Consider the following 135,187-nt stretch of genomic DNA (forward strand, 5'->3'; position numbering starts at 1 on the left):
AGGTCTCTTTCTATAAGTCTATAATATATAACTAAACTATTGTTGTATGTAAAGTAAATAAGGTTTTTAAAGTGTTTAAGATGCTTCATTTAAAATTAAATTAAAATGCAGAGCCCCCCGGATTGGTGTCCAGGACCCGGGCAGGGTGAGTGCCACTGAAAATCAGCTCGCATGCCGCCTTCGGCACGCGTGCCATAGGTTGCCTACCCCTGATCTAGTACAACAAATTCCTATATCCACAGCAGCAAAGAGTCCTGTGGCACCTTATAGACTAACAGACGCTTTTGGAGCATGAGCTGTCGGGGGCGATTACCCACTTCGTCGGATGCATGACATGGTCTTCCCCCACGAAAGCTCATGCTCCAAAACGTCTGTTAGTCTATAAGGTGCCACAGGACTCTTTGCTGCTTTTACAGATCCAGACTAACACGGCTACCCCTCTGATACTATATCCATTAAAGTGACTAAGCTATGAAAGTAAGGGGCCAGTATCAAAAGTAAGTTCAGGTTATAAAAAGAGAGATTGGTTCTAGCCAGTGTTAGATTTTAATTTGTAAGAAAGGTATTTAAACAGTCACCAGTCCCCTCCACCTCAAATAGCAAGAAAACGCTCCACCGTTATTAGCTATTTATATCTACCTGTGCATCAATTACATATATCAGTGCCCCTGTGCCTCTGAAAATCATCTCATAATCAAATGTTGGGTCAAAAAAGTCCATTTGTCCAGGAAAGTCCCATATCTGGAAATTCACAAAGGAACTGTTGGATATGTCATCTTTGTAAATCTTGTTGGTACTCTCCAAAAACAGGGTCTCATTGGGAGACATTTTATGAAACACCACCTGTTAAAGGGAAAGTGAAGACTGATTGTCAAATCTTCAAAAGCCAAAAATCATCAAGTTAAGAATGCTACCTCTCTCTCTCTCTCTCTCTCTCTCAGAATGAACAGAAAAAGTAATAATGACCAGAGGATAAAGCCACACAGTCAGTATGCAACTTGCTAGTGACATACAAGTCTCAGAATGTAAGAAAAGCTTTAAAAACACATAGCAAACATTGTTTATTTTATCTGATGAAGGAAATTAACCTTAAGTTGCACTAACCAGTTTTTCAATTGTGGCTTTTACAAGTCTGAATTATCCCATCCCCCACTCTTTCCCCACTGTATTAGTGGAATACAGTGCCCCGAGGTCACCCGTGTACTGCCACTGTAAGTGTAACTGCGACGCTATAACCAGTCTTGTGGTTGTGGCCATGTAATATTACAAGTCTCTGGTTCCGGAAGTGTTCCCACTTTTCATTTCAGTGAGATAATTAAAACTTGGGCACCTTAACTAAGGTGTTACTTCCACTCCAGGATGAACTTTACAAAGTCAGAAACAACCTGTTCTAAAGCTGCGATAAAAGTTACAATTTTCTTAACAGATTTCCCAGTTTTAGAGACCCCCTCCCCAAAAAGAGAAATCACAAGAACTGTAGTTAGTCTAACTGAAATAAGGTTAGGACAATGAACACCACAACAAATCATTTGCCTTGCTTACTGACAGATTTGAGAACTGCTGGCCCCATTCCCATCAAGAATAAGTCTAGAACAAACATCGGAAAGAGAAGGGGGCAATTTTCAAGTTGCAGTTAGTGAACAACATAGTGGCAGCACTAGTAGTAATTATTTATACTATAGTAATCCCCAAAGACCCCCCAACTGGGATTGGAGCCCCAAATATGATTAGCGCTGTATGAATTGAAAAGAAACATTCCCTGCCCCAAGATAGCCTGCTGTTAAAGACAGCAGCTCTAGTAGCACAAATTATACAACACTACTGCATGTTCAACCCCACAAGTCATTTATAACCGAACAATTAAGTGGCTTAATAGTTAAGTATAGGAAAAAGAACATGATTTATATAGCACCTTTTACAAGAATCAAGATTTTTTGAACGAGCTTCACCCACCTCCAAAAATGAGTCATCTCTGAGGCAGAATACAGCAACCACTGTAACAGAACCAATACCACAACACAATAGCTTCAGGACAAGTTAAGAACAGCATGTTTAACTGCTACGCAGCAAAATATAGGTGGGTACAAGTAATTACTCAAGTTAAGATTTAAGATCATTAGGATTAAAGCCTGCTCTTTTAAAAACAGCCAAGACAGCCTTAAATACCAAGAGCAGACAGCGCCAAACTTCAACCTTGAAAGGTAGGCCTTTTATCAGCATGATGCCCCACGCAGTGCTGACCCAGAGACCTGGTCCTGGAATGGAGCAGACATCTAAGAAAAGCTGCTGCCACAGAAGTACCATCATATAATAGAACAGGGAACTTTCAGTCAGAAGACCTGAATTTTATTCCTACTAGTGACTTGACATGTGACACTAGACAAGCCACCTAAAATCCAGCTCATTTTACCCAATACTGGTAAAACAGTAGTATCCAAATATTCAAAGTGTGGCAAGAATTTTGAAAAAATTCACATCGTCACAAAGAGTGGAAAGTTACATAAATCTATCACAAGATCTCTCTCAAAACAGGTATTTTTGTGAGATTTCAGCTTGAGAGATTTTAAGACAGAATATGAAAACAGGCCCCTTTCAGTTTTAGATACAGTCCAGAACTAGAAAATTTAAAGTTACAATTCCAAGATAGGAACTCAGGGACGTGGAAAAATTTGCAGAAAGCAAGGCCTGGTCTACACTACAGAGTTATGTCAATGTAAGGCAGTTGACATCAACCTAAGTAACTTTACTCTACGCTACAACATTACTTCCGAGAGTACAAGTTGCCTATGACACCAACTTAATAATTCCATCTTCATGACAGGAGTAGTGCTTAGGCTGAGGTAGTTAAGGCAAATGAGTGTTTATGTAGACGCTGCATTACTTACATTGCCTGTTGGCTGTCAGCTCATGGCTGGAGGAGCCTCCCCACCCTGAGCTGTCAGTCCTCCACATTACCCCACTTAAATCAGTGCAAACAGTGTTTGTAAGGATGCACAACACTGGTAGAAGGAAGGTAGTATGGACATTGAAACTTTTTTTTTTTTTTTTTAAAGCAGGAGTAGCAGCTGCGTTAGTCTGTAACTGCAATAAGAACACGAGTACTTGTGGCACCTTAAAGACTAACAAATTTATTTGAGCATAAGCTTTCGTGGGCTACAGCCCACTTCATCGGATGCACAGAATGGAACACATAGTAAGGAGATTATATACACACACGAGAACATGAAAAGTGGGGATTGCCCTACCAACTCTAAGAGGATAATTAAGAGAAAAAACTTTTGTAGTGATAATCAAGATAGCCCATTTCGGACAGTTTGACAAGGTGTGAGGATACTTAACATGGGGAAATAGATTCAATGTGTGTAATGGCTCAGCCATTCCCAGTCTCTATTCAAGCCGAAATTAATAGTATCTAGTTTGCATATTAATTCAAGTTCAGTAGTTTCTCAGAGTCTGTTTTTGAAGCTTATCTGTTGCAAAATTGCCACCTTTAAGTTGGTTACTGAGTGACCAGAGAGGTTGAAGTGTTCTCCTACTGGTTTTTGAATGTTATAATGCCTGATGTCAGATGTGTGTCCATTTATTCTTTTGCATAGACTGTCCGGTTTGGCCCATGTACATGGCAAAGGGGCATTGCTGGCACATGATGGCATATATCACATTGGTAGATGTGCAGGTGAACAAGCTCCTGATGGCATGGCTGATGTGATTAGGTCCTATGATGTCACTTGAATAGATGTGTACATAGTTGGCATCAGGCTTTGCTGCAAGGATAGGTTCCTGGGTTAGTGTTTTTGTTCTGTGGTGTGTGGTTGCTGGTAAGTATTTGCTTCAGGTTGGGGGGCTGTCTGTACGCAACGACAGGTCTGTCTCCCAAGATTTGAGAGAGTGTGGAATCATCTTTCAGGATAGGTTGTAGATCTCTGATGATGCACTGGAGAGGTTTTAATTGGGGGATGAAGGTGACGGCTAGTGGTGTTCTATTATTTTCTTTGTTGGGCCTGTCCTATGACTTTTGGGTACTCTTCTGGCTCTGTCAATCTGCTTTTTCACTTCAGCAGGTGGGTATTGTAGTTTTAAGAATGCTTGATAGAGATCTTGTTAGGTGCTTGTCTCCGTCTGAGGGATTGGAGCAAATGCAGTTGTACCTTAGAGCTTGGCTGTAGACAATGGATCGTGTGGTGTGTCCTGGATGAATCTGGAGGCCAGTAGATAAGTAGAGCAGTCAGTAGGTTTCTGGTATAGGGTGGTATTTATGTGACCATTGCTTATTAGCACAGTGGTGTCCAGGACTGCTTGTGTGGAGTGGTCTAGGCTGAGGTTGATGTTGGGATGGAAATTGTTGAAGTCACAGTGGAATTCCTCAAGGGCTTCATCATCTGGACCCATGGAAAAGATGTCGTCATCAATGTAGCACAAGTAGAGTGGGGGCATTAGAACAACGCTTTCTTAGCTCTTGTCCCCTAAGTCAGTCATAAAAATGTTGGCATACTGTGGGGCCATGTGGATACCCATAGCAGTGCTGCTGACTTGAAGGTATACATTGTCCCCAAATGTGAAATAGTTGTGGGTGAGGACAAAGTCCAGCCACTGGGTTTGCAGGTGACATTATTGGGGATACTGTTCCTGATAGCTTGTAGTCCATCTATGTGTGGAATGTTGGTGTAGAGGGCTTCTACATCCATAGTGGCCAGGATAGTGTTTTCAGGAAGATCACTAATGGATTGTAGTTTCCTCAGGAAGTCAGTGGTGTCTCAAAGATAGCTGGGAGTGCTGGTAGCGTAGGGCCTGAGGAGAGAGTCCACATAGCCAGACAATCCTGCTGTTAGGGTGCCAATGCCTGACATGATGGGGAGTCCAGGATTTCCAGGTTTATGGATCTTGGGTAGCAAATAGAATACCCCTGGTTGGGGTTCTAGGCATGTGTCTGTACAGATCTGTTACTGTGCTTTTTCAGTGAGTTTCTTGAGCAGATGGTGTAGTTTCTTTTGGTACTCCTCAGTGGGATCAGAGGATCTGTAGAATGTGGTGTTAGAGAACTGCCTAGCAGCCTCTTGTTTATATTCCAACTTATTCATGACGACGACAGCACCTCTTGTGTCAGCCTTTTTTATTATGATGTCAGAGGTGTTCCTGAGACTGTTGATGGCATTGTACTCAGCACAGCTGAGGTTATGGGGCAAATGATATTGCTTTTGCTACTGAAATCGTGGAATCTATGTAGAAGTCCAGTCTGTTGTTTCGACTATCAGGAGAAGTCCACGCAGAATCCCTTTTTTTTTGTAATGCTGGTAGGGAGGATTCTGTGGGTTAGTATGTTGTTCAGAGGTGGGTTAGAAATATTCTTTGAGTCAGAGACGTCAAAAACAGGATTCTAGGTCACCGCAGAACTGTATCATGTTCGTGGGTCTGGAGGGACAAAAGGAGAGGCCCCGAGATAGCCTGGCAGAAGAGTCTGTCCTAAGAGTATGGCTGGAAAGATTAACAACACAGTGATTACTGCAGTGGCTATATATCAACCTAAAGTCGACTTAATTCTGTAGTCGAGACAAGCCCCAAGATTACTCAGGTTAATCAAGTCTGGAGAAAACTGACAAGGTTCAGAGGAACCTAGCAACAGGAAAGCAGTTTAAATTCATTGTTAACAAATGCAAAGCAATGGATATTGGAAGGAATAATTTGAATGATTTACACACCTTACTGAACTACAAGTTAACTCAGGAAAAAAAAAAAAGGAGAGACTTGGGTATCACTGTGGGCAGTTCAATGAAGATTTGATAGATATGCATCAGTCAAAATGCAGCAGATGGGCAACAAGAATGACAGACAACTAAAACTTAGGAAAACTTTCATAGGAAGAGATGGGGACTGTTTAGAATTGAGATGAATCAGAGGACACAACAATGGTAAACAATGTCAGAGAAAACAAGCTATCAGGCACTGCTGTTCAGTTTACATACAATAAGAAAAAGGGGGATAATTAAATTGATCTAAATAAATAAATAATTTCACACAGTTCACAATTTACCTACATCACTCACAACCACAAGTTACTAAAATAAAAATAAAATAAATAAATAGGAGATATACCAATCTCCTAGAACTGGAAGGGACCTTGAAAGGTCATTGAGTCCAGCCCCCTGCCTTCACTAGCAGGACCAAGGAAGGATCTGGGGCAAAAATCAGTAAGTGGCCCCCTCAAGGACTGAACTCACAACCTTGGGTTTAGCAGGCCAATGTTCAAACCACTGAGCTATCCCTCCCCCTGATAGGTCCAAGTACTTAGTAGGGTTCACAAACAGACTGAATGGTTATACAGATAAGAATATCCAGTTACAATAGCAAAAATTAAAGAGCTCATGAAAGAATATCTAAACCCTTCAGGACATCTAAGTATTGGAGGTTAGGACAAAGCTTTTCCTGTGGATAGATTATTCCATAACTGCCTACTGAAGGGTTTCTTGCATCTTCCCCAAAAGCATCACATATCAGCCACGGCTAGATACAGGGACTGGACTGTGCTGACAACACAGGTATGGCAACTCCTATCAAGAAGACTATCATTGGGCCACAGCCAACAGGAGGAGCAGCACTAGCTATGTATGAGGACGAGATATCCAATTAATCAGGGAATACCACGAGCTATAAGCAATGCTCCAAAGGATATGGCTCTCCACAATTTCATGGAGTCCAGAGCTGGCTTTTGTTTATTGATTCTTATTGTGCTTCTCAGCAGCCATCCACAACCTTTTCTTCTAGTTTCTTGGGCCCCCTTGTACCACACCACAGAGTCTGAAAAATCCACTTGCCCACATCAAGTAGGAATCTTTTCCAAGCAACAGTCATCAGCTTGTCTACAATTTGTGGAAGGCCCTGCTGGCAATGCTACCCCACACACGTGAGTCCCTGAATCCTACCCCAACACTCCATAAGGCGGTGGTTTTAAAAATTCTAGGGACCCAGCTGAAGGAAATTGTTGATGCTCGCACCCAGTGGAGCTGGGGTGAGGGGTTTTGGTGTCGGAGGGGGCTCTGGGCTAAGGTAAGGAGTTGGGGTGCAGGAAGGGGTCAGGGCTCTGGGGTGGGGGTGCAGGCTCTGGGGTGGGGCCAGGGCTGAGGGGCTTGGGGTGCAGGAAGGGGTTTCAGGTTTGGGGAGCTCAGGGCCGAGGCTGGGGATTGGGGCACAGACTTGCCTCCGGTGGCTCCTGGTCAGAGAAGCAGCCAGGGTGCAGAGGCAGGCTTCCCGCCTGTCCTGGCACTGCAGCCCATGCTGCACCCCGGAGGCGGCCAGCAGCAGGTCCAGTTCCTCGACAGAGGTGCGCAAGCTGCCCCGCACAGCTCTCGCCTACAGGCGTCCCTAGTCGGCGGTGCTGACAAGAGCGACCCAGTGCCTTACGTGCTGCAACCCAGTACTGGATCGCAACCCGAACTTTGAAAAACACCGCCAGAAGACTTATTAGATCCTTCCATATACAGCACTCAGCTGGATGGGATGGTACTGGGGGATTCCCAGTACAAGAGTCCTCTGCTAGGGTGGCAGGTAGAGACCTTCACTGGACTGCAAGCACTTCAGCTCCATGTTTCCTGTTTATTGAGCAGGCTAGGAGCCACAAGCGGAAGACTGTATGGGGGACAAATGACGACCTCCCACTCCAGCAGAAAGCAGCACTGTGTGAGGCCCAGCATGAATACTATTGCCAGACAAGCATTCAGAAGTCAGGAGTCAAGCCCCACCCCCCAAATCATGAGAATAGTTTAATCATGAGATTTAAAATAATACATTTGGAAGGTTTTTTTTAATCTGCCTTCTGGACTTCTTACCTTTAGGGTTCACTTTTTCCATTATTTCTCCACAACCACGAGCCAGAAACTTTTGTTAAAAACTCCAAATGACCTCCAAGTCCAGGGCTTTAAACCTTTACATATCTGGTGACGGCAGCATTATTTTGGAGCTCCAAGATGAGTCTGTGTCTGACTGAGGTTATCACCATCATCGGTGATCCCTCAATTCAGGGATGATTTGTACCAGATTTACATATGGGTCCTGAGATGACTCAAGAGTCCGATCCTGGAACCACAGATCCACCCACAGTAGGTACAGACATTTCCTGGTGGGTCAGCTGCCTGCTGGGACAAAGTTCTTTCTTCTTCCTTCCTGCTCTCCTTCAGCTCTGAGGGGACAGCACTTCTCCCCAAAGCAGGCCACTGCCTGATGGAGAATGTGGTGCCATTGAGATCAGGTGGTGGCTTGCTCTTCCCAGCTTCTGATGTCCATATCAGTTTTCTTGAGATGCATTGTCAGTGTGTCTTTGTAGCATTTCCTCTGACCACCATGGGATCTCGGACCATGGGCAAGCTGAAAGTACAGGACTTGTTTTGGGAAGTAAGGACCTGGCATCCGCACACAATGTCAAGCCTAGCAGAGTTGGTGCATGAGGTCATACGGTCACCCAAGCACTCAAGATGGAGGAGAAAGGGAATAAACCTAGGAGAGTAGGCAAAAAGAAGGGTGGCCCAGCAGACCATTGAATTTCATGCTGTTGGGAAGGCTTGTCCCTTTGGCTAACAGACACTGAAAACAGTTATCAAGGCTTGACCAGAAAAATCAGGTTATTGCTCAGATTGCTACTGCCATTGCAATGCTCTACATTACAATACTCTGACACCTCTTTACACAGGGGGTCACAGAAAAGGGCTTAGCAAGGAAAGCTATGTGTAGACTCTGAAGACCTGCAAGCAAGAATTGAGGATCACTGTAACACCACTGCATTTTTCTAAAATTAGATTTCTATTTTGAAGCTCATCACAATGACCTTGATGGGCAGAATGCCCTAGCAGCCCTATGAAGCCTAACAGCAAGTCTAACACATTGTTGTCATTTGTTGATGTATTCACCATCCAAAAGTGTCCATCTTTCTCTTTGCCTCAAAGAAGCAAATCATCCAGAAGATCTAATTATGCTTTTGCCCCATAGATAATGAAATCTGAGTAGCTCTCAAAAATGTTAAAAAGAACTAGAGGCTTGTCTGAACTGGCAATTTTAGTCACAACAATGCAGATTCATCACCCTGGTGTGGCTTACCCTATTTTCAAATCAACATGTAGAAAAAAATCTCAGAAACATCTGCCTGTTTCATTTCCTGAGACACACCTTGGTTTTGGGGAGAAGACACCGATGCATCAGGAATAAAAAAGGCTGTAGCTCAAACTCAAAGTGAAGCTTACATCTCTGCAGACAGAAAATGCATTTTTGGGAAATAAGAACCTTCTTGTTTAACTTCTCTATATGCTGCTCCTTGAAAAAGAAGAAGTTGCCTACTAACACGTGCAAAGCAGAGAGAGGAGTTCTCGTTAGAAACAAGCCACATAGAGGATTCAAGACAGTGCAGGTGGCACGTACCCCCAGCCAGAGAGACAAGCAACCAGCGCCACCCTCCCGCCCGCTGGGCTGCCGGGCTGCTAAACACTTAGTTAAAAGGGAACGGACCCCTGCGAAAATAGGGAAACCGGAGGACCAAGCAAGCTCAGGGCCCATTTCAACGCACCAGAGCAAGTGCCTATAGAACCCGTGTCAAGGCCTGAACTGCTGCTCAGAGAAGGGCTCTTCTCGAGATTCGGGGGCCTCATTTATGGTGCGGGAGATAAAGGGAGGAGGCGAGAATCGAAGTGAAGGTATAAATACAGCAGGGACATCTTAGCCCCCACACCGCCGGGCGCCCTCTACCCACGAAGAGCCCCTGTACGTTCCCCCCGGCCTCACCTTCTGGATAGACGATTTCCCGCTGCGCCGCAGTCCCATGAGGAGAATACGAGGCTTGGAATCCGCCCCGCCCGGGCCGCCCCCAGCCACACCCGGGACGCCGCTGCTTCCACCAGGGCCGGAGCCCGCCTCCAGTTCCGCCTCCTCCTCTTCTCCGTAGCCGAAGTCCTTGGGGAACGAATCCGACGCGCCAAAACTGCCCCCGATTAAAGCCGGCTCCTCCGTGCCTCCCGCCGGGCTCGGCCCCCCAAACTGCAGCGCCATCCCCACAGGCCGCCCGCTCCAGCGCTACCGACCCTCGGACTCACTCCGCCTATGGCGGGACGGCAGGAACCCCCGCGTCCTGCCGCGTTCATGCAACCTAACTTGCCTCCGCGCCGATTGGCCTAACCTCACAATCGTGCGTTTTGATTGGCTGGGGCCAGCAGGGTAGGCTGACTGGGGTCAGGTGATGAGTCACCTGATTATACCGCTTCACGTGACAGACGGAGGTCGGGAGGGGCCATGTAGCTGCGAGTCCGTCCCTCAGGGGGACACGCCCCACGGAGATGGACCGCTCCCTGCATGGGAGGAGGCGCTGCCTGGATCGGGGCCAGATGAGTGCACCAAAGCCCGGTGCCTGGTCGAGCGGACCCGTGGGAACCTCAGCGCGGAGACCGAGCCTCGCTTCCTGCTGCTAGGTACGGGTGGGAGGGTTGTGATCGCTGCCAATTTGGGGGCTAGGCTGGTACAAGGCACAACACTCCTCCCGCCAATCCAGTCTACGGCGACCTGCTACCCGAACACCGCTGCTCCCTCCACGACCTACCTTATGAACCGTGAACGAAATCACCCTCTGAATGTAGAAGTAGCTTAACTTTATGTCTGCGAGTTAGGGTTGCCAACCCTCTAAGATTGTCCTGGAGTCTCCATGATTTAAAGATTAATGTTTAATTAAAGATTGTCCCAGGAATTTATCAAAAGTTGGCAACCTTACAGTGAATACCAGCAACGTCTCAGCTATGATTTACCGAATGAACTCCCAACCTAAATCATTTGTCAGCCAGATAAAAGTGATAGCATGTGTGGTAAACAGATGACAATCCCAGCCTATAATATGGTGTAGCTAGCCCTGGAGACTGCCAGCATTTATCACCTTAACTTCATCCATTCCTCACATCTTGTCTCTTCACATATAGTTCATTAAACATGTATTTATAGATATTCATTAGTGGGTTTTTTGCTGTGCACTGTAATCAATTCTCACATTTGTAAATAGCAAGGAATAGAACTCATCTTTCAGCTAATATAAAAAGCAATATTTAATCTTACACAATTTAACTAATTTTTAATACTGCTACTGAAATATCCACTGTACTTCAGGCACTTTGTGCTAAATGAGGCCTAATGTTAGCCTGTTCTGAAAGGTGTAACATTCACATCACATGAGTTAACTCCTTCAAAAAGCTTATAAAAAGTTAGGTTTAGAACTCTACAGAAGAATGTTTGCAGATTACCTTAAGAATCATAAGGCCTGTTTTCATAGAATTGTAGAACTGGAAGGGACCTTGAGAAGTCATGGAGTCCAGTCCCCTGCACTCATGGCAAGACTAAATACTATCTAGACCAGTGGTCTTAGATCTCCCAGTCAATCGCTATCTCCAGGGGCTGACTGCCGACCCCTGCACACTGCTTCCACCTGCAAGCACCACCCCTGCAGCTCCCATCAGCCAGGAGAGCTACAAACAAAGTGCTTGCAGAGGGGCAGCACACAGAGCCACATTCCCCCATCCCCAGGGGCACGTTGGCTCCTTCTGAGAGCAGCGTGGACCCAAGGAGCCTACCTTAGCCTTGCTGTGCCCGCCCCCACTCAGAAACCACCGCAGGTAAGTGCTGCCCAGAGGAAGGCTGCACCTCAACCCCCAGCCCTGAGCCCTACTCCTGGAGCCAGCACCCCATGCCCCCTCCTGCACTACAGCCCTGACCCCCCCAGCACCCCATATCCCCCCTGCACCCCAGCCCTGACCCCCTCCCAGAGCCAGCACCATGCACCTCCTCTGGTATCCCAACACTCTGCCCCAGTCTGGAGCCCCCTCCTGCACCCAAACTCCCTCCCAGAGCCTGCACCCCAACACTCTGCCCCATGCTTAGCACAGAGCACCCTCCCCCACTGCAAACCCCTCAGCCCCAGCCCAGAGCCCATACCCCCTCCTGAACCTCTACCCCAGCCCGGTGAAAGTGAGTGAGAATGGGGATGGAATGAATGGGGCAAGGCTTTGGGGAAGGGGCAGGGCCTCAGGGAATGGGTGGGGTAGATCCTAGGTTGTCCTTAGACTCAAAAAGTGATCTTGGGCATAAAGTTGGAGACCACTGATCTAGGCCATCCTTGTCAGGTGTTTGTCTAACCTGCTCTTAAAAATCTCCAAGGATGGAGATTCCACAACTTCCCTAGGCAATTCATGTAGTTGTAAGATGATTACCAACATATTCCATGAAATATTTCAAGATATTTATATCCAAAAAAAGTCAAGACAGTAAACTTCTGATTAAGCCCTTTATTCAGTTAAGTAACCAAAAGGTGAAAGCATTCCTATTCACCACGCTTCTCTTCTGGAGGTGGTTCATACTGAGACAGCTGTAGAATTAAAAAAGGAGTGATTTTGTTAGCTATAGAATGTTAAAAAAAACCCTGAAGGCATATTTTACCCCAACAGGAGAGAGGAGTAATTGTTTTATAGCAACCTTTATTCTACAGATAGGTTCACTTATTTTCAAAGACTACAAACATACGCGGTAAACCTTTTTTTTGTGAGAGGGAAGAGAAAACACAATGTATTGTGCAAAAATACAGCTATGGGGGGGGGAGCTTTTAAAGGTGCAGGGCAGGATTTTCAAAAATTCTTAAGTGACTTATAAAGTCAGGAGATTTCAGCACACAAGATCCATTAAATGCTTGAGAGTTTTTCCCACTGACAAATATTTAATTTCTTACTTTAAAGAAGAGAGGGTTTTACATTGTGATTGCCCAATACTGGCTACTCATGAGTTAGTATTGGGAAGAATGAGTGTCCTACATTCTTGTATGCTGTACTGAAATATGCTGGAGTAAAATGGTCTGACTGCCACCACTAGAATGGGTATTAGCTATTCATGGGACTATTCCAAGGAGTAAAGTTTAAAACAGAGGACAAACCTACCATCAGAACCTTAAATCGACAATTCACACTGATTTAGTGATAATTTGGCCACTTAAAATACACCCTGAATTCTCCAATTATAGATACGTATGTATAAAAATTAAGTAGCTGAAGACCAAGTAGATTTCAGAGCCTTTGAAAAGAATCTCTGACATAGGGAAGGTTATGAAAGTAAATATTAGAATATCTAGAATCTGCCACTCAGTTTTAATTTTGCATTTAAAATGTTTCTCATTTATGGGTTAGAAATTCCTAGCCTGATCGAAATATTCATCTGGCATTTACAATAATGTTCGATTAAATTTATCGCAGTGTGCTGCCAGCAACAGCTGCTGAAAAGTGCTCCATGTCTTTTGCACACCAAACTAGCTACAAAATAAAACATCTGGACTGGATCTTAGTCAAGTTTTGCTTTTCAGTTAATTACATGTACTGTTCTTCTGCCCATAACAAGAGAATCATATTAGCAAGTTTTCCCCTGTGCAGAGAGGTCTTTACACAGGCACCTAGCTGAAAAGGGCAACTTGCTAGTTACTTAACCTTGCTACAGTACTTAATGGAAAGGGAAAATAAATGTTTCCTCTTTAATGCTCTGCATGTTAAAAGAGTAATGAAGGAAGTAGATTAGAACACAATTTTGCTCACAATCCTCTCATGTAAAAGTTGTTCTGCTGCCTTTCAGAAACCCAACAAAACTCAAAGACCCAGGGAAATGGGTGACTTCAGGACAAAAGAGACAGATGGAACAAAAGAGGTAAAGTGCAAAAACAGTAGATAGGAGGGGAGAAGAGAAAGTACTAATCAATAGGGAGAAACATTTCAGAGATACAGAGGGAGGATACAAGGAAATGAGAGCAGAAAAATTGGTGGTCCTAATGACACTGAATCATTCTTGATTTCCCCAACAAACTTGGTTACTGCCTGAGGGCAGACTTGCGCCTTTTCACAGAGTTGTGGCATATGACCCAAAACTGTAACTCTGGGCCACACACTAAGGTATAATTCAGCCCTCATTACTGAATGAGTTTATCAGCTCTCTTAGACCACTTTCATAGGGAAGTCTCCCTTCTTCTAAAGTCAGATTACTCTCATTTTAAGCCATCCATGACAAAAAAAATGCCTGCAAGATGCAATAACTGCATCCTTGCTCCCCACACAACCCATCTAATTTTTTCCCCTCAAGGAAGTATTCCCATTTTAACCCAAGCCAGGACCATTTAGATAAGCATGACAGCTTGACTCAGCAGAATGTTCAAGTCAAATACTTATAGCCTTTTTACTGTAAAACAAATGTGGACAGGAGTGATCAAGTGGATATAGTGTACCTGAACTTTCAGAAAGCCTCTGACCTGGTCCCTTACCAAAGGCTCTTAAGCAAACTAAGCAATCGTGGGATAAGAGGAAAGGTCCTCTCATGGATCAGCAACTGGTTAAAAGGCAGATAAAGGATAGGAATAAATGGCCAGTTTTCAGAATGGAGAGAGGTAAATAGTGGCATCCCCCTTCCACTCCCCCTCCTCCAGTGACATTACTGGGACCAGTGCTGTTCAACATATTCATCAGTGATTTGGGAAAACGAGTAAACAGTGAAGCAGCAACATTTGCATGATACAAAATTACTCACGATAGTTAAGTCCAAAGCCGACTGTGAAGAGTTACAAAGGCCTCTCACAAAACTGGGTGAGTGGGCAACAAAATGGCACATGACAATCAGAGCAGATAAATACAAAGTAATGCATATTGGAAAACAATCTCAACTATACATACAAAACCATGGGGTCCAAATTAGCTGCTGCCACTCAAGAAAGTCATTGTGGATAGGTCTCTGAAAATATCACTCAATGTGCAGCAGCAGCAGGGGGGAAAAAAAAAGCTAACAGAATACTAGGAACCATTAGGAAAGGGAAAAATAAGACAGAAAATGTAACACCACTATACAAATCCATGGTACACCCAGACCTTGAATACTGTTGCAGTTCTGGTTGCCCCATCTCAAAGATATAGAAGAAATAGAAAAAGCAACAAAAATGATTAAGGGTATGGGACAGCTTTCATATGAAGAGATATTAAGAAGACTGGGATTGTTCAGCTTGGAAAAGACAACTAAGGGGAGATATGATAGAGGTCTATAAAGTCATGAATGGTGTGTAGAAAGTGAATTGGGAAGTGTTATTTACCCCTTCACATAACACAAGAACCAGGGATCACCTGATGAAATTAATAAGCAGCAGGTTTAAAATACACCACAGATAGTACTACTTCATACAACACATAGTCAAGCTCTGGAACTTGTTGCCACGGGATGTTGTGAAGGCCAAAATATAACTAGGTTCAAAAAAGAATTCAATAAGAGGATGGAGAATAGGTCCATCAATGGCTATTAGCCAATGGTCAGGGATGCAACTCCATGCTTTGGATGTCCCTAAGCCCCTGACTGCCAGATGTTGGGACTGGACAACAGGGTATGGGTCATTTGATAATTGCTGTTCATTTCCTTTGAGGCATCTGGCACTGGCCACTGTCAGAAGACAAGATACTGGGCTAGATGGACCACTGGTCTGACCCAGTGTGGCCATTCTTATGCATATATGTCTTGACAGCAAATTTAATGGCGGGATCATTAATGTGACCAATGAGTTTATTGTTAAGTAGGTGTTTGTTTTCTGGACCAACTGGACAAATAGTGCCTTTGTTCTATTGTGGAACTACCACTGATAATATATGGTGTATACTAAGATAGCAGTTTGCAGGATTCAGGCCTCTTTGTAGGCAGTCCCATAATCCATGTAGAAAAGCTTGCATGATCAAAAGTTGTAGAAGGTAAAACATAGTATGTAGTAACTAGTCATTTGGTAAGTAAAGTTACTGTAGCAAACAGCATCACTGCATAGGAAAAAGTATGTCACACACTTTCAGAACCAGCACTGTTTCTACCCCTCGTTTATGTGGCTATTTGCATGTGCGGTTATGGATCAGTATAAATATGGTAACTGTACAATGAGTTATTTGAAAACCTGTCTCAAATATAATTTGGTTTAAGAACAGATGCCCTACTGAGATAGCTGAGAGGTGCAGGCAGTCTGTATACCCAAAACCATGACTCTGCCTTAGTTTACACTCAGGTTCCATTCGGAAGGTTTTCACAGTCAGAAAACTAGAGGTATTTTAAACGAGAGGTAAACATTGTATTTTGCATACACAAAAAGGCCTCCAGTGGGTCGGATCCTGTGAGGTGTAGAACCCATTAACCTAATAGGTCTCTTACACCTTGAATTTATATTCTATAAGAAGCCTTTGCAGTTAGCATCTTTAAAATGTTAAAGCAGCAAAGAGTCCTGTGGCACCTTAAAGACTAACAGGCGTATTGGAGCACGAGCTTTCGTGGGTGAATCCCCACGTCGTTGGATGCATTAAAATGTTGTAATCTGTTGGAGAATTATCATCTAGGTTGATTTTTACACCATTTTTTTAAGAAGTTAATTCTATCGTTTTCACTCAATTTTACTTAAGTTTGGTACTTGTACTGGTTTCCCATGGCTTTTAAAGAAAGTTAAGAAAAAGAAACTGAGTTGTTAGTCATTTTAGAACATGAAGTGTTCTTTTCAATTGAGTGACCCCTCACCAAGAGCCTATCAGGCTTCCCCTTGACCTGAAACTTGCACAAAGTGACACTGCATTATCACTGATGAATACTGACTATTGATACGGTAACTAATACCAGTGTATTTGTCTTTCATTTACATTTTAAGAATATACAGCAATGGAGACTCTTCAATATTTACCTTTGCTTTTAGTTTTTTGTTTTCTTCCAACACAGCTTCGTATTTTTCTTTCATCTCTGCCACTTCCAGGCGAAGGGCCTCTACTTCTGGATTTTCTGGAGCTGCGGCTCCTATATGATGCTTCAGAAAGCTAATAAAAGTTAAGTGTTTCCTCACTTAAAAATAATAGCCTGAATCTGAATAAATTACAGCACTGGTAGAGCAAGACATAATGGCAGACTGACAAGATACACCAGATGTCAGTTTAAAAAAAATTGTTTGGCTTTTTTCTTAAACAGAAAGTGGCAACATGGCTGTCTGCAGGCCCTTTAAAAACACAAGGAAGGAGAACAGCAAGGTTTACTTAGCTTGTAAAGAAGACTGAGAAGGGCACTGTTATAAAATAGTATAAAATAAAAGGTGAAAGATGCTCCTTTTACCCTCTCCCACAACATAACAAGAGAATACTAAACAGTAAGGCAGAACATTTTAGACAGTAAATACTTTTGTGTAGTAAGCCCTCATAATTCACTGAGGCAGGAGGTCAAAGAGGAAGCCTGGCAAGATTAAGAAGAACTAGAGAGTTGTCAGCACTAAACATTCTATTCTAGCAGTTATGCAAAATACACTGTTCCAAACTAAGCAATACACCTGCAAATAAAAAAAGAGAGGCATTCCTAGGCAAATAGCCTTATGGAAAACGTTTAATACTGAAAGGAAGGCAAAAGTCTATTAAACATAAGCCTCTGCACAAAACAAAAACAAAAAACAAAAATTGAACAACAAAAACAACCTGTTAGATAAGCCAAAAGCCTTAGGCTGTTGGTAGAAAGGACTTTATCATGCACTAGTTAAATTTCCAGTTCTCTATTGTACTTGGTTGACTAAGTGCCATTTCCCTAAAATTGCTGCTGTTATTATTTAATATGGAAATAAAATTTTGTTTACTCTATATAATATGGAGACAAACGAGTATCTGCCTTGGACTATGCTTCCATTTTTTGCCTCACACCTGTCTGAAATCAATCCACAGAAGGAAGAAAAAAAGGATACTCCAGTGCATTGTTTGGTTTTTCTGGCTCTTCATATAGGGCTACCAACACTGTAAATAAAAAGCATCCAACAGTTGAAAGCAGAAGACACCCCAAATTGTTCAATTTCTTAAATGTGTACCAGTAGTCAAAGGTAATACATATGAGACACACAAAAAAAAAAGATTACTTCCAGATTAGTATTATACAGGTGATGTTTCACTAATTTAAACATTCACACACAAAGATAATTTTGACTATAATAAAAACTAGGACAATGAACAGGTATTAGTGATTATAGAGTATTACTGAGAGACTCATGTACATCCAACATAAGCTTTGACAGTTATGTAGCTGGAATTATTTTGAATAAGCTTTTTTCCAACAATTCTTTAATCAACTGTAAAGCTAAATATTTGCACTAAATTCTGTATTTACATAAATACAAACATTGCAAGTGACTTTCAAGCAGTTATATTTTTCCATAAACTGATCAAATTAATAGCTATTTAATAATAGTTCCAGGATATATACATTCTCTACCAGTAAAGTGGTTGCCTACTATTGTATTTGTTACTTATCTGAAGTAATCTACACTACAGTTTACAATCAACATAAATTATGTTGCTCAGGGGAGTGAATTAGCCACCCCCCTGAGCAACATAATTTATGCCCAGTTCTGTCCACACCAGCGCTTAAATGTGTCAGCCGGAGAGCTTCTCTTACTGATATAGGTACCACCACTTGGCGAGGGATGGAGTAATTAAGCCAATGGGAGACCTCTCTCCCATCATCTTAGAGCAGCTACACTAGAGACCTTACAGTGGCGCAGCTGCACCACTGTAAGCTCTCTAGCTTAGCCAAAGACAGAATCTCCTTTACTAAGTTTGGAAAAGTCAATATTCTCCTCCATCACCAGGCCTCCTTTACTGGGGGGGCCAGGGGGAAACAAATCGCACCCACCTGCTGCTTTGCTTCTAGTGTGGAAGCAAGAATCCTAAATGATGTCTCAAGAATGCAGTTGCACTCTTACAGTCCCACCACTTGGCTCCTCCATCACCCATCTATATGTTGTGCTCATCTGCAGGGGAACTCAGTGTTACATTGAGTATGGTACTCAACTAATATTTTGAGTTAACGCAGATGTGCGCCAAAGACAACCACCTGGCACGAACTTCTGAAGTATTCATTGTTCAACACTTTGTTGACTGAATCCTCAGAAGAGCCTGAGCCACCAGTTCTCCTGTTTGATTAATACTTAGATTTCTGGACTTGGAATGAAGCCAAAAGAATACAATTTATCACTGTCAGCATGTCCGCAGTTGAGGATTTTTTGTTTTTAAACTGATCAGTGACTGGGAATAGAACACCATTGTTGTAGGTACCAAGTTAATGTATCGTCAACTTAGCCAACACATATTAACTTCCTAGCCTGGACATTCTCAACACTCGTTCATGTAATTTTGGACTCCAAAACTTCCCTTCCAGGACAAGCGTGTAAGCTACTAGAGTTCACTGTCAGTTAACGGAAGAGTAGCTATATCATCCTTTTAGACTAGTTAGTGAGCAACAACAGCTTTAGAGCCACCAAATGGAGCACACTGATATATCTGAAAGTGGCAAAAACACTAACTTCAGCTAAACTTACTCACATTAAAAAGACTGCATGTGGAGCGAAGTGTCCTCCACACTCTAAATATGTATTCACCATGGAGTGGTGAAAGTGAGTAATAGTAAGCTGATCTGCACTCACACCATGTTCCTTAAATGAAAGGACAGAATGTATGTGCAATTTAGCTCCATTCTAAAACATTCACTATCATCTGAAACTGTGTACAGTGGTAGAATATCCCTACCAACTGTGGGACAAACCGAAGTGTATTGAGTCTCCAGATGCTCCATTTTACGGAACAGTTTTGACCTAAATGCTATGGCAGCAGTTAATAAAGCAATTAAACAGAGATTACTTGCTTTCATTTTCATTCAAGGAGAAAATATAAGCTAACTAGAAACATATAAAACAAATGTTTAATATATTAGAAACAAAAAATAAAGAATGGAAAGCTATGAGAACACTTTCTATAATACCCTTTGAATTAGTGTATATATCCCATCCAAAAACGAACAAGAATGTTAAGATTGCACAGTTTAACTTGACTGTCTGCTTGTGAAAATGTATTATGACGCAGCCTTTAATTACATAAAAGGCTATTCCTGAAACTCAAGATACCATAGGTTTTCTACAAGCTTAAGTATGCACATGCAGGATTTTGTGATATGTTTTCATTAGCATAATCCCTATTTTCTCTCTGACAGACTTTTGTTATGCACCACTGTATTTGCATAGTCTTTTCACTAGGCACTTATGACAAAAATAAGAGGAGAGGGAAGAAGCATCAGGATTAATTTTGCCATTACAGACACACAAAAAAAAAACCCAACAAAAGAAAAACCATGCATGATTTATAGGCTAAGGAACAGCTGAGGAAGTGGATATTTATGCAATTACAAAACTAAAAAGTATATAAAAATATTTAATTCTCTCTCGAGTTATTTGTATATTGTTTGACTTTTAGATTGTGAGCTATACAGGTGATGAGGGCAGGATAAAAACCAACACAGAATTTCTACTGAAGTTGTCAGATTTTCTGTTTGTTCATTCAGTATTTAACCCAGAGGCACCCCAATCCAGATATGGTGATTTGGGTACTTCCACAACACAGATTATAGCCAGCACTGGTAATTAGTCATATTAAAATTTTCCATTGAGAGACTCTGGTCAAAAACTATTAAGTTAAAAGTAACTACATTTGGACATTTTATGAGTTGTACTTTTTATTAGTGTCATTTGTGGTTTATAGATCCAAAATCCTTCAGAGATTGTCATAAATCAGTGTAAAAACATTCTCAATTGTGGGGTGTGCGTTGGTTGACCCTGGGGCGGGGGGGAGCAGGAGGGGTGCAAGCTCTGGGAGGGCGTTTGGTGCAGGAGAGGGCTCAGGCAGGAGGTTGGGGTGCAGGAGGGGGTGCTTGGTGCAGGTTCTGGATGGGAAACACTTACCACAGGCAGCTCCCAGGCAGCAGCACAGCAGTGCTCAGGCAGGCTGCCTGCCTGCCATGGCCCATGCTGCTCCCAGAAGTGCCTGGCTGCTGGCACATCTGTACAGCCCCAGGCAGGGGGGGAAGAGAGGTGGCTCTGGGGGCAGGCATGGAGACATGCATCCCAGGGGCCGCAGAGACGTGCCAGCAGCCAGCCACTTCTGGGAGTGGCATGGAGCCATGGCAGGCAGGCAGCCTGCCTGAGTCCCACTGTGCCGGATCGAACTCGACTCCTCGACTGATTCGCCTGGAGCAGTGCTAAGGCAAGCTCGGAGGGACTTGAGGCCATTTGGTCAGGATCGGAGGCAACTTTTAGTGGCCAAGAGAACGCGATCGACTGGCAGAGGCTCCAAGATCGACTAGTTGATTGCGATCAAGGAGCTGGTGACCACTGATTTAGATAATGGCATAGAGAGTACACTTAGAAAGTCTGCAGACAATACCATGCTGGAGAGGTTTTAAGTGCTTTGGAGGATAGGATTAAAATTCAAAATGATCTGGACAAACTGCAGAAATGGTCTGAAGTAAATAGGATGAAATTCAATAAGGACAAATGCAAAGTACTCCACTTAGGAAGAAACATAATCAGTTGCACACATACAAAATGGGAAATGACTGCCTAGGAAGGAGTACTGCGGAAAAGGATCTCGGGGTCATAGTGGACCACAGGCTAAATATGAGTCAACAGTGTAACACTGCTGCATAAAAACCATACATCATTCTGGAATGTATTAGCAGGAGTGTTGTAAGCAAGACATGAGAAGTAATTCTTCCGCTCAACTCTGCACTGATTAGGCCTCAGCTGGAGTATTGTGTCCAGTTCTGGGCGCCACATTTCAGGAAGGATATGGACAAATTGGAAAGAATCCAGAGAAGAGTGACAAAAATGATTAAAGGTCTAGAAAACGTGACCTCTGAGGGAAGATTGAAAAAAAAAAATGGGTTTGTTTAGTCTGGAAAAAAGAAGACAGAGGGGATATGATATCAGTTTTCAAGTACATAAAAGGCTGTTACAAGGAGGAGAGAGAAAAATTGTTTTTCTTAATCTCTGAGGATAGGACAAGAAGCAATGGGCTTAAATTGCAGTAAGGATGGTTTAGGTTGGACATTAGGAAAACTTCCCAACTGTCACGGTGGTTAAGCACTGGAATAAATTGCCTAGGGAGGTTGTGGAATCTTCATCATTGTCTAACCTGCTCTTAAATATCTCCAAGCACCTCTCAGGGATTGTCTAAATAATACTTAGTCCTGCCACAAGTGCAGGGGACTGGACTAGATGACCTCTCAAGGTCCCTTCCAGTCCTATGATTCTATGAAGCAGATATGATTGAACTCTAAATAAGTCAGAGGGATAGACACCAGGGAGGGAGAGGAGTTGTTCTTGTGCCAATGGTGGCACAAGAACAAGTGGATATAAACTGGCCATTAACAAATTTAAACTTGAAATTAGATTAAGGTTTCTAACCAGAGGAATGAAGTTCTGGTACAGCCTTACAAGAGGAGTAGTAGTAGCAAAAAAAACCTTAACTTGTTTCAAGACTGAGCTTGATAAGTTTATTGAGGGGATAGTATGATGAGGTAACCTAAAATGGCACATGGCCCATCTGTCTCTGCTATTAACAAATATCTCCAACAGGCAGAGATGGGGTACTAAATGGGGAGAATTCTTTCCTAGTAGTCTGACTAGTGGGTCTTCCCCACATGCTCAGAGTCTAACTGACCACCTTATTTGGGGTCAGGAGGAATTTTCCCATATGAAACTGGCAGAGAGCCTGAGAGAGGAGAGGTTTCACCTTCCAATGGGGCATGGGGCACAGGTCACGAGTTTGAACTAGAGTAAATAGTGGCATCTGTAACTTTTTTTAAATCAAGATTTGAGGACTGCTGAAACTCAGACAGAGGTTATAGGCCTATTGCAGGAGTGAGTGGCTGAGGTTCTGTGGTCTGCGATGTGCAGGTTGTCATACTAGATTATCATGATTGTCGCCTTGAAAGCTATGCAAATGCTACCTGCCTTTAATGCACAGAGGCAAGGACAGAATAGCAATGGGATGGGTGGGGAGGCTTGATAGCAGCAGAGTGGAAGAGGGGCAGGAACCAGAGAGCACAAAGACAGGGTACAAGCAAAGGAGAAGTGTTTACAACTAGAAACATATTCCCCACCAAAACATAGAATTGAACCCAGAATTATCAAATAACTTCAGAAACACTAGCAATATGTGTCTCATCCCTCTTTAGTGGTTAGTCCACACAGATTGCTGCTGCTATCAGTTGCTCCATTAGCTTGGGAGAGGTTTCTGCAGTGGACCTAGAGCAGGGGCAGGCAAACTCTTTGGCCTGAGGGCCACATCGGGTTTCAGAAATTGTATGGAGGGCCGGTTAGGGGAAGCTGTGCCTCCCCATACAGGCAGGCATCACTTAGCCCCCGATCCGACCCCCCCCTTTGCTTCTTGCCCCGACAGCCCCCACCGGACTCCTGCCCCATCGAACCCCCCTGCTCCCTGTCCCCTAACCGCCCCCTGCCGCCCCATCCAACCCCCCTCTCCTTCCTGACTGCCCCACCCAGGACCTCTGCCCCATCCAACCACCCTATTCCCTGCCTTCTGACCACCCCAACCCCTATCCACACCCCCAGCTCCTGACCACCCCCCAAACTCCCCTTCCCTCTATCCAACCCGCCTCCCCCACTCCTTGCCCCCTTATGGCGCTGCCTGGAGCACCGGTGGTTGGCAGCACGGCTGCACCATGACAGAGAGCTGCACCGCACAGCACAGAGCACCAGGTCGGGTCAGGCCAAGCTCTGCAGCTGCGCTGCCCCAGGAGCTCGCCACCCAGAGTATTGTGCCAGTGGCGCAGTGAGCTGAGGCTGCAGGGGAGGGGCCAGGGGCCAGCCTCCCATGCCAGGAACTCAGGGGCCAACCTAGAGGTCACAAACCTGCCAACAATCCATATGAGGATCAATATGATTCCACAAGATGGAATTTGGTTAGTTTTTGTTTCTAAATGTGTAATTAAATAAAAAATATGTTAAAGGAATATTCTGATTGCAGAGAAGTGTCAGGATTAAGGCTGCTTGTGCCCCTTTTTTGCATACAGGAAGATCTGGATGACCTTGTAAACTGGAGTAATAGTAAGAAGTGCAGGGTCATGCATTTAGGGATTAACAACAAGAATTTTGGTTATAAATTGGGGACACACCAGTTGGAAGTAACAGGGGAGGAGAAAGATCTTGGAGTGTTGATTGTGAGCCACCAATGTGATATGGCCGTTAAAAAAGCTAATGCGGTTTTGGAATGCATCAAGCGAGGTATTTCCAGTAAAGATAAGGAGGTGTTAGTACAGTTATACAAGGCACTGGTGAGACCTCATCTGGAATACTGTGTGCAGTTCAGGTCTCCCATGTTTAAGAAGGATGAATTCAAACTGAAACAGGTACAGAGAAGGGCTACTAGGATGATCCAAGGAATAGAAAACCTGTCTTATGAAAGGAGACTCAGAGTTTGGCTTGTTTAGCCTAACCAAAAGAAGGCTGAAGGGAGATATGATTGCCCTCTATAAATATATCAGAGGAATAAATACCAGAGAGGGAGAGGAATTATTTAAGCTCAGTACCAATGTGGACACAAGAAGAAATGGATATAAACTGGACACTAGGAAGTTTAGACTTGAAATTAGACAAAGGTTTCTAACCATCAGAGGAGTGAAGTTCTGGAACAGCCTTCCAAGGGGAGTAATGGGGGCAAAAGACATATCTGGCTTCAAGACTAAGCTTGATAACTTTGTGGAGGGGATGGTATGATGGGATAGCCTAATTCTGGCAATTAATTGATCTTTGATTATTAGCAGGTAAATATGCCCAATGGTCTGTGATGGGATGTTAGATGGGGGTGGGATCTGAGTTGCTACAGAGAATTCTTTCCTGGGTGCCAGCTGGTGTGTCTTGCCCACATGCTCAAGGTTTAACTAATCGCCATATTTGTGGTCAGGAACGAATTTTTCTCCAGGGAACATTAGCAGAGGCCCTGTAGGTTTTTTGCCTTCCTCTGCAGTGTGGGGCACGGGTCACTTGTTGGAGGATTCTCTGCATCTCGCGGTCTTTAAGCCATGATTTGAGGACTTCAATAACTCAGACATAGGTTAGGGGTTTGTTACAGGAGTGGGTGGGTGAGATTCTGTGGCCTGCATTGTGCAGGAGGTCAGACTAGATGATCATAATGGTCCCTTCTGACCTTAAGTCTATGTGCATGACAATCTTTAGTTACATGATTACATACTTTTTTTCACCCTACAAGACTTCTGACTCATTCAGTATACCAGGAATCAAAAAGAACTGTGTAGCGAATGAGGCTTTTGTCTACAAGAACCCTGCCTCCTTTGTTGTAGAGGCTGAATGTTGTGGAGCAAATAAAGCGGAGAATTATAGGGAGAAAAAGGATAGTCTCATGGTTACAGACCTTGAATGCCACCCTGAAGAACTGAATGTTATCCTTACTTCTGCAATGCTGAACAAGTCACTTAAACCAAAACTCACAGGTACCCACTGTGTGGAGTAAGTACCAGGGATCGAGGCCAATGGGTCAGAGTTGCAGAAGTGGGGTGTGCTCAATGCTACAACTGAAATCAAATAGAACTTTGCTTTGAATATATAAAGTGCTACAGAAATAGTAAGTACTCCGAAAAGATAAGGCCTGACCCACAGGATTCTCAACGAGGGCTACTGGTCACCTACCACCTGACAATACTGGGCGGCGAGGGTGCCCGGAGAGCAGCTGCTAGAGACTGGCCCTGCAACCGCTTGCAACCAAGGGCAAGAGAACACGGACCTTTGCTCCCTGCGCGGCGCAGGGGGAGCATTTCCCTTCCCCCACGCTGGGGGCAGCGACACGGAGCATTTACCTTTGGTGAGCGTGTCCAGCACCCCGGATTTCTCCAGGTAGCGGCGGAACTGCTCTCGCTTAGAGTCCGTGGCCTGAGGGAAGGATGGGAACAAGGGTTAGCGCGGGGCGGGGCGGCCCGGGGTCGGCGAGCCGGCTTCGCCCGGGCCTGTCTGAGAAGGGCGCAGAGGCAGCCAGCGGGACCCCGAGACTCCGCGGTGGAGGAGGGGGACCAAGAGAGGGCGGTGGGTTCCGGGGAGAAGTTGCAGCCCCGCACCTTGTAATGCGCCATCCCCGCCCGCTCCGCACCGAGTCGCTCTGACGACTGGGCCGCGCTTGCGCCCTGGGTCTTTTACGGGAGGGAGGGGAAGACACGCAGCGTTCCATCAGTCACCATGGAGACGGGAATGCTAATACACGGCCCTGCCCCTCCCCCAACTTCTTTTTGGCGTCCTTCCTTGGGCCTTTCCGTGACCTGTCTCTGTTCCACTCTTCTGCCCCACTTCCGCACCTTCTCCCGCCTTCCTACCGCAGGCCCTGCCCTGCCCAGCCCCGCCCCGCCCCCTTCCCCCGCCTGGCCACTCAGCTCCCTTCTCCCGCCTTCCCTCAGGCCCTGCCCAGCCCCCTTCTCCCTCCCACTCAGCCCCCTTCTCCCCTCAGGCCCTGCCCAGCCCCGCCCCCTTCCCCCGCCTGGCCACTCAGCCCCCTTCTCCCCTCAGGCCCTGCCCAGCCCCGCCCCCTTCCCCCGCCTGGCCACTCAGCTCCTTCTCCCGCCTTCCCTCAGGCCCTGCCCAGCCCCCTTCTCCCTCCCACTCAGCCCCCTTCTCCTCAGGCCCTGCCGAGCCCCGCCCCTTCCCCGCCTGGCCACTCAGCTCCCTTCTCCCCTCAGGCCGTGCCCAGCCCGCCCCCTTCCCCGCCTGGCCACTCAGCTCCCTTCTCCTGCCTTCCCTCTCAGGCCCTGCCCAGCCCCTTCTCCCTCCCACTCAGCCCCCTTCTCCCCTCAGGCCCTGCCCAGCCCCGCCCCCTTCCCCGCCTGGCCACTCAGCCCCCTTCTCCCCTCAGGCCCTGCCCAGCCCCGCCTCCTTCCCCGCCTGGCCACTCAGCCCCTTCTCCCCTCAGGCCGTGCCCAGCCCCGCCCCCTTCCCCGCCTGGCCACTCAGCTCCCTTCTCCCGCCTTCCCTCAGGCCCTGCCCCGCCCCTTCTCCCTCCCACTCAGCCCCCTTCTCCCCTCAGGCCCTGCCCCGCCCCACCCCTTCCCCGCCTGGCCACTCAGCCCCTTCTCCCCTCAGGCCCTGCCCAGCCCCCTTCCCCGCCGGGCCACTCCGCTCCCTTCTCCCGCCTTCCCTCAGGCCCTGCCCAGCCCCCTTCTCCCTCCCACTCAGCTCCCTTCTCCCGCCTTCCCTCAGGCCCTGCCCAGCCCCCTTCTCCCTCCCACTCAGCTCCCTTCTCCCCTCAGGCCGTGCCCAACTCAGCCCCCTTCTCCCCGCCGCCTGCTTGGCCAGTCAGTCCCCCGGTCAGCTGCTTCCGGTCGAAGCCGTTCCCACCCAGTTACCCGCGTGTTAGCCGCTCCACGCTGAGAGCACCCTGTGGGCGCTGTGCTCACGGTGTCCCGTGGTTGCGCTCGGAGCGGGAAGGCCAGGTGCTGGGATACAGCGTCATACAAGCTAATGCACAGCCTCGCTGGCTCTGCTGCTACATGGTATGTAAGTCAGTGCAGTGGCCAGAGTCTGATAAATGTTCGGTGCTACGCACTATCCCTGCCAGTGTCAGGGGGCCGCATGTTAGATATGCCCGGCGGCCGCCACTTTGTATTGTTGGTGTCACTAGGCATAAATCTAGGTAACTCGGGAGGATGGCTCTGGGCCTATGTGAACCAAAGTACCTCTATGTGAAGCGCTTTAGTTAGCCTTACTAAACTTTTGTAATCTCTTGTGCTATGTGCTGACTACTGGCAGCTGCAAGGCCGGTTGGTACTAGATACAGCCAATATTAGATAAAATAGGCGGAAAGCAGATGCTGTAATCAAGGCTATATGCATGAGAAAATACTCCCCACAGTGGAAAAGTACAGATAAAAAAAAAGGGGGGGGTAATAAATGCTGGGACCCCGCCTGCGCGCAGGTGTGCAGGATTTGAGATTGCTATTTCTCCCTTGCACCTTATTTGGGCTCAAATAAACTTGGTTTGCTTCTCCACCATGGTGTGTTAATTAGTGTGATGCACACCGGGCAACGAACCCCACTGTTGCCCCCTTTGGGCCGGCAACAGTATCACTGCCAGGGCAGGGGAGCAGAAGTTCCTGTCTTGCCTTCTTTAATGCTTCTTCATGATGGGGAGGAAAGCTACAGTACAGTGATCTGAAAAGAAAAGAAGGTGAGGTCCTGGGTGTTTGCTATGGAGTATCTAACAGATATGCTGCTCAGAATATAAACTGCCCAGAGTGGAAAGGGCTTGTCTACACAGGGAAAATATTGCAAAATAAGCTAGAGCAGTGGTTTTCAACCAAGGGTATGCATACCCATTGTGGGTACACAGAAGTCTTCCAGGCGGCGTGTCTACTTGTCTCCGCAGGGGCGGCTCTAGGGATTTTGCTGCCCCAAGCACGGCAGGCAGGCTGCCTCCGGCAGTTTGCCTGCAGAGGGTCCGCTGGTCCTCCGAAGCCACGGGACTAGCGGACCCTCCGCAGGCAAGCCGCTGGAGGCAGCCTGCTTGCCTGCTGCCCTCGCAGCACCGGCAGAAAGCAGATGCTGTAATCAAGGCTATATGCATGAGAAAATACTCCCCACAGTGGAAAAGTGCTTGCAGGCACGCGCTTGGCGTGCTGGGGCCTGGAGCCACCCCGTGTCTACGTCAGTGTTTCTCAGCCTGGGGTGGGGGGGGTGCATCGATAGATTTAGGGGGGCTGCAAGCAAGGCTGTTGCCTGGCACTCTACACCACAGAGAGCCCAGTAATGCTAAGTTGTATGCTTTAGCCCCAGGCAGTGGATCTCAGGCTTCAGACTCCTGAAAGGGATACAGTGGTCAGGAAAGGTTGAGATTAGAATCAATGAGCTACAGTGTGAATTTACAATGCAGTAGCTAGTCCATACTAACTCCTTGTGTGGACATTTATTCTTAGGGCTCTACCAAAATCACATACATGAAAAATATGTCACAGAAGAATTACTTGTGTTTTGCTTACAATACTCCTGCTAATACAGACCAGAATGATGTTTGCTTTTTTTGCAACAGTGTTACACTGTTAACTCATATTAAGCTTGTGATCCACTATTCCCAGATCCCTTTCTGCAGTACTCCTTCCTAGGCAGTCATTTCCCATTTTGTATGTGTGCAACTGATTGTTCCTTTCTAAATGGAGTACTTCGCATTTGTCCTTATTGAATTTCATCGTATTTACTTCAGGTCATTTCTCCAGTTTGTCCAGATCATTTTGAATGTTAATCCTATCTTTCAAAGCACTTGCAACCCCTCCCAGGTTGGTATCATTCACAAACTTTATAAGTGTACTCTCTATGCCATTATCAAAATCATTGATGAAGATATTGAACAGAACCGGACCCAGAACCAGTCCCTGCGGGACCCCACTCATTATGTTGGGGGGAGGGATAGCTCAGTGGTTTGAGCATTGGCCTGCTAAACCCAGGGTTGTGAGTTCAGTCCTTGAGGGGGCCATTTGTGGAACTGGGGGTAAAAATCTGGGGATTGGTCCTGCTTTGAGCCGGGGGTTGGACTAGATGACCTCCTGAGGTCCCTTCCAACCCTAATATTCTATGATTCTGTGCCCTTCCAGCATAACTGTGAACCACTGATCACTACTCTCTAGGAATGATTTTCCAACCAGTTATGCACCCACCTTATAGTAGCTCCCTCTAGGTTGTATTTCCCTAGTTTGTTTATGAGAAGGTCTTGTGAGACAGTATCAAAAGCCTGGCTAAAGTCAAGCTATACCACATCTATCGCTTTCCCCCATCCACAAGGCTTGTTACCCTCTTAAAGAAAGCTATCAGGTTGGTTTGACACAATTTGTTCTTGACAAATCCATGCTGACTGTTATTTATCACCTTATCGTCTAGGTGTTTGCAAATTTATTGCTTAATTATTTGCTCCATTATCTTTCCAGGTACAGAAGTTAAGGTGACTGGTCTGTAATTCCCTGGGTTGTCCTTATTTCTCTTTTTATAGATGGGCACTATATTTGCCCTTTTTCTGGGCCAGAACTCTCTGAGTATAAGGGGCTTCAGCAGTGATTGGCGTGGGGCAGAGTAAAGCAACTAGGATGGTCATGATGGAGGCTGGAATTCCGTCCTTGCCTTGCACCTGTGGGGAAGACAGGCCTTCAGACACCCCCTCCCGCCTGCATTGCACTTTCCAGCCTGGGAGCAAGCAGGGCCGGCTCTGGCTTTTTTGCCACCCCAAGCAACAACAAAAAAGGGGGGGGCGAGCGGCAAAGCGGGGGGTGGGGGAAATACGGCGCGGCCGGAGCGGCAAAGCGGGGGGGGGGGAAACGGAGTGGCAAAGCGGGGGGATGACAAAACAAAAAAACGGTGCGGCTGGAGTGGCAAAGTGGAGGGGGTGGGACGGTGTGGCCAGCAAAGCAGGGGGAAAAAAACAAAACAAAAAAACCCTACAGGGTGGCCAGAGCCAGGGTGCAGGGGGACTCCCTGTGCTGCAGACATGCAGCACAGTGCGTGCCCAATCTAATGGGGGGAGGGGGAGAGAGAGAAGGGGGGCAGCCAAAGCTGCAGCGGGGTGCTTACCCTGCAGCCCCAACCACCATGCCACCTGCCAGGACTCTGCGCCACTCCCATCAGCTGGGAGGAAAGGACGCGGGCTGCCCAGCCAAGTTTGCTGCAGGGCGCTCCCCTCCTCTGCCCCCTACAGGGAGGCCGGATCAGGGAACAAAAAAAAACAAAACACTTGCCATGCCGCCCTAGGATTGGGCAGAATGCCACCCTGTAGAATCTGCCGCCCCAAGCACGAGCTTACTCGGCTGGTGCCTGGAGCCAGCCCTGGGAGCAAGGAACCATTTCACACCTTGGGGAGCTGAAGCCCAGAATGGGGAAGTAACTTGCCTGAAGTCATCCAGTGAGTTGATGCCAGAGTGGAGAATAGAAGCCAGATTCCCAACTCCCAGCTCTGTGCTCTGATCCCCAAAACAGCCCTTTACAGATCCATGGGGGTGGGGGGGCAGGAGGGACTCTAGCCACGTGAAGGAGACCCAAGGCCATTTATTTTCATTAAATATGTCGACTAAATAATGAAATTAATAAATTTTCAAGATGAACATGTATTAATTCTAATGAACAATGCCACATTATGCAATATTCATTTTTATAAATTTATAATAAGTGATGCTTCGGGGGGGGGGGGGAAGAGAGGGGGACACAAGGTGGAAGTTTCGCCTAAGGCGCAAAATATCCTTGCACTGGCCCTGCTTTCAGACATATGTTTCTATAATCTTAAAGGCCTGATCGAAAGCCCATTGAGGTCAATTGAAAAGTTCTAATTGATTTCAGTATTCTTTGGATCAGATCTCAAACGTGGTTTCACAAGACTTAAATGGAATGCTTTCCTCCACTATAAAAAAAAATCATTCTCATATGAACAAACAAATACATGAACTTTGACACTTGGGATGGAAATAGTGTTCACTTCAATATGATCATGACCAGGTTTGAATAATAATTTGAATTAATATTAAGTTATACATGACTGAAATATCTCCACCACTGTGGGGAGTAGGTTTCAACTGGAGAGCTCCATGCAGAGGGAACCAAAGAATTATGCATACTCAAATACCTTGAAAAAAAACAGTGCTTTGCCCTCAGTTTCTCCATCTGTAAAATGGGGATAATATTTATCTTCTTTGTAAAGTGCTTTGCGGTACACTGATGAAAGGCATTATAAAATCTAAAAATAATTATTAATCATTAGCAGGACTAGGACAACATCCTGGATGTGAAGATAACATCCATATTTTATTGTTGGGTCTTTCAACAATTTCTGTTGCATTCTGCCATATTCTGCAAATTCTTAAGTTTTAATGTTAGCTAAATTTCATGTTTGTATTTCTATTGAAAAGATACTGTCATTACTATGTGACACATTCTTGCAGTAAACTATCTCCAAACAGAAGCAGCAGGATACAAACTCTTTGACAGACTTCTGCACAATTCAGTGAACTGAGATATTAACTTCAAAGCCCAATCGGAACCATTTAAAAAGTAACATTATTGCTACTTATGTATTATTTATACAGTGCAAAAGGAGTGCATTAAGCAGAGGCATTTTTTCTTTTAAAAATCAGAAAATTAAATGCAAAACACATACATTATTGCAAATATAAGTATTCCCAATTAAAATTTTAAAAGTCAGAAAATGCAAAAGTTAAGATTACTACATGATTGTTAATGGAACATATTGCACATCCTGTATATGGTACGGTAGTTATTTAGCAATATCAATAAAATAACATACAACTATGTATTTACCTCAGATGCTAAAGTGATAGACACCAAAGAAAAGCCTAAGGTAGATAGATTTAACAAGATACACAAGAATAGTTAATACTTCACTATGTGCAACATGCCTAATGTTAAAAGAAAAATGACTTTTCAATTTCCTAGCTTTTGTTGTTGTTTTTTTTGTTCTTGTTTTAACCTTGATGTTGCACTATCAGTTATGGAAATATTGCTCAGAACTGTGAATTTAACTCAGGGAGGCACAGAGGAAAGAGTGTATGGCTTGTTCTAGGGGTGAGTGAGCAGAGCAGTTGCCCTGGGCACCAATTGTCCAGAGGGCTGTATCACCACTTGGCTTTTCCAGTTTTTTTTTTTTTTTGGGGGGGGGGGGTTGCTTTGCTTTTGTTTTTTCGATGCTCCACTGCTTAGGTGGAGAGGGTGCTGAAAACATTTCCCGCCCTGGCCAGCAAAACAACTGGGGCTGCTCCCTGGGAGCATGCAGGCACGTGGAATAGTGCTCACTTCTCCTCATCCTCACATAAACCCTTTTATATTTCACAGGTGCTTCGTGGAATGTGGGTTCCACAGATCTAGAGAAGGGGCAGTGGAGGTCCATTCTTTTCAGTATTTTCCCCCTAAAACAAAACAAACAAAAAATACATGTTCCTCATCTCTGATGTAGAATCCCCACTAAGGTGCTTTTCAGAGGCAACTGCAGCAAGCGAATCCCTGTCAGCACAGTCCCTCTGCCATGGAGCTATGTGGGAGTGAGGGTGAAAAGAGGCAATGAAGAGGCACAAGGCCTCCACACAAAGATGGCTCCTATCTCCATCACTTCCCCCTCCCCCCCAAAAAAATTGCAGTGATCCATAGATTTTTTTTAGGCTGAACTTGGATGGACTTGATACAGGACTTACTGGGTTAAATTAAAAGCTACTTTGACCTCTGTTTCCTTTAGGAACAGGAAAAATAATGGGGATATCTGCACTATTAGATTTTAAGTCATCTTAATAATTATCTGCTCTATTAGATTTAATAAAAAGATGACAAAATCTAATAGAGCAAATAATTTTTTATTATCAATTTCTCATTTCAGGAGTTCTTAACTACTGCACAAGGGTGCACAGTTCTTTGCATTACCTCCATGAAAGAGCTGATGAAAGTTGATTAACTTAACTACAATTACAAATAGGTATAATTCATGTGACAGTGTCCAGTAATGCCACTGTTTCCCTCAGTGCTCATTCATGTAACATATAGGTAAGGTAACAAACTCTTAGATCTGAAGATCAGTGGGAGCACGCCTGCTGCTGGCATTACTTGCCAATGACATTCGCCGAGAGGGAGAGAAAGCCTGAGGACTTTCACAATTTCTGCTCTGTTTGGATTCTGAGCTCAGCTCGCTTAGAGAATCAGGAGTGTCTGGTCTGCCAATTTTTCTTAGGTCAGTCTTGGAAAGGTCTTGGGCTCTGCTTCCACTTAGGTTGTCTTGTCCTCGGTTGCTGCTCATGGAAGGAGAATCTGTTGGAGACCCTTCACTCTCAACTACTGTAGAACAGTTCCATGGGGAACTGACTCCACGAAGCTTTCGAGCACAGTTAATTGAAATAGGAGAAGTCATATCAGTTTGCAATGAACTTCCAGGTGGCAGTTCAGCCAGGCTTCCCAAGCACAGACCTGAATCAGCAACTAGATTAGAATGCATGCCACTGAGGCAATGTTTCTTTTCATCTTGTTGCTGACTACCATTAATTTCTGTCCCAAATACCTTGCTTAAGCCTTCATTATTATTTGAGCTGGTATTTCGAGGATGACGGTCCAAAGTATTAGACGTTTGCATCTCATTTGGCAATTTACTTTCTTTTTCATCATGGATGTGATTGTTGCTATTTTCAGTATGGTTGTTTTTAACAGATTGGAATGCAGAAGATGAATTTAGAACATCATGGCCTGCCATGTAAGTTTGTTTTTCTATTAACATTGTATAACTACTAGGGGCAGAAGGGAGAGTTTTTTGTGGCGTTACAGATGTTCCCATACAAGGGTGGGGTATTACAGAGTTTTTCTTGGATTTACTTACACAGAAATCATCAAAGTCATCCCTGTTTTTATCAGGCCCACAAAGTCCCTTTTTAATTTTTTTGACCCCTAGATGGACAATTTCTAAGATGTTTAAAAACAATGATACAATTGCTATTGATTGCATAAACAATAGGAACACTGTCTTTTCTGTTGGTCTTGATATAAAACAGTCAACTATGTTTGGACATGGCTCTCTCTGACATTTATAAAGAGGATTGAGCTGAAAACCATAAAGAAGATATTGGCCAATCATAAACGCAACTTCAACTGCAGATCTAGTAAAAATATGTATCACGTAAGTGCAGAGCAAGGAGCCTCTCAGGGGTGCTTTGTTGAGCTTTCTTTGCTCCAGTTGCCGGAGTTCTCGCTCCAGTCTTTTCCGATCTTCAGTCATTTCTAGTTCAATTCCTTCAAGTTCCATTCTTACTTGTGCCTTCTTCTTTTGTCTCTCTTTTTCTAAGGCTCTTAGTCTGTATAAAGCATGGCCCATATAGACCAAGGAAGGTGAAGATACAAATATAACTTGCAAGACCCAGTATCTTATGAGAGAGATAGGAAAGGCCTGGTCATAGCAAACATTTCTGCAGCCAGGTTGCTCTGTATTGCATATGAATTCTGACTGCTCATCATTCCAGACATCTTCAGCTGCCACACCTAGGACAAGCATTCGAAATATGAAAAGGATAGTTAACCAGACCTTTCCAATAATAGTGGAATGAATGTGGACCTCCTCCAAGATGCCTCCAAGAAAATTCCAGTCTCCCATGGTTACTCTGCCATCTTAGCACTAAAAGCCATGAAAGATAAACATAAGATAGTCACAGTTGCAGCCCTTCTATACTATATTACACAAAAGCTGATACTGATTCTCTCACATTCAAAACATAATAACCAAGCTCATAAAGAGCATCACCCTTTCATTAACAGCTGAGATTTTAATATCTCAGGTACAACATTAATACAGTGATGTTTTCTAGCTTTTTTTTTTCAAATTAAAAATAAAAATTACCTTAGTAGGGACCAAATCTTACGTGGTACTAAGCATCCTCAATTTACATTGAAGTCAATGGAAGTTTAGGTGCTTGGACCTTTGCAGAATTGGGTCCTTACTGAGGTTATTAAAGTCTAGTAAATATGCCTTTAATAATTAGTTAATATCTAAAGTAAGTATAGAAAAAAATCTCAAATCTACATAAATTGTATACTGGGGAATGTTACTTCTGAACTTTCTTGGATATTGCTTATGCCTATCAAGGCACATAACAGAGAAATCAGAAGAGCTACGAAGAGGGTTGAAAGCCACAAAATCAGGAGGCTTTTAGCTAGTATAAATAAAGGTCAAACATAGTATACTGGATTTAAAGGAAACCTGCAGTGATTAGTTATACTTCCTTTGATTAGTTATAGTTCCCTTGATAGTTAATAAAACATTATTATTTAGTGAATATGTTTAATGGATTTTTCAGAGCAGTTTTTAGAAATACCTGTCACTATCCCATTAGGCTGATAGCTAAGAATGACCTCTCAGATGGATTTTTTTTTTTTTTTAAATTATGCTTCTCAGCAGTAGCTTCACCCTGAAGAAGGCTGGAATAGTATGCATGGCTTTCTTCTCTTCACATACCAGAGCTATTATTTTCTAAAAGTCATTTGACCTGAAGAAGAGCTCTGGGTGGCTCAAAAGCTTCTCTCTCACCAGAAGAAGTTGGTCCAATAAAAGATATTACCTCTCTCATCTGAACCATTGTCATTTATGGTGAAAGGCACATCATTCATGTAAAGCCTAAACAAATAGGATTTACAAAGGATTTGCACAAGCGACCTACAAAGATTTGGTGGGGCCCAGTGGTTTCACCCATGCCCTTCCTTCATCTCACTAGGAACCATCTCCCACATGCTCTGTGGAGACAGCCACTGTGGCACACTGCTCCATTGCATTCAAAGGACTGTGGAACCCTTTTATGGCTTCCTTGTAGTCTGTCATCCTACATCATAGTTATGCCAAAGCAGTATCACTGTGCCTTGGATTGTGCACTCTTGTGAAGGCTACTAGACTTTCCTTCTGTATGAGTAAATAGGTGAAGACATTTTCAGGTCCTGGTTTTCAGAATTGTTGAGCTGCAGTTGAAGTCAATGGGAGTTGCAGTTTTTCAAGTACATCAGAAAATCTGGCCCCCACTGACTGTCTCACACAGTGAAGGTTTATCATGCTCACTATCTATAATACTTCTTTGAGGCCACAAAACAAGTCAGTAGCTTGAGTTCTAAAATATGTTAAAATTAAAAATATATATATATCAGACTTTTTGAACACATTGTTGTGAGCTCACAATTCTGACTAGTGTGTGCTAGATTATTATACTAATAATTATACCATAATTTCAGATAGATGTCCTTTGCTCAGTTACATTAGTATCTGATATAAATATTACATATAATCAGTGAATAAGTGGCACATAATGAGAACTATGGTCATGGTTTATTAAAATAAATATTTTAAGTAAAAATATACTGAAAAATTGCCAGCACTTACTTAAATGTTTATAGTAAAATAAAGTTTAAAGCTGGTAATATTTCCATTAAATCACAAGACTTACACTTAGTACAGAGAGGTGTTTTTGCTGCTTTCTGTTTTACAGTGAAATATCCTGAAAATACCTGATAGGATTATTTATAATTTTTAATATATGTATTGAATATTATGCAGTATGTTGACAAAGATAAGCTGTTTTACTATGTTTTTGTAGCAATAAAAGATAAGTAATTATGCTGATAGCATTAATGTAAAATATGCTGCAAGTATAATTTAATAGGCTCCTGTTATACTAAAAACACTTGTAGTAACACTGATGCAGGAGATATTTTATACAGTAAGAGAGCCTGCTAGAGGTAAACACTATAATTTTAATTGGTTATTAACTGGATGAAAGAAATACCAATAATTAAAACATACCTTTCTTGACTAAAATGTGCCAACTAAGAACACTATGGTATCCAATAAAAAGTCACATCCTCTGTCATCTTTCAGCTGTCTCAGAGATTTTACAAAACACCAAAGAGAGCTTCTTCCACTGCTGGAGGATTTAATGGAGTTCAAGCCTTGTGCATTGAACTTATAGTCAGGAAAAAAATCAATTTGTTGTTCAGTCTGCTGTGGCTTCTAGCAAAATTTAACTATGACCAAAATTAACCTGATGCAATGAAACAATCATTCCCAATAGCCAGAAATGCAAAACTCTAGGAGTCTAGGCTCCTTCCCTCTTCCTCCCCCAGCCCCATATATATATATATATATATATAGGTAATTCAGAAGGACAATCTCAGTCATAGAATCATAGATCTCAGTCCTCGAGAGAAAAAAAATAAACTATTTCTTTTATAGTTTTTTTAAAATCATATTGCATTTATACTGCATGTGTTGACCCTTTGTCTCCAACAAGTTATTTGCAGTTTAAATGATCCAACATTGCTAATTTAAAACAACTATATATTTTACTCATAGAGAGGCAAATACTGAGGGGTCTGGATACAGATAAATTCAAATTCATTAGACCTGGTGGGAGTTTGTCCAAGTAAGGACTGCTGGACAACCAAGTATTTGAATGCCCAGGCTATGGAAAGACTAACAGGAGGGGCTTATCAGTGGGGAAGAGTATTTTACCAGGTTCCCCTTCTGGAGTTTTCCTCCAGAGTCTCCCATCAGAGGGGTAGGGTTTGACCTTGGGAAGAAGCAGTGGGTCCAAGTTTCATCTGTGAGTCTCGGCAGATCCCTTGGAGGCCATCAGTGGTTGGTGCAACATAAAAAATGTAGGCAGAGACAAGGCACAGGATCACTGGTGCAGAAGCTCTGTGCCGCCACATCCCTGGGAAACCTGCTAATTTTCTTGGCAGTGCAGCTCCATTAGTTCTGGGGACAGTGGTGGCTGATCTTCCCACACAGAAGACTTGCATGCAGCATGGATTTCCACGTGTACAAATATAAGGAAATGATCAGTCTCTGAGTAAGGTGCTCAGGGCCTGGCCTATAGGCTTTTAACACCTTTGTTCAAAATTCTGTCATTTTAATAACCAAATTTAAAGATTATCTTTAATCTCAGAGGAGTAAGAAAGAGCAATATTATTGTTAGATATAGTGCCAGACACTAAAGTTGATTATTTTTTAGGAAACTTGCTTGTTTTCACATGTGTTGGAAATTCTGATGGATCTCTGTGGCTACACAGGCACAACCGTGGCATGGAAAGAGTCTGACTGGTTCTCTTAACTAAGAGGGCTATCTGTGATTCAATTTAAAAAAAAATCAACAACACACATTCTAGAAAATTAAGTTGTCATTCAATTGCATATGTTTCATTCCTTATAACTGGTGAGCAATATCATCTTTCAGGTTTTATATATATGTATAAACATGATTTTTATAAGGCAATTCAGCCTTATTTACTTGGTGGAGTGGTAGTCTGGACCTAATGGTGTGAGTATTTACATTTATTTTCCCGGGGCCTTGTGACAGGATTGCCTCTGCAGCATCCCCTTGTGGCCCATAAGGGCACACAATACCCAATTGTTGGTCTACGTCACTGTCTCTGTGAGGTCTAAGGTAGTGCCCTCTGCCCAGGCAGATTTCAGTCCTACCGCTTTTAGAATGTTACTGTCCAAGTGAAATCAGTAAACAAACCAAAAGCCACAACTCAAAACAAGGTCATCTGCCATACCTTTGATGGGATCCTGCCTCAAAAGTCTGTGCTTCCACTGATCCCTTTGGGTCTGATCATCCCTACTTGACAGGGACTTATCTGTTCAGCAGTCTAACTCAATCTCTGGGCTGCAACCAGGCTTCTCTCCCATCAAGAGAAGCATAGCTCTGCTTTCTTTCCTGGTCAGCCCTGAGCTAGGCTGAGGCCTGGTCTAAACTACAGAGTTAAGTCAACGCAAGGTCGCTTATGTCAACCTAATTATGTCAGCATGTATGCTAGAATGCTGCTTCTGCCGAAGTAAGTCCCTTCCTGCACTGACATAACTACTCCACTTCCATGAGAGGTGTAGCACATATGCTGATGTAGTTAGGGTGACACAGTGACTGTGTAGACACTGGGTTACTTACTTCACCTGTTGGCTGTTATCCCCGAGTGGAGCTGACAGCTGGAGCCTCCCCACCACTGGCTGACAACCTAAGCTGTCAGCTGGGCGCAGGCTCACAGCTGGGCTCCGCCCCAGTGCTGATAGTCCAGAGATGCTGGGCTTCCACTGTCAGTGTCCAACAATGCTCCACTTCAACTGGTGGAAGGACTCCTGGTGAGGATGTGCACCACTGACAGAAGGAGCAGGTGTGGCCACAAACCACCACTTTAATTACTGTGGTGGCTCTATGTCGACTTACTGTAAGTGGACTTAATTTTATAATGTAGGCAAGCCCTCAGTCTCGTCCCTTTAACTCCCCTCTCCATGCCTGACATATGCTACAGGTGTAGGGGGACAGGGCCAACTGAGACCACAGGCTCTCCTTAACCATCTCATGGCCAATGTGGGGTCTCTCTGCCCCATCACAGAACAGTTCATCAAAACACATTTACTTGGGCATATCTCTCTTTGGATTTATTCATTCCCTGATATTCATCACTGTATAAATATAAAGCTATGGCCATTAAAGAACTAAATTTAGGCTGAATTTCAATCTGTTCACATATATAGGTGGCAAACACTCAGCTTGACTGTACAAAAGCTAAATGTGCAAATACTAAGTTCTGTATAACTTAAACAATGCAGCATCAGTCAGAACGCTACAATCACCTTCTCAACCGCCTTAAAAAACCAAGATAACAAACCAACACCCTCCTCCTCTGCCCCCTCCCACAGTGTGTTACCTTATCTTTTCCAGCTCTGTTCTTCTCATCCTTTCACCTTACGCTCCTTCTTTCCCCCCTCCTTTCTTGTCAGTGTACTATTTACCTCTTTAGAAGCAAATTGGTCTTTTTACTGTCTCTATTTATTCCCCTTGCCTCTCTGGCCAGGTCAGTATTTTTATTTTTAAATGTTCAAGTCATTATCATTCCACCTTGGTCTTCAGGTGCAGCAACAATGAACCTCATGCAACCAAGAGTTGGATTTGGTCTGTAAACAGGAAAGAGGAGAAAAGAGCTCCTCTTTCCTCAATCCTGCAGCTTACCCCCATGTTAACACCATGTACCTGGAGTTCCAATGTACTAAACATCACATATTTAAATACATTGTTCAACTGTAAAAGTTATATATAAATTACATAAACACAAGAAGGCTGGGTCACTCCAGTACATTAGGAGCAACTACTTTTCTTCAGGACCATCTATATCTATACACAGGCCCTCCAGCTCCATAACTGCTCACATGGGAAAGCCTTATTGTTTTTTGTTTGTTTGTTTTTTAAGAATCCTCAGTTTCATACGCTTTGCCCCACACCAGCTTGCCTCCTGCTGTAGAGAAGTCCTGACAATCAGGTAAACCCTTTTTGTCTTAGTGAAGATCATAAATCCTCATGAGATATGCTAAAATAACTGAGGTATCAAGAGGCAAAACAACGTATGCAAGGTCACAAAGAGTCTGTAGCAGAACTGGGAATAGAACCCAAATCACCTCATTCCCAGTCTAGTGCCTTAAGCACAAGATTATATTGCCACTCTGCAGAGGCCGGTAGACAGGGAGAGCTGGCAGCTGCTGGAGCAGAGAGTGCATCCTCTGTGTAGGCAGTCCGCCTTCAAGTTAACAAAGAAAGACTACTTTTTAACAAATACTTCTCTCATAAGAGCCTCACGAGAACAGAAGGATTTCAGAGCCCAACATCTCATGAGTAAATCACAACGTCGCTGGCAGAGTTAGAACTGTTGGGGCATACCTAGCCTTTAAACTGAGGCCATTACAATGTCCTGAAGGGGTATGTGTGTGAGAGTCTCGCTGAAATATTGTTTTCAAAGCACTTAAATATGTTGGGCCAATTAGACTCAACTCTATTTCCATTTCCAATTCTAATTCTATTTCCAACTCTATTTTGGAAAAGATGGTATCTTCAGGCTCTTGCCTTCAGAAACATTCATATTTAGCAGATTGATGCAAAAATGTAGTAGGAAAAAAATCTTTCTTTCCCTTAAAATCCATGGAACAGGAAAAAATAAAATTTGTCAGTTTTGTGTACAATGCTTTTTCCTGCAGCTGGCCAGGTCAGAACAGTGCCCCAATGTGGTGTATCGCTAAGCAAGTCTGGAAACATGTAATTGGACTATTAGAACAATATAGTTGAGACCTGTAATATGGTATCTAGCAATACAATTCTACTTTGTTTTAGGCCCATCAGTTCATTGTAAAATCACAGAATAAATTTCTGATACAAATGGTGTCATGAACGGGGTAAGTAAGCTTCCTGTGCTGAAACCCATGAACAACTAATCAATAGCCTGTCATTCTGGCACAGAGTATCAATCAATCGGTCATGTCCGATTTCATAGTTAAATGAAACCTTGTCCCAATGTAATCAATCATTCCTACAAGCACCAGAAAGTCCCTGTGACACTTTTCTGGGTTAACCAAGACATGCAGGGTGAGCTGCTACCCCCTGCTTATAATGTGAAGGAGTCTCGTCTGTGCCCACCAAGGGAAATTCTCTCAAAGCTACCAGCTGCAGGCAACACAAGCACTGTCTCCATTCCAGGCTTGCACAAACCCTGCTCTTTTCCTAGGCACAGTAGCAATTTACATACCCCACGTGGTTACACTCATGTGCCCTGTCCCTTACATTGCAGACACCTGCAATGTACACCAATCCACTCCACCATGGAAGCAGTGAACCTAACTTTACCAGCTTCACCTTAGTTCAACACTCTCTCCTTAGGACAAGACACTTAGACATGTCTGTAGTAAAACCAAATTTAAATGTATTTAATAATGCTTGAGTTAAAGATTCAAATAGATGCAAGTAAAAGGATTTGGAAATATAAGATTACAGGTAAAAGAAAAAAAGAAAAAAATCTAGAACCTATACTTACTAACATATTACTTCCCTGTCTAATAAAGTATTTCTCACCCAATGGTGAGTCCATACAGCACTTATCCAGTCCAGAAAGCTGAAATCCACTTTTCATGACACTCATGCTGGCAGAGTATCTTGTCTGTAATGGATACAATTGTGTCCTTTTTCATTCTCTTATACAGTGCCAGACTTTTCTCTCTCTTTATAATCAGAGCATTTAATTAACTTCAGCTCAATCCTTATGGCCCCACAGTCTTTTTTATGCAGGGGAGGGGGGAGAGGGAAGCTGGGTTCTTTTATCTTTGTCAAAGCTCAAGCTTGCATCTGCTGTGAACTGTACACACAGGCCTGGGCAGGGTCAACAGATGTTAACTGTTCTCATTGTTGAGTCAGCCCCACCCCAATGTGATTATAGTTCAAGGTAAACATATTGTTCTGTTAGGGCTCTATAGTACAAACTGATCACCAAGCTAAAATACACTACAGCTTTGTTCTATACAGCGCCATTCATACAAACGGTATGTCGAATGCTTATGGAGATAACCAATAAAAGATAGTTGACAAGATGTGATATAATTAGAACTGCAAGACATACTTAAATTGGTAATTAAGTTTTAATTGTAAGCAGGGGCGGCTCTACCTTTTTGGCCGCCCCAAGCAGTCATGCGCGGGAGGCGCCCCGGAGCCGCGGGAGCAGCGGACCTCCGGCGGGCATGACTGCAGAGGGACCGCTGGTCCCGCGCGGCTCGGCTGGACCCCCGCGGCTGCGGACGGTTCGCAGGTCCGGCGGCTCCGCTTGAGCTGCCGCAGTCATGCCTGCGGGAGGTCCAGCCCAGCCGCGGGATGAGCGCCCCCTCCGCAGGCACGCCTGCGGCAGGTCCAGTCGTCCCGGCCTGCCGCCGCCCCCCCCCCCCCGGGGCTCGGAGCGGCAGGATGAGCTGGGGCCACAGCCTTTTCCCGCCCCCTAGATTTTGCCGCCCTAGGCACCAGCTTGTTTTGCTGGTGCCTAGAGCCGCCCCTGATTGTAAGCTCTTTGGGATACCGTTATGTACTATGTTTGTAAAGTGCCTAGCACAAAGGGGCCCTCACCTATTTGACCTGCGGCTGCTACTGTTATATAAACATTAAATAATAATGCCACTAATTAGGAAAAGTAAGTTGAGAGATGCAGTCAAGGGTGAAGGGAGATTTTAGGATAGAATGGGCCCTAGTAGAATTTAGGGCAGTCAATTAATTGCAGTTGATGCATGCAATTAATGCAGAACAAATTAACTAGATTTAAAAAATAGTCACAATTAAAACTTGATCACAAGAAAGTTGTGATCAAATGTAGTTTTAATTGCACTGTTAATAACAGAATACGAATGTACATTTATAAATACTTTGAATGTTTCTCTACATTTTCAATATATTGATTTCAATTACAACACAGAATATAAAGTTTACAATGTAACCTATTTTTATTTTTGATTACAAATATTTGCACTGTAAAAAAGAAAAACAAATGTATTTTTCAATCCACCTCATACAAGTCCACGCAGTCCTACTTCTTGTTCAGCCAATCCCTAAGACAAACAAGTTTGTTTACATTTACAGAAGATAATGCTGCTAGCTTCTTATTTATGATGTCACCTGAAAGTGAGGACAGGGGTTCGCATGGCACTGTTGTAGCTGGCATTGCAAGTTATTACTTGCTAGATACGCTAAACATTCATATGCCCCTTCATGCTTCAATTTGTAGGCTCTAAAGCTTTACAATGTTTTGTTTTTGACTGCAGTTATGTAAAAAAAAAATTCTACATTTTTAAGTTGCACTTGCACGATACTGTATGAGATTAATTGAAAAATACTAGTTTTTTAATTTTTTTAGTGTAAATATTTGTAATCAAAATAATATAAAGTGAGCACTGCATACTTTGTATTTTGTATTGTAGTTGAAACCAATATATCTGAAAATGTCAAAAAATCCAGAATATTTATAATAAATGTAACTTGGCATTCCATTATTGTTTAACAATGCATTTAAAACTACATTTGATCACAACTTTTTTTTTAATCTGATGGTTAATTAAGATTTTTTTTGTAATCATCTACCAGCCCTACTAGCATACAATTTAATAGGAAACAGTTTCAGTTTGTGGGGTTTCTCCTGAATTCTTCAGTAAAGAGTGCTTGGTTTAACTATTTACAATTACTATAGTTCATATTCTGTAGCAAGTTTGCCCCCTCCCCAACACACCTGGCCTGAAGAAACAGTGCCAAACAGCAGCTAGTCTCAACAGGGTGAGGTGCCTCATTTCAGTAGCACAAATCTCGTAACTGAAGGATTCCAGAAGGAGAAGCTGGTCAGAGTGTACTTCACACTGGTGTGTCAAACTATCCCCGTCTTTTGTGGACAAAAGCTCTCCCTCCACCCCAGCATAATGGCCCATTGTAGACTCTTCAAAACACTAGAAAAATAACTTCCCCTCATGTGCTATCCACTTAGGAACAAATAATGGAAGTGTAATGTAGAACCAGTATGGCGATGTCCAGGTCCAAACAGGCTGACCATGAAGGATATCATGGGGATGCTAACTAGACTTGCCTGAGCAAGAAGTGGTTTTACTATGTAACCCTCACTGAGTAAGAAATACATTTTGTTCACCACAAAGGCAAAGGCTCATTCTTTCCAAACATGAAGAGTAAGCACTTGGAGCCATGTTATGTCTCAATGGGAAACAGCAGTTGATAGAAACATAGTCAAAACATATGCAGGAAAAAGAGTCTGGACTTATGGCAAAATTGCTGTCAGCCCTCACACAGATGACCAACATCTAACAAATGGTCTACACAATTCTCTGTTAAACTATTTGAATTTTATTCAGGTGAGGGGCACAGAGCACCCCTTTTGGGATGCATCCAAGATGCATTTATCTCATTTTTTTTAACCTTCTTTCTGCCACATGTTCAGTTGTTGAAGCTATAAGTGAGGGGAAAAGGAGATCTGCAGCTTCATGATGCATCAACCGGTATCTAATTTTAAACTCTAGTGACCTAGAGATGAAAAACTATGTATTCACTTTGCAAGCCCAAGTCACCTTAACCAGTTTTTACCTTTTTGATATAAAAGCTTATCAGACTGTATCAGATACAATTTAACATTAAAAACTATAAACCACATTGTCCTCATGGAAAAATACTTCTAAAACCAAGAGCTTTTAATTCTTAATCATCAATAGTATGTGCTTTAGAGACAATATTGATTTTTATTTTCTACTGTATTTTGTCTGACCTACAATGACCATCTAAATGAATAGAAGCACAAATAACCCCAGAGGATGCATGAGTTTTCTTATGGCTGGGCACATTCCTGTCACTTTCTTTGTTGTTCTGGTAAATTTGTAATTAACATTAAAAAGTATAACTATTGATATGTATGTATATGCATAGAGAGCAAGTATTTATAAAACTAGAGGTACCACATTCCTCCCCACCCCCACAATTGTTTTTAGATCAGTTCACAAAGCCTGAAGTAACTGCTGATTGGTAGCGAACATTTCTGTGTTTCTGCTTACATAAGCACTGTTTGCAAAAATTGGGTTTGTCCTTCAGATCATCCAAAAAGTCTACAATTCTTCCACAAATCAGAGTTGTTTACTAGTTAGCACAGATTTGGCTACTCTTCATATCTCCTCTTTCTGTGAAAAAGAGCCACAATAATGAAAGCAGGAAGCCCTTGTATACTTTGTACTCATTAAATGCATAAACACAGAATAGACAGTGTGCAAGTTATTTAGAAATTTGCTCCAGTAAGTGGACAAAGTCAAGTCACCAAAACATAAAGAGTCACATCTTTACCAATAGAAAATAATTAAAGCATGGAGGTCTCAGCATCATATGTGTAAGTCACTATTCTTAAACAAGGAGAAAGTGGCAAATGAAATAGTATCAATTGGTGTCGGGGAGGAATAGATGGGCTCCACAATCTACAATGAATTTTTTCCCTCCAGGAGAAAGAAGGAAGACAACAAGTTGGGGGCACTTTCAGAGTGGCTGTTGTAGAGGTAGGTAGCTGGGAACCCGGACAATCAGTCTACATCAGCTGCAGCTGTGTTAACTATACTCATCCTCAATAGTTTAGGGAAATTCTCTAATATTTGAAGAGAGAAATTCAGAGCAAAGGGAAATCCTAAATCAGATGAGTCCAGATTAAGATCAAAATCAAGTTACAATGAAAACCATTATCTGTTTAAGCATGTCTTAATTGATAATGGCAGAAGCACAAAACTGCTTTTCCTCAGACAGATGTAGCGTCATGGTTTTGCAAGACTGCATGGAATGCATTGTGTAGTCCACTTTTTGCCCAATCATTGTTCTAGACTCCAGAATTCCATTAAAAGTGTATGTAACCCTCAGGTTGTAAAAATAACTTTGAAATATGAATCAAATGTAATCTGAAGTGTTGTCTTCCTCATTCTACAAACAAACCAATAGCTCTGACAAGTGTCCCCTTTATCTCACTAGGATATCAAGTCTGGATCATAATGGCAATTAAGATGTCAACAACTCTTTCAGTGCTGATAACTTTAGCAGAAACATCTAGAGAATGTTCCTGTTCCACAACCACAAACTAGCTTCCATGCCTCCTCAGATGTGTAAACCAAGCTGCCAAAACATCCAACTACTAGCAATGTGCTGCATTATCAATATATAACTGTGCAGCACACTGAAGACTGCACAACGTAAAATAAAGTTTAATATAAAGATGATGACAACCAGTACAGCAGCATCTTCATGTTCATATTTTTTTGGCACATAAAACCTGCAATACTGGAACAGACCAGTGGTCCATCAAGTTTTGTACCTTGTCTCTAACAGTGGTCACTTCTGAGTACTTCAGAAGAAGATGCAAGAAACCCTGAAGAAGGCAGTTTTGAAAAACTTGCCCACAATAGTATAAGTCGTCATTCCTGTCAAATCTCTTTTTTTAAAATGAATGGAGCTGCCACTGAATTTCCAGTCTGTTGAAGCAGAATGTCACAAAATCCAGAGACATTGCAGCAGACTGGACTTACAGTCTGTGTCCAAGTACCTGAGGCTTTGATTATACATGACAAAGATCAAGAATCATCACACTTGCTACTCAACTGTAAAAAAAATTGACACCATAATTTTTTTCTCCAAAAGAATTTTTTATTGTGCTGATCAACATTTTTCTTCTGGTTTTGAGGTTAGAAAGCTGGTATTGGAAGAAGTAATTTACTGAATCATGTCACAAAAGCTCAAAACAAAAGCTGCATTAATTATTCCAAAGCAACCAGGAACCCTTGATGTTTATTTAATTTAACAGTATAAAAAGCAATAGAAAATAGAAAAGGTTACATATGATTTTGAAAAGGTCATATTTTAATAACTATATTTCATTTCTGAGATAGGATAACCATAAAAATGATGGTATAATGCTTTAAAAATTAAAGTCTGTACATAACCATTATTTAAAAAAGCAACATTTATGGAGTCCCTTTGTAGTTATAAAACTGTAATTTTTCTTTTTTTAAGTTGTTTTCCTGATGATTTAAGTGTTTCTTTTGTGGGTGGTGCAGTTTAGTTTGCTGGTGAAAGAAAGATATTGAAAAATACAGCAAACACCAGAAAGACTAAATAAGCAACAATGGAGATCCAAAATCTTGGATCTTTTATAAAGTTCTTATCAAAGCAGCTGAAAATGACATAACCTATTGACATCCCAGCTAGGCCACCAGCAATGTGAGCCACAAAGGACACCTTAAGAGAAAAAGAAGTAAACTGTTAAGTTACATTTCAAGACTGAGGAATACCAGCACTTCTGTAACATTATTCATCCAAGGATTTGAAAGCACTTATAAATATTACTTTAGCTTTAACACATGCCTATGAGATAGGTAAAGGATACTTAGGGATCATTAGTATTTAAATGTAGCTACTCTGATGGAAGGCAGTAGCTGTTTAATAGTGTACAGCTACATATCAAATTAAAACTGCAGGTATGAATCTAGGGAGGTAGAATTAAATTATTCAGAACTGGGAATTTGGCTAGAATTTGGATATAATTTATGAAGACAGTCATGACATCTTTGATCACAGTTTTATGCCTCATCCAAAATATGCATGTCCCTAATGCCATGCTGGGACATTCCTTCAGAACTGACTCTAAGGGAACATGGTTCCCTACTGATTCGCTAAAAGTCAGTGTGCACAGTATATAGAAATTCCTTGGAGGTTTCCAGTTTAGAGTGTGATCAAGCCCAACCCTGCTTAACTTGAGATATGAAAAGACACAGTATAAGGTGGCATGGCTGCAGGTGATATACAAAAATACTCAGGATGAACAGGAAAGTTATAGATGTAAAGCACTGAGTTACCACAGTGATGAGTGCAGTATGAAAACCTAGATGAAAGAGAGAAGAAAATTAGATATATTAGATAGAAATGCATCATGAAATACACACACACACACACACACACACACACACTTGCATCATCAGGATGGCCACAAACGATCAGCTATGCCATGTTTACTTCCTTGTTATGAGAGTAACTGATTATTAAAGAGAGGTCCAGGAATGGTGTGTTAATCTGTGCTCCCGCTGCTGTTTGTGCAGCCAGGTACTGGGTCACAGTAGAACAAGGCTGATTACTTCTCAGAAAGAGAGGAAATTTTGAATATTATAATAGAAGAGATTTCTAACCAAATAATAAGATGCCATAGTCCAAAATACAGATTTAGTTTGACAATATACCTGTAGCACTGCCCAACTACTACAAATGGAGTTTTAAAGTTAGTAGGTAAATTTAATACTTAAGGAAATAAGGGATTAATGTAGCTGGCAAGAGAGACTTCGGAGCAAGCAGATGTCATGTTAGCTTCAAGTGTGTGTGGAATATATATATGTTGTCACTCAATGTTGACACTAACAAGCCTGCTATCCAGTCCCAGGTGTCTAGCAGAGTTGCTAATTACAAATTGTGAGTTACGTTTATAATGTAAATAACACTGTCTATAACTGAAATGCAGCTATTTGAATCAGAAATAACTGACATAATGTAGTCCATGCTGTCATTTCATTGTCGAATTATCAGTGACTCTTGAGACAAAGATATTCATGTATAGCACTGTCAGTTAATAGTTTAAATTGAGCTACATAATGGGGGCAAATATAACATGTCCCTGCCCCAAATAATTTAAGGGCAAGGCTGAGAACAACAAATATCTTGTGTCATAATCAGGATTTCAGTGTAAGTCTGTAGGGGTGAAAGTACATTAGTCCATTCTGTCCCAATGAAGTTCTTGAACAATAAGAAGTCTACATCTGAACAGGGTTCACTGACAATGTCTCTCAGACCTCTTTCATTTGGCCTTATTTTCCCTTTTCATATTACCCCTGGGGGCATCTAATCCATCACCTCTATGCTGATGTCTTTCACATCTACCTCCCCATCTTCACTCAGTCACACCATCTCCAGCTGTGTCTCCAATATTTCCTTTTGGATATATTGCAATCAGCTTGAACTCAACATGAAGAAAACTGAACGCAGTCTTCTTTCTATCACTGTGGGCACTACCACCATCCTCCCTGTCCTCAAATAATTAATCTCAGTGTGGTTTTCAACTCCTCTGTTCTCTTCTCTGCAACATGGATTCTGTCAATAAATCCTACCAATTTTGTCTCTTCAACATCTTCAGAATCCACCTGTTCCTCTATTCCCACACTCCAAACCCTTGACCATGTCAGTCAAGTCTCACTTCACCTGTGGCAGCCTTTCTGACCTCATCTCTCACACCCCTCAATTGTTCCAAAGTATTCTGTAAAAATCACCACTGCTCCTACCACATCTGTCCCTTCTTTAAGTCCCTTAGTGGTTTTCTCACCTTCCACATTAAATTCAAACTCCTTGTCTGTTTTTCAGGCTTCTGCCTTCTGGGCTCCCTCCTTGCTCCTGGCTACCTCTCTTCTATTCTTCTCCATGCCTGTGCTCAAGATGCATGCCTAGGCATGTCCTAATTTCCTTCCTGCTTTATACCACGAGCCCCTATGTTAACAGAACAGTATTCCTGACCTGGTTTACCACTCCTTCAACCTCTCTTCCACCACACCTCTTCCTCCCCACACCATTTTTCATAAAAAATTATTTATGGGGACTGTGCTATTTATTACAATTTAAATAGTTCAAGGGCAGTGCCCTTGTCTGCCATTTGTTCTGAAAGATGAGTGTGCTGTCCATGCTCAAATACATAGTAATTCTTAAACACAACTATACTTCTCTTAGTATGCCCATTGTGATTAAGCAATAGACAGCAAGGGATAAAAGTCTTGCTTTACTTACTCTGAGTTTAACATAGACCCGCAGTTATCTTAATCAGTAGTAAGTTACCTGCAAGAATTACTACACAAGTACATTGACAGTATAGTGGAGAAATCTACATGCCATGCTTTATTCCATAAAGATAGTATTTTATTAAATATGTAGCCAGTTTCACGGCTGGATACAGCTTCTACAAGAAAAGAAGCCTTTAAAATATACCAAAAATCTTGGTCTCAGACAGAGGTAACAGCTTATTACAATGTATATAGATAATATAATAAGCACCCATCCCATCTCTGGATGCCTATACATTATCTAAGTTAACAAATGTATCTTCAACTTTTTATAAGCCAAGTAGCTGAGAGGAAGAATTTAATCAGAAAAATGTGAATGATAATTGGGAACCATCAAAGAACACCTAACTAAAAGTCACAATCCCACAATTGAGGAAGAAGGCTCCTGGTTTAGAGGGGAAATGAAGGCAGCTATAAAAAAAGTAACAAATGGAACAAATGGAAAGCTGATAGTATATGAATATAATTCAGAAGTTAGGAACTGTAGAAAATTGAGAAGGGAAGTAAAGGGACACAGAAATCTATGGCTAACACAATTAAGGACAGTAAGAAGGAATTTGTTTAATATATTACGAACAAAAAAGTCCTGACAATGGTATTGGCCCACTACTAGATGGAAATGGTAGAATTAATAATAATACAGAAAAGTCAGAAGTGGTCAATAAATATTTCTGTTCTGTATTTGGGAAAAAACATGATATTCTCACCATATGGTGATAACAGTCTTTCCATTCTATTAGTATCTCTGGAAATGATAAACAGAAGCTACTAATATTAGACATTTTAAAATCAGCAGGTCCAGATAACTTGCATCCAAGAGATTTAACAAAGCCATCTGAGGAGCTCCCTGGACCATTGATTTTCAATAAATTGATTTTCCTTGGAGCACCAGGGAAGTTCCAGAAGACTGGAAGAAAGGTAATGTTGTGCCAATGTTTAAAAAGAATAAACAGGGTAACTTGGGTAATTATAGGCTTGTCAGACTGATATCAATCTTGATCAAAATAATGGAGTGGCTGATACAGGACTCAATTAATAAAGAATTGAAGGAGAGTAATGTAATGAATGAAAATCAACATGGGTTTATGGAAAATAGATCCTGAAAAACTAATTTACATATTTTTATGAGATTATAAATTTGGTTGATAAGGCAATAGTGTTGACCTACTATGCATAAACTTCTGAAAAGCGTTTGACACAACATTTTGATTAAAAACTACAACAATATAGAATTAACATGGCATACATTCAAAAGACTAAAAAATGGCTCAAAATTTAGTTGCAAAGGAATCATCATTAAGCAGGTCTGTTTCCAGTGGGGTCCCTCAGGGATCACTTCTTGGTCCTACACAATTTAACATTTTTTTCCAGTGACCTGGGAGAAAATACAAAGTCACTGATAAAGTTTGCAGATGACAGAAAAGTTGGGGAAGTTGTAAATAATGAAGAGGACAGGTCACCAATTCAGCGCAAGCTGGATCACTTGGTAAACTGGACACAAGCAAACAATATGCGTTTTAATATGGGTAAATGTAAATGTACACATGAAGGAACAAAGAATGTAGGCCATACTTACACAATGGGGGACTATCCTGGAAAGAAGTGATACTGAAAAAGATTTGGGTGTCATGGTGGATAATCAGCTAAACATGAGCTCCCAGTGTGACGCTGTGGCCAAAAGATGTGATCCAGGGAAATCTCAAGTAGAAGTAGAGAGGTTATTTTACATCTGTATTTGGCATTGGTGTAACCATTGCTGGAATATTATCCAGTTCTGGTGTCCACAATTTGAGAAGGATGTTGATAAATTGGAGAGGGTTTAGAGAAGAGCCACAAGAATGATTAAGGATTAGAAAACATACCTTATAGTGATCAATAGATAGACTGCAGGAGCTCAATCTTAACAAAGAGAAGGTTAAGGGGTGACTTGATTACACTCTAAGTATCTACATGGGGAACAAATATTTAATAATTGGCTCTTCAATTTAGCAGAAAAAGGTATAACACAATCAAATGGCTGGAAGTTGAAGCTAGACAAATTCAGACTGGAAATAAGGTGTAAATTTTTGACATAGAAGGTAATTAACCATTGCAACAATTTACAAAAAAGTTATGGTGAATTCTCCATCACTGAAAATATTTAAATCAAGATCGGATGTTTTTTCTAGCAATTATTCTGGGAAGTTCTCTGGCCTGTGTTACACAGGAGATCGGATTATGTGACCACAATGGTCCCTTCTGACTTAGAATTTATTACTCTATGAAAAAAACAGTTTACCTTCTCTCATAAGAATGTAAGAATGGCTATACGGGGTCAGACCAATGGTTCATCTAGCCCAGTATCCTGTATTCTGACAGTGGTCACTACCAGATGCTTCAGAGGGAATGAACAAGGCAATTATTGAGTAATCTATCCCCTGTCATCCAGTCCCATCTTCTGGCAGTCAGAGGGTTAGGGATACCCAGAGCATGGGGTTGAGTCCCTGACCATCTTGACTAATAGCCATTGTTGGACCTATCCTTCATGAATTTACCTAATTCTTCTTTGAACCCAGTCATAATTTTGGCTTTCACAACATCCACCAGCAACAAGTTCCACAGGTTGACTGCATGTTGTATGAAGAAGTATTTTCTTATATTGTTTTTAAAGCTGCTGCCTATTAATTTCACTGGGTGAGCGCTGGTTCTTGTGTTACGTGAAGGGATAAAAAACACTTTCCTATTCACTTTCTCCACACCATTCATGATTTTGTAGACCTTTATCATATCCCCTCTTAAGTCATCTCTCTCCTAAACTGAACAATCCCAGTCTTTTTTCTCTCTCCTCGTGTGAAAGCTATTCCATACCCATAATCATATTTGTTGCCCTTCTCTGTACCTTTTCCATTTCTAATATACCTTTTTGAGATGGGGAAACCAGAACATCATGCAGTATTCAAGATGTGGGCATACTATGGATTTATATAATGCCATTATGATATTTTCCATCTTATTATCTCTCTCTTTCCTAATGGGTCCTAACATTCTGTTAGCTTTTTTGACTGCCACTGTATACTGAGCTGATGTTTACAGAGAACTATCCACGATGACTCAAAGATCAGCTTCTTGAATGGTCATAGCTAATTTAGACCCCATCATTTTGTATGTATAGTTGGGATTATGTGCCATTCTGTTTCTTGGTGCAACAGGAATCACCACAATCTTTCAATATTTAAAACAATATTTTTCTACTAAATTCCAATACTTAATACTGAGGTATAATCTAAGGTCTAGTAGAGCATTAGTTATAATTTATCCAAGCTATTTTAGTGAAGTCTGTACTTACTTGAGGCCCATTCACAGGAGCGATAAATCTTCTGTACAGAGCAAATCCCATATCTGTTCCAACTAAGAAAACACAATTATCATAAAATTGTTCATTCAAATTGACAAGTCATTTCTGAAACAAATCCAAATAATGGGTGTAAGTTACAACATGGTATGTCTTCTAGTGGCATCTACAAAGCTAACTACAAAGAGCTCATATCACCCACAATTGAAGCAGTCACTTTTGGAGTGAAATGCAGGAGCTAGTAAAATAAAAATCTACACTCAGCCACGGGATTCCAACTCCTATTGACTTCAGCACCACCCTTCTAACAGAGCAAAATTTAGCTAGAATTTTATCAAGCACCATACATAGCTGTGGCACTACACAGGTAATTAGTAGTATTTAAAAGTGCAAAGCAACACTAAATAGTTTAAGGCTCAGATCAGTTTACATTATAATTTAACCTAACCCCAATTTACATTTACTTTGTGGTTTTAGCAAACTGAATAATATGCAACTGATATCTCCCTGACTATTAGTATTTTGGACTCCAAATGGGCATTCATATTTGTACAGTTTAATACTAGGTGTCTTGCATAGTTTTTATTCTCACATACATACTAGGTAAGATTAAAATTACCTATAATCCCAATGAGGAGCAATCTGAAGACTCCAAACAAAGGAATCATTTCTCTGAAGTTCTTGGAGAGAAAAAAATAAACAATTAAGCTATATAATTATACACATGGACTTGTACATGCATACACATACACAAACAGTCCATTTACGTATATTAATATACACTAAGTAACACCCTACATTTCTATAGTGCCTTTCAAACAATCACAAAGCATTTTACTAAGGAGAGTCAGTATCATTCTCCCCATTTTACAGATGAGGAAACTGAGGCACAGAAAGTGGCATGCCCAAACTCCAACAACAAGGAGCTTAATCCACTAGACCACTGCTATTATCACCTTTCACAGTCTTCCTTATTCTATAATGAAAACATATGTCCTTTTATATGCCTTTTGGTGATAAAAATTAATTAAAAAGAAGATGCAATCTACGTACTGTCAGCCCTTTGAGAATGATTATCCAGCAAAACAATATTTTTGCCTTACCCAAAGGATACCAATTTTTAGAGCCTCTCATGCCTTTGGTGGTGGAGACTCAATGCTATTTGCTGAACCAGGCCCCCTCTTTGTTTACCTGAAAACTCTGGTGATGTGAACTCTTTAATGTATCATTTATAATTCATACTGCCTGTGATCACACAGAAAATAAAGGTTTGACTGCTGACTGAACTTCTTAAGAGAAGATTTGCTGAAGAACTGATGTTTCCATGAACTAATGTTTAGCAATGTTTAGAATTAGAAGACTAGGACCCACCTTTGGTGACTGATTAAACTACATCATTTTTTAAAAAGCCACCCAATATACAGTCAGCTTCTCTGACACTAGAGATCACTGAAGCCAAGATCTTAATTAGCAAACAAAAATATGTTTAGTTGCAGTTAAGGTTATGTAGCAGGACACTTCATCTGAAATCTTAAAAGAAAGAAACTAACAAATTACTGGGAGAGACCTTTGCACTCCTTTCCACCTTTGTTTTCCCTACAACATTAGTGATAATGCTCCCCAACACTCCATACGGTTTTCACTTCCATCTCCCACAGACACCAAAAAATCAGTATGAACCCCAGCTTCATAAAACTTGCATTCCAATGCCAAACCTTAACAGAGACCTCATGTGCTTTTTCATTGATTATACTCAGAGACCAGAACATCTGATTGTTACACATTCCAAGCATTTGGGAAGTTATTCTGGCTAAACAATGCTGAGGTCACCAAGACTTTATGTTAGACTACAAGTTTGATTAAGCTGGGGTTTGTATTGCTTTTTGGTATGTGTGGGAGATAGACATAAAAGATTCACAAAATAAAGGTTTAAAGTTCCTGTTAAGCTGAACTACTGCACCCAAAATGAGATCAATACAATTAGACATTTACATGAATATATAGCCAAAATTATTTTTTGAAGGGATATACAAACCCTCATGCTTCAGGGCATCAGTCAAGTTCTAACTGAAGCCCTAGAGTTTGGGGTTTTTTTGGTTTTGTTTTTTGTTTGTTTGCAGCTTATTCCATAATTGTTCACTATGGGGTTTCTTGTACTTCTAAAGCATCCGATTTTGGCCACTAGCTGAGACAGAATACTGCACTACATGGGATCGTAAATGGCAATTTCTATAGTGTAATGTCACTTTGGCTGAAAAATGATGTCAACTGCTAAATTCACTTTTTCCTCTTTTAATAGCACAAAAAGCATCTATGAAGCTTTGATTTCTCAAGGACAGACACAGTTTGTTCAGCATATATGTATGTGGCAGTTGCATTTTCCTTAATTATTCCTCTTTGCTGAAAAAAATTGAACATTTTATTTACACAAATAAGATTGATCCAAAAGTGAACAAAGATCCACAAAGAATCTGGTTTTTTTTCTCAGTGCATTTCTGATTGTTTCCTTACCACTAAAATATTCATAAAGTATCCTCCAATGAGAGCATAGACTCCTCCTGAAGCCCCTACGAGAGCCTGGAGCGGATCACAGACTGAGCTAGCCAAGGAACCTGAAAAAGACAGAAATGTCCTTAGAACTAGAGTCCTAATGGAAACTTTAAGATGACATTTTCTGCACCTTACATCAATAGAAGCTAAAGAGCACAACTGAAATTACAAGAGATTGACTGACATATAAGAAACTGGGGAAAGAAAACAGGAAGAAAAAAAGGCCAATTAAAGTTTTACCTACACCAATGTGATGCGGATGTGAAAAAGGCTAATGCAGTCCTAGGATGCACCAGGTGAGGTATTTCCCGTAAACACAGAGAAGTGTTAGTACTGTTATACTGATAAATCCTCATCTGCAATAGTGTGTGTAATTCTGGTCTCCCATCTTTAAGAAAGATGAATTCAAACTGGAACAGGTGCAGAGAAGGGCTGCTAGGATAAGCCAAGGAATGGATAACCAACCTTATGAGAGGAGACTCAAAGAAGTTGGCTTGTTAAGCCTAACCAAATGAAGGCTGAAGGAAGATATGATTGCTCTGTATAAATACATCAGAGGGATAAATACCAGGGAGGGAGAGGAGATATTTAAGTTAAGCACCAATGTAGACACAAGAACAAATGGATATAAACTGGCCATAAACATGTTTAGGCTCGAAATCAGATGAAGGTTTCTAACCATCGGAGGAGTGAAGTTCTGGAACAACCTTCCAAGGGGAGCAATGGGGGAAAAAGCCTAACTGGTATCAAGACTGAGCTTGATAAGTTTATGGAGGGGATAGTAGGATGAGACTGCCCACAATGGCATATAGCAAATCTCCAACTGCTAGTAGCAAATATCTCCAATGGCTGGTGATGGGACACTGGATAGGGAGGGCTCTGAGTTACTACAGAGAATTCTTTCCCTGGTGTCTGGCTGGTGAGTCTTGCCCACATGTTCAGGGTCTAACTGATCACCATATTTGGGGTTGGGAAGGAATTTCCCATGAGTCAGATTGGCAGAGACCCTGGGGTTTTTCACCTTCTCTGCAGCATGGGGCACAGGTCACTTGGAGGTTTAAACTTGTGTAAATGGGGGATTCTCAGACATGCTTCTGCCCCCTGGCCCCGACTCCAGCTGTGGCTCTGGCAGGGACGGGAGAGGCACCTCTCCCTCAGCCCCAACTCCAGGACTATAGTGGGGACAGGCTCCTCTCCCTCGGCCCCAGCCCCCTTTTTTTAAGGAAGATCCTGTGTTACAGCAATTAAATGTTTCTATTCTTTGTTCTGTGGTGCCTCTGTTTACACAATTTATGGGGATAAGCAGTATTTTATCTGCCAAAAATATATACCTTATTGAGTCTGATCTACATCCTGAACCAAGATTTATACAAAACCATGAAATACCATACATTACTACCTTTAACCAAAATAAAATACCATCAAGACATCAAACAGTTTTCATTTCATTTGGGTGAGGAATCTCACTTTAGGTTCAGCTTTGCACTGTCAGCCACCAGATTAAATTCTGAGCAAAGGGAACTGCAACCTGAAATATGGGTTGCACATTATAGGATTTCATTTTTTTTTGCTCTTCAGAAAAGCCTGTTATGTGCATAAGACTTCAGTCTGTGCATTTGCAATAGTGATAAGGAAGCCGTTCTAATATGATGCACTTGAAGGGTCAAATCCTCAGCTGGTGTAAATAGAAGTAGTCCCACTGACTTCGTCGCTGCTGTACACCAGCTGAGGGTTTGGCCCTAAATGTCAGATTCCAGGAAATCTTTACAGTCCCCTTTACAGATAGATAGATAGATAAAGTGTTTTGTTTCTACCGGTGGCATACATCCAGACATTACCTCAATATTGGTGCTGCATATAACAAAATTAATTCCACACATGAATGGAAAAATTAGAGGGAACATTGCTCCAGACCTATGAATGGCCTCTTAATGGACACTGCAATTGTACGATGATCTCCCAGCTGAAGCTATGCTTTGAGGATACGATAAAACTCAGAATGCAGTTCCATCTGAATGCATGAGAATACAGAGGTTTGAGAATTTTTGCAATAACTGCCATCAGACTAAACCCTTATACTCAACATTTTATAATGTCCTCTGAGAAAGGAATTGATCTACCTTTCATCAGTAGAAACTTGTCAATAAAAAGTTATATTTATAAATCATAGTGATCTGTTAATATGCATGTCTTATCATTCAACAGGATTTTAGCAGCCTTAATAGGGAAGTATTAAAACAAGCACCAGAAGTGGTAACCAAGCATTATACCTAGAATTAGAAGCAGTAGGGAGGAGACAAGTCTTGTTTTCTTGGTGATGGAGTAAGATTACAGAGGAACAATGTTGTTGCTTCTTTCATTTTATTTTATTTAGAATTAACAGAAGCTATGTTAATTCTAAGGGTACATCTATACTACCTGTCAGATTGGCAGGTAGTGTTCGATGTATCGGGGATCGATTTATCGCGTCTCGTCTGGATGCGATAAATCAGTCTGCTAATTGACGCCCGTACTCCACCTCGGCAGGAGGAGTAAGCAGCGTTGACGGGGCAGCCGCACCAGTCGACTCACCGCCGTGAGGACAGCCAGGTAAGTCAAACTAAAATATTTCAACTTCAGCTACGCAAATAGTGTAGCTGAAGTTGCGTATCTTAGTTCGAACCTCCCTGCTAGAGTAGCCCAGGCCTAACAGAATTAACCAACTGAAGACCGCAACAATAACCAACTTCAAGATGTGCTTTTACAGGAACAATATCTGTGCCTATTTTTCTAGAGTCCATAAACTGGAGACTTTAGAATGCAGAACAATAAAAGCAGTTTACTATTTCCACTGAGAATTAATTCAATTTACTTATCCATTTCAAAGATGTTAATTCTAAAATACTGCCCACTAACACTTGGTATGAATTTATATTTCTGTATGAATGAATTAGAGTGATAAAAAATTGGAAGGGAGAATGGCTATAAAGTTGAAAGAAACACCTGAGTGGAGTAGAGTGGAACATAGGGTTGTTTTCTAGTATGTTATTACAGTAAAAGTTTGGAGTCCAGACATTCTCTGCACCAAGAGAACTGGTTATGTTACACAATCCAGTATACCAACAACTTTGATTGTCCTGTTCAGGAAAGGGGATGTGGCAATAATATACATTGATTTTCTGATACAGACAGTTCTTCATTTAAGCTTACCCATTTCCCATTACACACTGACCTCCAATCACTCCTGCGAGATACACCAGACTAACCCGATGCCCTTTATGAACCATTTCTAAGGGGATCCCCAAAATAAGTTGCAGAAAGAGATTTCCTAAAATGTGTTGAATGCTGCAAGGAAAAACATGTTGATAATTGAAAATCAAAATTTTAATTAACAAACATTTAAAGTTTTCTCAAACTATAGCTAATACATAATAAAATGGAACCCTAGCATCCTGGGGGCATGCTTTATTTCTACAGCCAAAATAACTTTTTAAAAAGTTAGTAAGACAAAATAAAAGCTGTTATAAATTATATACTCAAATAACTCAAAATAAGTAAGCCTTACTTTTTAGGGGGTAGAGTCAGGACTATGCATTTGGATCTGGAAGGCCAGAGTCTGCATATAAGTCAGAGTAAGGCACTCTGGTGGAAAGGCAGAACTGGATTACAGATTATGAAGAACAGGTCTCAAAAAAAAAAAAAAAGTAAAACATGGCCATACTGGGTCAGACCCGTGGTCCATCTAGCCCAGTATCCTGTCTTATGACAGGCCAGTGCCAGATGCATCAGAAGGAATGAACAGATCAGAGCAATTATCAAGTGATCCATCCCCTGTCGTGCCGTCCCAGCTTCTGGCAGTCAGAGGTCTAGGGACACTCAAAGAATGGGGTTGCAGCCTTGACCCTCTTGGCTAATAATCATTGATGGACCTGTCCTCCATGAACTTATTTAATTCTTTTTTGAACCCAGTTGTACTTCTGGACCCTAGCAATGAGTTCCACAGATTGATTGCACATTGGGTGAAGAAGTACTTTCTTATGTTTGTTTTAAAGCTGCTGCCTACTAATTTTATGGGGTGACCTCTAGTTCTTGTGTTATGTGAAGGAGTAAATAACATTTCCTTATTCACTTTCTCCACACTACTCATGATATTTTAGACATCTATCTTATCTCCCCTTAGTCATCTCTTTTCAAAGCTGAACAGTTCCAGTCTGTTTAATCTCTCCTCATATGGAAGCTGTTCCTTGCCTTTAATAATTTTTGTTGCCCTTCTTTGTACCTTTTCAGGTAGGATTAAAACTATACTACAGCCATGCTATCTATACTACCTTGTACTGATCTCGCAAACTAAACACGGATGGATTAGGTCAGATTTTGGAATGGAGAGTGACACCTCACTGCTGCAGGAAGTGGTGCTGGCAGTTCACTAGGTGGAGCTCTTGTCATTACTGACCCTGTCATGGGGCACTGCCCTTGAACATGGCCCTTTTTGTGGCCCTGCAGGTTCATTGCCTCCAGCACCAACTCAGGTTATTTCAATTAATTACCTAGACTGGTAAACCAATATCATCTTTGTGGGAGTCTGATTTATTAACTTTTCTACAGCATGTAACTCACTTCTGAGTTGAAGTTCATGTCTCCTGTGGGTCCATGTAAGAGTCCCTATAGACTTTTTGCTCCTGTTCAGGAGGTCCCAGCCCTCCTCCCAAGGCTGGGTGATATTTTCAAGTTTCTCTCCTTAAAACTGCAGCCTTCCATTCTCCTCCTTTGCGCTGGGTTATAATTTGGGACAGCTGTAGGGCCTTATCAACTTTCAGCTGGCCCCTTACCCCAATTAGTCCTCAGGCTCAGAGGGTGCAGCAGGCAGTGTTCTCCTGCTGTTGTCTGCCCTGTTCTCAGGGAAGAGGCAGCATACTAGTCCCCTTCTTCCACCTCATACCCAGCTGGTTGGGTGAGAGAGGAGCCTTGTCTTGCCCACTCTGCAAGGCTCCTGATCCAAGGCCCTTAAAGAAACAGTAATAAAATTTCTCCCAACATTATTTATTCCTGGGACTGCTTCCTCTCTACAAATACCTCTTATTTCTTATGTCTTAGTCTATATCAAAACCTCCCAAAATATTATAAGGGCCATGCCATGTGACTGGGGTGGGCTCACAACGAAGCACCACTACCTTTAAAGGGGACAGCCTACCATGATGCAGATCCTACTGCACCAGTACGGTGCCCAGAAGCATCATCCTGCAGACAAGTCTTAAGACTAGGGTCCTGACCACATGATCTTTATAAATCTTACATGGTAAAATCTTCCATTTTCCTAAATGAATACATGAATTTTGGACATAGACTGAGATTTTCAGAGGAACCTAATGGAATGACACCTAACTCCCTTTGGCTTCTCTGAAAAACCTGTTTAGAACATAAGAATGGCCAGACTGGGTCAGACCAAAGATCCATCAAGCCTGTATCCTGTCTTCCAAAATGGCCAATGCCAGGTACTTCAAAGGGAATGAACAGAACAGGTAATCAACAAGTGATCCATCCCCTGTTGCCCATTCCCAGCTTCTGGCAAACAGAGGCTAGGGACACTATCCTTGCCCATCCTGGCTAATAGCCACTGATGGACCTTTCCTCCATGAACTTATCTTGTTCTTGTTTGACCTTGTTATAGTCTTAGCCTTCACAACATCCTCTGGCAAAGAGTTCCACAGGTTGACTGTTTGTAGGGTCCATTGTTACATTGCTTACCCAGCATGCACTAGCATATATGAAATGAATCTCCAAGCTTCTTCCCTCTTGTCAGGCCTATAAATAAAGGGACTGTTCCAGACACCTGTATCCAGTGTGATCCACTGTTTCTGGGGCTTCCAAACAGCATAATAAATGAATACAGCCAGCTGGAAACAATGAGAGACTTTAACAACTTCTACAATGATTTGGAATTAAGAAATATAAATAATTTTCCACCAATAATCCCCAAATCCTTAATATATAATTGTCTCATGGCAGATTTCAAACCTTCTATATACAGAAATGCATAATTTCACTAACATACAACTATGTGTGTAATGGTCAGAACACACACTGGAAACAACAAGGGTAGAGATGCAAAAGCAAGCACGCAAATTAGGAAATACCAAATTTAAAGGGGTTCTTGCCACTGTGCATGTTCTTTAATCCCACTGACTTCAATGGATTTTAAGGATATGCCTGAGTATTCTGCTGAATCAAGTTCTGAATGATAGAGCAGTACAGTAACGCCTCACAAAGTCGTCCTAGTTAACGTTGTTTCGTTGCTGATCAATTAGAGAACATGCTGGTGTAAAGTTGCGCAATGCTCCCTTATAATGTTGTTTGGTAGCCACCTGCTTGGCCACTGCTTGCAGAAAGAGCAGTCCGTTGGAGCTAGCTAAAGGGGGCTTGGAACCAGGTTGGACTGGCAGCACCTCATCAGCTCCCTGCTTCCCTAAATTCCCTGTCCAGCAGCCACCCAGCAGGCTATCAATTGCTGTGCAGCTCAGCTGTCCCTCCCCACACTGTCCTGTGCTTCTCCTGCCCTCTGCCTTGGAGCTGCTCCCAGGAGCCTCCTGCTTGCTATGCAGAGGGGGGACGGGGAAGAGGGGTGCTAATATCAGGGTGTCTCCCTCCCCCCCTCCTGTATCTTATCTCCAGAGCAAGGGGAAGGGGATGACACCAGGACAGAGGGAGCTTGCTGGCAGCAGCTGCTGTCTCAACTTGCTGATCTACTTAAAAAGGCAATGTACTTATAGTGGAGTCAGCATACTTAAAGGGGCAACGCGCGTCTCTCTCTCACACACGCGGTGTGTGTCTCTGTCTCTCTCTGCCATGCTGTTTCCACTCCCTCCATTTGTGCTGCCGTGGAGAGTGTGAGGCTACATTAACAACAATGTGTTAGGAGAGTTAGTTCATCATTTATCAGTAAGGCATTCCCTGGGAAATATCCCATCCTCTTCCACCCTCTGACTTCACCACCTCAGCCAAGCTTCACAATCATCATTGCTGTGTACAGTATTACATTGTTTGTTTAAAACTTATACTGTGTATATATATTATATAAAATATAGTCTTTTGTTTGACAAAAAAAATTTATCTCAACCTTAACCCCCACATTTATATTAATTCTTATGGGGAAATTGGATTAGCTTAATATCGTTTCGCTTAAAGTAGCATTTTTCAGGAACATAACTACAACGTTAAGTGAGGAGTTACTGTACTGTAGAACAAGAAGTTTGTGATAATGTAACTAGAAACTGAAACCTGATCAATATGCACAAAGGGGCAGAGTTAAGGTTGCACAGGCAACCTCAGTTCTAGCATTGCCTAATGTTCAAATGCCTGGTTTTCCACCTCAAACATTCTTTTCACACAGGAAACAACATACAAACACTGGTCTTAAAAAAAAAAAATTGAAAAAATGAAGAAATTCCATCATATATTTGCTAGACCACAGAACAAGAAGTCAGGATTCCTGGTTCTTTTCCAGGCACTGGGTATGCAGGACTTCATAACCAAAAAACAATTTGGCCTACACTTTCAGTGAGACAGTTGGATTAAGTGGTTGAAATTGGAGTCTGCCACAGAGATCTCTATTTTATCAGCAATTCTGCCAGAAGTGAGCTTGTGAAATGCCTAAGATCCTTAGTTACTTCACATATAAAATGGGGGAATAATACTTGCTAGAGATATGAGGTCTTGCTGGATAAGGACTGAGAAGTGGACAATTAATAACCAATCAGCGGAAGAGGCAAGACTAAAACTCCTGGGCTCACAGCCTAGTTGCATCTTCCCTCGGCCAAAGGATATTTTGACTGGGGAGGACAGCGAGGTCATCAAATTTGGGAACATAAGAACAGCCATACTGGGTCAGACCAAAGGTCCATCTAGCCCAGTATCTTGTCTTGCAACAATGGCCAATGCCAGGTGCCCCAAGGGGAATGAACAGAGCAGGAAATCATCAAGCGATCCATTCCCAGCTTCTGGCAAACAGAGGCTAGGAACACCATCCCTGTCCATCCTGGCTAATAGCTACTGATGGACCTATCCTCCATGAACTTATCTAGTTCTTTTTTGGCCTTCACAACATCCTCTGGCAAGGAGTTCCACAGGTTGACTGTACACTGTGTAAAAAAATACTTCCTTTTGTTTGTTTTAAACCTGCTGCCTATTAATTTCATTTGGTGACCCCTAGTTCTTGTGTTATGAGGAGGAGTAAATAACACTTCCTTATTTACTTTCGCCACATCAGTCATGATTTTATAGAGCTCCATCATATCCCCCCTTAGTCATCTCTTTTCCAAGCTGAAAAGTCCCAGTTTTATTAATTTGTCCTCATATGGCAGCCGTTCCATACTCCTAATAATTTTTGTTGCCCTTTTCTGAACCTTTTCCAATTCCAATATATCTTTTTTGAGATGGGGTGATTACATCTGCACACAATATTCAAGATGTGGGTGTAACATGAAAAGTGACCATTTATTCCTACCCTTTGTTTCCTATTTTTTAACCAGTTACCCATCCATGAGAGGACCTTCCCTCTTATCCCATGATAGCTTACTTTGCTTAAAAGCCTTTTAAGGGACCTTGTGAAGGCTTTCTGAAAATCTAAATACACTATATCCACTGGATACCCCTTGTCCACATGCTTGTTGACCCCTTAAAAGAACTCTAGTAGAGCACATGCAGTTCAGTTTAGGATTTTAAGAAACGTAATCACCAAGTGTAAAACAAGTTCTGCTGCGCATGTGCCAGTAGCAACTTTAAGAGGCTCTTAAACTGGCCAAATGAGTGTGGGTTTTCATAGGGTAAGGACACTTCTGGACTGTGCCCTGCAAAATAGTTTTATTTCTCCACTAAGCTCATTCTGATGCTGAACCATTTTTGCTCAAATATTTAAAAAAATTCAACATGAAACAGAAACCAGAGATGGAAGATTTCAGCCTGCATGGTTAAAATTTGCCAGACTTACAAGGAACTGCAAAATAGGGTATTATAATGGTACAATATGTATAATATGGACTTCATATGTGCAATGAATGAAAAATAAGTTACTAAATGGAAGATAATCAAGAAGTTAAAAATGCTCAATTCAGTATGTTTTATGATCACATGCAAACTCCAGTGCTGAACAACAGACAAGAAGCCCGTGACTCTAAAGTGAAACAACTGCAATTTGTATAATCTAAACCCCAGTTTGACTGTTGTTCCTGTAAAATAATAGCATTCAATGAAAGACAAGTGCAAACATTTACAACGTTACCAGGTAAGAACTCTTACCTCAGCTATACTAATCGAAATGATGAAGAGAGGAGGAGGGATACAGTTTGCTCTTTCCAGGTAGGTTCCTCTGGCATTTTCAGGAAGCATCCATTTGGAAATGGACTCATGGATCTTGTCACAGCTAGTACAAACTCTAGAGTTTCTGTCATTGTTTTCCTTTTCTTCCTCCTCACCAGACGTATCCGTGTTCATCCTCTCCATCTCCATATTACTTACTCGGAAAAGGCCAAATACTTAGGAATTGCAAAAACCTGTTCCATCAAACATACAGGTTACTATTTTACACACAATCAGCACAACATTCAGATGACTGGTAAATTTTATAAGAATAATCTCTAGCACTATGATGACAAACTTACACATCACCTTTCATCCAGAAAGGTTCTCCAAAGCACTTTACAAACTTTATCAATCACTCCACCTATTGTCTAACAGCACAAAGCAACACTACACAACAATTAAGACAGAACTGAAGACTCTTGCTTCCAGGTAATATTACAGAGGAATGTAAGGTAAGCACAATACAACTAACTAAAAATTGACTTTGGCTAGGACTACATGGCTAAAAATCCCTATTTTTAGGGGAGGGAAAACCATCATGAACTCTTTAATGACCCATTCAATTACCTCAAACCATATGCAAAAGTAGCAGCAATTTGCATCCTCTACAGCTCTGGAGGCAGTATCCCTGACCCCTTCCATTTGGGATTCATAGGGTGAAATGGAAGCAGCTTTATTTATGGCTTCAAAGGATATTGCCTGGAAATGCACTGAATCAAGTCTCACCCCCTATATGCTATACCAGCCAGCTACAGACCACTGCTGGGGACTGTCGTCAGCTACTGTCACTACTGGGGTCTCTGGAGTCCCACAACCTAGGTTCTGTCAGTGTAGGTCTGGCCCTTTCTGTTTTTCAGATATACTCTGTAGATTTCTTTTCTATCAGCTAGATTGCTTAAATGGAGACAGACACCTTGAAATGTAGTCAATTAAAATACACTAACATTGTTTCTGTGCTACACCCATCCCCCAAGTATCTCTGTCAATTTTGTGGTTTTAGTTACAAAATATTTCTCTCCAGTTGATCTGTGAAAGACACACAAAGGAGAGGTGGGGAACAGTAAAAATGATTGTACAAATGTGCTGTCAGATGCACAATGTAAATGAACTTTAAAAAGGAAATATCTCTATAATCTTTTAGACAGCCATTTTAAGTGTTATTTGTAACAATTGTAGGTAAAAAGTTGAGTGTCCCTTTATTTAGTTGTAATTCAGCATAACTTGCAGACAGAAGTGTTTAATACAATTTCCCTCAGACATGCTTCTCAGCTGTCCCTGATTTTGCAAATATTTTTGTCCTCACCTTGATCCAAAAAGAAACCAATCACATGAAAATAATGTTCCAGAAAGTAATTGCTTATCTTTGTTTTTTTCTACTATTAAAAGACAAGCACTAGATCAAAGCACAACAACAGAAACATCAATTACACACTCTTTACTAGAAAGTCTCTGACCTAGGCCATGTCTACACTACTAATTTTTGTTGACAAAAGTGATGGCAACAACCATAAGTCGACATAATAAAAATCGGAATCTCATGTTCACACTTGCTCCCTTGGTCAGCAGATCGCATCCACAATGGGGGTACCATCGACAATGTAAGCATTGCACTGTGGGTTCCTATCCTACAGTCCAGCTTGACACCTTCTGTCGCTAGGTGTTGTGGGAAGGCAGAGAGGAAGGTGAATGAATTCACCACTGGCAAGTCATGCCTGACCAACCTGATTGCCTTCTATGATGAGATAACCGGTTCTGTGGATATGGAGAAAACAGTGGATGTGATATATCTTGACTTTAGCAAAGCTTTTGATATGGTCTCCCACAGTATTCTTGCCAGCAAGTGAAAGAAGTATGCATTGGAAGAATGGACTATTAGGTGGATAGAAAGCTGGCTAAATTGTTGGGCTCAACGGGTAGTGATCAAAGGCTCGATGTCTAGCTGGCAGCCGGTATCAAGGGGAGTGCCCCAGGGATCAGTCCTGGGGCCGGTTTTGTTCAACATCTTTATTAATTATCTGGATGATGTGATGAATTGCACCCTCAGCAAGTTCGCAGATGACACTAAGCTGGGGGGAGAGGTAGATATGCTGGAAGGTAGGGATAGGGTCCAGAGTGACCTAGACAAATTGGGAGGGCTGGGCCAAAAGAAATCTGATGAAGTTCAACAAGGACAAGTGCAGAGTCCTGCACTTAGGAAGGAAGAATCCCATGCACTGCTACAGGCTTGGGACCGAGTGGCTAAGCAGCAGTTCTGCAGAAAAGGACCTGGGGATTACAGTGGATGAGAAGCTGGATATGAGTCAGCAGTGTGCCCTTGTTGCCAAGAAGGCCAATGGCATATTGGGCTGTACTAGTAGGAATATTGCCAGCAGTTCGAGGGAAGTGATTATTCCCTTCTATTTGGAACTGGTGAGGCCACACCTGGAGTATTGCGTCCAGTTTTGGTTCCCCCCAATACAGAAGGGATTTGGACAAATTGAAGAGAGTCCAGCGGAGGGCAATGAAAATGATTAGGGGGCTGGGGTACATGACTTACGAGGAGAGGCTGAGGGAACTGGGGTTACTTAGTCTGCAGAAAAGACTAGTGAGGGGGGGATTTGATAGCCTTCAACTGCCTGAAGGAGGGTTCCAAAGAGGATGGAGCTCATCTGTTTTCAGTGGTGGCCGATGACAGAACAAGAAGCAATGGTCTCAAGTTGCAGTGGGGAAGGTCTAGGTTGAATATTAGGAAACACTATGTCACTAGGAGGGTGGTGAAGCACTGGAATGGGTTACCTAGGGAGGTGGTGGAATCTCCATTCTTAAAGGTTTTTAAGGCCCGGCTTGACAAAGCCCTGGCTGGGATGATTTAGCTGGTGTTGGTCCTGCTTTGAGCAGGGGATTGGACTAGATGACCTCCTGAGGTCTCTTCCAATCCTAATATTCTATGATTCTATGATCGTGGCACATCTTAGGACCAGGCTAAATGTCCTGTGATGCATTGCTTTGTGTCCCAGCAATCCATGGACTTCTGGCTTTCTTTCGTGGCATTTTTGCAACAGCCATGCTCTGCTGTGCACCCCGGCATCTTTGTGGGAAGGGATGGGTCCTGCACTCTCTCTTATGCTCTGTTAACTGTCATGAAGACATTGTGGATGGCAGTGCAGTTAATCAAGTTCCTAGCTGAAGACAACTTGCAGATGCCTGACCTTCTGCATGACATGGATTGGAGCAACTTTCGATTGCTTTTGGCATTCACAGAGCAGCCGCATAAGGTAGACTGTCATTTTTGGGCTCAGGAAACAAGCACTGAATTGTGGGATTGCATCATCATGAAGGTGTGGAATGAAAAATAATGGCTACAGAACTTTTGGATGCAGAAAGCCACCTTCCTGGAACTGTGTGTGGCACTTGCCCCAGACCTGCGGCGCAAGGACACCAGGATGAGAGCTGCCCTCTTGGTATAGAAGCATATGGCAATCCCTGTGTGGAAGCTAGCAACTCCAGACCGCTACCAGTCGGTCATGAATCAATTTGGAGTGGAGAATTGATCGCTGGGGCTGTGTTAATGTAAGTGTGCAGGGCAATTAGTCGCATGCTGTTACGGAGGACTGTGATGCTGGGAAATGTACGTGAAATAGTGGATGGCTTGCAGAAATGGGGTTCCCTAATTGTGATGGGGCAGAAGATGGCATATATATTCCAATTTTGGCACCAGACTACCTTGCGACAGAGTACATCAATAGGAAAGAGTACTTTTCCATGGTGTTGCAGGCGCTTGTGGATCACCGACGGCGTTTCACTGACATCAACACGGAGTGGTCTGGGAAGGTGTATCTTCAGGAACACAGGCCTATACACAAAGCTACAAGCAGGGGACTTTCTTTCCAAATGAGATATTCAACATCTCAACATCACCCTAAGCCGTGGCTCATGAAACCTTACACGGGACACCTGGACAGCAGTAAGGAATGGTTCAACAACAGGCTGAGTAGGTGCCGGATGACAGCTGAATGTGCACTTGGCAGATTAAAGGCACGCTGGCAATACCTTTATGGCAGGCTAGACCTTAATGAGGATAATATTCACATGGACATAGCCACGTGCTGTATGTTGTATAATCTCTGTGAAGCTAAGGGTGAAAGGTTTGCTCAGGGATGGAGTGCTGAAACAGACCGCTTGGCTGCTGATTTTGAGCAGGCAGATACCAGGGCTGTCAGAGGAACCCAGAGGGGGGCACTTCGAATCAGGGAGACTTTGAGGCAGCACTTTGTCAATGAGCACCAATATTGTATATCTCTGTCACAGGTGCTAGTTTTCCTAGGACACAATGGTGTCATTTTGAGCCTTATATTCCTGTAAGACAATGACAACAATGTCTGTGCATGTATTGGTAGTGCCTGCAATCTCAATTTGTAGGGGAGGGGGATGTGATTCACTGTTAAAGAACTTTGATTTTATTGAACAAGAAACACCACATGCAAACGCCTCATGGGAAAGGAGGAACCAGGGAAAGACAGAATTTCACAACTGTGTGCAAGTCCAGTTAACATTGTGAAAGTTGTCCAATGGGGTGAAGTGAAAGAGGGACTGATCTGCTCTGTCTACAGCACTTAAGGATTGTAGCATCTACATTTGCTCCTCCATTACTTTAATCATCCTCTCAGTTGCGTCCTTAAACGCTTGATTCTCTTTTCTGTCCTGCCGTTTGGCTTCCCAGCACTCCTTATGTTCCCTTTTTTCTGCATTGGAGCCCTGCAATACCTCCCAGAACATGTCTTCTTTGTTGCATCTTGGGCACTTTCTTATCTGGTGGAGAAGCTTGGAAGGGGTGCGTGGGGTGTTCCTGATGGCCACATCTGGTGAAGTACAGGGGACAATGCACAGAAGCGGGATTGTTAAATTCATGCACACTATTGTAATATTTCAGTTAAATTCACCTTTTGCAACATTGCAATCACTTTTTCACTGACCATAGCCAGGCACACATCTCCATGAACAGCCAAGGCATGGTGAGTGTTGTGGGGAGAGGTTGCTCCACATGGGGAAAAGAGCACACACTCTCTGCAAGGCTTGTGGTGCAGCAGTTTATGGAAAAAGATCTAAAATTCTCCCCGACTTTTCCACAGGCAGGGGTCATTCTAGCAGACATCTCACCGCTAAGGGCAAGCAGGGAAACAAGGGTACATCTACTCCATGCTTGTGACTTCCGCCCTGATCTCTATGCTGCTTGCCTATGTGCTGCTTTGGTCCCTGCACAAGTGATTGCCAAATGGCGCAGGAAAGTTTCCTACAATGGGGGAAGGAACAAAGCTGCTGTGCCACAGAACCTTCAGCAGAGAATTACTGAGTTCTTCTTAATTTTGTAGTGTACGCATACCCTCAGTCTTACCTCTTTTTAAAAAACAACAAAATGGTGCTCCAGCAGCAGAGCAATCCCTAGCCAAACTGAAATTTTACTTCAGTAGTAACTCCAAGCATTAATGACAACTACTGACCTACTAAAAGACACATTATAGTATCCATATGATCCTAAGAGAACATACTTCAAAGTACTGACTTTGATCTAGCTTGTGGGATATGAGTGGTAAACAGACTCTAGGCATAAAGTATTTTTAAATGTGTTCTCAGACACTGGATAGGTCCATCTACCACTGTGGTAAAGCCGCTGTCTACAGTGTAATGTACATTTAAGAAAATATGATGTCTTTATGGCCAATTTTTTTTTAAATAAAAAACCCCTCTCCACCCACTTCTCAATCTCCTTTCACCAAAACCACTGTTAGTTTATCTGGGCTGCATTTGTTATCGGTTTCTAGTCTAGGTTTTACATGTTCTTTTAATATTGCCAACGGAATGTCTTTGTGGTACTGGCACTGAACAAAAGCAACTGCAGGACCCTAGAACGCTGAGAGTTTTTTTAGCCATTATCATTATAAACCCACTAACTGCATTCAACAAGCACTCTGTGGCTGCACACGCTGACAGGGTATGTTTAGACTGGAAGCGCTGTGACATGGCTATTTCAGCCTCACGGCACATCCCTTAGAGCGGCTCTCTGGGCAGGAGCCGGTTTTATAGGGATACTAAAATCCCCAGATGACCGCACTACACTCGCTTCTCCCCAGCCGGAGGCTGGTGCTTGGCCCTGGACGGAGGCAGAGACTCTGTCCCCTCAACGGCCTGGGCAGCTTTTCCCCCAGGAAGCGTTTCTGGGGAGTTTTAGGCCAAGAAGCTGAACCAAGTGAAGTGACCGCCCCGCCCGCGAGGCTCAGCGGCACTCAAGGGCTCCCCGTGCGGGGCAAGGCGCCAAGTTACCTCACGGCTCACGGACTCGCCCCGACTTCCAGACAGGACCAGCACGGAGCCCACACCGCTGCCGCCGGCCCGCCCCCTCCTCACGCTGCCCCGGGACCCGGGACTCCGCTCCGGCCTACCTGGCTGCTCCGAGTTCGCCGCCGCCGCCGCCTCCCGACTCCAAGTCTCTGCGCCAGCCCCTCCTCCTTCTGCCGAGTAGCATCAGCCCCCGAGCCGCTCCCCGGCCCGCCCCGGTGGCAGCCCCAGCAGGAGCCTCCCTCAGCCGCATTCCCGGGCCGGGCAACCTCCGACACGCCCTCGTCATGACACGGCCAGGCCGCGCGCCCCAGTCGCTCCAAACTGCCTCCAACCGCCAGCCTCGGTCCCCTCAGCCCAGGGGCTCTAGGGGCTGCAGCCCAGGGGCTTGGGCTAAGCGGGGGCCGCAGGCTGGATCCGGCCAGCGACGAGTCTCCACACTGCGAGCCGGACACCGGCCCCTAGGCGAGGGGTGTTCAGGGAATCTGTGCGTACTGCCCCCGCCCCCAGCACCGGCTCCGCAGCTCCCATTGGCTGGGTACCGCAGCCAATGGGAGCTGCGAGGACAGCGCCTGCCGGCATGGGCAGCGTACACTGTGCAGAGTGGCCTGGCCCCTCTGCCCAGGGGCTGGATGCGCTGGCCGTCTGGGGAAGAAGAGCAACAGGACCCCGCGCAGGCAGGGATCCTGCCTTAGCCCTGCTGCACCGCTGACCAGGAGCAGCCACCCCCACTCCTGCATCCCAACCCCCTCCCCCAGCCCTGAGACCCCTCCTGCACCCCAACCTCCTGTCCCATCCCTGGCCTCACCCCAGAACCCCCCCCCCAAGCTGGTGCTACACCTCCTCCCATATCCCAATCCCCTGCCTGAGCCCACTCCCCCTTTCCAAACCTCCAGGGGCCCCACAAAATCTAATGGCCCCAGGCCCACAGGAGAGTTAATCCAGCTCTGCTGCAGGGCACCAACAGAGTGGTAGCGCTATCATTCTATGCCTCCCATCAGACCCTGGGTATCCCTAATTCAAAATTGGGTTGCTACCTAAATTTTCCCAGGATCATCCCTTTTTTTGAGGTAGGTGTTCTGGGAAATCCAGAGGAGTGCTCAGTACACACTGTTGGCTGTCCAGTTTTACTGGCGCAGGATCATTGCAGAGGTCCTGATTTTTTTGTACCTCAGAGGTGGCAACTTTAATCCCAAATCTCACCACTTCCCTATCTTCCCTGAGCATATTTCCCTCAAACTACCTCAACCCCTCCCATCCCCGCTGAAGCCTCAATCCTTGTCAGATCCTTCCATCCCCAATCCCTCTATTCCAATACCCCATTTTCCTCTACCATGGGCACCCACACCCTTATCCTCAATATCCCCAGGCCCTCCCCATCCCGAACCTCCCATTAACAATCCTCCCCACACTCCAGTCACCCCCAAATTCCTATCCCAATCCTTCCCCAGGCCCATTTATCCCTCCTGCTTCCCCCATCTTGACACACCATGTTCCCAATCCCCCAGGCACCCCCACATCCTAATCTTCCAAGACACTCCCCCATTCCCACCAGGAACTCTCACTCCCTAAACCCTTGCATCCCATCCTGCTTCTCGTATTAACCTGGGAACCCCAAATCCTTCATGCTTTCCAGGCATCCTTATTCCCCCACCCTTATCGCTCCATCCCCAAATCCCATAGTCAATGCCTCTGAAACTGGGGGTCATGTGTTAGCATAATCAGAGTAGCTTGATTAGCTCCTAGGCAGGTCTTTCCATTCACAGATTCAAAGGAAGGAGTGTGTCTTCGGGTAGTGACTCTGGGTACTCTGGGGCCCAAACACCAATGGACAAAAAATTGTGGGTGCTCAGCACTCACCAGCCACAGCTGTTCGGCGGCTGGGGGAAGCGCTTGGGGGAGGATGGAGAGCAGCGAGTGGCGGGCAGCAGGGGCCTCAGGGGAGGGGTTGGGGCAGGAAGAGAGAGAGAGGGTGTGGCCTTGGGAGCCAGGGCCAGGAAGGCCAGAGGGAGGGCCTTGAGGAGGCGCGGGGGTGAAGCACTCCCAGGGGAAAATAAAGCTTAGCGGCTATGATAGGTGGGGAAAACAAGCAGAGGATTTTTTTCCGACAGCCACTTGCTAGTAGGTGGCGTGTGTGATGGAGACTTTATGGAGTACACAGCAATTTCTTTGCCTTACTGGCTTTGATTTTTTATTTCAGTAATTTTTATCCCTATGGTACGGCTTATAAATGCTACATAACATCAAATCACTTATTTTGTAGTAAATATATATAAAGCAGCCAAAAAAATGCTCATGAATCAGGATAATAATATGGAAAGTAACACTTGACATTAAAGTGAAGAGATTTGGTTTTATTAGTAAATATTTACGCGCCCAAGAATAAAAACTTTCACAGAAGTTTCAAATTATTAATAATATGCTTATAAAATACCTTTCAAACTAAACTTGTTTTCAAGCAATAGCCAAAGGTCTCTGTTTATGCATTTCAAACAATAATTACCCTCTATTTAACTGATGTCTAATGTGAGGCTTTAAAATGTCTCTTTGAATTAAAATATAGTCTCCCATGCTCCAGGCAGGATCTAGCTGCTCTGGGAGAGGAGCTGTGTGCCCCCATGTCACCCAGGGGATCTGTGTGCCCCCATGTCACACACACACACCCTGGTCTCCCATGGCCTGAGCAAGATCTGTCTGCCTATGTCCATGGTCCCTGCCATACTGGAAAGGAGCCATATGGCCTGCCAGGCTCAGGGAGCCATTCCTCACACCCTCCATCTTCGTAGAGAGTTTGGGGAGACTTTATTGCTGTAACTGAGTCACAGTGTGAGTGGCCAGTTGCTTGTCTATGGGGCCGTGAGGTCTGGGACCAAAAAGAGTGGACTGGACATAACTTTGGGCTGAGAAGAAGTGGGGCTGGGACTAGAGATTCCTAGATCTACACTATCACCCCACAGCTCCCTTACTGCAGCACCCAAAATCCTCGCTCAGGGTCCAGGTCTCATTGTACTCGGCACTGCACGGACGATCAGAGAGACAGAGGGATGTATATGGAGCTAGATGAGCGTGTAAGGCATGCAGATGGGTGGAGGGGTGTATATGGCATATAGTGGGACATATGGAGGGCTGAAGGGTTGGACAGACGGCAGAAGGGATGGATGGTGATGTCACAGTCCGGCAGTTTGGTGTGTTCAGCTCATGGCTGCTGGCCCTGTCACCTCCGGGGCCCCATTTCCTGCACCATCTCTGACTCTCACTCTAACTCTTGCAGCCCACACCCAGCAGAGCCTGGCTCTGCAAGAGTACACTGGTGCTACTTCCAGTGCATACACCCATTGCACAACCTGCGGCTTGAGGATGGACAAGCATGCAGGCTCCCAGCTGCTGAGCCACTTCCTCCAAAGCCTGCCATAGAGGAGCAAGACCCTGTCTGGGGGATCCCTCATCCCTCTTCACATCCTGCAGCCAGAGCCTGCTCAGCACAGGGACTGGGCCAGCAAACCCTACCTGCCCCATCCAGCCTCCCGCTGGAGCCACACCCTAAGGCCCAGCTGAGCCTGGCAGCCAGCGACCCAAACATGTAGAGACCCTGGTGACTCAGGAAGGGGAATGTGCCTCATCTTCTCTGTAGCACCATGGCACTGTTACGCCATAGTGACTACCTGCAGGGCACAAAACTGGCTCAGTGGGGTGGGCAAAGCTGGGATGGGGATGTAGCATTACAAGCTGCACGGCGTACCAATTTCCTACCGCTAGCAGTTACTGACACCTAGTTTTGTTTTGTTTTGTTTTTGTTTTGCTGTCCTGTCACCATCTGCTACACCCATAATTTCCCATTCCTGGGTCTAGGGGTAGGGATCTGTGGCAGATGGGTTGAACCTTGTCACAATTTCTACTTTTGTGAAATCTCTATTTTAAATTGGGACACTCATAAAATTAGATTTTTTCTAATTTAATACTTTTTTTAAAAATTAGAAAAATCTTGTTTTACTTGTATCCAAATTTTAAAAAGATTTCAGAGCAGTAGCCAATTGTGACAGGAGGAGCCACTCTCAGCACCTCCCCGGTCCAGAGGTAGCCATTCATGACAACCAGCAATTCAGGCACCAATGAAAACATAGGATCATAAAATGTTTTTAATAATGTGTTAAAAATAGTAAATGACAGTCACAATAAAAACACAGGGAATGTTACAAGAGTAAGATGACTGAGGTTTTTTTTGAAAAGTAAAGAATGAAAAGGTGTGAAACTACATTGACAGGAGATTACAGGAAAGGGAGCCAATTCAGGCAATCAGAACAACAGAGAAGACCAATTTGTGACCATCCCTATGGTGATGTGTCATTTGTATGTAAACACCTCTCTGTATGTATAAATATCTCCTGTCTGTGTGTTCCATTCTATGCATCCGAAGAAGTGAGCTTTAGCTCACGAAAGCTCATGCTACAATAAATTTGTTAGTCTTTAAGGTGCCACAAGTACTCCTGTTTTTTTTTTGCGGATACAGACTAACACGGCTGCTACTCTGAAACCTGAATAAAGAGAGTGTTTAAGGATGGGAGTGTATGGGGGGGAGGGAGGAAGCTCACAACATCATTTCAGAGAGGGCAGAGCAGCCTTGTCTAGCCATTGCCCTGCCCCCGCCCTTCCCCCGCCTGCCTTCTGCCCTTTTTACTGCACATGTTCAGCTCACTCCTTGCACTTCCCTGGAAATTGCCAGACAACGAACAGGCCAGGGATGGGGAGAATTCCTGCTCCAATCCAAAATTGCTGGGTACCCCAGCCTGGCTGGAGTTGGTGTGATATCCTAGCAGAGTCAGTTTTTCTCCCTGATGGATTATGATTTTCCCCATTGCAGTTAGTTGCACTTTATCTGCTTCCTAACAGCCCCTCAGTAGGTTCTCTAGGCGACATCTCATTGCTTCACATAAACGTTGCTTCCCTTTGGGTCTGTATGTTCTGGAGTATTTACTATCTAATCCTAATCCCTAAAGGTAATCCTAAACCTCGCATTAAGCACTACCCTCTAACCCTCAAACCTGCCTCACAGAACCCTAACCCCTCGCCTCCCCGTAATCCAAATCTCCCTCTCAACCCCTAACCCTTTCCAAACCTAATCCACACCCTACACCTAACTCCTGTTTACCCTCACCCTAATCCAACCCCTAGACCCTGACCCTGTAATCCCAACGTTAAACCCCCGTTTCCCCCCTCCATGGGTGGCACCAGCCTCTTCCCAGTGAGGGGACTGAGGTAGGCTAGACAGAAAATTGGGGACCAGCACCCCCCCCCCTTGCAAGGGCAGCTCTAGCTTTTTTGGCGCCCCAAGCACGGCAGGCAGGCTGCCTTCAGCGGCTTGCCCGCAGGAGGTCCGCGGTCCTGTGGCTTCAGCGTTTCTGCTGCCGAGTTGCCGCTGAATCCGTGGGACCGGCGGACTCCCGCAGGCAAGCCGCCGAAGGCTGCCTGACTGCCGCCCTCGCAGGGACCAGCAGGGCGCCCCCGCGGCTTCTGCCCCAGGCACGCACTTGGTGAGCTGGTGCCTGGAGCCGCCGCTGCCCCCTTGCCACAAGGCCCCAACCATCTCTATCACTCTGCTCCCTGCCTCCTGCCCCGCCCCCCGCATTGCCCTCCTCCTGGGCGGGTGGCGGCTGGGCCGGCCAGTGGGGGGTGACAGATGCGCTGGCTGGTGCCAGCACCCAGATGGTGCTGGGCTGCTCCCATCTCCTCCTGCTGCGGCTCTTGGCCCTGGGACTGCGGCTGCCCCTCAGCTTCCTGCCGCCCTTCAACTCCTTGCAGCCCCCAAGAGCCGCCCGGGCAGGGGAACCTGGCTCTGGCAGAGCCCTCAGGGAGCATCGGCCCCGGGCAGCAGGCCCAGGAGCCTGGGGCAGAGTGGGTCTGTTTGGGTCGCTGTGGGGCACCGTGAACCCGCCGCCTGAGTGACACCTGGTGGTCAGTCGAGGTAATGCACAGAGCGTGTTTCCATTGGCACAGCAGTGACACCTGGTGGCCCATATGGTTATTGCATGGAAGGTGTTTCTCTTGGAGCAGCAGTGACACCCAATGGCCAGTTAGAGTAATACACAAAGCATGTTTCCCTTGGCACACCAGTGACACCTGGTGGCCCATATGGTTATTGCACAGAAGGTGTTTCTCTTGGCGCAGCAGTGACACCCAATGGCCAGTTAGAGTAATACACAAAGCATGTTTCCCTTGGCACACCAGTGACACCTGGTGGCCCATCCAGGTATTGCGCAGAAGATGTTTCCCGTGAAGCAGCAGTGACACCCGGTGGCCACTCGAGGTAATGCACAGACTGTAGCTCCCATCAAGCTACGGTGACACCCGATGGCCAGTCGAGGTAATGCACAGACTGTATCTCCCATCAAGCAGTAGTGACACCCGATGGCCAGTCGAGGTAAGGCACAGAGCATGTTTCCCTTGGCATAGCAGTGACACCTGGTGGCCTATATGGGTATTGCACAGAAGGTGTTTCCCCTTGAAGCAGCAGTGTCAGCCTGTGGCCATTCCGGGTAATGCAGAGTATGTCGCCTTGGCACAGCAGTGACACCTGGTGGCCTATATGGGTATTGCGCAGAAGGTGTTTCTCTTGGGGTAGCAGTGACACCCGGTGGCCAGTCAGGGTAATGCACGGAGTATGTTTCCCTTAGCATAGCAGTGACACCTGGTGGCCAATCTGGGTATTGCACAGAAGGTGTTTCCCATGAAGCAGCAGTGACACCCGGTGGCCAGTCGAGGTAATGCACAGACTGTATCTCCCATCAAGCAGCAGTGACACCCGATGGCCAGTCGAGGTAATGCACAGAGCATATTTCCCTTGGCACAGCAGTGACACCTGGTGGCCTGTCCAGGTATTGCTCAGAAGGTGTTTCCCATGAAGCAGCAGTGACACCTGGTGGCCAGTCGAGGTAATGCACAGACTGTAGCTCCCATGAAGCAGCAGTGACACCCGGTGGCCAGTCGAGGTAATGCACAGAGCATATTTCCCTTGGCGCAGCAGTTACACCTGGTGGCCTATATGGGTATTGCACAGAAGGTGTTTCCCTTGGCGCAGCAGTGACACCTAGTGGCCTGTCCAGGTATTGCGCAGAAGGTGTTTCCCGTGAAGCAGCAGTGTCACCCTGTGGCCATTCCGGGTAATGCAGAGTATTTCGCCTTGGAGCAACAGTGACACCCGGTGGCCAGTCGCGGTAAGGCACGGAGCATGTTTCCCTTGGCACAGCAGTGACACCTGGTGGCCTGTCCAGGTATTGCGCAGAAGGTGTTTCTCGTGAAACAGCAGTGCCACCCGGTGGCCAGTCGAGATAATGCACAGACTGTATCGCCCATCAAGCAGCAGTGACACCCGATGGCCAGTCGAGGTAATGCACAGAGCAAGTTTCCCTTGGCACACCAGTGACACCTGGTGGCCAGTCTGGGTATTGCACAGAAGGTGTTTCCCTTGGCACAGCAGTGACACCTGGTGGCCTTTCCAGGTATTGCGCAGAAGGTGTTTCTCGTGAAACAGCAGTGACACCCGGTGGCCAGTCAGGGTAATGCACCGAGTATGTTTCCCTTAGCATAGCAGTGACACCTGGTGGCCAGTCTGGGTATTGCACAGAAGGTTTTTCCCTTGGCGCAGCAGTGACACCCGGTGGCCTGTCCGGGTATTGCACAGACTGTATCTCCCATCAAGCAGCAGTGATACCCGATGGCCAGTCGAGGTAACGCACAGAGCATATTTCCCTTGGCGCAGCAGTTACACCTGGTGGCCTATATGGGTATTGCACAGAAGGTGTTTCCCTTGGCGCAGCAGTGACACCTGGTGGCCTGTCCAGGTATTGCGCAGAAGGTGTTTCCCGTGAAGCAGCAGTGTCACCCTGTGGCCATTCCGGGTAATGCAGAGTATTTCGCCTTTGAGCAACAGTGACACCCGGTGGCCAGTCGCGGTAAGGCACAGAGCATATTTCCCTTGGCACAGCAGTGACACCTGGTGGCTTATATGGGTATTGCAGAGAAGGTGTTTCTCTTGGTGCAGCAGTGACACCCGGTGGCCAGTCAGGGTAATGCACCGAGTATGTTTCCCTTAGCATAGCAGTGACACCTGGTGGCCAGTCTGGGTATTGCACAGAAGGTGTTTCTCGTGAAACAGCAGTGACACCCAGTGGCCAGTGAGAGTAATGCACAAAGCATGTTAGGGGGTTTCTGAGAGGCACAGATACCAATGTCCAGGCTGTAGGGGTCCCTTGGGACTTACGCAGTTCGTGGGGGGGGCACAGATACCTATGTCTAAGCTTTAGGGGTCCCTGGGGGTCTTAGGGGGTTGTGGGGGCAGAGATAGCTACGTCCAGGCTGTAGGGGTCGCAGGGGGCTTAGGGGGTTCGTGGGGGCACAGGTACCTACATCCAGGCTGTATGGGTCCCTGCGGGGCTTATGGGTTTTTGGGGAGCACATATTCCTACATCCAGGCTATTGGGGTCCCACTGGGGCTTAGGGGGTTCGTGGGGGGCACAGATACTAACTTCCAGGCTGTAGAGGTCCCTGGGGGGCTTTCGGGGTTTGTGGGGGACACAGATACCGAGGTCCAGGCTGGAGGTGTCTCGGGGGGGCTTATGTGGTTCGGGGAGGGACACTGATACCTATCTCCAGGCTGTAGTGGTCCCTGGGGGGCTTAGGCGGTTTGTGGGGGGCACAGATACTTACGTCCAGGCTGAAGCGGTCCAGGGAGGGGCTTATGGGGTTCGGGGGGGGCTCAGATATCTCTGTCCAGGCTGTAGGGGTCTCGGGTGGGATTAGGGGGTTTGTGGGGGGCTCAGAAACCTACCTCCAGGCTGGAGGGGTCCCTGGAGGTCTTAGGGATTTATGGGGAGCACAGTTACCTATGTCCAGGTTGTAGGGGTCCTGGGGTGGGGCTTAGGGGCTCGTGGGGGGCACATATACCTATATACAAACTGTAAGGATCCCTTGGGAGGTCTTAGGGGGTCCGTTCAGAGCACATATTCCTATGTCTAGGTTGTAGAGTCCCAGGGGCGCTTAGGGGGTTTGTGGGGGTTACAGATACCTATGTCCAGGCTGGAGGGCTCCCTGAGGGGCTTAGGGGGTTTGTGGGAGGCACAGACACATGAGTCCAGGCTGGAGGTGTCCTGGGAGGCTTAGGGGATTTGTGGGGGGCAGAGATACTTATGTCAGCCCATAGGGGTCCAGTGGGGAATTAGGGGCTCGTGGGGGGCACATATACCTATGTCCAGGCTGGAGGGATCCCGGGGGTCTTAGGGGGGTTGTGGGGGGCTCAGATACCTGGGTCCTGGCTGTAGGGGTCCCGGGTGTGCTTATGGGGTTTGGGGGTGCACAGATACCTACGTCCAGGCTGAGGGGAAGCTGGGGGTCTTAGGGGGGTAGTGCGGGCACAGATATCTACGTACAGACAGGAGGGGTCCCGGGGGGCTTTGGGGGTTTATGTGGGGGACAGATAGCGTCATCCAGGCTGTAGAGATCCTTGGGAGGCTTACGGGGTTTGTGGGGGGCACTGATACCTACATCCAGGTTGGAGGGATCCCGGGAGGGATTAGTGAGTTTCTGGAGGGCAGAGATACCTACGTCCAGACTGTAGGGTTCCCTTGGTTTCTTAGGGGGTCGTGGGGGGTACAGATACCTACGTCCACCTGTAGGGGTCCAGGGGGGCACAGGAGGTTCGTGGGGGGGCACAAATACCTATGTACCTGGCAGCCCCCCCGAGCCTCGTCATCCCCGGATTCCTCCCCTCCGAGTCTCCTCTTACCTTGGGCTCTGGCTGGCTGATTGAATCAGACTGCAGCTCAGCCTGCCAGAGCTCAAGGTAAGACGAGACTGGGAGGGGAGACTCTGGGGATGACGAGGCTCGGGGGGGAGAGGAATTGGTGGTGACGAGGTTCGGGGGGGCTGCGGGGCAAACCCGGGGGGAAGGTAGCACTGGGGCAAAGGACGCTGGGCTCTGCAGCTGTCTCCCAGCAGCAGCCGCCGCCCCCGCTGCAGGGGAATCAGACCTGGCAGCCTGCGGAGCCCAAGGTAAGATGGGGAGGGGAGGAATCAGAGAGTGTTGGGGCTGGGGAGGGGGAAGAAATCGGGGGATGACGTGGCTCGTGGGGGGAGGAATTGGGGGGTGATCAGGCTGGGAGAGGGATGGGATCCCCGGGGGGGGGGGGCAGTGAGTTCCCTGTCTGTATGTTCTCAGTAATAGCAGCTGTTCCCCTAGCAAAACCCTCCCCTCTACGTTCCCTTTCTAGTTTTGCCTCATTTGCTCCAGTCTCTAGTTCTGTTTTTAAAGCCGATATGATCGATCCATGTCAATTTCTCTCTCCGCCATCGGTGGTTTTTACACAGTTCTGCAGACGGCCCCAGTCTCCAGCTGTTCAATCCTTCACCGGGGGATTTAATAGTGGGGGTCCCAGCCAGAGCCCCCAGCCCCCGCTGGGGGGAGGGGAGCAGGGCAGGATGACGCAGGGGCTTGTGGGAGTTGTAGTGCGCCCCGGTCTACAACTCCCATCAGTCCCCGCAGACCCAGAGGGCGGGGCCTGGAGCGGAAGTGACGACAGCGGTCTGGAGGCCGCCCGTGATAAGCGGGGGACTTGGGTGCGTTGGGCGCGAGGCGCTGCGGCCCCGGGATGTGGGGCCGCCGCAGTGACCCCCGCCCCCGCCTCCCCCATCACCCCCAGCGCGCCTTTCCTCCCCCCCGTCCAGCCACAGCCCCCTCCATCTCCACCGCTTCCCTCACCCACCCAGTGCCGAGGGGGAGGCTGGGAGGCCCCCCCAGCCTCCCCCTGGCACCCCCCGCATCCCTTACCCAGCCTTTTTCCTCCCTTCCACCACAACCTGCACCCCACTCTGTCCCTAGATCTGTGGGCCCCCCAGTGCCCTTTTCTCCTTTGTCCAGCATTCCCTAACCTGCACCCCCATTCCTCCCTCCACCCATGGGGCCCCTCAGCCCTTCTCTCTCCTTCCTGCCCAACACTCACCCTTCATAGCACACGGGCAGGCGAGCTAGGGGACGAAACCCGTGGGGAGCAGTGGATTGTAGAGTGGAGCGGTGACTGATAGTGTGGGCTCAGTCTCTGTTCCTCAACTGGGGCGGCTGTAGATGGGATGGGAGAGGGAGGCAGGGAGGAGGTGTCACGGAGTGTGGGGGGAGTCAGGGTCCTGCACCCCCGGCTTTCTGCGATTCGCCAGGACTCTCAGCCAGCCAGTAAAGCAGAAGGTTTATTTAGATGACAGGAACACAGTCCAACACAGGTCTTGCAGGCACAGATAACAGGATCCCCCCTGTTAGGTCCATCTTGGGGCCCCGGAAGCCCCACAGCCCCCACTGGGGGATCAGAGCCCTGTCTGTCCTTCCCTTCCTTCCCCAGCCAGCTCCAGTCTGCCCAACCCCCTCCAGCCCCTCCTCTCTGCTCAGCCCCTTTCCCGGGCCAGGAGGTCACCTGACCCCTTTGTCTCCAACACCTTCAGCCGGCACCTTTGCAGAGGAGGGCCCAGGCCATCAGTTGCTAGGAGACAGAGTGTCAGGCATTCAGGTGCCCTGGCCTTTTGCTTTGCTAGACACTTAAGAACCGCATAGGGGACACTGAGGCACCAACACAGCATTCCCAGACCCCAGTAAGAACAGTCCCACTTCGTCACAGGAGGCTGTTAATAGAGCTTTGTGTAGTGATAGTTCCTGCTTGTCTTTATTAGTTTGCAGAGGAATTGTCCAGGAGCTGGAGCTGGAGGAGAAACTGGAAGAAGTGAACCTGAGCAGCCTGGACATCCTTGTAAGCAGAGATGAAGAGTCCTCAGCTTTCTGCCTTCTCCATGACTGGCTGTGAGTGAACAATTATGGCCTCTATCCCTCATCCGTACCACTCAAGTTTTCTTCAGAGGCCGTAAGCCTCCTTGTTGGCCATGGGGCTCTGTGGGATTATGACCAAGGGAAGGGACAACAGTCTCCTCTGCTCAGTGACTGTCTTGGATGCAGGTGCAACAGGCTGCTTAACATATGAAGGTAAGAATGGCCAGACTGGGTCAGATCAAAGGTCCATGTAGCCTAGTATCCTGTCTACTGACAGTGGCTAATGTCAGGTGCCCCAGAAGGAATGAACAGAAGGGAACAGCAGCCAGCAAACAGAGCTGTAAACAGGGGAGTTTCACTGGGAGTTCTGTTGGAGGAGCAGGTTTTTGTATTTTGTGGAGTTTGTATGTGTGCAGGCTGGTAGGGGCAGGGTGCTGGGGGAGAAGCTGAGCCCTGCTTAGGGGCCGGGGCTTATCTGCCTAGGGGTCTGTAGTGAGTGGGTGTGGCTCCCTTCCTGCCCAGCAGAGGGAGTGCCCTTGCAGACACCCAAGTGGGTGGAGCCACCACCACCTGTCCCCGCCCCCTGGAAGTCAAGGGGCAGGACAGGAAGTAGAAAAGCAGGCTGCCAGAGCTCACTCAGGGCCTGGTGGCTGGAGGAAGCAGAGGTGCTACCAAGAGCTCGCGACTGGGATCCCTCCAGGGCCTGAGGCAGCTGTCCTGACTGGCCGGAGCCTCCCTGGCCCTGCTGCTACCCGGAGGAGCTGCCTGAGCACACCTGGCCCGACTTCCCTGAGGATCTGCTGGAGCTGCCACCAAGCCCTGGCCGAGAGGAGCCTATGCTGATTGACTGGCCTGGACCCGGTGCAAGTGACGAGGTAGGCCCTGAGCGGGAAAGTGGAAGCAGCCCGGGGGTAGCTGACCCCTGTCAGGCTGCAGACACGGAGGTACCGATTGTCAGTGTGTTGCGGTCAGGACCCCACTGACCAGCAGCGGTGATAGTGGCTGCTAGGGCCCCGGGCTGGGACACAGTGGAGTGGGTGGGCCTGTGTCTCCCCTGCCACTTCACTCGCGGGTGGCAGTTTTCCCCCTCACCCAATGCTCTGGTCTAAGGACCTGGGCCTATATAACGACTGTTTGCTGCTGGGCCCCTGCACCACAGGGCCTGGGCCCCCTCATTGTACTGTTTGCTGCTGCACAGCCCATTGTAACAGCGGATGCGGAAAGAGTGGGTGTGGCTCCCCTCCTGCCTCAGGAGGGTCGAGCCCCGGCCCAACCGATTACAGGTAGCCAGCCAGCCAGGCAGTAGCATAGACAGCTGCAGCTGCACAGCAACCAGCAAACAGAGCTGTAAACAGGGGAGTTTCACTGGGAGTTTTCAGGGGGAGTTTTCAGGGGAGACTTAGACCTAGGCAGAAGAACTGTCAGGCTAGTGAAGGGAGGGGTTGGTGGTCTGCCATTTTTTGGGGTCAGGAAGGAATTTTCTTCCAGGGCAGATTGGCAGAGGCCCTGGAGGTTTTTCGCCTTCCTCTGCAGCATGGGGCACTGGTCACTTGCTGGAGGATTCTCTGCAGCTTGAGGTCTTCAAACTGCGATTTGGGGACTTCAATAATTCAGACAGAGCCTAGGGGTTTGTTATAGAAGTGGATGGGTGAGATTCTGTGGCCTGCGTTGTGCAGGAGGTCAGACGAGATGATCATAATGGTCCCTTCTGACCTTAAAGTCTGAGTCTATGAACAGGGAATTACCAAGTGATCCATCCACTGTCACCCATTCCCAGCTCCTGGCAAACAGAGGCCAGGGACATGATCCCTGCTCATCCTGACTCATAGCCGTTGATGGACTCATTCTCCATGAATTGACAGTAACTCTCCACTTAACATCCTCTCGCTTAACATTGTTTCAATCTTAGGTCCCTGCTCAATTACAGAACATGCTGTATTTAAAGTTGTGCAATGCTTTGCTATAATGGCGTTTGGCTGCCTGCTTTGTCCACAGTCGGCAGCCCCCCATCAGCTCTCCTATGCCCCCCCAGCACTTCCCGCCTGCCAGCAGACCCCACGGATCAGTGTCTTCCCCCATGGCCTCCTACCTGTGGCAATCAGCTGGCTTGTGGGGGACGGGGAGTGAAGACTCGTTGTGCAGGCTCCCCCTCCCTCCCCTGCTTCCAAATGCCGCAAGCCAGCTGATTGCTGCAGGCAGGAGTGAGGAGCTGGTGTGTGAAGTAAAGGGGAAGGAGGGGGGAGGAAGACGCAGATTAAGGGTGGGGGTTTGGGGGAAGAGGCGGCAGAGGGTTGAGGCCCCCGACCCTGGTGCTTGCAGAGAGGGGAAGCTGCCGCTGCTCCTGTGCAACGTGCTTCTGCTAGCCTACAGCACCTTCAGCCTCCTTGCCTGCCTCATCTCCAGTGCCAGTGGGCTGTGCCCGTGTGGGGTAAGGCGGGGGCACCCCCCAACTATAGTACTGTACTGTAGGGCAAAAAATAATTCCCTGCAGCGTAACCCCCCATTTACATTCATTCTTATGGGGAAATTGGACTCGCTTAACATCGTTTCACTTAAAGTCGCATTTTTCAGGAACATAACGAGAACGTTAAGTGAGGAGTTACTGTACCTAGTTCTTGAACCCCATTATAGTCTTGGCTTTCACAGCATTCTCTGGCCAGGAGCTCCAAAGGCTGAGTATGCGTTGCGTGCTTTTTAATTGTATCTATAAAGGTGTAATGGGAGAAGAAGAACCTACACAAGACTGCAGATTCCAATGATAACTTATGTTTTTCCCTCTTGTGTTGTGCTTAGTACCACGGAGAAAGAAGTGAAGGGTAAGAGCCCACCCCAATTGTGAGATGGAAGGCGCCCAAGAGCCGTGAGACAGTGAGCGTTGTGGATTCCAGGCTATGCAGATGCCATGAAGCTGGGAGTGGAGCAGACGTCACCATCAGTGAGATAAGTGTCTAGTTTGGTGAGGACTCTTGTAACGGTCCACCTGCCTCCAGGCCAGGACTTGTCGTTAGCTGGGGCTGAGTTTGTAGGAAAAGGTTCCTGAATAGCTGTAGTTACGAGGGAGACAAGGTCCCCATTTTCAGGGGCTGGTCATTTCTCTGTCCACAAGCAGTGTGTTCTCTGCAGCAGAAGGTTGGATCCAGGGGGATGACTCCAGCTGGTGAGTTTCTTGACTTCCTCCCATGTTTTTCTCTCTCTCCCTCCTCTAATGTGTTGGCCAACACATTCTCTGTCTGTCTCTCTCTCTCTCTCTCTCTGTCCTTGCCTCTCCTTGTCCTGTCTTCTTTCGTAGGACCTGGGCAGGTGTGGTAGCTTTGCATCCCCACAGGCTAGGTCTTGGAAGCGATTTACAAGTAGGAGGGGACCAAAATCACACAGGGTGGTGGGCACTAGAGTGCAGCGGTGACTGTGGGTGTTGACTGAATCTCTGCTGTAGTGGGGCTGATGTGGATGGCATGGGACAGGGAGGTAGGGATGAGGGCAAGATTTCATGCACCAGTTGAATTTTGTGTAGTGATGGCTTTTTCTTGGGTTACGTACTGCGTTTGCAGAGGAATCATCCAGGAGCAGCAGCCGGAGGAGAAATTGGCAGAAGTGGACCTGAGCCGCCTGGAAATCCTCTTAAGTGGAGATCAACAGTCCTCAGCTTTCTGCCTCCCACATAACTGCCTGTGAGTAAGAGGTCAGGGCTTGGAATTCCTCATCTGTACTCACTGCAATTTTCTTCACACTCTGTTTGCTTCCTCATTGTCTATGGGGCTCTGTGTGATTAAGGCTTGAAGGGACCAGAGTCTCTAGATCTCTCCTGGCGTCTGCAGTCTGGGACTGTGGTGGGCCCGCTGTGCACCCCTGACTCTCGCCCCCCTTTGCCTCTTATTGCTTCTCGTAGCTTCTTGCTTCCAGCAAGAAGTCACAAGCCAAAAACATGCTTTTCCCCACAGGTGTGGTGTGTGTGACCAGAGTGTGCTGTGCAGAGTGACTGTTTTAAGGTGTCATTCCAAGGGTTGCTTTCTACTTGTAGTCCTAAAGGTGTGATGAGATGAGGGTTCAGGGCAGAGCCTCGCTGTGTGGGAGAGGCGAAAAGTAGAGCCTCCCCAACATTGCCCACTGAGATGGTAACTTATTTGTTTTTTCCCCTCGTGCTGGGTTTAGTACCAAGGGAAAAGAAGTCACGTGTCAGTGTCTACTGCCTTCATGCCATGGAAAGCGAGCGAGAGCGATAGGACCCCAAGAACTACTGATGCCAAGGAAAAGCTGTCCTACTGGGAGTGGAACAGTAGCCACTCTCAATGAGAACTGTCTGTTTTGGTGATTGCTCTGCTCACGGCCCTGCCTGCTCCTGGTAGGGACGCCACATTAGCTGGGGCTGGGTTTGTAAGAAAATGTTCTTGGCTAGCTGTGGTTAGGAAGGGCACAAGGTCCCCATTTTCAGAGGCTGCTCACTTCTCTGGCCAGGAGCGGCGAGTTCTCTGCAGCAGAAGGTTGGATCCAGGAGGATGACTGCAGGTGGTGAGTTGCTTGCCTTCCACCCGTGTTTTTTTTTTCTCTCTCTCTCTGTCTGTCCTCTAGTATGTTGGCCAACACACACCCTCTCTCTGTCTGTCTCTTTCTCTCCCTCTCTCTCTCTGTCCTTACCTTTCCTTGCGCCATTTCCCTTCATAGGACACGGGCAGGGTGCTAGGTGTGCATCCTCACAGGCTAGGTTTTGGGAGCCATGGAGAAGGAAGAGCAGAGAAAAATCATGAGGGGCAGTGGGTGCTGAAGTGGAGGGGTGACTCTGATTTTGAGTCGGGCTCAGGTAGATGAGAAGGGAGAGGAAGGCAGGGATGAGGGCAAGATTTCATGCATGAATAGAACTTTTTGTACTGATGGCTCATGCGTGGGTTTTGCAGGTGCACTTCCAGAGGAAGTGTCCAGGAGCCCCAGCCCGAGGAGAAGCTGGCAGAAGTGGACCTGATCAGCCTGAACATCCTTCTAAGCAGACATGAGCAGTCCTCAGCTTTCTGCCTCCCGCGAACTGGCTGTGAGTAAGAGGTCATGCGCTGAAATCCCTCATCTTGTACTCTCACTGTAGTATTCTCTTCTACAGCCCGTGTGCTCCTCGTTGGGTAGTGGGGCTCTGTGGTATTAAGGCTGGGAGGGGGCCAGAGTCTGCCAGCAGAGTGACTGTCGGGTGCCGTTGCAAGGGGTGCTGGTTGCAATGCTAAAGCGTATAATGGGAAGAGGTTGAGGGGCAGAGGCCAAAGCATGCGGGAGCGTTGAAGCGGAAGAGCCGAAGACAGCTATATGAGTCTAAGGTGGTAACTGATCTGTTTTTCCCTCGGTGCTGGGCTTAGTACTGTGGAAAATAAGTCACGTGCCAGCTAAATCTACACGCCTCACAAAGCGATGGAAAGCTACAGGAGAGCGACGCGATGGCCGCAGTATTGTTGATGCTTGCACGCAAAAGCCGGGCCCAACTGAGGCAGCGGAAACAGCCGCCACTCTCAATGAGGGATGAAGTGTCTGTTCGGCGTGGTGATTGCTTGCTCACGGCCCTCCCTGCTCCTGGTAAGGATGCCAGCATTAGCTGGGGCTGGGTTTAAAGAAATGCCTGACTAGCCAGGTAGTTACGGGCGGGCACAAGGTCCCCAGCCTTTCAGAGGCTGCTCGCCCTCTGGCCAGGAGCTAAGTAGTTCTCTGCAGCAGAAGGTTGGATCCTTGAGGAGGATGACTCCAGCTGGTGAGTTGCTTCTGCCTTCCTCCCGGTGTTTTTCTCTTCTTTCAATGTGCTACAACAACACTCTCTCTCCCCGTCTCTCTCTCTCTCTGTCGCTTGCCTCTCCTTGTGCCAAGTTTCTTCATAGGGAGCAATGTGGGCAGTGGTGCTAGCTGTGCATCCCCGCAGGCCAGGTCTCAGGAGCCATGAAGAAGTAGGAGAGGGATGAAAATCATGCTGGAATACAGTGGGGTGCAAGAGTGGAACGGTGACTGTCAGTGTGTACTTGGTCTGTATTCATTGATGGATCACGAGTAATAGAGTCTGCAGTGTGTAGTGGATGTCTCAAGTGCTATGGCTTTCAGCCATGCGCTCTAGAGGAAGGCATGGAGCAGAGCAGCAGCTGAAGGAGAAGGTGGCAGACGGACCTGAGCAGCTTGACATTCTTCTGTTGGAGCAGATTAACAGTCCTCAGCTTTCACCTTGCACATAACTGGCTGTGAGTAGTTTATACTGTATTCAAAGCACTGAACTCCTCACTTAAAGTCGCCCATTGATTAACTGTTGTTACGCTAAGTTGATCAGTTAGGAACATGCTCGCTTAACATTGCGCAATGCCCCCTTATAACGCCATGTTTGGCAGATGCCTGGTTTATCCAATCCTTGCAGGAAGAGCAGCCCGCTTCAGCTCGCTGGTGGGGCTTGAACCAGGGTGGACCGGCAGCCCCATCAGCTTCCGCCCCTAAGTTCCCTGCGCGCAGCCACCCAGCAGGCTATCAGTTGCTGGCAGTTCAGCTGTCCCTCCCACTGCCATGTGCTGCTCCTGCCCTCTGCCTTGGAGTTGCTCCCCGAGCCTCCTGCTGCTGTGCAGGGGAAAGGGGGCTAATGTCAGGAGTCCTCCCTCTACTCCTGCCCCCAACTTATCCCTTCTCCATCTAGGAGCAGGGTGGGGACAGGACAGGGCTCAGGGTGGAGAGAGTCTGCTGCCTGCAGCTGCTGGTCTCAACTTCCTGACCTACTTAAAAGGCAATGTCCTTAAAGTGGTGTCAGCGCACTTGAAGGGGCAATGTGCATCTCTCGCTCTCCCTCCCCACCCACAGGGTGTGTCTCTGTCCTCTCTGCCATGCTGTCTCCCTCCCTCCTCCATTCGTGCTGCCTTGTAGAGTGTGAAGTTACATTAACAACAATGCGTTAACCCTTGAGGGTCAGCTGAGTGCTAGTTCATCATTTAGCAGTAAGGCATTCCTGGGAAATATCCCACCCTCTGACTGCACCACCTCAACCAAGCTTCACAATCACATTACTGGTTACAGTATTAAATTGTTTGTTTAAAACTTAGACTTTAATTTCTCATCTTTACTTGCTCTAGTATTGTTCACAGGCCGTGTGCTTCCTCGTTGGGTACAGGACTCTGTGGTATTAAGGCTGAGGCCAGAGTCTGCTGTTCAGAGTGACTGTCGGGTGCTGTGGGCAAGGGCTGCTTTTTGGCTGAAATGCAAAGGTGTCATGGGAAGAGTGTTGAGAGCGGAGCGCCGCCGTGAGGGAGAGGTGAAAAGAAGAGCTAACGCGACGCTGCCCACTTAGATGGTAACTTATTTTTTCCTTGTGCTGGCTTTAGTACCAAGGGAAAAGAAATCAGGCCAGAGTCTCCCTTCATACGTTGGAAAGTGAGCAAAAGTGATCGGACCGCAAGAACTATTGATGCTACGGAAAAACCGCCCAACTGGGAGTGGAATAGCTGCTACCTCAATGATAAGTGCCTGTTTTGGTGATTGTTTCCTGTCTATGGCCCCCTTGCTTCTGGTAGCGATGTCTGCTAGCTGGGGCTGGGTTTGTAAGAAAAGGTCTCCACTAGTAGTTATGAGGAGACAAGGTCCCCATTTTCAGGGGCTCTCAGCCTCTGGCCAGGAGCAGTGTGTCCTCTGCAGCAGAAGGTTAGATCCAGGAGAATGGCTGCAGGTGGAGAGTTGCTTGCCTTCCTCCTGTGTTTTTCTCTCTCTCTCTCTCTCTCTAGTATGTTGGCCAACACACACCCTCTCTATTCTGGCCTTTCCTTATGCTGTCTCCTTCTTAGGACATGGGCAGGTGTGCTAGGTGTGCATCCCCACAGGTTAGGTCTTGGAAGCCCTGGAGTAGTAGGAGGGGACGAAACCATGTTGGGCAGTAGGCGCAAAGTGGAGCGGTGATTGTTGGTGTTAACTCGTCTCTGTTCGCCGAGTGGGGCCATGTAGATGGGATGGAAGAGGAGGCAGGGATGAGGGCAAGATTTCAAGCACCAATAGAGCTGTGTAGTTATGGCTCATGCTTATTTTTGCAGCTGCGCTTGCAGAGGAATTGTCCAGGAGCCCTAGCCGGAGGAGAAACTGCAGAAGTGGATCTGATCAGCTTGGACATCCTTCTAAGGAGACATGAGCAGTCCTCAGCTTTCTGCCTCCTGCATAAATGGCTGTGAGTAAGCGTGAGTGCTTGGAATTCCCATCTGTACTTGTACTTTTATTCACAGGCTGTGTGCTTCCTCGTTGGGTACAAGGCTCTGTGGGATTAAGGTTAGGAGGGCCAGAGTCTCCTGAGAAAGTGACTATTTTGGGTGCCGTTACAATGGGTATCTTCGACTTGCAGTTGTAAAGCAGTAATGGGAGATGGGTTGAGGGTGAAGCTCTGGGATACGGGAGCTGAAATGAAGAGACTACACGACAGTGCAGATGGAGATTTTTGTTTTGTTTTTCCCTCTCTTCTGGATTTGGTACCAAAGGAAAAGAAGTCATGTGCCAGTCTACTGCCCTTATGTGATGGAAAGCGAGAGCGATGAGACCATGAGCATGGTTGATGCCACACAAAAGCCGTCCATCTGGCAGCAGAAGAGCCATCACTGTCAGTGAGATAAGTATCGGTTTTGGTGAGGGCTCTGCTCATGGCCCACAGTGATGCTGGTAGGGATGCCCCGTTAGCTAGGGCTGGGTTTGTAAGAAAAGGTTCCTGACTAGCTGTGGTTGTAAGAGAGACAAGGTTCCCACCTCAGGGGCTGATGATTCCTCTGGTCAGGAGCAGTGTGTCCTAAGCAGCAGAAGGTAGCATCTAGAGGATGACTCTAGGTGTCGAGTTATTTGCCTTCCTCCCATGTTTCTCTGTCTTCTATTGTGTTGGCCAACACTCGCTCTTTCATTCTCCCTTCCTTGCCTTTCCTGGTGCCGTCTCCCACGTAGGATGCGAAAAGGGTGCTAGGTGTGCATCCACACAGTCTGTCTTTGGGACCCATGAAGACTTAGGAGGGTATGAAAATCATGGATATTAGTGGGTGCCACAGTGGAGCAATGTCTGTCGGTGTTGCCGTGGTCTTGAATCATCGCCTGGGGCTGATGTAGACCAAATGAGAGAGGGAGGCAGAGATTACGGCAAGATTTCACAGACCTTCAGAGCTTTGTGTAATGCTGACTCACCCTTGGCTTTTGCAACTGCACTGCAGAGGAATTGTCCAGGAGCGCTGTCTGGAGGAGAGACTCTCAAAAGTGGACCTGAACATCCTTCTAAGCAGACATGAACAGTCCTCAGCTTTCCTGCCTCCTGCATAACTGGCTGTGAGTAAGCGGTCGGTGCCAGTGGAATACCTCATCTATACTGGTGTAGTATTCTTCACAGGCCGTGTGTCTCCTTGTTGGGTGCGGGCCTGTGGTATTAAGGCTGGGAGGGGCTAGAGTTCGCTACGCAGAGTGACTGTCGGGTGCTGCTGCAAGGGCTGCTTTTTGGTTGTAATGCTAAAGGTGTAATGGGAACAGTGTTGAGGGCGGAGCTCCCCCGTTTGGGAGAGGCGAAAAGAAGAGCCAACGTGACATTTGCCTACTGAGATGGTAACTTGCTTGTTTTTCTCCTTGTGCGGGTTTAGTACCAAGGGAAAAGAAGTCACGTATCAGTCTACTGTCCTCATGCGAAGGAAAGCGAGACCGACGAGACCGCGATCATTGTCGAAATCAGGCATTAGCTGTACATCTGGGAGCGGAGCAGTCACCGCTGTCAGTGAGATAAATGTCTGGTTTGGTGAGGGATCTGCTCATGGCCCACCTGGCTCCAGGTAGGGATGCCCCATTAGCTGGGTCTGGGTTTGTAAGAAAAGATTCCTGACTAGCTGCTCTTATGAGGGAGACAAGGTCCCCATTTTCAGGGGTTGGTTATTGGTCTGTTCACATGCAGTGTGTCCTCTGCAGCAGAAGGTTGGATCCAGGGGGGATGAATCCAGCAGGTGAGTTTCTTGCCTTGCTCTTTCTCTCTCTCGGTCTCTGCTCGAGGGTGTTGGCCACCACTCTTCTCTCTGTCTATGTCCTTGCCTCTCCTTGTGCTGTCTCTCATAGCACACGGGCAGGTGTGCATGTGTGCAGCCCCACAAGCTAGGTTTCGGGAGCTATGAACAAGTAAGAGGGGATGAAAATCATGCAGGGTAGTGGGCACTAGAGTGGAGTGTAGACTTGGTTACTGTTCATCAAGTGGGGCTGATGTAGATGGGATGGGAGAGGGAGGCAGAGATGAGTGCAAGATTAAATGCACTAATAGAGCTCTGTGTAGTGATGGTACTTACTTGACTTTATTAATTTGCAGAGGAATCATCCAGGAGCCCTCACCGGACGAGAATATGCAGAAGTGGACCTCAGCAGCCTGGACATCTTTCTAAGGAGACATGAATATTCTCATCTTTCTGCCTTTGCATAGCTGCCTGTGAGTAAGAGATGAGCACTTCAATTCCTCACCTCTACTCGCTGTAGTTTTCTTCACAGGCCGTGCGCTTCCTCGTTTGTTACGAGACTCTGGGATTAAGGCTGGGGAAGGGACAAGAATCTCCTGAACAAAGTGACTATTTTGGGACAAAGTGTACTTAGATTTCCAGAAAGCCTTTGATAAGGTCCTTCACCAAAGGCTCTTATGTAAATAAAGTTATCATTGGAAAAGAGGGAAGATCCTGTCCTGGACTGAGAACTGCTTAAAAGATAGGAACAAAGGGTAGGAATTAATGGTAAATTTTCAGAATGGAGAGAGGTAACTAGTTGTGTTCCCATGGGTCAATGCTAGGACCGATCCTGTTCAATTTATTCATAAATAATCTGGAGAAAGGTGAGGTGGCAAAGATTGCAGATGATACTAAACTGCTCAAGATAGTTTGTGGGAACTTTTGAAGTTCTTCACAGTGTTAATTGATTTAACTAAGTGATTGGGCAACAAAATGGCAAATGAAATTTCATGTGGATAAATGTGAAGTAATGCACATTGGAAAAACAACCCCAACTATACATACAATATGATGGGGGTAATTTAGCTACAACTAATCAGGAAATAGATCTTAGGGTCATCGTGCATAGTTTTCAAGATGTCCACGAGTGTGCAGCGGCAGTCAAAAAGCAAACAGGATGTTTGGAATAATTAAGAGGAATAGAGAATAAGGCAGAGAATATCTTACTGTCCTTATATAAATCCATGGTACTCCCACATCTTGAATACTGGGTACAGATGTGGTCTCCCATCTCAAAAAGATATACTGGCATTAGAAAAGGTTCAAAGAAGGGCAACTAAAATGATTAGGGGTTCAGAATGGATCCCATATGAGGAGAGATTAAAGAGGCTAGGACTTTGCAGCTTGGAAAAGAGGAGATTAAGGGGGCATATGATAGAGGTATATAAAATCACAAGATGTGTGGAAAAAGTGAATAAGGAAAAATATATTTACTTCCTATAATATAAGAACTAGCCACCAAATGAAATTAATGGGCAGCAGGTTTAAAATAAATAAAAGGAAGTTCTTCTTCACGCAGCGCACAGTCAACCTGTGGAACTCGTGAAGGCCAGGACTATAACAGGGTTTAAAAGAGAACTGGATAAATTCATAGAGGTTAGGTCCATTAATGGCTATTAGCCAGGATGGGTAAGGAATGATGTCCCTAGCCTTTGTTTTTCAGAGGGTGGAGATGGATGGCAGGAGAGAGATCACTTGATAATTACCCGTTGGGTTAATTCCCTCTGGGGTACCTGGCAATGGCCAGGATACTGGGCTGATGGATCTTTTGGTCTAAGCCAGTTTGGCCATTCTTATGTTTTATGGGTGCCTTTACAATGGGTGCCTTCCAGTTGCAATTGTAAAGTAGTAAAGGGAGATGGGTTGAGGGCTGGGATACGGGAGACGTGAAATGAAGAGACTACGTGACATTGCAGTTGGAGATGCTAATTTTTTTTTTTGTTTCCCTCCCTCTGCTGAGATTAGTACCAAGGAAAAAGAAGTCACGGTCAGAGTCTACTGTCCTCATGCGATGGAAAGTGAGCGAGAGTGATGAGACCACGAGCATTGTCAAAATCAAGCATTAGGCATGCATCTGGGAGCGGAGCAGCTACTTCTGTCAGTGAGATAAGTGTCTGTTCTGGTGAGAGCTCTGCTCATGGCCCATCTGGCTCCAGGTAGGGACGTCTTGTTAGTTGGGCCTGGGTTTGTAACAAAATGTTCATGACTAGCTGTGGTTATGAGGGAGACTGGGTCCCCATTTTCAGGGTCTGCTCATTTCTCTGCTGACAAGCGATGTGTCCTCTGCAGAAAAGGTAGGTTCCAGGTGGCGAGTTGCTTGCCTTCCTCCCGTATTTCTCTCTCTCTCTTCTCTAGTGTTGGCCAACACACTCTGTCAGTCTGTCCTTGCCTCTTTTTCTGCTGTTTCACTTCATTGCACACAGGCAGGTGAGTTAGCTGTGTATCCCCAGAGGCCAGGTCTCGGGAAGCATGGCGAAGTAGGAGAGGACGAAAATAATGCGGGGAAGTGTGTGTGAGAGGAGGCAGGTACTGGAAGGTCTTGTGCACCTGTAGTGTTTTTGGCAGTGATGGCTCTTCCATAGGTGGTTTGCTGTTCTTGCAGAGGGCAGCGGAGCATCTGCAGGAAGCGGACCTGCACAATCTAGCTGTTTCGCTTGCAGTGGAGCCGAGGAGCGCTCTTGTAATGTTGGAGGAGCAGGTGCGTGTTTTTGTGAAATGATATTTCTATCCAGTATCTGCATAGTGAGGTGCCTCGTGGAGAGCAGAGAGATGCTTCTCCTATCCATGGATGGGTCCTGGGAAGGTCCAGCTCTGCCTGTGGCTGGCAGTGGTCTGGGATTGTCCCTTTCCTAGAGGGCTGTAGCTCCTTAGGAGTGGTGAGTGTTTTAGGCCCTGGGTAAGCTGAAGAAGAATAAAGGAGGGAGCATCAGCCAGTGACGTGTGTCTCCGTTGTTCTTCCATGCACAAATGGTGACCTAGCTTACAAGTGTTCTCTCTCTCTTTTCAGTCGTACTGAGATTGGTCAGATGAGAGATCGCCAACCTGTGGCAGAGACCAAAGAAGGAGCAGCCACTCCAGAGCCCATCCCTAGGGATGGAAGCCGGACAATGATCTGCAGAGTAAGAGCAAATGGAAACTTGCTGAAGTTCAGTATTGAGGGAGGGCTGCAAATACTCTTGTCAGTGGAGAGAATTTGTGAGTATGGGGAGGGCCCTGAGGAAAAGCCTCAGCATCTCACGGGGGCACGATAAGCTTGGGGGAATTCTTTGTGCCCTCTCAAGGAATTGTCAGGTGCTATGGAGTCTTCCCAAAGTGCGATAACTCTCTTTGTGGAGAGCCAGGAAGGTGACTACAGGTGCTGAGTTTGCCTCCTTCCTGTACGTGTATCTCTGCTCTCATATGTTGGCCAACATGTGCGCGCTCTCTTTCTGTCTCTCTCCTTGTCTCCTTGCATAGAACATGGGCAATGGTGGATGCTCACAGTCTAGGGCTGAGAGCCTGCATCCCACTGGGGCATTGGGAGGGGAAGAGAAGCATGATGGGTACTAGATCCTCCATTGGTAGTGGTGGGGGTGACTGTGGAGTTGACTCTGACTCTGTTCATCAAGTGGGGCTGATGTACGGTGGGTGGGAGAGGAGGGCGCGCCTCACACACCAATAGAACTTTGGGCAGTGATGGCCCCTGTGATGGGTTGATCACAGACACCCCCGGGGGCGGCCCACTGATGTGCCAAGTCTACCTCTGCCCCTGCTTGCCCTGCTGGCTCAGGACTCTAGCACCCTCTTGCTGAGCCAGATACTCCCATCTGCTCCAACATAGACCCAGGGTCTGAATTACTTGCCCCAAAGCTGCAGGTTGACCTGAAAACAGCTCACAGAAGTGTGCTTGTCTTTAGCACTCAGATGCCCAACTCCCAATGGTGTACAAACACAAATAAATCCGTTGTACCCTGCATAAAGCTTATACGGAGTAAACTCAAACATAGTTCATCCTCTGTAACACTGATAGAGAGAGATGCACAGCTGTTTGCCCTCCAGGTTAACTCTGGGTTAATTGATAAAATCACTTTTACTTATTAATACGGAAAGTAGGATTTAAGTGGTTCCAAATAGTAACAGACAGAACAAAGTGAGTCACCAAGCGAATTAAAAAGCACAAATCTTGTCTAATCAAACTGAACATAGATAATCTCACCCTCAGAGATGCTTCAGTAAGTTTTTTCCTCGGACTGGACCCCATCCAGGCTTGGGCACAATTCTTTCCCTGGTACAGCTCTTGTTCCAGCTCAGGTGGTAGCTAGGGGATTCTTCATGACTCCATGGAGCTATAAAGGTGTAATGGGAGATGGGAGAACAACCACATACACAACACTGCAGATTCCGATGATAACTTCTGTTTTTCCCTCTTCTCTTGTGCTTAGTACCACGGAGAAAGAAGTGAAGGGTAAGAGCCCACCCGTTGTGAGATGGAAAGCACCAAGAGCCGGAGACCACAAGTGTTGTCGATGCCAGCCTATGGCGATGCCATCGATCTGGGAGTGGAGCAGCCACACCATCAGTGAGATAAGTGTCTGGTTTGGGGAGGACTCCGGTAACGGCCCATCTGCCTCCAGGCTGAGACTAGTCATTAGCTGGGGCTCGGTTTGTAGGAAAAGATTCCTGACCTGCTGTGGTTATGAGGGAGACAAGGTCCCCATTTTCAGGGGCTGGTCTTTTCTCTATCCACAAACAGTGTGTCCTATGCAGCAGAAGGTTGGATTGAGGAGGATGACTCCAGCTGTTGAGTTTCTTGACTCCATCCCACATTTTTCTTTCTCTCTCCTCTAATGTGTTGGCCAACACACACTGTCTCTCTCTCTTTTTCTCTGTCCTTGCCTCTCCTTGTGCTGTCTCCCTTCATAGGACACGGGCAGGTGTGTTAGGTGTGCATCCCCACAGGCTAGGTCTTGTGAGCTATGAACAAGTAGGGGACCGAAAAGATGCAGGACAGTGGGCACTAGAGTGGAGCGGTGACTGTGGGTGTTGACTGAGTCTCTGCTCTAGTGGGGCTGATGTGGATGGGATGGGAGAGGGAGGCAGGGATGAGGGCAAGATTTCACGCATCAATTGTATTTTGTGTAGCGATGGCTCTTGCTTGGCTTATTTGCTGCACTTGCAGAGAAATCATCGGGGAGCAGCAGCAGGAGGAGAAACTAGTAGACGCGGACCTGGGCAGCCTGGACATCGTTCTAAGCACAGATTAACAGTCCTCAGCTTTCTGGCTGTGAGTAAGCGGTCGGTGCTTCGAATTCCTCATCTGTTCTCGCTCCAGTTTTGTTCCTGGTCGGGTACATGGCTCTGTGGGGTTAAGAGGAGGGAAAGGCACAAGTCTCCTGTGCAGAGTGGCTGTTTTGAGTGTAGGTGCAACAGGCTGCTTTCTAGTTGTGGTCCTGAAGGTGTAACGGAAGAAGGGTTATGGGTGGAGGTCTGGGGTGCGGTAAATGGGAGAAGAACTTATGTGATGTTGCCAACTGAGATGCTAACTGTTTGTTTCTCCTCCACCCCTTGTGCTGGGTTCAGGACCAAGAGAAAAGAAGTGGAGGGTCAGCGTCGGCTCACCTCACGTTACGGAAAGCGAGTGAGAGCGACGAGATTGCAAGCATTTTGGATGCCAGGCAAGAGCCGTCCAGCTGGGAGCGGAGCAGCCGCCACTGTCAATGAGATAAGTATCTGTTTTGGTGATTGCTCTGCTCACTGCCCACCTGAATCCAGATACAAATGCCCCATTAGCTGGGACTGGGTTTGTAACAAAATATTCCTGACTAGGTGTGGTTCTGAAGGAGACAAGGTCCCCATTTTCAGGGGCTGCTCATTTCTTTGTTCACAAGCGCTGTGTCCTCTGCAGAAAAAGTTGGATCCAGGAGGTTGATTCCAGGTGGCGAGTTGCTTGCCTTCCTCCTGTGTTTTTTTTTTCTGTCTCTCTCTTCTCCAGTACGTTGGCCAACACACATCCTTTCTCTTTCTGTCCTTGCTTTTCCTTGTGCTGTCTCCCTTCGTACGACACGAGCACGTGTGCTTGGTGTGCATCCCCACAGGGTAGGTCTCGGGGGCCATGATGAAGTAGGAGGGGACGAAAATTGTGCAAGGTAGCGGGAGTGGAGGGGTGACTGTCAGTGTTAACTTGGTCTCTGTTCATCAAGTTTGGCAGATGTAGATGGGCTGGAAGAGGGAGGCAGAGATGAGGGCAAGATTTCAAGCATCAGTGGAGATGTGTGTAGTGATGGCTCATGCTTGGCTTTTGCAGATCCATTTCCAGAGGAATTTCCCAGGAGCCGTAGCCGGAGGAGAGGTTGGCAGATGTGGACATGAGGAAACTGAACATCCTTCTGAGCAGACACGAACAGTCCTCGGCTTTCTGCTTCCCACATAACTGGCTGTGAGTTAGCTGTCGGTGCTTTGAATTCCTCATCTGTTCTTGCTGTACTTTTCTTCACATGCCGTGTGCTTCCTCGTTGGGCATGAGGCTCTTTGGCATTAAGGTGGGGGAAGGGCCAAGAGTCTCCTGAGCAAAGTGACTATTTTGGGTTACAATGGGTCCCTTCTAGTTGCAGGTGTAAAGTAGTGATGGGAGATGGGTTGAGGGCAGAACCGTGGGATAGAGGAGCTGTAAATGAAGAGACTACGTGACATTGCAGACGGAGATGCTGTTTTCTTTTTTTGCTTTTCTCCCCTCTGCTGGGTTTAGTACCAAGGAAAAAGAAGTCACACGTCGGAGTCTACTGCCCTCATGCGATGGACAGTGAGTGAGAGCAGCGAGCCTGTGAGCATTGTTCATGCCAGGCAAGAGCCGTCCATCTGGGAGCCGAGCAGAGGCCATTGTCACTAAGAAGTGTCTGGTTTGGTGATTGCTCTGCTCACAGCTCAGCTCCTGGTAGGGACACCCCATTAGCAAGGTCTGGGTTTGTAAGAAAAGGTTCCTAACTAGTGGTTATGAAGGAGACAAGGTCCCCATTTTCAGGGGCTGGTCATTTCTCTGGCCAGGAGGGGTGTGTCCTCTGCAGCAGAAGGTTCGATCCAGGGGGAAGACTCCAGCTCTTGAGTTTCTAGACTCTCCCATGTTCTCTCTCTCTCTCTCTCTCTCTCTAATGTGTTGGCCAACACACACTCTGTCTGTCTGTCTCTCACTCTCTGTCCTTGCTTCTTCTTGTGCTGTCTCCCTTCATAGGACATGGATAGGAGTGCTAGGTGTGCATCCCCACAGGCTAGATCTCGGGAGCTATGAACAAATAGGAGGAGATGAAAATCATGCAGGGTATTGGGCGCTAGAGTGGAGCGGTGTCTGTGGATGTTGACTCAGTCTCTGTTCATCGAGTCAAGCGGATGTAGATGGGATGGGAGAGGGAAGCAGGGATGAGGGCAAGATTAAATGCACCAGTAGTGCTGTGTGTAGTGATGGTACTTACTTGACTTTATTAGTTTGCAGAGGAAAATAAGAGCCTACCCAAAGTTGCTGACTGAAAGGGTAACTGATTTGTTTTTCCCCCTTGTGCTGGGTTTAGTAGCAAGAGAAAAGAAGTCACAGGCCAGAGTCTACTGCCCTCGTGCAATGGAAAGAGAGCAAGAGCGATGAGTCTGCAAGCGTTGTTGATGTGACGCAGAAGGCGCCCATCTGGGAGCGGAACCGCCACCACTCTCAATGAGATAAGTGTCTTCTTTGGTGATCGCCTGCTCAAGGCCCATCTTGCTCTCGTAGGGACGCCTGCTAGCTGGGGCTGGGTTTGTAAGAAAAGGTTCCTGACTAGTTGTGGTTACAAGGAGACGATGTCCCCATTTTCAGGGGCTGCTCATGTCTCTGGCCAGGACCAGTGTGTCCTCCGCAGCATATTAGATTCAGGGGGATGACTCCAGCTGGTGAGTTTCTTGACTCCCTCCCACGTTTTTCTCTCTCTCTCCTCTAATGTGTTGGCCAACACACACTCTCTGTCTGTCTCTCACTCTCTGTCCTTGCCTCTTCTTGTGCTGTCTTCCTTCAGAGGACACGGGCAGGTGTGTTAGGTATGCATCCCCACAGGCTAGGTCTTGTGAGCTATGAACAAGTAGGGGACCGAAATGATGCAGGGCAGTGGGCGCTAGAGTGAAGCGGTGACTGTGGGTGTTGACTGAGTCTCTGCTCTAGTGGGGCTGATGTGGGAGGCAGGGATGAGGGCAAGATTTCACGCACCAATTGAATTTTTGTAGTGAGGGCTCTTGGTTGGCTTATTTGCTGCACTTGTAGAGGAATTGTCCAGGAGCAGCAGCCGGAGGAGAAATTGGCAGACGTGGGCCTGAGGAGCCTGGACATTCTTCTAAGGAGACATGAACCGTCCTCAGCTTTGTGCCTCGTGCATAACTGGCTGTGGGTAAGTGGTCAGTGCTTGGAATTCTCATCTGTACTTTCTGTGATTTTCTTCACACTTTGTTTGCTTCCTTGTTGGGTGTGGGGCTCTTTGGGATTAAGGCTGGGAAAGGACCAGAGTCACAATTGCTAACTTTCACTGGGGAAATAAGCACCTGACTTTGACAATAAGCCAAAAATCAAGATAAACCCATTTGAAAACAAGGCCAAAACAAGCCAATCCCTAAGAACCCCAACACTCAATGACTAGATCTCCCCTGGCGTGCAGTCTGGGACTGTGGTGGGCCCGCTGTGCCCTCAACTAGCCGTCCCCTTTGCTCCTCCTTGTCCGTGCTTGCTGGAAGCAAAAAGCTACAAGAAGCAATAAGTTACAAGGCAAAAAGAAGCACAATTTCTGTGTGTTTTCCCCACAGGCTTGGTGTGTCTGACCAGAGTCATCTGTGCAGAGTGACTATTTCAGGTGTTGTCGCAAGGGGTGCTTTCTACTTGTAGTCATAAAGGCGTGATGGGAGGAGGGTTCAGGCAGAACCCCACCATGTGGGAGAGGCAAAAAGAAGCGGCTACCCAACATTGCCAATTGAGATGGTGACTGACTTGTTTTTCCGCTGGATTTAGTACCAAGGGAAAAGAAGTGACAAGTCAGAGTCTACTGCCCCCATACGATGGAAAGTGAGCGAGAGTGATGGGACTGCGAGAATTATTGATGCCTTGAAAAAGCCGTCCAACTGGGAATGGAAGAGTCATCACTGTCAATGAGATAAGTGTCTGTTTTGGTGATTGCTCTGCTCACGGCCCACCTTGCTCCTGAAAGGGATGCCCCGTTTGCTGAGGCTGTGTTTGTAAGAAAAGGTTCCTGCCTAGCTGTGGTTTTGAGAGAGAGAGAAGATTCCCATTTTTAGGGCTGCTCAGTTTTCTGGCCAGGAGCAGTGTGTCCTACGCAGCAGAAGGTTGCATCTAGGAGAATGAGTCCAAGTGGTGAATTGCTTGCCTTTCCTCGTGTTTCTCTCTCTCTCCTCTAGTGTGTTGGCCAACACTCTTTCTCAATCTGTCCTTGCTTTTCCTTGTGCTGTCTCCCTTCTTAGGATATCGGCAGGCGAGCTAGGTGTGCACCCCCACAGGTTATGTCTTGGGAGCCATAAAGAAGTAGGAGGGGACGAAAATCATGCGGGGCAGTCGAAAGTAGACTGGAGCGATGACTGTTGGTGTTGTGGGGCTAAGACAGATCGAAAGCGACGCAGGGAAGAGGGGCTTAATTGGGCTCTATGTAGTGCAGAAGTTCTCAAACTGGGGTTTAGGTCCCGTCAGGGGGCTGCAAGGTTGTTATTTGGGGGGTTCTGAAATGTCATCCTCCATACTAAACATCACTTTGCTTCCAGCATTTATAATGGTGTTGAATATACAAAAAGTGTTTTTAATTTATAAGGGGAGGGTCACACTCAGAAGCCTTCTATGTAAAAGGGATCATCAGTACAAAAGGTTGAGAACCACTGGTGTAGTGATAGTTCTTGCTTGCCTTTATTAGTTTGCAGCGGAATTGTGCAGGAGTCTCAGCTGGAGAAGAAGCTGTCAGAAGTGGACCTGAACTGCCTGGACATCCTTCTAAGGAGACATGAACAGTCCTCAGCTTTCTACATTCTGGATAACTGGCTATGAGTAAGAAGTCAGTGTTTTCAATTCCTTATCTGTACTCACTCTTGTTTCCTTCATAGGTCAGGTGCTTCCTCGTTGGGTACGAGGCTCTTTGGGATTAAGGCTGGGGAAGGGACAAGAGTCTCCTGAGCAAAGTGACTATTTTGGGTGCAGTTAAAATGGGTCCCTTCTAGTTGCAGCTGTAAAGTAGTAATGGGAGATGGGTTGAGGGCGGAGCTGTGGGATACGGGAGATGTGAAATGAAGAGACTACGTGACATTGCAGACGGAGATGGTAATTATATTTTTTTCTTCCTTTTACTTCCTTGGTACTAAACCCAGCAGTCACACATCAGAGTCTACTGTCCTCATGCGATGGAAAGTGAGTGAGAGCAGCGAGCCTGTGAGCATTGTTCATGCCAGGCAACAGCCGTCAATGTGGGGGTCGAGCAGACGCCACTGTCAGTGAGATAAATGTCTGTTTTGCTGAGGGTTCTGCTCACGGCCCATATCAGTTTCTTGACTTTTTCTGTGTTTCTCTCTCTCTCTCTTCTCTAGTGTGTTGGCCAACAATCTGTCTCTGTCCTTGCCTCTCCTTGTGCTGTCTCCTTTCATAGGACACGGGCAGGAGTGCTAGGTGTTCATCCCCACAGGCTGTGTCTCAGGAGCTATGAAGTAGGAGGGGATGAAAATCATGCAGGGTAGTGGGCGCTAGAGTGGAGCGGTGACCGTCAGTGTTGACTCAGTCTCTGTTCATCTAGTCGGGCTGATGTAGATGAGATGGGAGAGGGAGGCAGGGATGAGTGCATTCATAGAGCTCTGTGTAGTGACAGTTCTTGCTTGGCTTTATTAGTTTGCAGAGGAATCGTCCAGGAGCCCCAGCTGGATGAGAATGTCAGAAGTGGACCTGAGCAGCCTGGACATCCTTCTAAGGAAACAAGAATAGTCCTCAGGTTTCTGCCTTCTGCATAACTGGCTGTGAGTAAGGGCTCAGTGCTTTGAACTCAGTCATCTGTACTCACTGTAGTATTCTTTATTGACCGTGTGGTTTCTTGTTGGGTACAGGGCTCTGTGGGATTAAGGGTGAGGGGCCAGAGTCTGCTGTGCAGAGTGACTCTGTTGGGTGTTGTTGTAAGAGGTGCTTTGTACTTTTAGTCCTAAAGGTGTAAGGGTAGAGGCGGAACCCCGTGCGTGAGAGGGGAAAAGAAGAGCCTAAGAGACATTTCTGACTGAGACGGTAGCTTACTTGTTTTATCCCCTGGTTTTAGTACCAAGGAAAAAGACATCACATGTCAAAGTCTACTGCCCTTATGAGTGAGAGTGACGAGAATGCGAGCATTGTTGGTGCCAGGCAGGAGCCGTCCATCTGGGAGCAGAACAGCTGCTACTATCACTGAGATAAGTATCTGTTTTGCTGAGGGTTCTGCTCACGGCCCACCTGGCTACAGGTAGAGACACCCCGTTAGGTGGAGTGGGTTTGTAAGAAAAGGTTCCTGACTAGCTGTGGTTTTGAGGGAGACACGGTCCCCATTTTCAGGGGCTGATTTCTCTGGCCAGGATCGGTGTGTCCTCGGCAGGAGAAGGTTAGATCCATGAGGGATGACTCCAGGTGGTGAGTTGCTTGCCTTCCTCCTCTGTTTCTCTCTGTCTTCTACTCTACTGTGTTGGCCAACACACACTCTCTCTCTCTCTCTCTCTCTCTCTCTCGGCTGTCTCCCTTCATAGGGCACGGGCAGGAGTGCTATGTGTGCATCCTCAGGCTAGGTCTCGGGAGCTATGAACAAGTAGGAGGGGACGAAAATCATGCATCGAGTGGGTGCTAGAGTGGAGGGGTGACTTTAGATCTTGACAGACTCTCTTCAAGTGGGCCTGATGTAGATAGGCAGGGATGAGGGCAAGATTACCTGCACCAATTGAATTTTGTGTAGTGATGGCTCTTGCTTCGCCATTTCCTGCGCTTGCAGAGGAATTGTCCAGGAGCAGCAGCTGAAGGAGAAAGTGGCAGACGCGACCTGAGGAGCCTGGACATCCTTCTAAGCAGACATGAAAGGTCCTCAGATTTCTGCCTCCCGCACAACTGGCTGTGAGTAAGCGGTCAGTGCTTGGAATCCTCATCTGTACTGGTCGGTTTTGTTCAGAGGCTCTGAATTTCTTCATTGGACATGGTGCTCTGTGGGATTCAGACGAAGCAAAGGCACAAGTCTTCTGTGCAAAGTGAGTATCTTGGATGTAGGTGCAGTGGGCTGCTTTTTAGTTGTAGTGCTAAAGCTGTAATGGGAGGAGGGTTGAGGGCGGAGCCCTGAGGTGTGGTAGATGCGAGAAGAAGAACCTATGCACGTTGCAGACTGAGATGCTAACTGATTTGTTTTTCCCCCTAGTGCTGGGTTTAGTACCAAGTGCAGAGTCAGAGTCCACTCCGCACATGCCATGGAAAGGGAGCGAGAGCTGGGAGATTCTAAGCATTGTTGATGCCAGGGAAGAGCCATCCAGCTGGGAGTGGAGCAAGGACCACTGTCAGTGAGATAAGTGTCTTGTTAGGTGAAGGCTCTGCTGTGGTTACAAGGGAGACAAGGTCCCTATTTTCAGGGGCTGCTCAGTCCTCTGGCCAGTACAGGTGTGTCCTCTGCAGCGGAAGGTTGGATCCAGGAGGATGACTCCAGGTGACAAGTTGCTTGCCTGCCTTCCTCCCATGTTTCTATTTTCTCTCTGTCTCTTTAGTGTGTTGGCCAACACTCTCTCTTAATCTGTCCTGTCCTTTCCTTGTGCCATCTCCCTTCTTAGGACACAGGCAGGCCTGTGAGGTGTGCATCTCCACAGGTTAGGTCTTGAAAGCCCTGGAGTAGTAGGAGGGGACGAAAACCATGCGGGGTAGTGGGTGCGAGAGTGGAGCAGTGACTGTCAGTGTTGAATCGGTCTCTGTTCAAGTGGGGCTGATGTAGATGGGTGGAAGAGGGAGGCAGGATTGAGGGCAACATTTCAAGCACCATTAGAACTGTGTGTAGAGATGGCGCATGCTTGGCTTTTGCAGCTGCATTTCCAGAGGAATTGTCCAGGAGCTTGAGCCGGAGGAGAAACTGGCAGAGGTGGATCTGAGCAGCTTGGACATGGTTCTAACCAGACAGGAACAGTCCTCAGCTTTCTGCCTTCTGAACACCTGGCTGTGAGTAAGCGGTCAGTGCTTTCAATTCCTTATCTGTACTCGCTGTAGTTTACTTCACAGGCCTTGTGCTTCCTCCTTGGGTACCGGGCACAGTGGTATTAAGGCTGGGAAGGGACAGGAGTCCCCTGAGCAAAGTGACTATTTTGGGTGCAGTTACAATGGATCCCTTCTAGTTGCAGATGTATAGTAGTAATAGAAGATGGTTTGATGGCGGAGCCGTGGGATATGGGAGATGAAGAGACTACGTGACATTGCAGATGGAGATGCTAATTTGTTTGTTTTTCTCCTCTGCTGGGTTTAGTACCAAGGAAAAATAAGTCACATGTCAGAGTCTACTGCCCTCATGCAATGGAAAGTGAGTGAGAGCAGCGAGCCTCTGAGCATTGTTCATGCCAGGCAAGAGCCGTTCATTTGGGAGCCAAGCAGATGCCACTGTCAGTGAGAAGTGTCTGTTTTGCTGAGGGTTCTGTTATCAGCCAATCTGACTCCAGGTACAGACACCCTGTTAGCTGGGGCTGGTTTGTCAGAAGAGTTTCCTGACTAGCTGGGGAGACAAGGTCCCCATTTTCAGGGGCTTGTCATTGCTCTGTTCACAAGCAGTGTGTCCTCCGCAGGAGAAGGTTGGATCCAGGAGGATGACTCCAGATGGTGAGTTACTTGCCTTTCTCCTGTGTTTCTCTCTCTCTTCTCTAGTGTGTTGGCCAACACTCTTTTTCTCTCTCTCTCTGTCTCTGTCCTTGCCTCTCCTTGTGCCGTCCCTTCATAGAACAGGGGCAGGAGTGTTAGGTGTGCATCCCCACAGGCTTGGTCTCGGGAGCTATGAACAAGTAGGAGGGGATGAAAATCATGCAGGATAGTGGGCGCCAGAGTGAGGCAGTGTCTGTGGATGTTGACTCAGTCTCTGTTCATTGAGTCTGGCGGATATAGATGGAATGGGAGAGGGAGGCAGGGATGAGGACATTCATAGAGCTCTGTGTAATGATGGTCCTTGCTTGGCTTTATTAGTTTGCAGAGGAATTGTCCAGGAGCCCTCGCCGGAGGAGAATATGCAGAAGTGGATCTGAGAAGCCTGGACATCCTTCTAAGGAGACATGAATAGTCCTCGGGTTTCTGCATAACTGGCTGTTCCTCATCTGTACTTGCTGTAGTTTTCTTCACAGGCCGTGTGCTTCCTCCTTGGGTACGGGGCTCTGTGGCTGGGGAGGGCCCAGAATCTGCTCTGCAGAGTGACTATGTTGGGTGCCATTAAGAGGGCCAATGCAGAGAGGAGAAAAGGGGCCTGAACCCTGATTACAGGACGGTCACCCTTTCTTTAGTAAAATACTCCTCCTTCTTTTTTACTCGGTGTGGGTGGGGCGGGAAGTCCCCAATGTGAAAAGATCTGGAAATGAACAGGTAAGGGAGGGATCCTGCTGAGTGTCTCCTTTCCGATCAATCCTCCATCTCTCAGCGACACCCTTCCAGACTTACCTTCCTACCTCACCAAGAAAATAACTTTGTGCTCCCTAACCAGAAACCAGGGAGAAGGTAGTCTTTTTTTTTTTTTTTTACCAGAAAGGACCCCTCTTCCTTGTGACGCAGTCCTGTTAGTAGGGTTAGGTGCACCCACGTGCTGGCTCCGAATACCACCGCATGTGATTACAACACCTGAACATCAACACATTTCAGAAAGGACCGCCACATCAATCCCTTCGGACGTAGCCCTAGGAATCTCCTCTGTCTATCTCCAAAGAGAGACAAGGCCTGGAATTTGGACACAGCTGAGGGAGCTGTCCGAATCTCTACAGTTGAACACTCATCAGTGCGACGGTGTCTTTCTTGTGCACAAGAAAACAAAGGGTCAAAGTTGTGGTTGGTTGAGCGGTGTAAATTGGGCAGGGCAAAAGGACTTGCGGAAGGATGAGGTGGAAGTGAGGGTGTGAAAGGAGCCCCCCACCTCACCTGTTCATTTCTAGACGGTGTGACATTTGCATGGTTGGGCCATTTCTTGGCTTTTTTGAGAAAAGGGGCGAATTTTCCCATGGCTTCCACCATCCCCTTACAGCTGCCCCTTCGCCACACTATGTTGCATCTGACCTGGATAGGTCGCAAGTAAGATTTCACTTCAAATCTCAAAGTCCAGTAGAAATAATTGTGGGGGAATTTCCTGTCACTAAGAGAAACAGAAGCTCAAGCCTTCTCAAGGGGTGGGGTGTCGCTCAGCCACAGGCACAAAAAGGCTCCCCTAGTTTAAGCGTGCGAGGGATAAGACGTTACAGCCTCGTTACAGGGCAGTCATTTTGCCGGGCATGTCAAAGTGACCTGTGGTTTAATTTGCTTGGCAAAGGAGACCCAAACCTTCCTTACAGGGTGGTCCTTAAGCCAGGGGCGTTCGAATGGGGCAGAGAGAAAAGCGCTGTAAAGGAGAGACCTCCGTTCCCTCAGGAGAGCGTAGTCTCATTGCCCAGCAAGTGCCAGCAGCCCAAGAGGAGCTAGAAAGGGGAGACCTGCACCCTTCTCACAGGGATTGGTCAGTGGCAAAGAGCATTCTAAAGGCTAGGTCCTAAGGAGCTCAAAGCCACAGAGACCTTGTGGTGATCTGCGTGTAATGTAATATCTCATTGTAAGGTGATGTGGCCAGCAAGAGTTAATTAACTCACAAACTGACCTTGACCTGTGGCCAAACTTTAAGGACTGGTTAGGAAGATCTGTAAAGGAATTAGAGGTTTGAAATGCAGCCTGCATTGTTAGAGATAGAAGGGTAAATGTTAGCTCAGGTCTTGTCTATTGCTATAGCTGTGATTCAAAGATCAAAAAAGCAAAATAGGAAGACACTGGAGTGAGATAGCGTTATTGTCTATATCGGGGATGGCAACCTTTCACAAGTGGTGTGCTGAGCCTTCATTTATTCACTCTAAAATTTATTACTGGCACGCGAAACCTTAATGTTTTTCAGAAGGTCTCTTTAGTTTCTATGTCTATATATTATATAACTAGTGTTGTATTGTAAAATAAACAAGGTTTTCAAAATGTTTAAGTAGCTTCATTTAAAATTAAATTAAAATGTTGATCTTACACCGCTGGCCTGCTCAACCCGCTGCTGGTCTGGGGTTCTGTTCCACTAGGCCACCAGCAGCCTGTGCGGGGCCCTGCCCACAGACAGAGGGTAGCTACCTTCTCCCTGGTTCTGGCCCATTCTCTTGCTCTCTGCACTGAGCTGAGGGTGGGAGGACGGAGCACAGGGCTGGGGCTGAAGGGTCTGGCCCAGGAGCTAGAATGAGGGAGGGGGCTCAGGTTGGGGCAGGAGGTCTGGGTGGGGGCACTTACCTGGGCAGCTCCCATTTGGTGTGAGGGGCAGGTGGGAATGTGAGTGGGGTGCAGGAGCCCCGCTTGGTGCTCGGGGTGGGATGCAGGGGTGCAAGAGTCAGGGCAGAGGACTGGGGCCATGTGAGGGGAGTGCAGGTGTCAGGGCGGAGGGGCTGGGTATGTGTGGGGGTGCCACAGTCAGGGCTGGGGTCGGGGGGGGGTGAAGGAGTCAACAGAGGGCTGGGTGTGTAAGAGGGAGGTACAGGGCTCAGGCAGGGGCCTGTGTGTGTGTGGGGGTGTCAGGGCTCAGGGCAGAGGGCCTGGGTGACTGCCCCTCAGAACCTCCAACCCCTCTGCTCCTTGTCCCCAACTACCCCCTCCTGGGACCCCTGCCCCTAACTGCTCCCCAGAACCCTATCCCCTATCTAAGCCTCCCTGTTCTTGTCCCCTGACTGCCCCCCTAGGAGCCTACCCCCTACCTGTCCCCTGACTGCCCCAACCCTTATCCGCACCCCGAGACAGACCCCTGGACTCCCACGCCCCCATCCAACCACTCCCCACCCCCGACCCGACCCCCAGCACTCCCGACCTGTACACCCCTCCCCCTGCTCCCTGCCTGCTGCAACCCCCTCCACACCCCGCCTCCTGACAACCCCTCCTGACTCATCCAACCCCCAGCCCTTGTCCCCGACCACCTCCTCCAGAGACCCCCACCCTAACTGTCCCCTGACCCCTATCCACCCCCCACTCCCTGACAGACCCCGGAATTCCCATGCCCCATCCACCCCCCGTTCCCTGTCTGCTGCCTCCAGAGTCCCCCACCCCTAGCCACCTCCCCAGGATCCCACCCCCGATCCAACCAACCCAGCTCCCAGTCCCCAGACAGCCCCCCCCCCATACCAAAACCCCCCCGCCCCAGATCCCCTTACCCTGAGCTGCCAAGCAGCGCCAGCCTATGCTGCCCCATGGAGGCACAACCCTGCCCCTCAGAGTGCTGCATGCACGGGGGCAGGGCTCTGGATCAGTGGGGAGCGTCTTTGCCTCCCTGCAGATCCAAACGCTGCCCCACAGGAGCACGCAGCCCTGGACCCAGAGCTCTGTGTGGGAGGCAGGGATCCGGGGGAGGGGCTGGGGGCTTGCTGCGCTAGGCCCGGTGCTCTAGCCCGGGAGTGCGGACCCTGCGGCTTGCTGCGCTGGCAGGATTTTTAATGGCACCCTGGAGTCCCGGCAGGCAGCCGTGTGCCATTGAAAATCGGCTCCCGTGACGTCTTTGGCATGTGGCTGCTGGAGGTTGCTGACCCCTGACCTAGTGTCTCTGTGGCTCCATGATGGAAATAACTAGTGAGACGTGTGGCCATGTGGGGTAATGCACAGAGCAGTTCCTGCATGGAGCTACAGTGACACTGTGGCCATGTGGGGTAATGCGCAGAGCAGTTCCTGCATGGAGCAACAGTGACACCGTGTGGCCACGCAGGGTATTGCACAGAGTAGTTTCTGCATGGAGCAACAGTGACACTGTGTGGCCACGCAGGGTATTGCACAGAGCAGTTTCTGCATGGAGCAACAGTGACACCGTGTGGCCACGCAGGGTATTGCACAGAGCATTTATGTCAGAGGAACAGTGACACCATTACCCTGCGTGGGCACATGGTGTCACTGTAGCTCCATGAAGGAAATGCTCTGTGCATTACCTTTCGTGGCCACATGGTATCACTATTCCTCCATGAGAAATGCTCTGTGCATTACCCTGCGTGGCCACATGGCGTCACTGTTGCTCTGTATAGGAACTGTTCTGTGCATTACCCTACGTGGCCACACGGTGTCAATGGTCCTCTGAAAGAAATGCTCTGTGCATTACCCTTCGTGGCCACACGGTGTCACTAGTCCTCCGTGAGAAATGCTCTGTGCATTACCTTTCATGGCCACATGGCGTCACTGTAGCTGCATGCAGGAACTGCTCTGTGCATTACCCTTCGTGGCCACACGATGTCACTGTTGCTCCATGCAGGAACTGTTCTGAGCATTACCCTGCGTGGCCACACGGTGTCACTGTAGCTCCATGCAGGAACTGCTCTGTGGATTACCCTGCGTGGCCACATGGTGTCACTGTTCCTCTGAGATAAATGCTCTGTGCATTACCCTGCGTGGCCACCTGATGTCACTGTTGCTCCATGCAGGAACTACTCTGTGCATTACCTTGCGTGGCCACACGGTGTCACTGTTCCTCTGAGAGAAATGCTCTGTGCATTACAATGCATGGCCACACGATGTCACTGGAGCTACATGCAGGAACTGTTCTATGCATTACTCTGCGTGACCACACGATGTCTCTGTAGCTCCATGCAGGAACTGTTCTGTGCATTACTCTGCGTGGCCACATGGTGTCACTGTTCCTCTGAAATATTCTGTGCATTACCCTCCATGGCCACACAGTGTCTCTGTTACTCCGTGAGATATGGTCTGTGCATTACCCTTCGTGGCCACATGGTGTCACTGTAGCTCCACGCAGGAACTGCTCTGTGTATTAAAAAGAAGCAGCAAGCTGCAAGGTAAACAAGCAAGAAGCCAGCAGCCAAACACTAGCCAACAGGCAATTTTCAGCCAATTAAGCCAAAATCAATCTCAGTTTCTCTGTTTTTCCCATGTGTTTGGAGTGTCTGATGCTTTGTGCATTACTGTGACAGGTCACCATGAGTGCCACAGTTGGCCTGAGGGAAATGCTTTCTTATCACTGTCCCTTCATAAGGGAAACGGGTTGTGTATTACTTGGAGTGCCCACCCAGTGTCACTGTTGCTCTAGGAGGAAAATGCCTTCTGCATTCCCCCATCTGGTATCACTGTTGCTCCATTAGGAAATGCTTATCTGTCGTGGCCACTCTTGTCCCTGTGCGGTCCCTGGGGGGAACCCCCTTCAGTGAGACAGCCTTTGTCACGGTTCCACTCTCTCTTGGGTGTTCAGCCCCTCCACCTCCTGGAACTGCACCACTCTGAGCCTTAGCACACCCGTCTCTTGCTATGGGCCCCCTCAGGGAATCCACTTGCTCTGGACTGCCAGGGCCTCCTCACCCCCGAAGGGGTTGATGCAACCCTGTTCTCTAGCCCGGAGTGACACTCAGCCAGCGTAACACAGGAGGGTTTATTGAGCTTTTGAACCCAACATAGGAAACTCTCAGAGCCTTAGGCCTGGCCTCCTCAGCACAGCACATCCAAGTCTCCCTGCATCCAGGGGCTCTGTCTAATCTCTGTCTCTCCAGTCCTGAACCCCTGCTTCCCAGCTGGGCATTTGATATCATGGGCCCCAAGCCCTGCCTCTGTCCATTGTCTTCTCTAGGTAAACAGGGTCACCTGGGCCTCCTCTCCTCTCCTCCAGCCCCCACTGGCTGGAACTGGCTGTTGGGCTGTGGAGAGAGGACCCCAGTGACCTATTGTCTTCCTAGTGGCTAGAACTGGTTGGGACTCCTGAGCTGGGCCTCTGGGTTGCCAGTCGCTGGGGTATCCATTCTCCAGGCCATCAGTTGGCCTCAAGTTCCCTCACTGGTCCTCTGTAACAAAAACTCCTCTGGCCTCGCCTCAACACAGTAACACCCAGGGAAACTGAGTCACACGCCGTCTGCATGCAAACCATTGGAAAAAACAAGGAGCCAAACCAGAAAATCTCCCACTTTGTTACACACTTATCATTCAACGGTGCTGTCTGCTGTGGCAACCGGGACATGTGCTGCAGGAAGTGGGGCTACTTCAATGAGACCCTGTCCCACATCCTGTGTGGATGTCAGCACTACTCTGGAGCCTGCCGGTAATGCCACAGTGCCATCCAGAACGGGGTGGTGAAAGCCATCCCGCCGTCCCTGGGGAAGCTCACCATCGACCCCGCCATCCTCGGCACGGACAGCCAACTGTGACCCAACATCGTGATGGATACGGAAAAGAAGATTCTCATGGTGGACGCCATGGTGCCGCTCGACACTGGCAGTACCAGGTAGAGTAATTGAGAACACCGTCAGGAAAATAACCCACTTCCTTCTTTCCTTGACAAATCAAGGGATTCACCCCACCCATGTACTTAGTATTGGTATAGTGCAAGGGTCAGCAACCTGTGGCATGTGAGCAGATCTTTAATGGCACACTGCTGCCCGCCGGAGTCCCAAGGACATAAAGCCAGTGAGGGGCAGAGCCTGCACCCCCCGAGAGAGGAGCCACCTCAGTGGCCTGGCCATGGGCTCCTGCGTCCCCTCACCTGGCGAGGAGCCCTGCCCCGGGGGCGTGGAGGGGCCAGCTCACCTGAGCCACCTTGGTATAGTTGGCTATGGTGGATTGGCAGCGTTCTGGGGAAGCAGGTTTGCTGCTGGACCTGGACCCGACTCCCGACAGCAGGAAGGGGGAGCAGGGATGGTGGAGGTGGGAGAGGCTGGCAGCAGCAGCGACAGCTGCTGAGCGTCCCTGGGAGGAGGCGCCCAGCTGCAGCCATGGCTTGGTACCTGCTGTTCATGAGCTGGGAGGAGCAGAGAGCTCAGTGGCCCGGTGGTGCTGAGCATGTAGCAGGTGTGGGCGAGTGGGAATTGGTGGTGGCCAGAGAGCCCTGGGGTGAGGAGCTCGCATACTGCGGGGTTATGTGCCGCCAGGGGCAGCTCCTCCAGACACAGCCAGAAGGGACTCTCTTGCCGCAGGCGCTAGTTGCGCTTGTGCAGTGTGCCATGGGGCTCCGAGTGGGTGAGCTGGCTGGGGGCCGCAGGAGTGAGGGGAGCCCTGTTCCCTGAGTCCCCCCCACACCCACCCAACCCTCTGCCCAGAGCCCCGCACACACACACACCCAACCCCCTGCCCTGACCCCCCCCACACACCCAGCCCCCTGCCCTGACCCCCCCCACACCCACCCAGCCCTCTGCCCAGAGTCCCGCACACACACCAGGCCTGTGCTCTGCACGCACCCCCCAGGCCCCTCCCCTGAGCCCCCCTCATACACACCCAGCCTTCTGCCTGACAGCTTCACCCCCACCCCTGACCCCAGCCCCGACCCTGGCACCCCCACATCCCCATTCACCCCACCCTCAGCACCAAATGGGAGCTCCTGCACACACCCTACACACATTCCCGCCTGTACACCTCACACCAAATGGAAGCTGCCCAGGTAAGTGCCCCACACCCAAACCTCCTGCCCCAATCCTTAGCCCTCCCTCATTTTATCTCCTGGCCAGACCCTTCACCTCATCCTGTGCTCAGTGCATTCCCACCTCAGCTCAGTGCAGAGAGGAAGAGAATGGGCCAGAACCAGGGAGAAGGTAGCTACCCGCTGTATGTGGGGAGGACCAGGACTCCAGACTGGCAGCGAGCTGAGTGGGTCTGGCAGCAGGGATGTCAGCTGGCAGGAGCCCGCAGATGGAACCCCTGAGCGGCAGTGGGCTGAGCTGCTCAGCCTGCTGCGGGTCTAGGGTCTCGCCAGTGGCCCCACCCAGACAGCTGCTAGTCTGGGATTCTGGCTGCCTGACTATTGCCAGCCGGGTCCCGACCACAGGCCTCGCCAGCCCATTGCTGGCCTAGGTGAAAAGAACCCCAGACTAGAAGTGGGTTGAGCGGCCCAGCGGCGTAAGATCAACATTTTAATTTAATTTAAAATTAAGCTTCTTAAACATTTTGAAAACCTTGTTTATATTATTTAACTAAACTATTGTTGTATTGTAAAAGAGAGACTTATAGAGACCTTCTAAAAACATGAAAAGTATTACCAGCACTCGAAACCTTAAATTAAAATGAAGACTCGCACACCACTGCTGAAAGGTTGCTGACCCCAGGTATAATCAATGACTTGGACTCTGGATACATTCTATGGGTGGTGTACCTGAGATCACTTACCCACTGTGGTTTTAAAATGCCCGCACCCCAATCTGGGTCTATGGCGATTGTGTTATGTATGTATCTTATGAACCTTGTAACCGACACTTGTAATCCTCAGAACCTAAGCCTGACCGCAGCTGTACAGTGCCTTCCTTCTTAATGTTTAAAATCATACTTACACAAGTTACCTTCTACACTCTCATTGGCTATTTAACATTTTTATTGAAGTTATTTTAATTAAAATAGACAAAATGTAGATATGGTTGTTGGGGACGCACTTGGCATAATCCAGGTAACTCAAAAGGATGGAAGGCCATGAGAGCTGATGAAGTCCTCTTGCTCTGAGCCATAGTGTACCAACTCTCCATGTTTGACCCCGAGTTGCTCTTGTGAAAGGGGCTACTCCTTCTAGAAGAAAGAAACTAGTAAGAACCGGTTAGTAGCTAGGCAGACTTGGTTCTGGGCGGGTAATGTTCATGTCATAAACATTGTAACAAGTTACTGTTTTGGTTAAAGTATAAAAGGTATGTGAGTTCTTTGTTTCAAGACGGTTTTGATTTGAGCCCTGTGTGGCTCCTGATGCCTATTTGAGATCTCAAATAAAGTTCTGTTTGCTTCTCCATCCTGGTGTGTCCTTTTATGCGGTGCACACCGGGCAACGAACTCAACCACTGCCACCTTGGGCACTGAGTGCCGGCAACAGTTTGGTCAAAGCCAGATGACAATTACTTAGGGGTGTTATTGTAAGTTACTATAAAAAGGGCTGCACTAGCTGGAGCTGAACGCATATCATTGCCAACTCTCCCCACACATGCTCCAGGTACTGGCTCCATGACTTGGGATGAACAAGAAAAAGGATGGTACATTGTGAGAGGGACCTAGAGGGTTTCAGAGCTGACAAGCCAGGGCAGGAGATGGCTGCTCCCAGGTATGATGGTGATGGGGCCCATTAAGGTATCTGGATAGAAAAGGCAGGGGCAAAAGCATGTGGTGGGGCACAGCTGAGGCTGAACATTAACTGCCAGGTGAGGAGGGCAATAAATCATCCCCGGGCCCCCAGACTGGGCATCGTCTGAGCAGGAGGCCTTTCTATGGCTGCCCTGGTTAGGGGCAACCTTGAGCGCCATACGCCAGGGACCCACCCTGCCCTGCTGGGCTTCTCTACCTGCAGCGGGGCAGCCGCAGGGAGCGGGAAGGCTGGGCAGTGCCACCCTGCTGGGCCCAGAACCTGATCTGCTGCCTGGTGTGTCGCCTCCCTGCATTGGTGCAGTGACTGCGGGGGCCCTGCCCCCTCCAGAGGAGAAGGACCATTGTACCCACATGGGCCAGTGCCCTGGGTGTGTCCCTCAGCCCCACACGTGGGGGGGGAATGAGCTTGGGAAGCCCCCTGGGGCAGTGTCCGGTGTCCTGCCCCCCAGCTGCCGCAGTGACCCCGGGGGGGGGTTTCCACTATTTGGGCAGCGACCCCCTCCAGGGGAGTTTCTGGCCCAGTCAGGGCAGCGTGAGGGCGCAGCGACTTCAGCGGGTGCCACTGAGCATGCGCCGGGCGTTGTCCGCGTGCCCGCGCAGTCCCAACCCAGGCGGCCGCCGCCGAATCCGCTTCCTGGGTGTGAGCCGGTGACTCTGTGTCCGCAGGGCAGGGCCAGGCTGGGCTCGAGCGAGCGGTCGCGCCCCGATCCTGGCGCACTTCGGACCAGAAGTGACACGGGCCCAGTGCCGGGTGGAGGGAGTTGCAGTGCGCGTGGGGGTCCCGGCCTGCTCACTGATTGGCGGAGAGACCCCGGGGGCAGCTGCGCGCGTGGGGCGGATTGAGCTTCCCGGAGTCGGGGGTGGGGGAGGGGCAGAGGGTGTGAAATGGGGCGGTCAGGCGGGGGGTCTGGAAAATCAGATGGGGGGAGGGGCCAAAGGGTGTGAAATGGGGGGGTCAGGTGGGGGAGGGGCAGAGGGTGTGAAATGGGGGAGTCGGGGGGGCTGGAAAATCAGCTGGGGGGGAAGGGCCAAAGTGTGTGAAATGGGGGGGTCAGGTGGGGGAGGGGCAGAGGGTGTGAAATGGGGGGGTCGGGGGGCAGACTGGTTCAGTGCCAGTTTCATACCTGGGTAGGTTTTGGCGGGTGTCTGGAATGGGCACCACGGACACACATTCATGTGTCTCCCCACGTGGTGTCTGTCTAGGTTTTGACTTGGGTTTGTTGGATCTGTGCTGCAGGCAACTGAAAATAAGGACTGTCATAGGTCTCACCCCCACTTAGAGCTGTTGGGTTCCAAAATGGGGACCTGCATTGACTCCCCTAAACTAAAATCCTAGTTTAGATCTGGTAAAAGCTGCCACCACCCAATAATGTACGTGTATTGGGACACAGTCCTTCCCCAAAATCCTTGGGGAGCCCAAGAGCCCCAAATCCATGGAGTTCTTACACCTAGGAGAAATAAACCCTTCCTCCCCCCTCCCTTTTCCTAGGAGAGATACCGGGATTCAACTACAGAGGGATGTCTCCTCCTCTCTCCTCCCCTTTCCCTGAGAATTCACCCAAGGAAAGATCAACCAAGTCCTTAACACAGATTCAAACCTAAATTTCAACCCAAAGGGAAACAAACCATTTCCCTCCTCCCCTCTCCTAGTGCTTAGGAGAGATACCTAATTTAAACTCCTTGAATCAAACCCAGGAGGAACTCACTCTTCCCCCCTCCCCTTCCCTTGAATTTCCACAAGAGAAGGAATTAACCAAGTCCAAAGAAAAGAAAAGAATTTATTAAAAGAACAAAAAAAAAAAAAAAAAAGAAAGTACACCATCGCTGTCATACCAGGATGCAAAAATACAGGGTCTAACTTATCAATCTCTGGAGAGAATTCCCCCTCCTTTCTTTCTCAGTAAAAGCAAAGTAACAGTAAACAGAAATCAAGAATTTCCTTCAGCAAACACACAATTGCAAATGTAGAAATCAAATTATAAGACTAATCCGCCTTTCTAATTAATACTCGCTATTGGATAGTAGGAATGACTCCAGGAGAACTTGGAGACATGACTGGCCTCGCTTAGATCCAAAGAGAGCATGAACACTTGCACAAAGAACACAGACAAAGGCTTCCCTCCACAGAGATTTGAAATTATCTTGTCCCTGATTGGTCCTCTGGTCAGGTGTTCCTCAGGTACTGCATGTTAACCTGCTACAGGTAAAAGAGACCTTAACTGCTAACTTTCTGTTTATGACACGCCCCAAATTGCAGACAGTGGGGAACCACACTGGTGATTTCCTTCTAGAACTTTAAAATAAACAGATTAATAAAACACATGCACTATTACATATACTACTAAGTATGTAAACAACAAGATATTTGACATTCAAGAACACTTTTAACCATTTAAAGGGTGTGTGCTGAATAGTGTCCTTTGTAGGAACATGAGATGTGTTATGACTCCCCTGCCCTCTGGATGTAAGGGCTGTGTCACGAATAGAAAGAAGAGGTGACCCCTGAATACTGTCCCCTGCAGAAAGAAAGGGTGAGTCGTGAATTGCAGTCCCCCCAGAAACAAAGGGTGTATTCTGAATACTGTCTCTCAGAAACAAGAGGTGTATCCTGAATAATGTCCTCCAAAAACAAAGGGTGTATTGTGAATTGCAGTCCCCCTAGAAACAAGAAGTGTATCCATGAATAATGTCCCCCCGGAGAACAAGGGTGTGTCGTGAATTGTAGTCCCACCTGAAACAAATGGTGTATCCTGAATAATGTCCCCCCACCCAGAAACAAAGGATGAGTCGTAAATTGGAGTCCCTCCAGAAACAAAGGGTGTGTCCTGAATTCTAGTCCCAGCAGAAATAAAGGGTGTACCCTGAATACTGTCCCACCAGATACAAGACGTGAATCCTGAATAATGTCCCCTCCAAAAAAAAAGGGTGTGCCGTTAATTGCACTACCTCTAGAAACAAGAAGTGTATCCTGAATACTGTCCTCCAGAAACCCAGGGTGAGTCGTGAATTGTAGTCCTACCAGAAACAAAGGGTGAATCATGAATGAATCATGAATGTTTCCCAAAGTAACAAGAGGTGTATCCTGAATGATGTCCCCTCCAGAAACAAAGGGTGTGTTGTGAAATGCAGTCCCCAGAAACAAAGGGTGTGTCGTGAATTGCAGTCCCCCCAGAAACAAGAGGTGTATCCTGAATAGTGTCACCACAGAAACAAGAGGTGTATACTGAATAATGTCACCTCCAGAAACAAAGGGTGTGATGTGAAATGCAGTCCCCAGAAACAAAGGGTGTGTGAATTGCAGTCCCCAGAAACAAGAGGTGTATCCTGAATAATGTCCCTCCAGAAACAATGGGTGTGTCCTGAGTTGTAGTCCCCCCAGAAACAAGAGGTGTATCCTGAATACTGTCTCCCAGAAACAAGAGGTGTATCCTGAATACTGTCTCCCCAGCAACAAAGGGTGTGTCGTGAAATGCAGTCTCCCAGAAACAACGGGTGAGTTGCAAATTGAGTCCCCAGAAACAAGAGGTGTGTCCTGAATTGTAGTCCCCCCAGAAACAAGGGGTGTATCCTTAATAGTGTGCCCCCAGAAACAAGAGGTGTATCCTAAATAATATCCCCTCCAGAAACAAAGGATGTGACCTGAATTGTAGTCCCTGCAGAAACAAGGGGTGGTCCTGAATCATGTCCCCTCCAAAAACAAAGGGTGTATCGTGAATTGCACTACCCCTAGAAACAAGAAGTGTATCCTAAATACTATCTCCCCAGAAACAAGAGGTGTGTCATGAATTTCAGTCTCCTCAGAAACAAGAAGTGTAACCTGAATACTGTCCCCCCAGAAAGCAAGCGTGAGTCGTGAATTGGAGTCCCACCAGAAACAAGGGGTGTATCCTGAATAATGTCCCCTCCAGAAACAAAGGGTGTGTTGTGAATTGTAGTCTCCCCAGAAACAAGAGGTGTATCCTAAATACTGTCTCCCCAAAAACAAGAGGTGTGTCCTGAGTTGTAGTCCCCCCAGAAACAAGGGGTGTGTCGTGAAATGCTGTCCCCCCAGAAACAAAGGGAGAGTCGTGAATTGGAGTCCCCCCAGAAACCAAGAGTGTGTCCTGAATTATAGTCCTACCAGAAACAAGGGGTGTAGCCTGAATAATGTCCCCTACAAAAACAAAGGTTATGACCTGAATTGTAGTCCCCCAGAAACAGAATGTGTTGTGAATTGCAGTCCCCCCAGAAACACGAGGGTTAATCTGAATAATGTCCTCCAGAAACAAAGGGTGTGTCGTGAATTGCAGTCCCCCTAGAAACAAGAAGTGTATCCTGAATCATGTCCCCCCAGAGAACAAGGGTGTGTCGTGAATTGTAGTCCCACCCGAAACAAATGGTGTATCCTGAATAATGTCCCCCCACCCAGAAACAAAGGATGAGTCGTAAATTGGAGTCCCTCCAGAAACAAAGGGTGTGTCCTGAATTCTAGTCCCAGCAGAAATAAAGGGTGTACCCTGAATACTGTCCCACCAGAAACAAGAGGTGAATCCTGAATAATGTCCCCTCCAAAAACAAAGGGTGTGTCGTGAATTGCACTACCTCTAGAAACAAGAAGTGATTCCTGAATACTGTCTCCTCCAGAAACCGAGAGTGAGTCGTGAATTGTAGTCCTACCAGAAACAAAGGGTGAATCATGAATGAATCATGAATGTTTCCCCCAGTAACAAGAGGTGTATCCTGAATAATGTCCCCTCCAGAAACAAAGGGTGTGTTGTGAAATGCAGTCCCCCCCAGAAACAAAGGGAGAGTCGTGAATTTGCGTCCCCCCAGAAACAAAGGGTGTGTCCTGAATTGTAGTCCTACCAGAAACAAGGGGTGTATCCTGAATAATGTCCCCTCCAGAAACCCAGGGTGAGTCGTGAATTGTAGTCCTACCAGAAACAAAGGGTGTATTCTGAATAATGTCCCCTCCAGAAACAATGGGTGTGTCCTGAGTTGTAGTCCCCCCAGAAAAAGGGGTGTATCCTGAATACTGTCTCCCCAGAAACAAGAGGTGTATCCTGAATCATGTCCCCTCCAGAAACAAAGGGTGTGTCGTGAATTGCAGTCCCCCCAGAAACAAGAGGTGTATCCTGAATAGTGTCTCCCCAGAAACAAGAGGTGTATCCTGAATAATGTCCCCTCCAGAAACAAAGGATGTGACCTGAATTGTAGTTCCTGCAGAAACAAGGGGTGGTCCTGAATAATGTCCCCTCCAAAAACAAAGGGTGTATTGTGAATTGCACTACCCCTAGAAACAAGAAGTGTATCCTAAATACTATCTCCCGAGAAACAAAGGGTGTGTCGTGAAATGCAGTCCCCCCCAGAAAGAAAGGGTGTGTCCTGAATTGTAGTCCTACCAGAAACAAGGGGTGATTCCTGAATAATGTCCCCTCCAGAAACCAAGGGTGAGTCGTGAATTGTAGTCCCACCAGAAACAAAGGGTGAATCATGAATAGTGTCTCCCCCAGAAACAAGAGGTGAATCCTGAATAATGTCCCCTCCAGAAACAAAGGGAGAGAGTCCTGTATTGCAGTCCCCCCAGAAACCAAGGGTGTGTCCTGAGTTGTAGTCCCACCAGAAAGAAGAGGTGTATCCTGAATAGGGTCTCCCCCAGAAACAAAGGGTGTGTCCTGAATTGTAGTCCCACCAGAAACAATGGGTGTATCCTGAATAGTGTCTCACCAGAAACAAAAGGTGTATCCTGAATAATGTCCCCTCGAGAAACAAAGGATGTGACCTGAATTGTAGTCCCCGCAGAAACAAGGGGTGGTCCTGAATAATGTCCCCTCCAAAAACAAAGGGTGTGTTGTGAATTGCACTACCCCTAGAAACAAGAGGTGTAACCTGAATACTGTCTCCCCCAGAAACAAAGGGTGAGTCGTGAAATGCAGTCCCCCCAGAAACAAAGGGAGAGTCGTGAATTGGAGTCCCCCCAGAAACAAAGGGTGTGTCCTGAATTGTAGTCCTACCAGAAATAAGGGGTGTATCCTGAATAATGTCCCCTCCAGAACCAAAGGGTGTGTCGTGAATTGCAGTCCCCCCCAGAAACAAGGGGTGTGTCCTGAATACTGTCTCCCCAGAAACAAGAGGTGTGTCCTGAATCATGTCCCCTCCAGAAACAAAGGGTGTGTTGTGAATTGTAGTCTCCCAGAAACAAGAGGTGTGTCCTGAATCATGTCCCCTCCAGAAACAAAGGGAGAGAGTCCTGTATTGCAGTCCCCCCAGAAACCAAGGGTGTGTCCTGAGTTGTAGTCCCACCAGAAAGAAGAGGTGTAACCTGAATACTGCCACCCCCAGAAACAAGAGAGGTGTCATCAATAGTAGTCCTCCTCGGAACAAGGAGTGTGTCCTGAATAATGTCCCCTCCAGAAACAAGAGAGGTGTCACAAATTCCGTCCCCACTGGAAACGAGAGGTGTGACACGAATAATGTCCTTGCAGAAACAAGATATCTGTCATCAATATCAGTCCTGGGAACAAGGGGTGTGTACTGAATAGTGTCCTCTGGAAACAAGAGTTGTGTCCTGAATACTAACCCTACATAAACAAGAGGTGTGTCATCAATAGTATGCCTCATGGGAACACGAGGTGTGTCCTGAATCCTGTCCTGTTGAGAAACAGGGATGTTTCTTGCCCTTATGGCTTGTAAAAAGTGATATTAGAAGCAATAGGGCATGGCTCGCTGGTGCCCTCTGTATCAGTGCCCCTGTGCTTGGCGAGCCCATGCAAAGCTGGTCATGGAACCTCTTGTCTGCTGTGCAGAGGGCAGGGGCTGATGTTTGGGGGGTGTGACAGGCATCTGTGATGTTGCCTCTGGGTTATGAGTAGCAGATGCTGAGTGCTGTTGGTGGACTCAACAAACCTTCTGATTAGTGAGCTCTCTGCTTAAAGTGAGAGTGTGCTGTCTCTCTCATTCCCCGAACACACACAGCCTCTCTCTTTCACATACATGGTTGGACTGTTATAGTCTCTACTATTTTATTTTTTCAACAGAAGTAATATGTGTACGGTGCATATCAAGGATTACAGTACTCTTAGTTTATTTGTTTCTGTGGTCCGTGCATTTCATAATTTTACTACGCTAAGAATTAAAGTTAAAGTAGAAGTGAGTTCTAAAATGCCTCACCTGGCCATGGCTTGCATAATTGTCATTCATGATTTAAAACAACAACGATAGAGCACAATATGATAAAAGTCCGGCAATCAAATAAAAGTATCCTGCTAGAACATAAATTCTGCTTCAACGCACAACTTTAGACACTGCAACTGAAGGTTGCTTATTTTCAAATTGTATTTTTAGTGATCTCTGCAAAAGACCTTAACACTTGTATGAAAATAAATGTAGTTCCATGTATAATCCTAATAGCCATGATGGAATCAAATGTTAGTGAGTCATGTACGTGATTTTTGATAGGTAAACATAAATGCAAAAATATTTAGAGACATTAATTTCCTTTCTTAATAAAAGAGAAAACAACACCCTAATAATGTTTTTTTTAGTGAATGGTTTTTCACTGTGCTAAAGAGTATTTATTTAATTTTGACTAGATAATGGCAGTAAATGCAGAGTGTGTGTTAAGCGGATTTTAAGCAGAGTTTGTTTATTTTTTCAATTTGTATATATCTGTATTAAAGCTAGTGTACAAAATATGAAACTTGTGTTTCTGATATCTTTGTTAAAGCTCCAGAACCGACACCGTGATGCTTGGAAGTGGGACTGGCTTGCTGTATTATCTCCTGATTGGTGTAAACTTACATAGATACAATACTCCTGCCAGCTAAATCCTTATTCTTTAATTGAAACAGATACAAAGTCCAATTAAAGGCACATTTTCAGTTTATTTATTTAAGTTATTATGTGGCAGAAACCTGGAGTTTTCAGGTGCTCAACTAGCCCCTGGAATCATCATTAAAATTGCCTCACTGCCTCAATATGAAATGTTGCCTCTGGTGAGCCATGAGCGGCCAGAGGGCTGTGGGCAATGGAAAGTTCCAGGCCCCTGTTTGACAGCCTGAAGTTGGCATTGAGCTGCATGACGAGTGCCAGGCAGCACAAGCTGCAGCAGCAGTGGAGGCGTAAGGGTGGCAATATGCTATGTGACCCTTGTTGTCTGTGATGCTGCTGAGGGTGGTGGCATTGCCTTAAGACAGAGATCGACAAACTATGGCCCGTGGGCCATATGTGGCATGTGGATCCCTCCTGCCCAGCCCCTGAGCTCCTGGCCTGGGAAACTAGCCTCTGGCCGTCCCCTGCTGTCCCTACTGCTGTGCAGCCTCAGCTCGCCCTGCTGGTGGTGCAATGCTGTGGGTGGCAAGCAGGGCCAGCTTTAGGAACTATGGGGCTCAATTTGAATACCTGGCAGTGGTCTGGGTGTTTGGCGGCACTTTGGCGGTGGGCCGTTCACTTGATCCTGGTCTTTTGTGGCACTGAAGGACCCATCAGCGAAATACTGCCGAAGACCGATAGCGAGTGAAGGAGCTGCCACTGAAATGCTACTGAAGATCTGGCCCACTGTACGATGAGTAAAAAAATTAAAAAGGTATGTAACTTAGGTGCTCTTCTTTAGGGCATGGGGCTCTCTTAGGTGTGGGGCCCGATTTGGGAGAACTGAGATACCTCTTTCAGCAACCCCCAAGTGCACCTACTGTGGAGTCCCATACTCTCTGCAGGTAGGAATCTGAAATATGGTAATTATAGTGTTACCTGGTGATAGAGTTTGAATCTTCTATAGATTTGCATTGTAAGAAGAAAGGTTGATCACTACATCCAGAGGAACAGTGCTTCCTGCTGTCAAGCTAGAAATGAACTAAAGAGTTTCTGTGGCACCTGAGTCTGTATTTATAGCTGCCTTTGGCTTCTAAGGCATGCTGGGAAATGGAGGGGTGGAGCTTAGGCAGTATATAAGCTGGTGTATTGTCACCTGAAGTCATTCAGCTTTGTGGTGGTCCAAAGAGATGTGCCTAGGTGCTTCTATGGGTGTTTTTAGTCATGGTGAGTATTGATACAGGGTAAAGATGACATGTATTTGTTGTTAATGTACTGTTTTCCTTGTCTTATTGCTGTGTAATGTGTTTTTATTTCATTTCAGGTTGTTTATAGTGTGTTTGATTTATGATTTTTATTTTCATTGGGAGGGAAGACATTGGGGGTTGTTTCTGATAGAGCATCTGTTAAACACCTGTATCCAGTACCAGTGGCACATCTGTGGTGTTGGACTGGTGTAGAAGAATTGCAGTATTCTGTTTGGGTTAGGTGGGGACCGGTCTGAGGAAACTGTAATATTTAGTAAGAGTTTTGTGTCTTAACCTTATGTATTTTGTCATAAGCCTTCTTCATATTTGCAGCTGTATCCAGATCTGGTATGAAGTTGTCTTGTGACATGAAAGGTTGTGAATATTTTTATTTTTGACTGTCATGCTGGTGCTGTATGTTTGTGAGTGATTTCAACATAGGGGAGCGAAGGCCTGTCTACTGAGGCAAAGGGGATGTTGAGAGGGGGAGCTTCTGTCCAATTTCCAAACATCAGTATATGCGAAAGGGTTTGATGGTCAGAAGCATTTGTGATGTTGAGGCTCTTTCATTACTTATGGGAGTTCTGTAAAGTTTGTCCATTCTTAATGGGCTTAGGAGTGGTGGGTGGGTGCTTGTTGTATGGAGATTGATTGATTGCTGGCAGCTTGACCTGTCTGTAACTAGAGATGCTCCATTCTCAATTCCCCTCTCTTACACAGCAGTGGGTTTGCATGATAGGTCACCAATTCATCACTGTGTTCTCCTCTACATGGGTGTGGTTTTCTGAGGAGGATGTGAGCATCCTAGTTAGCGACAGGCCCCTGTAGTGTAGGGAAAGGGAGAGGGGCATGAGTGTGTAGAGGTGTAGCTATTTTCTGTGTGGATGAGTGTTTGGGGTGGGGTGCTCTGAGGGGCGGGGTGCAATTAGTAGTAGGTGTTCCTTCTCAAGGAAGCAGTATGTAGGTGAGGTCATCTTTCATATTGTGCTGTTAGTTATAAACTCAACTCACAAAGCTCCTGAGGTTTGCTGTCAAACTTTGTTTTTATTTGCAGATGTGTCAGGACTACTTGGTACAGGATCTGCTTCCATGGAGGGTCGTGACTACGTCTCCTTGACAGTCATGATGTCGCTGTATGGCTATTGATGTATGGCAGCGAAGGCTCTTGGAGAAAGGAAAAGACCTTCTTGAGAGTAGGAGTGGCTGTCAAAGTTAAGTATCTCCTGAATGGTTTGATGGTCAGAAGTATTTGAGCCGTTGAGGATCCTTGTTTAGGGATGGAAGTCCTCTACACTCTGCCCATTCTTAATGGGTGCATTAGGGAGTTTACTGTATGGAGGGAGTGCACCTTCCTTGGAGGAAGGTCGATCGCTGCGAGAGTGACCCATCTGTAACTAGAGATGCTCCGTTCTCAGTTCTTTTTTTCTTGCACGGCATTGGGTTTGCATGATAGGTCCCCACTTCATCTTTTCTCCATCTTCTACCTGGTTGTGGTTTTCCGAGGAGGATGTGAGCATCCTAGTTAGTGATGGTCCCCTGTCGTGGTGGGACGTGGGAGGGCCAGCAATATGTGGATGAGAGTGTCTAGGTGGGTGGGTGCTTCTGTGAGTGGAGTGTAATGTGTAGTAGGTATTCCTTCTCTTCAGGAAGCAATATGGAGGGGAGGTTATTTTTCATATTGTGCAGTTAGGAGCTTTGTGAGTTGAGTTTATAACTGAGGTTTGCTGTCAAACATTGTTTTTATTTGCAGATGTGTGAAGACTACTTGGTACAGGATCTGATTCCATGGAGGGTCGTGACTACGTCTCCTTGACAGTCATGACATCGCTGTATGGCTATTGATATATGGCAGCGAAGGCCCTTGGAGAAAGGAAAGACCTTCTTGAGAGCAGGAGTGGCTGTCAAAGTTAAGTATCTTGTGAATGGTTTGAAGGTCAGAAGTATTTGAGCCGTTGAGGATCCTTGTTTAGGATGGGAGCCTCTACACTCTGCCCATTCTTAATGGGTGCATTAGGGAGTTTATTGTACAGAGGGTGTGCACTTTCCTTGGAGGAAGGTCGATCGCTGCGAGAGTGACCCATCTGTAACTAGAGATGCTCCGTTCTCAGTTCTTTTTTCTTGCACGGCACTGGGTTTGCATGATAGGTCACCACTTCATCTTTTCTCCATCTTCTACTTGGTTGTGGTTTTCCGAGGAGGATGTGAGCATCCTAGTTAGAGATGGTCCCCTGTCGTGGTGGGACGTGGGGAGGGCCAGCAATATGTGGATGAGAGTGTCTAGGGTGGGTGGGTGCTTCTCTGAGTGGAGTGTAATGTGTAGTAGATATTCCTTCTCTTCAGGAAGTGGTATGGAGGTGAGGTCATCTTTCATACCGTGTAGTTGGGTGCTTTGTGAGTTGGTTTTTCAGTTAAGCTTTGTTTGTATTTGCAGATGCTTCCAGATCTGGTATCGTGTCGTGTTATTCTGTGGAGGATTGTGACTACATCTGTTTGAGTGTCACTGCACTGCTGTACAGATGTCGACGTATGGGAGGGAAGGTCTCTGAAGACAGGAAAAGAAGATATTGAGAGTGGGAGCGGCTGTCAAAGTTAAGTATTTGCTGACGCCTTTGATTGTCAGAAGTATTTGAGATGTTGAGGCTTCTCGTTTATGGATGGGAGTCCTCTAAACTGTGTCTGTTCTTAATGGGCACGTAAGGGGTGGGTGGGAGCTTGTTGTATGGAGGGAGGGAGTGTGTGTTTTCCATGGACGAAGGTTGATTGCTGGGAGAGTGACCCATCTGTAACTAGAGATGCTCTGTTCTCAGTTCTTTTTTCTCACGTGGTACTGGGTTTGCATGGCAGTTCACCACTTCATCCTTTATACGTCTTCTACATGGTTGTGGTTTTCCGAGAAGGATGTGAGCATCCTAGTTAGCGAAGGGCTGCTATTGTGGTGGGATGTGGGGAGGGCCAGTAATATGTGGATGAGTGTCTGGGGTGGGTGGGTGCTTGTCTGTGTGTGGGGGGTGTAATTTGTAGTAGATATTCCTTTTCTTCAGGAAGCAGTATGTAGTTGAGGTCCTCTTTTGAAGTGTGTAGCTGTGCATTTTGTGAGTAGGTTTGCAGTTGACCTTTGTTTGTATTTGCAGATGCATGCAGATCTGGTATCGTGTCGTGTCATTCTGTGGAGGGTTGTGACTACATCTGTTTGACTGTCACTGCATTGCTGTATAGATGTCGATGTATGGGAGCGAAGGCCCATGTACAAAGGAAAAGGCGATCGGGAGTGGCTGTCAAAGTTAAGTATCTGCTGGAGGGTTTGATGGTCAAAAAGTATGTGTGCTGTTGAGGCTGTAGGATGGGAGTCCTCTGAAGCCTGCCTGTTTGTAATGGGTTCATGAGGCAACTCATTGAATAGGAGTGGGAGTTTTCTGTGGAGGAAGTTGACTGATGGAAGAGTGACCTGTCTGTAACTAGAGATGCTCCATTCTCCCTTCTTCTCTCATAAATGGCACTGGGTTTGCATCACTGATCACCACTATCCTGTTTGTCCGTCCTCTATTGGGTGTTGGTTTTCTGAGGAGGATGTGGGCATCCTAGTTACCGATGGGCCCCTGTCAGTGTTGGGAAAGGGCCATGAGTACTGTGTAAATGTGAGTATTTTGCATGTTGATTTTAAATGTATAGAAGTAGTTGGTTGCTGCTTCATTGTAGGTAGGAATGTGCTGGGGCTCTTTCGGGGTGTCAAATAGGTTAGTTTAGCCAAGGGAGTGTGGTATTGTGGTGTTGTGACCATTAGCAATAACCTGGCATTTATTGTTTGTGTGCCACAGGGGTATTTGAGTCCAGAACTGAGGGAATGGGCTGTAGCAAGTGTGCCCTGTTTGGTTTACATGGGTTCTTGTAAGTATGGTGCCAGTGGGCACAGAGGAGCTGTTTGCATCCATGAGGTAAGTGTTAAGTTAGAGCTTTTAGTGCAGTCCTGTTGATGGAGTGTGGTCTTTCTGTGTTAGATAAGGTGGGCTTATGATGAATGGGTTCATCACCAGTTTTGTGTGTGAGACAGCAGATGAAGACAATATTTGGGTTAAGTTGTTGCTTGTTCTCTAGAAGAAGGTTGGACTTAGGTGGGTGGTCAGTGAGAGTGTTGTCGTGTTTGCCCTAAAATGTTGAGTAGTTTTCCTTGAATATACTGTGTGATGTAGGTATGGAGATGTGTTGATATTCCTCAGGGAAGGGGTATCGGTGGGGAGGTGAGTGTGGAAAATATGTAATGGGACTGAGAGTTGCAGTTTGAGGGAGGGGTGAGGGAATCTCATGACTGGTGAGTCCTGTGTTCCCGTAGATGGTTTGTTGAAGAAATAGGGTGGGATTTGTTGCATCATTTGTGGGTTTGACTTTGAGTCTTTGTTGGATTATTATTTTGTGTTTGCAGATCCTTAAGAGGCTTCAAGAGGTGCAGTTTGTGAAAGAAGGATAGATGTGAGGCCCCATCTGGTGGAAAAAGAGTGAGTATCTGGTTATATTTTTCTGTGTTTTGTATCATGTGCTGTTCTTTTAAAGTCTTGCTCACTTTGCGATGCATGTATGTGGATGTACATGTTGGGGTACTAGTATCGGTAATCTGTAAAAGAAGGTGTCACAGTGTATGCAGTTGGTGTTGCATTTGCTTGTGGGGGAATGGAAAAGAGTGATGCAGAAATAGGTGCTGGGTGTGTAATTGCAGATGGTTTGAGATGGTCTTCATGGTGTCAGTCAGTGTGTACTGTGAGTGTCATGAAATGTTTGTATCATTGTAGATTTTGTCTGAAGATGGGGGTCCAGTTGGGCAAAGAACAAGTGAAGTAGACGTATGCCTGTAGGGGACATGAAGTACTTATTCTCAAAATGGAAGTGGATTTGATGTCATGTTTGCAAGTTAAGTATGTGTCATTTGTTGTTCTGTGTGATATTGGAGATGGGAAATGTCTGTCACTGGGTGCACGTCAATGGGCATCACATGTACTTTTGTTTTAGAAACGGAGATGTTTAGCATTTGATCCAAGGTCATTGAACTTGTGAATTCTTTTCTCATTCTCATAGGAATCCACTTTCCGACCACAGAGATGGAAATATCAGCATCTCCGGAGAAGACTTTGGTGTGCGTTGTTTGGAGCAATCGGGCTTTGATATTGTATTATTTGGGTCAAGATGTGAAGTGTTGTCTGTTTGATGGCTAGAATGTAGTAGAGCAGTGGGGCTGATGTCACTGTGTTCTGGTAGATACCTGAGCAATTATATCATGAAATGCCATTATTGTCATTTCTGTGATTCGAATTGGAGAGGGTGGGTTCATTTGTTTGGTCAGTTACAGGAACATCACCACATAAGTACTTGCACAAAATGCAATTGTTTTCCGAAATGAATGGTTTGTTTGCCACTTGGAATGTTCTAGCCATCAAAGTTGCAAGAGGACACAGTTTGGGATGCCCCAATAAATGATACAACCCTCAAGTGTTTGTGAATTTTGTTCATATTCCTGTGTATGCTGTATTTGTTAGGTTGTAATGTATAGTTTTGGTTGTGATTGGATGACTTCATTAGTCATCCACTTTGTAGCGTGCTAAATCACTGCAGTGATTTCTGAAACCATGGTACAGTGCAGTCAAACGGCCGGAAGGCTGACGTTATAACAAATTTGTCAGCCTTTTGGCTGTTTCGCTGCACTGTACCATGGTTGGGACTGTCCCGGACAGTCTTTGACTTAACATTTTGTACATGGAGGTGCTATAGAGGGAGCATGCTGGCCAGTTGCTAGGGGAGGTATAGTCAAGTCCCATTCCTGTCTCTCACAATAGATGCATGGTTTTGGACATGTGATGGGGGATGTGTAGAAGTATATGGAAGTGAAATGCCAGGGTTGCTTATGTTAATGTTTTGTTGTATGGTGGTTTGTGTTATGTAACACAATCAGTATTACTGAATGTGTGTGCAGTCCTGTACAGTGTCCAATATTTGCAAGTTCATACTGTAATGGCTGCCTTGTTGAATAAATAAAGCATTGTGTAGTCAAGCAGAGAATCTGTGTCCCCGTGTTTCCTTGGTTGCAAAGTTGCTGTGAAGTGAAGTTTGGAGAAGTGAGTGTACTATTGGAGGTAATTGTCAGTACATTGGAGGGTGGGCTGAAATGGAAGGTAATGTATCTTTAGGGTTAGGGTTGTTTGGGTCTAGGGTTAGGGTTGTTTGGGTCTAGGGTTAGGGTTGTTTGGGTCTAGGGTTAGGGTTGTTTGGGTCTAGGGTTAGGGTTGTTTGGGTCTAGGGTTAGGCTTGGGTCTAGGTTAGGCTGTTTGGGTCTAGGTTAGGTTTGGGTCTAGGTTAGGTTTTTGGGTCTAGGTTAGGCTTTTGGGTCTAGGTTAGGAAGAAGAAGAAGAGTTGTGCTAGGTTAGGCTAAAGAAGAAGTTAAAGAAGGTTAGAAGAAGAAGAAGAAGAAGAAGTTAGAAGAAGAAGAAGAAGTTAGGTTAGAAGAAGAAGAAGAAGAAGAAGAAGAAGAAGGTTAGGTTAGAAGAAGCTAGGCCAGGCCAGGCCAGGCTGTGCTAGGCCAGGCCAGGCCAGGCCAGTTGTGCTAGGGTTAGAAAGAAGAAGGCTGTGTTGTGCTAGGCCAGGTTAGGCCAGTTGTGCTGTGCTAAGAAGAAAAGAAGAAGAAAGAAGAAGAAAGAAGAAGAAGAAGAAGAAGTTAGGTTAAAGAAGAAGAAGTTAAAGAAGAAGAAAGAAGAAGAAGAAAGAAGAAGAAGAAGGTTAAAGAAGAAGAAGTTAGGCCAGGTTAGGTTGTGGCTAGGTTAGGTAGGTTGTGCTAAGAAGAAGGTTAGAAGAAGTTGTGCTAGGCTAGGCCAGAGGTTGTGTTGTGCTAGGAAGAAGAAGAAGTTGAAGAAGAAGAAGAAGAAGAAGGTTAGGTTAGGTTAGGTTAAGAAGTTAGGTTAAGAAGAAGAAGTTAGGTTAGAAGAAGAAGAAGAAGAAGAAGAAGAAGAAGAAGAAAGAAGAAGAAGTTAGGTTAAGAAGTTAGAAGTTAGGTTAGGTTGTGCTAGGTTGAAGAAGAAGTTGTGTTAGGTTAGGTTAGGTTAGGTTAAAGAAGAGTTGTGCTAGGTTAGGTTGTGCTAGGTTAGGTTAGGTTAGAAGAAGAAGTTAGGTTAGGTTAGGTTAGGTTAGGTTAGGTTGAAGAAGAAGAAGAAGAAGAAAGAAGAAGAAGAAGAAGAAGAAGAAGAAAGAAGTTGAAGGCTAGAAGAAGAAGAAGAAGTTAGGCTAGGGCTAGGTTAGAAAGAAGGAAAGAAGAAGTTAAGAAGAAGGTGCTAAGAAGAAGAAGAAGAAGGTTGCTAGGTTAGAAGAAGTTAGGTTGAAGTTGTGCTAGGCTGAAGAAGAAGAAGAAGTTAGGTTAGTTAGGCAGGTTGTGCTAGGTTAGAAGAAGTTAGGAAGAAGAGGTTAGGCTAGGTTGAAGAAGAAGAAGAAGAGGCTAGGTTAGGTTAGGAAGAAGAAGAAGAAGAAGTTAGGTTAGGTTAAAGAAGAAAGAAGAAAGAAGAAGAAGAAGAGAAATAGAAGAAGAAAATAAAGAAAGGAAGAAGAAGAAGAAAATAGGCCAGGCCAGGCCAGGAAGTTGTGCTGTGCTGTGCTGTGCTGTGCTAGGTTAGAAAGTTGTGCCAGGCTGTGCTGTGCTAAAGAAGAAGAAGAAGAAGAAGAAGAAGAAGAAGAAGAAGAAGAAGTTGTGTTGTGCTAGGTTAGCAGTTGTGCTAGTTAAAGAAGAAGAAGAAGAAGAAGAAGTTAAAGAAGAAGAAGAAGAAGGGTTAGGTTAGGTTAAAGAAGTTAGGTTAAGAAGAAGAAGAAGAAGAAGAAAGTTAGAAGAAGAAGAAGGTTAAAGAAGAAGAAGTTAGTTGTGTCAGGCAGCTGTGCCAGGCCAGCTGTGCTGTGCTGTGCAAAGAAGAAGTTGTAAAGAAGAAGAAGAAGAAGAAGAAGTTGTGCTAAAGAAGGTTGTGTTGTGGGTTAAGAAGAAGAAGAAGAAGAAGAAGTTAGGAAGGTTAGGAAGAAGAAGAAGAAGGCTAGGCTAGAAGAAGAAGAAGCTAGGTTAGGCAGTTAGGTTAAAGAAGAAGAAGAAGAAGAAGAAGAAGAAAGGAAAGAAGAAGAAGAAGAAGAAGGTTGTGCTAGGCCAGGCCAGGTTGTGCCAGGGTGCCAGGCCAAGTTAGGTTGTGCTAGCTGAAGAAGTTAGGTTAGTTAGGTAAAGAAGAAGAAGAAAGAAAGAAGAAGAAGTTAGGCTAGGCTAGGAAGAAGAAAGAAGTTAAAGAAGAAGAAGAAGAAGAAGAAGAAGAAGAAGAAGAAGAAGAAGAAGAAGAAGAAGAAGAAGAAGAAGAAAGTTAGGTTAGGTTACTAGGTTAGAAGAAGAAGAAGAAGAAGCGCTGTTGTGCCAGGCTGTGCCAGGCCAAGAGGTTGTGCTGTGCTGTGCCAGGTTGTGCTGTGCTGTGGTTGTGCTAGAAGCCAGAAGTTAGGTTGAAGTTGTGCTAAAGAAGCTAGAAGTTAAAGAAGAAGAAGAAGAAGAAGAAGAAGAAGAAGAAGTTGTGTTGTAAGAAGAAGAAGAAAGAAGAAGTTAGGTTGAAGAAGAAGAAGAAGAAGAAGAAGTAAAGAAGAAGAAGAAGAAGAAAGAAGAAGAAGAAGAATAGGCTACAGGTTAGGCGTTAGTTAGGCTAGTTGTGCTGTGCCAGGCTAGTGCCAGGCCAGGCCAGGCCAGGCTAGGCCAGGCCAGCAGGCCAGGCCAGGCCAGGCCAGGCCAGGTTGTGCTGTGCTGTTGTGCGCAGGCCAGGCGAAGCAGCCAGTGCCAGGCCAGGCCAGTTGTGCCAGGCCAGGCGTAAGAAGCAGGCTAGGCCAGTTGTGTCAGCCAGGCCAGGCTAGGGCGAAGAAGCAGTGCTAGGCCAGGCCAGCCAGGCCAGGCTTGTGCCAGGCCAGGCCAGGCCAGGCCAGGCCAGGCCAGGCCAGGCCAGGCA

General features: G+C 46.4%; 5 protein-coding genes and 3 long non-coding RNA genes across 11 annotated transcripts in view; 4 read left to right on the forward strand and 4 right to left on the reverse strand.

The window, feature by feature from the left end:
* RRAGC (Ras related GTP binding C) overlaps window positions 1-10,193 on the reverse strand; it is a 21,153-nt gene extending 10,960 nt beyond the window's left edge. The window contains 2 exon segments of the mRNA XM_039511892.1: window positions 640-843; window positions 9,760-10,193. Of these exon segments, the coding sequence (XP_039367826.1) occupies window positions 640-843; window positions 9,760-10,023 (468 nt within the window). The 5' untranslated portion in view covers window positions 10,024-10,193.
* A 2,085-nt stretch (window positions 10,194-12,278) lies between these two features.
* Window positions 12,279-26,237, reverse strand: LOC120389370 (MYC binding protein). The gene is made up of 5 exons (XM_039511897.1): window positions 25,978-26,237; window positions 25,723-25,795; window positions 17,750-17,798; window positions 16,718-16,847; window positions 12,279-12,373 (listed from the first exon to the last, which is right to left on the reverse strand). The coding sequence occupies exons 1-5, from the start codon at window positions 25,990-25,992 to the stop codon at window positions 12,329-12,331; spliced, it is 312 nt and encodes a 103-aa protein (XP_039367831.1). The 5' UTR covers window positions 25,993-26,237; the 3' UTR covers window positions 12,279-12,328.
* LOC120389392 (neural Wiskott-Aldrich syndrome protein-like) lies at window positions 26,096-46,984 on the forward strand. The gene is made up of 4 exons (XM_039511925.1): window positions 26,096-26,150; window positions 27,083-27,399; window positions 46,226-46,279; window positions 46,740-46,984. Exons 1-4 carry the CDS (start codon window positions 26,096-26,098, stop codon window positions 46,758-46,760), a joined length of 447 nt encoding a protein of 148 aa, XP_039367859.1. The 3' UTR covers window positions 46,761-46,984.
* GJA9 (gap junction protein alpha 9) lies at window positions 33,437-35,008 on the reverse strand. The gene has a single exon (XM_039511891.1). The coding sequence runs from the start codon at window positions 35,006-35,008 to the stop codon at window positions 33,437-33,439; it is 1,572 nt and encodes a 523-aa protein (XP_039367825.1).
* Window positions 46,985-47,418: 434 nt separating the features above from the next.
* Window positions 47,419-72,632, reverse strand: RHBDL2 (rhomboid like 2). 4 transcript variants are annotated; one of them, XM_039511894.1, is made up of 9 exons: window positions 72,263-72,632; window positions 65,784-66,037; window positions 62,238-62,386; window positions 59,725-59,837; window positions 56,475-56,575; window positions 54,583-54,643; window positions 53,958-54,019; window positions 52,495-52,531; window positions 47,911-52,007 (listed from the first exon to the last, which is right to left on the reverse strand). In XM_039511894.1, exons 2-8 carry the CDS (start codon window positions 65,991-65,993, stop codon window positions 52,505-52,507), a joined length of 723 nt encoding a protein of 240 aa, XP_039367828.1. In that variant the 5' UTR covers window positions 65,994-66,037; window positions 72,263-72,632; the 3' UTR covers window positions 47,911-52,007; window positions 52,495-52,504. The 4 variants fall into 4 exon arrangements, with proteins under 4 accessions (XP_039367827.1, XP_039367828.1, XP_039367830.1 ...); XM_039511895.1 differs by lacking the exon at window positions 47,911-52,007 and adding an exon at window positions 52,143-52,330; XM_039511893.1 differs by lacking the exon at window positions 52,495-52,531 and having other exon boundaries at window positions 47,419-47,999.
* A 12,030-nt stretch (window positions 72,633-84,662) lies between these two features.
* LOC120389300 lies at window positions 84,663-88,359 on the forward strand. The gene is made up of 4 exons (XR_005590860.1): window positions 84,663-84,830; window positions 86,749-87,112; window positions 87,504-87,623; window positions 88,105-88,359. It is a non-coding gene; the product is annotated as an uncharacterized LOC120389300 (long non-coding RNA).
* An 18,245-nt stretch (window positions 88,360-106,604) lies between these two features.
* On the forward strand, window positions 106,605-109,473 carry LOC120389299. Its single transcript, XR_005590859.1, has 2 exons — window positions 106,605-107,165; window positions 108,640-109,473. It is a non-coding gene; the product is annotated as an uncharacterized LOC120389299 (long non-coding RNA).
* A 20,548-nt stretch (window positions 109,474-130,021) lies between these two features.
* On the forward strand, window positions 130,022-131,096 carry LOC120389038. Its single transcript, XR_005590721.1, has 3 exons — window positions 130,022-130,138; window positions 130,624-130,696; window positions 130,988-131,096. It is a non-coding gene; the product is annotated as an uncharacterized LOC120389038 (long non-coding RNA).
* Window positions 131,097-135,187: the final 4,091 nt, after the last annotated feature.

The sequence above is a fragment of the Mauremys reevesii genome, linkage group 23 (genome assembly GCF_016161935.1).
Source record: "Mauremys reevesii isolate NIE-2019 linkage group 23, ASM1616193v1, whole genome shotgun sequence".
NCBI lineage: Eukaryota > Metazoa > Chordata > Testudines > Geoemydidae > Mauremys > Mauremys reevesii.

Excerpts from the sequence above, each read along its gene's own strand:
- LOC120389370 (XM_039511897.1), bottom strand. Across the intron at positions 17,799-25,722 it reads GCTGGACACGCTCACCAAAG|TGTTGGTAGCCCTATATGAA; the intron begins GTAAATGCTCCG and ends TTTTATTTACAG. Across the intron at positions 16,848-17,749 it reads AAACCAAACAATGCACTGGA|CTTTCTGAAGCATCATATAG; the intron begins GTATCCTTTTTT and ends AACTTTTATTAG.
- LOC120389392 (XM_039511925.1), top strand. The coding sequence starts at position 26,096 with ATGGAGACGGGAATGCTAATACACGGCCCTGCCCCTCCCCCAACTTCT. Across the intron at positions 26,151-27,082 it reads TCCCCCAACTTCTTTTTGGC|CTCCCTTCTCCCGCCTTCCC; the intron begins GTCCTTCCTTGG and ends CCTCCCACTCAG. Across the intron at positions 27,400-46,225 it reads GCTGGCTCTGCTGCTACATG|GAGAAAGAAGGAAGACAACA; the intron begins GTATGTAAGTCA and ends TTTTCCCTCCAG.
- GJA9 (XM_039511891.1), bottom strand. The coding sequence starts at position 35,008 with ATGGGAGACTGGAATTTTCTTGGAGGCATCTTGGAGGAGGTCCACATT.
- RHBDL2 (XM_039511893.1), bottom strand. The coding sequence starts at position 65,993 with ATGGAGATGGAGAGGATGAACACGGATACGTCTGGTGAGGAGGAAGAA. Across the intron at positions 54,644-56,474 it reads ACTTTATGAATATTTTAGTG|AACTTCAGAGAAATGATTCC; the intron begins GTAAGGAAACAA and ends TTTCTCTCCAAG. Across the intron at positions 54,020-54,582 it reads GCTCCTCATTGGGATTATAG|TTGGAACAGATATGGGATTT; the intron begins GTAATTTTAATC and ends GTGTTTTCTTAG.